The sequence below is a fragment of the Stegostoma tigrinum genome, chromosome 24, assembly GCF_030684315.1.
Source record: "Stegostoma tigrinum isolate sSteTig4 chromosome 24, sSteTig4.hap1, whole genome shotgun sequence".
Lineage (NCBI taxonomy): Eukaryota > Metazoa > Chordata > Chondrichthyes > Orectolobiformes > Stegostomatidae > Stegostoma > Stegostoma tigrinum.
In genome coordinates this window covers 41,976,677-42,120,855 of record NC_081377.1, presented here as the reverse complement: position 1 = coordinate 42,120,855, position 144,179 = coordinate 41,976,677, and the positions used below count along the sequence as shown (strand labels likewise).

At 42.8% G+C, this 144,179-nt stretch overlaps 3 protein-coding genes across 14 annotated transcripts in view; 2 read left to right on the top strand and 1 right to left on the bottom strand.

Annotated features, from left to right (window-relative positions):
- Nucleotides 1–30,984, top strand: part of LOC125465086 (polycomb protein SCMH1-like) — a 196,811-nt gene extending 165,827 nt beyond the window's left edge. For all 8 annotated transcript variants that reach the window (XM_048558206.2, XM_048558203.2, XM_048558207.2 and 5 more), the window contains 8 exons: nt 7,264–7,514; nt 8,164–8,293; nt 9,427–9,627; nt 10,467–10,655; nt 11,323–11,454; nt 11,578–11,778; nt 20,224–20,369; nt 24,554–30,984. In XM_048558206.2, the coding sequence (XP_048414163.1) occupies nt 7,264–7,514; nt 8,164–8,293; nt 9,427–9,627; nt 10,467–10,655; nt 11,323–11,454; nt 11,578–11,778; nt 20,224–20,369; nt 24,554–24,679 (1,376 nt within the window). In that variant the 3' untranslated portion in view covers nt 24,680–30,984. The remainder of the gene's footprint in view (nt 1–7,263; nt 7,515–8,163; nt 8,294–9,426; nt 9,628–10,466; nt 10,656–11,322; nt 11,455–11,577; nt 11,779–20,223; nt 20,370–24,553) is intronic.
- A 10,686-nt stretch (nt 30,985–41,670) lies between these two features.
- LOC125464954 (schlafen-like protein 1) lies at nt 41,671–59,272 on the top strand. Its single transcript, XM_048557922.1, has 4 exons — nt 41,671–41,913; nt 47,591–48,083; nt 53,141–53,818; nt 59,051–59,272. Exons 2-4 carry the CDS (start codon nt 47,748–47,750, stop codon nt 59,234–59,236), a joined length of 1,200 nt encoding a protein of 399 aa, XP_048413879.1. The 5' UTR covers nt 41,671–41,913; nt 47,591–47,747; the 3' UTR covers nt 59,237–59,272.
- A 2,081-nt stretch (nt 59,273–61,353) lies between these two features.
- On the bottom strand, nt 61,354–130,236 carry ctps1b (CTP synthase 1b). Of its 5 annotated transcripts, none has more exons than XM_048557917.2 (20): nt 119,843–119,947; nt 117,495–117,599; nt 114,031–114,210; nt 103,295–103,465; nt 101,971–102,071; nt 100,706–100,822; nt 98,050–98,133; nt 95,346–95,426; nt 92,030–92,181; nt 87,319–87,451; nt 81,367–81,455; nt 80,417–80,511; nt 77,676–77,738; nt 76,156–76,199; nt 72,381–72,477; nt 69,980–70,035; nt 69,556–69,652; nt 67,626–67,770; nt 65,210–65,303; nt 61,354–63,828 (listed from the first exon to the last, which is right to left on the bottom strand). In XM_048557917.2, the coding sequence occupies exons 3-19, from the start codon at nt 114,194–114,196 to the stop codon at nt 65,216–65,218; spliced, it is 1,779 nt and encodes a 592-aa protein (XP_048413874.1). In that variant the 5' UTR covers nt 114,197–114,210; nt 117,495–117,599; nt 119,843–119,947; the 3' UTR covers nt 61,354–63,828; nt 65,210–65,215. The 5 variants fall into 5 exon arrangements, with proteins under 5 accessions (XP_048413874.1, XP_048413876.1, XP_048413878.1 ...); XM_048557919.1 differs by having other exon boundaries at nt 119,750–119,852; XM_048557921.2 differs by lacking the exons at nt 117,495–117,599; nt 119,843–119,947 and adding an exon at nt 130,218–130,236.
- Between the last annotated feature and the right edge of the window lie 13,943 nt (nt 130,237–144,179).

Here is a 144,179-nt window from a genome sequence, read left to right as displayed (position 1 = left end):
TTAACTAGGAATTGAGCTAGACTGGCCATATAAGTACAAGAGCAGGTCAGAGAGTAAGAATCTTGCAGCAAGTAATTCACCTCCCGACTCTCCAAAGTCTATCCACCATCTCCAGGGCACAAGTCAGGAGTGTGATGGAATACTCCTCACTTGCCTGGATGGGTGCAGCCCAACAACACTCAAGAAGCTCAACACCATCTAGGTCCAAGGAGCCTACTTGGTTGGCACTACATCCATCATTTTAAATATGCACTAAACCACCACCAACTCACAGTAGCACCAGTACAAGATGCACTGCAGTAAAATCATCAAGGCTTCTTCAACAGCACCGTCCAAAGCTACAATCTTTTCCATCTAGAAGGAAAAGGGCTTTGCTTACATAGGAACATCACCATTTCAAATTCCTCTGTAAGCCACTCCCCATTCTGACTTGGAAATGTATCACCATTCATTTACTGTTGCTGGGTCGCCCTCAGACATCAGTCTGTCTGTGCCTGTACCCCAAGAACTGCAGTGGCTTTAAACACAGCCCACTCTTGGATTATGGGGATGGACAATAAACGCTGGCCCAGCCAGCAACGTTCCCCTTCCCTGCCCCCACCCCCCCAAAAGAGTATTGGCTGTTATTGCAAAAATTATTTCATTCAAAAGTGCACAATTGACTGTAACACACGGGACATCCCAAGGTTGTGAAAAATGCAACATAAATGTAAGTTTTCCCTTTTCTTGTTAAAAGTTCCTCTCTGTTCTTCTTCTGTCACTTTCCTGTTGGATAGCTTGTGTCTCAGCAGTCCTCCGTTTGCAGAAGCAAGTGATCTTTTCACCTCTCTATTTATAATTTTGTGTACAATCTAAAATTCTTACCCAATGTTCACAAGCTTCCTGACCTCTGCAGGTAGCTTTTCCTCTCAACACGCAAAATGTTTACAGCACGGAACAAAGCCAGTTCAGCCCATCTTCTCTGTACTGACCTTCTGATGAGGCTGGTCATCCGATGCTACATTTCTGCCTTTTCCCCACTGCCTTGCTTTTTTCCCTGTTAAGAATTGTCCCGATGGATAGTGCTTCACCCTCAGCCATGGATTGATGCACACGCATTTTAGATTTTTTAAAGTTTCATTGGAACAAGCACTATTGCTGACATGGTAATGTTGGGCACTCTCACAGCTTTTGCTGAAGTTAACCTGTACAGTAACCTTTTACTTGAAGAATGTTGCTGGTGTTGCGATGGCTGGGGCTGCTGTACGCTGCTATGGAACAAATTAGATTGGTTATTTGTGGTTGATATCTGAACTTGCCAGTCAGTTTTAATCATCATGTCAATTAATTTGCTGTGTGTTTACATTGTAATCCTGATGAGAAACACTGACTTGGGACAGATTTACCTTTTGCACTCTCTCTCAAATGTATTCAGAAAAGTTCATGAACTTCTGTTTGTTAAATCACAAGAAAAGAGGGACCATTGTGGCATAAACACTCGGGCTTTGCTTTTCTGCTTTTGATAACTTGGTGTTCAGTTCTGAGCCCTTCTATTCAAGCCCTTTTGCTGTTTTTAATGAAGGACTTTCTTTTATCCCTGCAGGTTTTGGCACTTAGAAGAGGGCCAACCTGTTAGTTGTAGTGTATATACATAAATCTCTCTGGAATGTACCAGCAAGCATTTTCCTACATACCGCGTGTATATAAACAGCTATTACAGTGCCTGTGCCTCGAGCCCATTACAGGGAGAAGTTTGTTATGGGTACTAGAGGAGAATTGCTATGAAAATGGTTGTTTTAAAACACTGACAGCAATGTGCAAGCTGAAGAGCCCATACATCAAAGCGCTGTCCCTGTATTCACCACCCCCCCGCCACCAAACTCCCTGAAGATTTACACATGAAGGAGGAGAGCATTTTGCTGGTATGTTCTTTCCTTATTAGAGTGCATGTGGTTTTATTTGGAGCTGCCAGTATTTGGCACAATGATTTTTAATGTGAACACTTCTAGCCGAGACTGACGGCATGTTATATCTTCTATGAATGTGAAGTGTGCATCATTTTGACTGATTGTGAAGTCATGCTTCTGCAGATGACAGTATGTCACAGCAAGGATAAGGCCTGCTTTTTTGTGTTTGCCTGTTTTTGTAATTGGATCAGAGACTTATTCTGTTTCGTAGACTTTGGACTCATTACCAACAGTCATAAAGGACAAATGCACAGGGACAGTATCATTGCCAAACACTTATAAATGTAACGCTTTGCATAGAAAATAATGCCCCAAATGTCTGGGAATCTTAGCATCATCGAGGCTGTAGTGAACTTGAGAATTAGTGAATGAGGGAATTAATGTTCCTTGGGATTATGCAAAGCTTGCTTTGAATATCTTTACATTCCTAGGCCCAGAATTTCCTCTATCTTATATAAACCAGTTTCTGCATTGACTAGTTGAGGGGTTTGTATCTAAGTTCCCTACAGTGCGGAACATGAAAACCAGTGGAAAGTGAATGTGCTGGCTGTGGGTAGATCAGAGGAAACCTGTAGAGCAGAGTTTTCCAAAGCAGAGGTCGAGACCCCGAGTGAGGTTGCAGAGCTGGAAGCCTGAGGTCGCAGACTCTGAGGCAACATTAGTTGCCATGGAGCTCTGCCCAACTTATAATAGCTCTCATGCCGCTCTGTAACAGGTCCCAGCTCTCTCAGCACTCCCCAGTTCTCACTGAAGGCTCAGGACAGTCTGCCAGTCTTGAGGGATGAAGTCACAGCAGGAAAGGGTTAGGTAAGCACTGTTGCAGAGCAATGTAAAACGTATAAGGTAATGCCCTTCGACCAGGGCATGTTGCTCAATTCTCTTTGTTAACTTTAAATTTCTTTACCTGATCTGGATGGAATTTGACAGAGACAGCAGGGGTCAAACCACGTGGCTGGAGAACTACTGAGGGTCACCCTTGTTAAGGAAACCCTGGTATGTTAACGGCTGGTTAAACATTTAACGAGGCAGCAGTGGGTCATCTCAGGATCCTCAAGAGTGAAGATCCAGCTCCCCCTGTTCCCCCCATTGCCGTTTTCTCTTGCACTGCAGTGACACCAGGTCATGGGTGCTACAGCAATGCAGCCTCCCTGTGCCCAGGTTCACCAAGAATCCCCAGGCCACAGGTGAACAATAGTGGGAGGAGGTGGATTGGATGTAGTCAAGGTGCAGGGAGCGAAGACAGGAGAATAGGTCGATGCTTTCTTAATTACCAAGGGATTGAAAGACTGTTGAAGGAATGCAGGAATGTAAAATTGCAGTTAAAATTAGGTTGGCCATCATTTTATTGAATGACAGATCAGACCTAGAAGGGCCAAGCAGCCCCTTTTTTAAAATTTATTCATGAGACAAATGATCACTGGCTAGGCCAACATTCATTGCCCATCCATAATTGCCCAGAGGTGGTTAAGAGGCAACCACATTGCTGTGGATCTGGGATCACATGTAGGCCAGACCAGGTAAGGATGGCGGTTTCCTTCCCTAAAGGACATTAGTGAACCAGATGGAATTTTCTGACAATTGATTCATGATCATCATTAGACTTTTGATTCCAGATTTTTATTGAATTCATATACCACCGTCTGCCACAGAAGGATTCAAACCTGAGATAACAAGGTGTAGAGCTGGATGAACACAGCATTCAAACCTGTGTCCCTAAAGCATTACTTGGGTCTGTGGATGAATAGAGATAATGCCTCAAGGTCATCGCCTCCACTCTTGTTGTTTGAATGTTTGTAGAGACTAGCAGTGGCAACACCAGCGATGCTGTGTCTCTCTGTCAGGCACAGCGTGACTTAGAATGAGGATTCTGACCTCTACCCCTTCTCCAAAGGACCTCATGCTGTTTGCTGTTTGAGTTTCCCCCATGGCAAACTCCTGCCCCACTATTGGTAAGCACTGTACCAATGACACTGCAGTGAGGGAGGAGGTAGCCTTGTGGTGTTATCACTAAACTGTTAATCCAGAGACCCAGATAATATTCTGGGGACCCAGGTTCAAATCCTGCCATGGCAGCTGGTGGAATTTGAATTCTGTAAATATCTGGAATTAAGGATGACTTTTTTTTGCTGATTTTCAGGGGAAAAACCCAACCTTTAGGGAAGGAAACTGTCAGCCTTACATGTGACTGCAGACCCACAGCAATGGGGTTCGCTGCCCTCTGGGTAATTAGGGATGGGCAATAAATGCTGCCTAGTCATTGATCCCCTCATCCTCTGAATGAATAAAGGGAAAAAAACGCCATTAATTAATAAGAAATCCTACCAAAGGGTCAGGCAAAAGGCTGACATTTGTGTAAAGATGATTATAATTCTTCTGGACTATGGCAGACTTAAGCTGCTGATTTTAAGTTGCAGTACCAATCTGTGCAAATCCAAACACTTAATTATACGCTCAAAGGGTTCTACCTAAGCCTTTGATTCAGTACTTTTTATTATTTCACTGCAACAATTGTGTTACAGGACAATCTTTATATTTTTCTGCTTTTCTGCCATTGGTACCTTTGGGAATTAATTAAATGACAGGCTCACAATGTAGTCTGACAATGAAATTTCTCTCGCACAAACTCCATTTCATGATGTTCCAGCAGAATTTTGCTGTTGTCTTGGTAACTTGAAGCAAGATAGGGGAGGTTGTATTGGCATTCCTCATGCTGTTTGTAATGAACATAAAACTAACTCATTTAATTGCGCAGTCATTATTTGATGCAGCCAGGGAATTAAATCGATTTCATAAATAATGGATCACACTGTCATCTGCTTCAAGATGTGGGAGAGAAGTTTTAGGTAAGTAAATTTTATTTTACATCAGCCTGTTTTAGTATACCTTGCAAGGAGATGGGACTTGAACCTGAGTCCCTATGCTTAGAGACAGGGATAGTGTGATTGTGCCACAGGAGCTTCAGTTTTAGATTAGTGTTGAATGACCACATTAACTTACAGCCACTTCTCTGCAATGAGAAAGTATCCTTTTTACTTATTTATTGAAGGGTGAATTTAACATCTCACGTTGCCTCAAATACTTTGCTGCATTAATGTGAGTGTAGGAGAATGCTACAGAAGTTGTCAACTGTCCCTCAATTTAAGGATGCTGTTTGCTCAGGGATGAGTTCCTGCCATGCCTTTTCAGGTGCTACTTCTGACCTGTATATCTTCAAACTCAAAGGGGCAGAATGCCCCAGGATTTAGGGAGAGCTGAGCGCAGAGTTTGGTTCCTTTTTGTTTCTTCACCCCTGTTGATCTGTCTCGTTGTTAAAATGTCATGACTTCAAACCTAATGCAGCCAGCCATACAAGGCACTGCTGTTTCGAACAATGAGCAGTGAGCTGCTCCCAATCATTAATGTCAATGCTACAGTGCATTAAGGAGGGCTTTATTGTATCTTTGAAGTGTTTTCTTTGCCCTTTCCCAGAACACAGGTCATTTCAAAGTCGGGAAAACAGGACCTGACGGGGAGAGAGTTTTTTTTGGCCTTCAGAACGCAGCCTTTAGACTTTCAAAGTGGATTTTGCAGTTTGGCCTGAATGTTTATGGAGCTAGCTTCAACAAAGACACTAGCTTTTGTTCAACAGTCCTCTCATTAAGTCTAGAGAATATGGCAGAGGCATTACTGATGGAATTTCTCTAGTGCCCTTCCAAATCGCTAATCTACTGACAACATCTCGTTGCAGTATACTGTGGGGCATCAGCTCATCACAGTGTGACTTCTTTTGACTTACGAAGGTCTTTTCTTTCAAAAACACTGACTGCTGTGACTGTAGCACACTGAGCTGATCCCTTCTTGGATCTCCTTATCAATGGTGGTCTTTTAGAATATCGAAGTATGAGAACTAGGAATGAGAGCAGGCAACTCAGCCTGTTGATGTCTTTCCTCCAATATTTCCAGAGGGGCACGGTGGCTCAGAGGTTAGCACTGCTGCCGCACAGTTCCCAGTACTCTGGGATTGATTCCACATTCAGGAGTTTGCACATTCTCCCTGTGTTTGCATGGGTTTCCTCCGGGCGCACAGGTCTCCTCCCACAGTCCAAAGCTGTGCGGGTTAGTTGGACTGGCCGTGGGAAATTGCCCACAGTGTCCAGAGTTGTGTAGCCATGTGAAATGCAGGATTACAGGGTTGAGTTTAGGGCTGTGGTGGGTCTGGATGGGATGCTCCTTTCAGAGGTGGTGCGGAATTGATGGGCCAAACAGTCTGCTTTTGCAGTGTAGGGATTCTCTGATTCCATGACTGCATTTGCTGTCTTAATCATACAATGGCCAAGGTGATTCAATTGGAATTGATAAACTTTGGGCAGGAGCCCCTTCTTACCTGTCGCTTGGCAAGACACAGAACAGAGAAAAATCCCTCGCTCCTCAAGCCAATTCTATCACTCAGTGAGATCAAACCTGATCCATTTGGCCTCCTTTGTTCCCTATCCCTTAATACTGTCACCAAAGAAAAGTCTTAAACCCTGGAAACTGAATTTTTGATGAAATTATTATTGCTCTGAACTCGTAGAATCCCTACAGTGTGGAAACGGGCCCTTAGAACATAGAACATTAAAGCGCAGTACAGACCCTTTGGCCCTTGATATTGTGCTAACCTGTGAAACCAATCTGAAGCCCATCTAACCTACTCTATTCAGTTATCACCCATGTGTTTATCCAATGACCATTTAAATGCCCTTAAAGTTGGCGAGTCTTCTACTGTTGCAGGTAGGGCATTCCACGCCCTTACTACTCTGAGTAAAACACCTACCTCTTGGCCTAAGAAGTCCACACTGACCCTCAGAACATCTCACCCAGACCCATCCCCTGATAGCCCACCAAATTTACACATCCCTGAACACTACGGGCAAATCAGCATGGCTAATCCACTCTAACCTGCACATCTTTGGACTGTGGGAGGAAACTGGAGCACCCGGAGGAAACCCATGCAGGCACAGAGATGTGCAAACACCACACAGACAGTCACCCAAGGGTGGAATCGAACCCGGGTCCCTGGTGCTGTGAGGCTGCAGTGCTAATCACTGAGCCACCGTGCTGCCGCACTTTGGGACCTGTACATAAAAGCACCACAATTGCAGAGTGAAAGTGACGTTTTTGTGCAGTTGCTTTACTTTGCTAATCTAGAATCCTTTCCTGTGATTTGCAGAGGGAGCCTGAATCCATGTCCTTTAAGGATAGTCCTGCCATGCGCCATAAGTTGGGTGAGCTCTCACCGTGACAGCTGCCAGCTAATTGAGTGATACTTGAACTTCAGTCAATTGTTTTGTTTCTGCAGTGGCCATCTCAAAGAATCTATCCACGCCGTCAGAGGTGAATTCAGAGAAGCAGAGCATGCAGACTTCGGTGGACGTCATTTCGGAGCGACTTACCGTTCAGCGGGGCCGCAAGCCGCGGAGGAAGAAAAGCCGTACGGTCCAGCCACCCTGTGTGCACAAAGCCGAAATGCAGCACCCTGTCCCCTCGCTCACCAAACCAGTGGAACCATTAAAAATCCCAAAGAAAAGAGGCCCAAAGCCTGGGAGCAAGGTAGCAGCTTATTTTCAGAGTGACAGCTAGCCTGCCACTCAGTGTTTCCATTCTGAATGCAACAGATATTTCATGTGAAGACAAAAAAAATGGGGGAAATTGCAGCAGATCAGGCAGCATCCATGCATGCATCCAGTACTTTGCTCCTAGATAGTTTTTATTTTAAACCATGAAGCTGTCCTCTCCCTTCATACCACTGCCTCATGTGTAGCTACTTCTAATACTAAGTAGCCTCATGAAGTAGGTTGTGGCATTTAGGATTGATATTGATTGGTATTGTTCATTCTTCAAGTACAAAGATACACATTAAAATTCACTGTGCTGTTGTCACCCAAGAATCTCTGTTACAGTTACAAATTATAGGAACTGGTTTCTGGGCAGTTAATTGCAGACTGTAAGTGTGGGAGAAATTCCTGATCATAATCTTTAATCGTTAAAATGCATTTTGAATGCTCTTCTTACATATAACGTCCAATATTCTTAAATATATGTGCGTTTTAAAATTGCATAATTCCAGCACTTTTAATGGATTGCTAGAGAATTTATTAAACCATTTGGAGTTTACTAACATTTTTTCTGTCCTGGTAGTGAAGCAATTCTATTGCAACCCAATTTGCTTGATCCCTAAATTGTTTTTCTCTTCTGTTAGCGGAAACCCCGTGCCCTAACGAATCCTGTGCCAACCTCCCCTACCTCGAGTACTCCAGAACCAGACACAAGTACAGTTCCTCAAGATGCAGCCACTATCCCCAGCACAACCATAATGCAGTCTCCAACAGGTAAGTTGAGCACTTTGGGTCTTAAGCCAAACTGATTCTGAATGTAGGCAGTGCAGTTGGTTAAACCGGAATCTTCAAGATTACTAAAGCATTAATACCTAGTTACACTAGGAAGCTCAGGTGGACAGAGCACTCTTGAATTGCTTCTCCATAGATCCCTGAAGGTGGGCAGCACAGGTAACAGGGTGGTAATGAAGATATACAAGACAAATATCAGTGTGACATTGATTACGAGAGCAGAGAGGTGCCCACAATGGGTTTTGCTCGTAAATACTCAGTTTGGATATGGGTGTTTTACCTATTGGCGTTATTAATTTAAAGAAAACAGAGCCCACATATTGAAGCTGTACAAAACTTTGGTTAGGGCACAGCTGGAGTACTGTGTGCAGTTCTAACCACTGCTCTACAGGCAGGATTCATTGCATCGCAGAGGAGACTCACCAGGATGTTGCCTGGGATGGATCATTTCAGCTGTTGGGTAAACTTGGGTTAATATCTTTGGAGCGGAGAAGGCTGAGAGGGGAACATGACAGAGATGTATAAGATGAATGAATAGAGGCATGGACAGGTTCGACAGAAAGCAGCTGTTCCCCTTAAATTACAGGAGCATAATGTTAAGGTCAGGATGTTTAGAGGGGATTTGAGGAAAGGTTCTTCTGCCCAGAGAGTGGTGGGGGTCTGTAATGCCCTACCTGGGAGGGAAGTTGAGGCAGGAAGCCTCACAACCTTAAAAAGAACCGTGATGAGAACTTGAATTGTCATAACTTTCAAGGCTATGGGCCCAGTGCTGGAAGGTGGGATTAGTGTAGATTGGTCAGTGCAGACTCACAGGGTCTGAGGTCCTGTGCCCTATGGCTGTTTGACTCTGAAGTAGGGCAATTCCAGGTAAATCCTTGTTTAGTCCGACAAAACACTTTGCATGACCACACAGAGAGGCCTGGTTAATCAAAGTATGCTCGGGGGGTTTGATGATGCACATTGCTAACAAAGCACTTATTAGCGGTGATCCTCTCCCATAGTGCTTATATATTTTTCCCAAAATGTGGTGAGCTTTGTACAGTATTGGTTGCTTATGACTTCTGCCTGGTATGGAATGTAATGATCTATTTTCTGTATGTTTTGTGTACATTCAGTCTGTGTTTACTTGAACAAAAATGGCAATGCAGGACCACACCTAGACAGAAAAAAGGTACAGCAACTTCCAGATCACTTTGGACCTGCTCGAGCTTCAGTTGTTCTGCAACAGGCTGTTCAAGCCTGCATCGATTGTGCGTATAACCAGAAAATGGTGTTCTCCTTCCTGAAACAAGGCCATGGTGGGGAAGTGATCTCTGGTAAGTGCATGACAACCCACTAGTGTTGACATTGAAAGCTGTGTTTCTGGTCGTTGCTGTTTTGACTCTAGATTCAACTCAATTCCCCTAAAATTGTCTGGAACTAGAAGTTCTCATTGGAAATGTAGTGAGGTGCTGTCTGTTGCAATGATCAGTATTGATTTGCATGTCATTACATAGCAAGTGATCAATCGAGAGCTCAGGGTTTGGAATTTTGGAAGATATTTAATTTCAGATGTTTTTCATTTTGCGCTGTTAGCACGGAACTCAAAGACCCCATATCTAAAACAAACTATCCATTAGTAAATTAACATACAGTTCTTTCACACACTTGAAAACCTGTAGTTATTCCTGACTTTTTAAAAATTCACCCAAGGAATATGGGCATCTTTGGCTAGGCTACCATTTATTGCCCATCCCTAATTGCCCAGAAGGTAGTAAAGAGTCAACCGCGTTGCTGTGGGTCTGGAGTCACACAAAGGCCAGACAAGGTAAAGAAGCAGATTTCCTTCCCTAAAGGACATTAGTGAACCAGATGGGTTTTTATGACAATCGACAATGGTTTTATGGTCGTCTTTACACTCTCAAATCCAGCTTCCTTACTGAATTCGAATTCCAGCATCTGCAATGGTGGGATTTGAATCCGGGTCCCCAAAACATTAGCTGTGTTTCTAGATTAATAGTCTAGCGATAATATCGCTGAGCTGATAAATAGATTGTACCTCTTCCACAAGAACTTTTAACCAATGCGCTGCAATGTTCCCTCATTTAGGGAATTCTTTTTAACTTAATTCCTTTTCTCTCTTTTATTGTTTGTTTGCTTTGTTCTGTTTCCTTAGCCACATTTGACTGTGAACAGCACACGTTAAACCTGCCAGCAGTAAACAGTGTTGTCTACGCCCTGCGCTTCCTGGAGAAGCTGTGCCACAGTCTGCGATGTGATAACCTCTTTGGGAATCAGCCTTTCAGTCAGATCAGTGCAGCCAATCACAACATGGTGGAGTACGGAAGCGACCGGTTCCTGCCAGGTACAACCTGCAAAAATGATACATTCAGGACTTTCCCCAGCACTTTTTGTTTTGAGTTTCTACCTGAATGTATTTGTGCAAGTATCAGAAATGTGGTACCTTTTTATTTTGGCAAAAAAAACTTTGCAAGATTCTTTTTGACCCAAATTACACGTTGGAAGAGAGGCAAAGATGAGCGCTCATTGTTTCCAGCATTCAGGGTGGTTCATTTGAAAATGCAGGGATCGAATTTGGAGCCTTCTTGTTTCTTTTGCATAATTCCATACCATGCGCCGGCAGAGGAAATGCTACAAATCTGGGTTAGGATGCATGTGGCTGAGGAGATAGAATGTGAATTTGTTGACTTCCCTCCTGAAGAGGAGGCTTCTCATTGAGTGAGGTCTCATGGAAGAAAAGCCACAACAAAGCCAGCTTAATAAAAGCAAAACACTGTGGATGCTTGAACCCTGAAATTGAAGCAGTAAGTGCTGGAGAAACTCAGCAGGTCAGGCCGCATCTGTGGAGAGAACTAAGACTCTGAGCCTAATTCTTTGTAACTCAACAGAGGTGAAAATGTGCTGTGTTTGCTGCGGTTGGGGAGATTGTTTGGTAGGGCAGTCCAGCTCATGAAAAGGTCCAGGGATCTGCATTGCACGGTTTTGGTAAACAGCTGCTGATCTTTCACCAGGCAAAAATGAATCATCAGAGGCAGCTGTTCAGGGCCCAGGAAGAGGGACAAAAAGATACACGCAAGATTCCCCACCGTTCAGTGCACCTCTATCACCCAAACTACCAAAAACCGATAGACATCCTTCAGAAGGTGAGTTCTTGACTGACTTTACTGAGCAGCTAATGGCTTTTCTTTGGAAAAATGTTTTGGCTTAACTTGACAAACAATATTGTGTGTGGTTTCATGAAGCTAATTTTTCCTGCAATTTTCCAGCTGAAACTTTTATATTGGAGGATGTGCACCCAGGTCCCACGGAACACCGGCTAGATCCCATGGATTCGGCCCTTAATTCAGTGAATTCGTCCAGCCTTCCGTGTAGGAATTCCAGGGATTTCCGAGCCTATCGATCTCTGCATCACTCAATGAGCCTAACGCAAAGTAATACGGGAACCTTGCGACAGCTTAGTTCTGGGGGTAAGATAGTCTCTACAATTCCCCATGGCTCATTTCCGTACTTGCTAATCTGAATTTAGCCTTTGGGAAGCTGGTGCATCTGTTTCCCACATCAGTGTACTTCAACTGATCAGTAGCAAAGCTGCATGTCTGTATTAGAATTGAACTGATGAATTTTAGTGGCTGAATAGATTCTTCCTAGGACCATCTGGAAACTCTTCTAATCAAGCTGTCATAGATCACAGAATTCCTCCAGTGTGGAAGCAGGCCAGTCAGCCCATCGAGCCCACACTGACCCTCTGAAGAGCATCCCACCCAGACTCACCCATCCTACCCTATCCCTGTAATCCTGCATTTACCATGGCCAATCCACCTAGCCAGCAGATCCTGGGACTGTGAGAGGAAACCGGAGCACCCAGAGGAAACCCACACCAGACTTGGGGAGAATGTGCAAACTCCACACATACAGTCACCCAAGGAATTGAACCCGGGTCCCTGATTCTGTGAGGCAGCAGTGCTAACCACTGAGCCACCGTGCCACCTCACTTCATATTAAAAGTTGCGTTCCAGAAAAGGTTCATGCAGACAACTTAAGCAATTATTATTTTGTAAGGATAAATACCCATGCTTGTCATTACCTCTGAGTTTTGACTGTGGCAGTGCCCTCCCGATTGGTCTCACCCATTCCACACTCAGGAAACTTGTCATCATCCAACTTTGTATTATCTGTGTCCTGACTCACAACAAATCCTATTCACTCACCATACCCAGCCTCACTAGTTACCGATTAGGCAAACCATGATGACAGATCTTTCCTCCTTGTTTTTTTAATCCCTCCATGTCCAATCTCTTCCCTCCCAATCTCTATTAGCTCCAATAGCCTTACAACCCTCTGAGATATCTGAACTCTTCCTTGGCTTCCTAAAGTGGTTACAGAACACAGAAACATAGAAAATAGGAACAGGATTAGGCTATTTAATATGATCATGGCTGATCACTCTACTCAGTACCCCACTTTGTGGATGAGGAAATGTCTCCTCATCTCAGTCCTAAATAGCCAACCCTGTATCCTTAGATTCTGACCCGTGGTCCTGGACTCCTCAGTCATTGGGAACATCTTCCTGTATTTGCCCTATCTAAGTCTGTTATAATTTTTTTCATTTTTCTATGAGATAGCTGCTCGTTCTGCTAAACTCCAGTGAATATATTTCTAACAGCACCAGTATTTCAGTCCTGCCAAGCTAGGAATTAGTCTGATGACACAGATGGAGGCCATTGTAAAGTCACTGGAGAGGCAACGGCCTAGTGGTATTAACGCTGGACTGTTAATCTAGAGAGCCGATAACATTCTGGGGACCCGGGTTCAAATCCCACCACGGCAGACTGTGGAATTTGAATTCAATAAAATATCTGGAATTCAGAATCTAATGATGACCATGAATCCATTGTTGATTGTAGGGAAAACCCACCTGGTTCACCAATGCCCTTTAGGGAAGGAAACTGCCATCCTTACCTGGTCTGACCTACATGTGACTGCAGACCCCCAGCAATGTGGTTGCCTATGAACTGCCCTCTGGGGAATTAGGGACAGACAGTAAATGCTGCCTAACCAGTGATGCCTCATCCCGTTAATGAATAAAGAAGGAAAAAATAATTTGTCCCAACAATAAGACAGCTTTCCTGTGCCTACGCAAGGACAATTAGTGATGGGTAAGAAACGCTGACCTGGTCAGTAATGCATATATGCTGTGAATGGATTCAAGTAGAAATAGCTGTGCCATTTCACTGAGAGATCATCTCAGTGTGTCTCATTCCATTACCTTTTCCTCGTGACTTTACAATTCTATTCACTTAAGGTAATTATCCCACTCACTTTTGTAAGCCATGATTTAATGTGCCTCTACTATAGTCTCAGGCTAGGTTCAGGCCACCTGCTGTACAAAAGAGGTTTTTCCTAATGTCACCTATTGTTTTTCTGCCTTCAATTGGTGGACTCTGATTTCCCATATTTCTACCAATTTCTACCAACCATTTTTCCCAATATAGTTGTCCGGATCCATCCTTTATACCTCTATCAAATCTCCTACCCACTTTCTCCGAGGAGATAAATCCTAGCTTCTCTAATCGACCAATTCCATCAGCTCTGAAGACATTCTCATGAAGCTCTTTTGGACCCTCTCTAATACCTTCACATTCATCCTGAAGTGTGGTTCCCAGAACTGGACACAGAATTCCAGCTGTGGCTAAATTTGTGCTTATAAAAGTTCACCATTACTTCCTTGTTTATGTAATCATGGCCCTGAATTTTATTCCTGGGCTGAAATGGGCAGCCGGGAAAATGCCCAATTCCACAAATATGACTTTTGGAAATGGCTACCCATGCAACCCATTTTTCTGTCTGGACGCTGGAGACTGGATTGGAAATTGGACTGAGTACTCCAGGCAGAAAGAGCTGAAGAGTCTTCCAGTACAAGGCAGACAGTCAGAAAGAGAAATAGAAATTGCTGGAGAAGCTCGGCAGGTCTAGCAGCATTTGCAGCGAGAGAAAACAGAGTTAATGTTTCGAGCCCAAGTTTTGAATTCAAAATTGAAGAAGACCATAAAGGCTCAAATTTTATTTGAAATGTTAGCAGTATCTGTAGAGAGGAACAAAAACAAAGTTGCTGGAAAAGCTCAGCAGGTCTGTGGAGGAGAAAACAGAGTTGACGTTTTGGGTCCGGATTCTGAGGAATGGTCGCCGGACCCGAAACGTTATCTCTGTTTTCTCCACAGACCTGCTGAGCTTTTCCAGCAACTTTGTTTTTGTTCCTGATTTATAGCATCCGCAGTTCTTTTGGCTTTTATTTTACTGTAGAGAGAAAGCAAAGTTAACGTTTCCAGTCCCCGTGAAAACCTGCCATTAGTCTCCAGGACTGTATCTATACGTTCATAGAACATAGAACATAGAACATAGAACAGTACAGCACAGAACAGGCCCTTCAGCCCACAATGTTGTGCCGACCACTGATCCTCATGTATGCACCCTCAAATTTCTGTGACCATATACATGTCCAGCAGTCTCTTTAATGACCCCAATGACCTTGCTTCCACAACTGCTGCTGGCAACGCATTCCATGCTCTCACAACTCTCTGCGTAAAGAACCTGCCTCTGACATCCCCTCGATACTTTCCACCAACCAGCTTAAAACTATGACCCCTCGTGCTAGCCATTTCATCATCAATCCTGGTTTAGATGGGTGTCATGAAGTAGCCCATTCAGCTGGATGTACCCCTCGGATATACAGAACAGAAGTGGCAGTGCGTGGTTTGAAATGGAGATAAAATGACCAGTGGGGTCATTAGAACTGCAGATGCTGGAGTCAGAGACAACACAGTGAGGAGCTGGAGGAACCCAGCAGGTCAGGCAGTATCAGAGATCAGGAGAGTTGATGCTTCGGTTCGGGACCCTTCTTCAGAAATGGTGAGGGGGAAGAGAGCTGGGAAATAAATAGGAAGAGGATGTGTGGGGCTGGTGAAGCTGGATGGGAAGGTGATGGTTAAATGCAGGAAGTGAGTGATGGGGATTGGTCAGTGTGGTGGATAGCTGGGAGAGAAGATGGGCAGATTGTGTCTGGTCAATGAGGCGGGGATCAGAGAGAGGGTTGGACATGGAATGAAGCCAAGGGACCTCAGACAAACATAGGGGGTGAGTTTTATTGTCTTACACATTACTGCTGGAGTCAAATTTGCAAAATCTAAGACTATTCACTGTTTTTACACCAACGGGTGCCACTGAGACAGGGAAAGCTTGGTGTATCTATTTAAATTTCCAGGCAAATGTGAGGTGATGCATTTTAGAAGATCATGTGCAGGTGGAAATTGTACAGTGAATGGCAGAAACAAGAGCAGTGTTAGTATGCACCTTCAGAGAATGAAAATGCAGAGGGATCTGGGTTTGCAGGTCCACAGGTCGCTGAAGGTGGCAGCACAGGGAGATAATTGACTCAAAAAGTCCTGTGGCATTGTTGCCTTCATTGGAAAGTGCATTGACTAAATGTATGGATAAGTTGTGCTGCAGCTTTGTGGCACTTTACTGAGGCCACAGTTGAAATATTGCAGGCAGTTTGGATCAGCACACTACCAGAAGAATGTGGATGTTTTGGAGTGGGTAGAGAAAAGGTTTACCAGGATGTGGCATGGTGTGAGGGATTTTAGTGATGAAGCAAGGCTGGATAGAGTGGGTTTTCACTGGAAAGGAAGAGGCTGAGGGCCAACCTGACACCAGATTCTGAGATTGGGAATGGCACAGAAAGAGTGGGAAGTATGAGGCTATCTTGCTGGGTGAAGGGGTCAATTATTGGGGAACATGAATTCAAATTTCAGGGGCAGCGGGGAGGAAAGTTTAAAGAGATGTGTGAGGCAGGTTTTTCACACAAAGGGCGGTGAGTGCCTGGAATGTGCTGCCAGAGGAGGTGGTGGAAGCAAACACAACAGCAGCATTCAAGAAGCACCTGGACAAATACATGAAAAGGAAGGGAATAGAGGGATATGGATCCTGTCAGTGAAGGCAGCTTGAGTATGAAAGGGGAAAATAAGTCAGTGCAGGGTTGTACTGTATCGTTCTTTGCTCTTTCCTCAAGATACAAAGGAATGGGTAGTGTTATGCAATATCTTTCAAAGTTCTCCTGTGTGGTCCCATCAGTGACTGAACATCTCACCCTAATCCATGGGGAGGGACAGTAATTGTGTGGGACACATTATACACTCCAGCAAAAGATCTGAACCTTTGCAGACAACATTGACTCTCTGTCCTCTGCCCTAGGGATTTTGGAATTGGGGAATTAATATACAGACACACTGACGGTTTTGAACCACCTCCCACATCCTGCTTACTGCACAGGAATTTAAATTGGCTGCCTAACATGTGGGTACAGGCAGTAGAACGATAAAATGTTAATAACCCGAGGCTCGGGACCTGGAAAGGATAACACCATAAGACCAGAAGACATAGGAGCAGAAGTTAGGCCATTCAGCCCCTTGTGTCTGCTCTGCCATTCAATCATGGGTGCTAGGTTTTTGAACTCCATTCTCCCACTTTTTTCCCGCAACCCTTGATCCCTGTGGCAATTAAGAACCTATCCAACTCCACCTTAAATATACTCAATGACCTGGCCTCCACTGGTTCTGTGGCAGGGAACTCCATAGATTCACCGCTCTCTGGCTGAAAACATTACTCCTTATCTCCGTTCTAAGAGATAATCCTTTCCTCTATGCTGTGCCCTCTCCTTATCTCCGTTCTAAGAGATAATCCTTTCCTCTATGCTGTGCCCTCGGGTCCGAGTTCTCCTTTACTCCAGCTGGCCGAGAGTAAAATAACATGAAAGACTGTGGGAAATCAAAGTTGTGTGAGACACATGGACTTTGAAGTGTGGAAATCTGCACCATGCTGTCATCTGTACAAAGCTTGTCGGTGTTCTGCAACCCACCAAAGGGAGCTTTAATCTTCAGTGTTAATGCTCCCTCTACATCTGTGCCTGTGAAATATACAATTATTGTGCTGTGTCCCTGAAATCCTCTCAAAAATTAGTCACACTGCCTCCTGGAACAAACCATCACTTCTTTCCATTCGTGGGATGTGGGGATCGTTGGCTTTGCCAGCATCGATTGTTCCATTCCTCACTTCCCCAGAGAAGGTGGTGGGAGCTGCCTTCTTGAACTGCTGCAGTCCATGTGCTGGACACAGACCCACAATGCCCTGAGGGGGGCAAATCAAGGATTTTGATGCAGTGACAATGAAGGAACGGTGATGTATTTCCAAGTCAGGATGGTGAGTGGTTTGAGGGGAAACCTGCAGCTGGTGATGTTCCCCTGCATCTGCTGCCCTTATCTCCATTGCCAAACATTCCGAGAGGATAAGCTCACCTTCCTAACCAGGAATGTCAACAAAGTGGGGAACTGCGCGGAAATCGAGGTCCCATTGTGGGGTGGATCCGGACAGGAGGCAGCAGCTCAGGGTAACACTGATATTTGGAAACATACCCACTGGTTAGTTTTTGCACTGTCCACATCCATTTACACCTGGATGTTGCAGAACAGCAGAGCTTCGATCTGATCTGGTGATGATGTGAACACTTTATTCTGTGCCTGTTGCTTGCACAGTTTAACATGAGTGTAGTCCTGTGTGGAGCTTAACTGGGTTGGCACCTCATTTGTTGATATGCTGAGTGCTGTCCCCATAGCAGTGAACAAGGAGAGGGAATGGGGCCGCACTTTTCCATGATGTCTCCTGTGAGGACCAGAGTGCCCTGTGGAAGCAGAATCCAGCAAGAAGACAACAAACCCAGGAAAGGAGAAAGAAAATTGTTCAAAGGTAGACCAGGATCATAAATGACAAGGAAAATTGTGACTTGGTAATTCAATTATCAGTTCAATTCAAAAGGGGAAGAACAGCATAGAAACTCAAAGCCGGTTGCACCTAAAATATCAGATCAACATACCATCATTCATGGAACATCCGGTATCAACATGTTTTCTGGACTAAATTATCATATTTTGCTAATTAATGTTGCTGATGGGGAGCAGTGCCCTGAGGTTTCAGAAACAATTGCAATAGCAAAACTACAGCAAATACAACTCCCCATTAAATGTTAACTGGAAAGGTTCGAATGGAATATCAACAGTAAATCAATCCAAAGTGCTTACTGAATCACCATCCGTCAGTTGCAACCAAAATAAATATTTTATCGGAAATGATGCAAGATTGATTAAAAATGGAGCTGGAGGTGTATGCATTATCGAGGGGGTATTGGGCAGAACTGGGAAGGGAGAGAATGTGGGGTGAGAATTCAGTTCAGGGTGAAATAGAACTGTGAGGGTATGAACAGTCTGGTACAATGTGAGATGTTGGTAAAAGAGGGAGTTGAGTGAGTGAACAGGAAACAGTCTTTGTGACATATTTGGTAAATTCCATCATCAGGAGAGAGGGGGAGAGAGAGAGAGAGAGAGAGAGAGGGAGAGAGAGAGTGGGAGGGGGAGAGAGAGACAGAGACAGACAGACAGACAGACAGACAGAGAACTCCTGTAAGTACAGTCTGGTCAGACTAACATCAGTGATGGGATGAATTTCAGAAAGCAGAACTCAATGAGAATCAGATCAAAAACACTCCACTCGAAGGAATTGTTGTTACAATGAAAGAGAAATATGGGCTTTGGATGCGAAACACCTCAAATGAGGATAGACAGAAGTAAAAACATTGAAAACAGGATCAGGAGAAGTCCAATCGGCCCTTTGATCCTGCTCCCACATTCATTCTGATCATTGCTGACCCTGTTCAACATTCACCCCACATCCTTTTCTCCCTTAGCCTTGAAGTCTACAAATGACTCCTTTTGTAATTATTCAATGTTTTGACCTCAAACACTCTATTTGGTCAGGAATTCCACAGGCTCACCATACGCTGTGTGAAGAATTTTCACCTCATCTCAGTCTAAACTGGTCTTCACTGTATCCTTAGATTGTCACCTCTGGTTCTGGATTGCCTGGTGGTTGGGAACACTCTTCCTGTATTCACCCTGTCTGCTACTGTTCAAATTTTATATGTTTCTATGAGAATTCCAGAGATGAAATGAGAGTATCCACGCTTGACATCAAGGCCAAATGTCAACAAGTGTGTCATCAAAAAACTTGCATGAAGTGTTCATATAAAACAATAAAATATAGGCAGTTCCTCCAGCCCCTATGCCTCATGTCTCCCTGTTCCCCTATACCCACACCCCATGGCTCCTCAAACACTCTATGAATCCACCCACCATTCTTTCCCTCTTCATCCTCCATGCCAACTCTCCTCCTTATCCACAACTATCCATGCACAAGAAAAAATAAAATTCTATTACGTAAAGTTATATAGTACAAGTGACACTTTATAAAGAAAAACATTCTCATTTATAAAAGTACTTGTCGACCATTCTTGATAAATTCAATAAGTCTCTGACAGGTTTGACATTTCTTGCAATCTTAGTAAACAGGGTTCCAGGGCTTATGCACCTTTTACACACAAGCTTCTCTACACCTATCAAATCCTAAAGGTTACCTGGGTCCGAATCCAAGGGTATCCTGGGGACCAAGTCTCCAAAGATACATCATCTCTGCTCAGGGCTACAGGAATAGGCAGGAACACAGCCACCTACAAGTTCCCCTCCAAGCCACTTGCAATAAACACTGGTCTAGCCAGTGAAGCCCACATGCCATGAAGAAATAAAACACAAAGCAATAGATTCTCTGAATGTGCTCCAGCAATTGCTTTGCCATTGTGTTCACCTTTCCAAAGGGCTGATTTCTATCTCGATACAATAGGAGTGAGGTAAAAGTACAGCCACATTTATACTGTGTTGCATTGGGATTCTTCATTGAAAATGTGTCATTTTCTGCGAAACAGTGGTGAGGAATTCCAAATCCCAGTTGCTTTTCATTTTGTGGTTTTTCCCTAGGTTCTGACAGGTTTATGGGAGCACGGGATCCACCTCGTTTGATCAGCAGAGATCCAACTAGCTGGACTGTAGAGGATGTGATGCAGTTTGTTCGTGATGCAGATCCACAGTCTCTGGGACCTCACGCAGACCTGTTCCGAAAGCATGTATGTATGCAGCGCTGTACTGGCTCTTGGCACTGGACAAGGGAGCCTCTTAAACAGTTGTATCGTTCAGGAAATTGACTGTCTCTGGTCTGCAAGCTTTCAACTCAAGCCAAATCATGCTTGAGCAAATACTAATATTGCAATAATAAAACCAGTCAATTTTCAGAAGTGTCTTGTTATTGAAGTTACCCATAACTATCAAAATAGCATTTTTAATTAAAAGTCTTTTAAGTTATGTTTCAATTCTCTCTAGACCTTTCATCCTTCCGCCCATTCTGATATTTTGATGTGCATTTTTATTTGTATTTTTGCCTCCCTACCTAATTTATGGTTCTCTTTTATTAAAAAGTATGAAATCCGATTCAAGTTTTTTGTCAAATGTTCCTGCTTTATCCTGGTTTCCATGTTTAGAGAGGCAAGAAATTTATAGCAAAGGGCTTCGTTGTATCAATACCGTAGCAGTGAGTAATCAGGTCAGTAAAGGGTGGTGTGTATCTGTCTCAAGTTGCACTTTGTTAAACAAGTTTGATGAAAGGAGCATGATCCCAATCAGATAAATGTCTGTATGTTGCAATAAATGGAAAACGCAAAGATCTAGTGTTTCCCGGAGAACATTGAAGGTGAATTTTTCATGTGAATTATGGCTAAAGGCACTTACCTTTTGAAAAGTGATCATGGGAACTGCAGATGCTGGAGAATCCGAGATAACAAAGTGTGGAGCTGGATGAACACAGCAGGCCAAGCAGCATCTCAGGAGCACAAAAGCTGACGTTTCGGGCCTAGACCCTTCATCAGAGCTGATGAAGGGTCTAGGCCCGAAACGTCAGCTTTTGTGCTCCTGAGATGCTGCTTGGCCTGCTGTGTTCATCAGAGCTGATGAAGGGTCTAGGCCCGAAACGTCAGCTTTTGTGCTCCTGAGATGCTGCTTGGCCTGCTGTGTTCATCCAGCTCCACACTTTGTTACCTTTTGAAAAGGATTGCTTAAGTCTTTATCTCAAAGAATCATTGCAGTACGAAAAGAGGCCATTCGGCCCATTGAATCCACACCATCACTCCGAAGAGCATCCCACCCAGACCCCAACCCTATCCTTGTAACCCCTCATTTCTCATGGCTAACCCACCTAGCCTGCACACCCCTGGACACTATGAGCAATCTAGTGTGGCCAGTCCATCTAACTTGCACGCCTTTGGCAGGTGGGAGGAAACCAGAGCACCTGGAAGAAGCCCACACAGACATGGGTAAAACATGCCAACTCCACACAGTCACCCAACACCGGAATCGAACCTGGGTCCCCAGTGCTGTGAGGCAGCAGTGCTAACCACTGAGCCACTGTGCTGCTTAAAAGGACCCAAGTTAGGTTCAGTGAGTGGAGTCCACTTCCCATGAGGGCATAAAAAAAACACTGGATTCTTTGGTTGTGTTACAGGAAATGGGACCCAAGTGTGCTTAAGCCTCCTGGAAAATTTGCTTATCACCAGCCTGTTTTATAGAATTACTCGGCATTCGTCATCCATGTTCTTTAGGTAGCAAAATAGTATCAAATTTAAAACTATGGAATATCCTAGATGACCCTTGCTGTGCTGTGTCTGGGATAAGCTGGTTATAAATAAGAACACAAACTAGGAGTAGGCCATTCAGCCCCTTGAGCCTGCTCCATTTAAGACAACTGTGGCGGATCTCCTTATCCTAGTGTCAGCTCCACCTTCCTGCTTACTCCTCGTAACCCGTAAACCCTTTACTAATTAAAATGATGAATCTATCTCCTCCTTAAATGTACACAATGTCCTGGTGTCTACTGCACTTTGGTGTAGTGAACTCCACAGATTCATGATTCTTTGAAATAATTGCTGTGTTGAAAGTTGAGTGAGGAGAAATAGTGTGATAATCACAGAAAGAAATGTGGATGCTGTAAATCAGACACTAAAACCGAAGTTGCTGGATAAACTCAGCAGGTCTGGCAGCATCTATGGAGATCAATCAGAGTTAAATGGTGCAATGTTGTTAGCTCAAGGCCATCCTTTTTCAAAGAGTCTACCAAAAGCATAGAGTCATCAAAGTCTACAACCCAGAAAAAGACATCGAGTCTGTGCTGGTCAAAAGCACCCACTGACTATCCTAATCCCATTTTTCTAGCACTTGGCCCATAGCCTTGTATGCTTTGGCATCGCAAGTGCACATCAAAATATTACTTCAATGTTTTGAGGGTTTTTGTCTGTACCACCCTTACAGGCAGTGAGTTCCAGATTTCTAACATCATCTGTGTGAAGATGTTTTTCCTCACATCTCCTGAAAGTACTGCACAGAGGCTGATATCCTGTCACCAAGTCACCTTTTATTTACACATACTCTGTATGTGGGCTCTGACACAGCTAGACCAGAGCCAGTCACTAGGGTGAAGACACTGCCTGAATCTCCTGTTTACATCTGTCAGCCAAGGTTCCCTGATTGGCCCAGATAAACAGCCCCAGTCAGGGAACTCATACTCAAAGAGATCCACTTGGCCAACCCCAGTCCAAATCCATTTATCCTTTAAATCTATTGCCCCTTAAATCTATGTCCCCCAGTCATTGATCCCTCCATCAATGGGAAAGGTTTCTTCCAGTCTACCCTATCTGTACCCCTCATACTTTTGCACTTTTACTGTAAATACTAAAGGCTCAGTGATAGGATGGAATATTTCAGATCGTCTTTGGGTTCTGAACATTTATCAGATTTGAGGGTAAAACCTTCATGTAAAAGTTTGTATAGGAGGAGTCTGAGATAAGAAGATGTAGAGCTGGATGAACACAGCAGGCCAAGCAGCATCAGAGGAGCAGGAAAGCTGACATTTCAGGGAAGAAGGGTCCAGACCCAAAACATCAGCTTTCCTACTCCTCTGATGCTGCTGGGCCTGCTGCGTTCATTCAGCTCTACACCTTGTTATCTCAGATTCTCAGGCTTTGGCTGTTCCAACTATCTGTACAAGAGGAGCGCCTAGTTTTAAAACAGCCTTCGGTTTAGTCTCACATGCTGCTCTTAATTGATAAATGTTGCCTTGTATGGATCCCATAAGCACTACACATGGCCTAAGCATCTTGTGACCGTTTCACCATTTATGTAGCTGCTGTGGATATATGATAATCTGGCTAACAATTAACTAATCATAGGCTGATTTAACAGATGTTTTTAAAATGCCATTAGATCCCAGTGATGTAGCGATTCCATTGTTGAACTAATGGTCCAGAGACCTGGACTGTTAGTCGAAAGAACATACACATTAGGAGCAGGAGTGCTTGGTCCGTCGAGCCTCCTGCACTACTGAATACGATCATGGCCGATTTAATCAATCCCCATTCCACCTTCCTCCAATAACCTCTCATCCCCTTTGCTTTATCAAGAATCCATTTAACTCTGCCTGAAAAATATTCAAAAACTCTGCTTCCATTGCCTTTCAAAGAATCAAATAGTGCTATAAATGAAATGAATCCCTCCCAAGGCATTTTGAAAATTTGAATTTAGTTTTTAAAATGTGTAAATAGAAAGCTGATGGCATTTTTTTAAAAAAGAAAAAACATCAGCAACTTAGAGGCTGTCAGATGGTTCTCGGAACCCAAAGAGTAAATATTCCACACACACAGTCCTGAGGAAGGGTCACTGGTCCCGAAACATTAACTCTGATTTTTCCTTCACAGGTGCTGCCAGACCTACTGAGCTTTTCCAGCAACTTTGTTTTTGTTCCTGAGTAAATATTCCACTTGTGCAGGTTGGTGCCCCTTTGAGAGCCCAAACCTATGCCAAAGTGATTAATTCTTCATTTCTTTCTGAAATGCCCACAAAGGTTCCGGTGGTTCTGTTTACCTGGAGCACTGATTTTGATGAAACTCCATAAGAACCCAATGTTATAAGATCTTCCAAAAGCTCCCAGTGCAAAACACAAGTTTCCCATGTTAATGTAATCCAACAGACTTTGGAAGGTTCGTGCGTCAGAAGAAAGAACTGTAAAATGTGATGTTTGTTTATTCAAGATCTTCAGTTTGTGTGTCACTAAGAGAATGGCACGCATCAATATTGTCAAAGTCACTATGACTTATTCCGAGGCTTGGTTTGGGTCTTGTGCATATTCTTGAAGACAACAGTTGCAGGATAAAATGAGCTGATTTCTTGATCACTTCAATAAATTGTTCCTCTGAATTGTATATTGCAGGAAATTGATGGGAAGGCATTGCTTTTGTTGCGGAGTGACATGGTGATGAAATATATGGGACTGAAGCTGGGGCCAGCCTTGAAGATATGCTACCACATTGACAGACTGAAGCAGGGAAAATTCTGATTTTGAACTCATCGTATCGGAACGTACTCGGAAACTACTAAACTTCCAGAACGAGCCACTTGCCTGGCCCCTAATGAAAGGAGCACATTAATGGGGATTTACTCACTCTGGCTCAGCATTCAAATGCTGTGTGTCTTTCAGCAAAACAGTGATACCAATGAAACAGGATTTTTTTTCGGTGCTTTGAATCACCAGTGAGAGGAAAATCTTTGGACTTACACATTTGTTATGTAAAGGCTGCAGCCCACAATGAAACGTAGCCGCTCTGAATTTTCAGTATTGGATATGAGAGTCGCTATCCACCTGGCGTGAAACATTTTAGGAAAATGCTCTGGATATTGCTGTTGCGTAGCAGTTTTATTTCATTTTACAAGATTCTTTCAGTTATACATTGCTTATTCCTCTTTACAGTGGGACCGGCTGTATGTTATACAAGCATTTCACTGTGATTGGCATCTGCTAGTGACCAAGAATCACTTTATGCTATTTGGCTGTGTCTCTCATGTATTTTAAGTGCTGGAAGGAGTTAGTCAGACTCAAAAGCAGTGATGAAGCAATGCCATTTATTTTTCTTCAGTTTGCTCCAAACAGAGAAGAAAATTTTAAAAGTAAGTTAAAGGAATTTTTTTTATATTCTATAAATCAAGCCTCTGAACCAAGACTCTGAGGAGAAAAATAGGGAAGGTGGTGTAATTCCTTTAATGATGGAAAAAGTCAGTATTCTTTTTGTAGCAAGAATCTAATTTCTATACGACACACTATGTACAGTCCTTTTTTCTTTTGCTAATACACTTGCTTTATTTTATTGTTTCCTCATTTTTTGTTACCAAGTCTGAAATTTTGTACAAGATGTTATTTAGCAGAATTGAACATGTGGCATTTGTGGTTTCTAAACTTTTACATATGGCAAACATCCGATCAGAGTCATTAATAATGCAAACTAAGTCAATCTGAGGAAATTCATAATTTAAATGGCCTTTTTTTGAAAGAAAGATCTATGTTTTGAAAATTCCTCATTGTCATCCACCTCTCGTCCACTCCCCACCATCTGAAGATAATTGCTGGGATACAGTTTCTATCGGTGCCGGTCACTCTCTGCTCCTCCACCTCCCCACCATTTATGACATTAGCAGGCAGTTTGACTTTTGGAGATGTTACATTGAAGCTCAGCTCTGTATTCACCCATGTACCCTTTCCAGGCGATGCCAGTTTATAATCGAGAATTGGAACGCTGATTTCCCTTCACCCTCCAAGCCCAGAGTACCAAAAGTCCTTTGCAAAATACAGATCACCCACCCAAGTTGAGATGGCTTTATCGTATGCACGTTGGAATTCATTGCTGGGATCTCCTTCTTTGTGTATGTTACAGACCAACTGGATTACTGGGGAAATCAGACTTAACTGTTATAAATTTGTAATTATGTGACTATTCCAGTATTGTGCAGATTGTACCCCTGAGGGAAAAATCAGTAATGCTCGGAAATGAACATGCTGTTTGTACTGAAATAAAAGGAAAATGTTACTGTTGCTGGAACTCTTAAATAAAAGCAGAAATTGCCAGAGAAGCTCTGTAGGTTTGCCAGCATCGGTGGATAGAGAAACAGAGTTAACATCTTGAGTCCCAATTTTGAATTTAAAATTGAGCAAGAGCCTAAAGACTCATATTGTATTTGAAATGTCAGCTCTGTTTCTCGCTCTACATGCTGCCAGACCGGCTGAGTTTCTCCACTAATTTCTGCTTTTATTACTGGTCATATGGGCCCCAGACTAAAGTACACAACAAGGCCAGGTTGTCTCATTTACCAGTTTTTACATGTTTTCTTTCTGGAACAGGAACAGGTCATTCAGCCCATCTGGTCAGTGTCTAACAGTTCACACAATTCTCTGCCCATCCCTTCTCATTGTAACTCATCAGTCTGTCTTCTATTGCTTTCTCCCTCATGTGTTTATCCAGCTTCCCCTTAAATACATCCATGCTGTTTGCCTCAATTTCTCTGTGGCTTGGATTAAATGCTCCCTTCTGGCCTGTGAGGTTTGAAGGTTGAGTGGGTACAAATTCGGAGGTTGGAGGTCCTAGATACTGCAAAGACAAGATTCTGGCAATAATATTGAAGACTTGTGCTCCGCATCTTGCCACACCTCCACTCACCTGTTTGTGTGCAGCTACACCATCTACAGACAAGGTGGAAAATTGCCCAGCGATGTCTTGTACGCAAAAAGCAGGCAGGACAATCCACCCTGGCCACTGCCAATCATCTTCCCTCGATCATTAGTAAAGCGATGTCATCAACAGTGCTATCAAATAGCACGCACTTAGCAATAACCTCCTTACTAATGCTAGGGCCACTCAGCTCCTGACTTCATTACAGTCTTTGTTCAAACAAGAACAAAAGAGTTGAATTCCAGAGGTGGGGTGAGAATGAAGCCCTGATCTCAAACCCTGATATATCTGATGGAGTGTAGCATCCAGGAACCCTAGAAAAACTGGAATCAATGGGTATCAAGGGGAAACTCTGTGCTGGTTAGAGTCATGCCTGGCATATAGGAAGATGATTGAGATTGTTGGAAGTCAGTTGTCTCAGCTTCAGGACGTGACTGCAGGAGCTCCTCAGGGTAGTATCCTTGGCCCAACCATCTTCAGCTGCTTCATCAATTACCTTCTCTCCATCATAACATCAGAAGTTGAGATGTTCACTGATGATTGCACAATATTCAGCACCACTAGTGACTCCTAACAGTATCCTGGCTTGGGCTGACAAATGGCAGGTAATGTTCATGCCACATAAATGCCAAGCGACGACCATCTTCAAGAAGAGAGAATCTAATCATTATCCCTTGACAGTCAATTGCATCTCCATCACTGAATCCTCCAATATCAACATCACAGGGGAGGGGAGGTTACTATTGACTAAAACCTGCATAGAACTCACCATATCACTGCAGTGGCTTCGAGAGCAGGTCAGAAGGTGGGATTCCTGTAGCAAGTAACTCACCTTATTACTCCCCAAAGCCAGCCTAAGATGTACAAGGCTCAAGGAGGCTTGTTATTGAATACTTCCCATTTGCCTGATTGAAGGCAGCTTCAACAACACACAAGAAGTTTGATACCATCCTGGACAAAGGAACTCATTTGATTAGCACGATATCCAGAAATGTCCACCCCCTCCACCACCAATGCTCAGTACCAATAGTGTATATCATCTACAAGCTACACTTCAGAAATTTACCAAGGCTTCTTACACAGCACCTTCCAAACCAATGATCACTTCCATCTAGAAGGACAAGGTTAGCAGACACACGGGACACCACCCCCTGCAAGATCTCCTCCAAACCACTCACCATCCTGACGTTGAAACATATTGCCGTACCTTCACTGTTGCTTGGTCAGAATCCTGTAACTCCCTCCCAAAGGATATTTTCATTGTCTTTATACTGCACAGATGGGGCAGTTCAAGTAGATAGCTCACCACCATCCTCTGAAGAGCAAGAAGGGATGGGCAATAACCAGCGATGCCCATATCCAAAGACAGACTGTGGGGTCTTGGCCCGAAACGTCAGCTTTTCTGCTCCTGAGATGCTGCTTGGTCTGCTGTGTTCATCCAGCTACACACTTTATTATCTTGGATTCGCCAGCATCTGCAGTTCCCATTATCTCTGTAAAAATAAAGACTGTTTTACCAGCTGTAGGGAATCAGGCATGCCACCCATTGATGGCGCAATTAAGGTCCTTATTTGTCCAGCTAATGCCCACTTATGGGCCACATCCTGCCACTGACCATTAGTGGACGGGGCTTCTGCCAAGCATTCAGTACAGCAGCTTTCCCTACACTATTGACGCTGAATTACTGACTGAAGTTCTTTAATGGCAGCAAGACTCTGGAAGTTCTGCAATTCTGCTTTCTGTGCAGTTTGGCAAATGCTGTCTAGCAGATTGGATCTTTAAAAGGCCTCAAACTTGATCCCATTGGAGGATGTCCCCTACCCAGATGTACCTGGATAGGTTTCTCTTCGTCACACCCCGACCCTCAATGGTTTCTCCAACATCGGCCCCTCCATTCCTATTTTCCCATCTTTCTTGGAGGTCAACCAGCTAGGCCCCAACAAGACCTCTTCACTGGCTGCAGTGTTGGGAGCAGGTCCTCCTATAGCTGAAGTGACCCTTCAACTTAAAGAACAGCCTAACTTGCCACTGTTCTGTAGACCAGCCCTTAGGGAGGTTTTAGTGGTGGTGGGGTAGGTGGGGAGTGTCGGCAGGCTCCTGTGAAATCCAACTCCCTTTTGCTGCATGTTGCAGCACCTAATTACCAGAGGAAAACAAGGAGCTTGTTTTTAAATCATCAACTTAACAACGTGGACACCATTCAGAATGGGAGAAGGTTGTTGATGTTCCAGTTTGTTACTGAAGTGTGTTCATTGAGCAATATAACATAGGCTGATTACCTGAGGGAGGTATTTGACACTCCACTGCTGGTCTGTTTAGCTGCTATTTCCTTCCCTGCCTTGACAAGAAAATAAAGTTTCCTCCAGAACGCCGCAGAGCTGCGGTGACCACAATAAGTCCTGATGCAGTGGTAGGAAAGACATATCAAATCCTGATGTGGAGGTGCCAGTGTTGCACTGGGATGGAGAAAGTCAGAAGTCACACGACACCAGGTTATGGTGAAATTAAAAGCTTTCGGAGCACTGCTCCTTTGTCAGGTGAACGTTCTGAAAGCATTTTGATTTCACACGACACTGTTGGGCTGTAATCTGGTGTCGTGTGACTTCTGGCTATATCAAATTCTGATCAATGAATAGCCACCAACTTTGAAGAGAAACAGAATTTAAGAAGAAACAGAAATAATTTATATTGTATGTGATCTTCAATAAGGTTTTTGCCTCCAATCACTCACCGTGTATAAAATGTGAGTTTGGCTGTTTACATTATTACCTGTAGTTTATTTTGTCCATCTCCTTTGTCCCTCCTCCCCCATTTTATTCCTGTTTTATGAAGTAACTGATCAAAGCCCTGAAACTAATTAAATGTTGTGTTTTATTTGACCAGAGACAGTTCAGAGTCAGCATTTTCTATAATCTGATAGCTCAAATGTCTGCAGAGAAATCGTTCAGGAAGCCTTGCATGGGGAATATGTTCTATACTTGGCATTAGAGGGATACATGGTTAATTTCTTGTCTTATTTTTAAGGCCATTTGTTGTAGAAATTATTCCTTTTCAAGCTATACCCAATGAAAGGTGTTAATAAAGATGATGCTGTTCATTGACCAATTGTCATATAAGTAGATGGTGACTTTCACACTTTATTACAGAACCTTTATTTTCTCCCGCCCTGTTGTCTACATGTGGATAAATTTCCCAGTGAGCTGTTAACACCTTGAAAACCTGCAACATTCTGACTCTATCAAATGCCAATTGAGAACAAATGTCACCTCAGGAAAGAATTAGCTCAAGTATAACCCATCACACATGGCCAAAAATATTGTCAGTGACTTTTTTCTTAAATGTATTCATGGGATGTGGACATCACTGGGTGGGCCCTAATGACCACTGGAAGAAGGAACAGTCCCTAAAACAATCCTCTTAAATTTAGACACAAGTGCATAACATAATGAAAGTATTAACATCAGTGTTAAATTCCATTTTGAAAAAACCAAATAACAGAACATTTGGTTTCAGTCACCAGTGTAAACCTGGGGGTGTAGTTAATCTCAATGAATATCCTAAATTTCGGGATATATTGATAGCACTTCATTGCCTGACTCACCATAGCAGGTTTGATTTGTACCAAACTTTTTTTTGTTACAATGTGATATAAGAACAACCAGGAGGATCTAATAAGTGTTTTGCCTTGATTGCCAATCAGAGATTTCTTGCTGACTTTAAGAACTGTAACAGCCAACAAAAAGCTATTAAAAGACTGAATATCATTGCTGCCATTTAGCGATAGTGTCATTATCCATCAAATGTGATAAACTGTTCAGAAAGCCTCCAGGCATTAAATCAGTCTGTGCACTGAAGCTTATTTCCTGGAAACCTTTTAAAACCAGAAACGCATGGTGAAACAATAAGCTATTGACTGTGTAGAACTGAGGTTCTTTAAGGGCAGGATGATTGTGAAAGTTGTTGGTTGTGAAGTTTGACAAACACTATCTGTGGTAGAACACTATCCCCGGAGCCAAGTATCACATTCTCTTGGTCTTTCAGCAGCCCCCAGTATGGAGTGCACCAGTCAGGCACAGCTACCAATGCGATACACTTGGTTTAACGAAAATGTCAGTTTGTACATTGAATATCAGTACATTAAATAAACCAGTAATTTATTGTAAAACCTGCTGTTGACATTCTTCCATACTCTTATTCACCATTTTCACAGTGTATTATTTCTAGGTGTTTATCAATTCTTGCAAGCAAGCATATTTCCTCAGTGATCTGAAACAAGGGCTAACGAGCAGGATGATGATCACAGATCAGTTAGCTGCTCTCCTTGCCAAATATCTGTGCTTAATGTATTTTCCTACTTGGAACTCTAGGTAGCCATCAGGCACCATGTCCCTCTAAAGGTTACTTTTGATTCGCCACAGTTTCACAGTTTATGACAAGTAGATTCCCTCCAAAGCCTCTGATGTGGTCATCAACTCTCTCTGTACCAATCAAGGACTCCATTTTCCTTGCCTATATGACATGGTACATCATTGCACTGGGACACAGTTTATACCTCTGTAGATGTTTCTGACCTGTTTTCTGATGACCTTTACCCACTCGCTTGGTCTGGGTAATGGGACTCCCTAAAAATGAAAGGAAACCCAACTGTTTTACTAGGAAGAAGGTGCAAGGTATTCATATTTACAGATAAGTGAAGACAACCAGCAATGTCAATTGCTATGAGCAGGTTAACTAATTGAAGTGAGGTATAGCCGGTGCTTGAGAAGAATTGGCCACACAAATGATTAAACAGCCAGAACTCTCTCCAATTAGTTAACTAGTTCACCAGGAAAAGTATGGAGCCAATTACAAGGTGTGAAAGAGCAATTTAATGCAACATTAAGGCCATGATGTGAGGGAAAGGTGTTATCATAACAAAGGATTAGCTGACAGGCAGAAAGCAGAAAACAGTGGTCTTTCTCAGGATGGTAGCCAGTGCTTAGTGGAGTTTTGCAGGGATCCATGTTGAGACCACAACAATTCACATTATACATTAACAATCTGGATGAAGGAATTGAGGGCATTATTACTAAATCTGCAGATGACACAAAGATAGGTGTGGGGCAGGTAGAGTTGAGGAAGCAGGGTACCCGCAGAAGGACTTGGACATGCTAGGTGAGTGAGTAAAGAAGTAACAGATGGATACAATGTGGGAAAATATGAGGTTATGCACTTTGGTAGGAAGAATACAGGTGTAGACCAATTTTCTAAATGGGAGAAAGCTTTGGAAATCTGAAGCACAAAGGGACTTATGAATCCTAGTTCAGGATTCTCTTAAGGTTAACATGCAGCTTCAGTTGGCAATTAGGAAGGTAAACACAATGTTAGCTTTCATTTCAAGAGGGCTAGAATACATGAATTACTGAGGATGTATAAGGCTCTGATCAGACTGCATTTGGAATATTGTGAGCAGTTTTGGGTCCTGTATCTAAGGAAGGACGTGCTGGTGTCAGAATGTGTTCAGAGGAGGTTTATAAGAATAATCCCAGAAATGAAAGTCTTGTCATATGAGGAATGGTTGAGGATGCTGGGCCTGTACTCACTGGAGTTTAGAAGGATGAGGGGGGGATCTGAATGAAACATAGTGAGAGGCCTGGATAGAGTGGGACATGGAGAAGATATTTCCACTTGTTATAGAGACTAAGATGCAAGGGCATAGCTTCAAATTGAAGGAATGTTTCTTTAGAATTGAGAGGAGGTGGAATTTCTTCAGTGAATTTGTGGAACTCATTGCCACAGAGCACTTTGAAGGCCAATTCATTGAGTTATTTAAGACAGAGATAGATAAGTTCTTGATTAGTTCGGGGGTCAAATGTTACATGGAGAAGGCAGGAGAATGGAGTTTAGAAACATATCAGTCGTGATCAGATAGGGGCGTAGACTCAGTGGGCCGAACTGCCTAATTCTGCTCCTAAATCTTATGGTCTAAGCCCATGCTAATACACATAAAATGGAGGTTAAGGAGGGATAGTATCTCGTCCAGAAGAAGGATAAAATAATATGTTGTGTTAAATTCTTACGTTAAAACTTCATGCCTACAGGACATTGAGACCATGATTGTTTAATTAGCACCTTGAGCAATCAGTGGGGGTGAGTTTTTCAGTTATCCTTTTGAGTCCTTAGTGTTCTCATACTTCTTATAAATTTATTCTGTCTTCAGGCTCTTTTCTTTCTCCAGCCGTACAGTTGAAGTCACAAATCCAACTCCCTGTTCTGGTGAAAGCAGTTCCCTCAGTTCTGAGGAAGGGTCACTGGACGTGAAATGTTAACTCTGTTTTCTCCTTCACAGATGCTGCCAGACCTGCTGAGCGTTTCTAGCAACTTTGGTTTTTGTCCCTGTAATATAAGCTGTTTTGTGTATTTTCATGATAATAAAATGTGAGGCTGGATGAACACAGCAGGCCAAGCAGCATCTCAGGAGCACCTGAGATGTTGCTTGGCCTGCTGTGTTCATCCAGCCTCACATTTTATTATCTTGGAATTCTCCAGCATCTGCAGTTCCCATTATCTCTTGTGTATTTTCATGTCTGAGTTCATCACTCCCAAGCTTGGTGGTTTCTTTCATCTCCAGTATGTGAATCTTTTCATACGTGTGTACATCAAAACAGGGGTAGTGACTGGATTGAGTGGTTATAGTGTTTCAGACTGTCTTTGTTCACCGCTTGTTTCATGATTTAGGCCAGTCTATGGCAAGGTGATTGCAGCCATTTAAATACATATTCTCCTCCTTTTAAAAACCATTTCAGCCCATGGAACGGCCTGGGATTAAAATTAGTTGCTGAAATTTGAAAATAAATAGTCCATAATTAATCACTGCCGTGTCACTGTAGACAGACTATGGGAGGATATTTCCTGTTCTTGAACTAAATCCGAAAGCAGAAGATTTATTTTTAGGAGATAGTTGTGGCCTATTGTGTCAGAAACCTTGCTGGATCATCTGTCAATCAAACCACTGGTTGGCTGATGGCACCTTTGACATTGCAATTAAAATCCTGAAGCAATAAGTCCCAGCCAGCTGGAGCAAGCAGCCAATCAGAAGCCAGCATTTCCACACTATGACAGCATCATGACAATGTACAATTTGCTCATTTTAGTCCATAGTCCAATAAAATCAAATGATGTGCTCTCTTACATATCTCAATCCTTAGAGAAATGAGAAGCTGTTTTTAAAATTAATTTCATTACAAGGTATATGGCACTTGGACAACAAAACATGAAACATTCATCCATCCATCCTTATTTACCTCCTATACAGGATTTAAACATTTTTTGTCATCTTAATCTTAAATTCTTAACTTGTTCAATCATTTTTCACATTCTGGACAAATAACCTGCTATGTTCCTATTTTCCCATTTTACATATGAGCCATAGAAACTTTGTAAAATGAACTACAGCATAAAGGAAATCTAAAATCTTCTGCAATTTTGTGCTTCTCAGAGAGGAAATTCTGTTCGGTCCAAGCACTCAGTCTCTTACTCTAATTAAAAACAACATTGATCTAGGATAAATAAAAAGGGTCAACATCTGTATCCAAATTTTCATTTGAAACAGAGAAAAAAAAATCAGTTTCATTTGGTGCTACAGTATATTATTCTACATCAGTATCAAGTTGTCATGAGTAAATTTGACTCCAAGGTCAGTGCTTTTGGATTGAATTCATTGGGTTCTTCCTGTGACTGTAAATACTCTAGCATCTCTGCATCAATAAAGTTATCCTCAAGACATGAATCATTTTCCCTCACAGATAATAAAATGTGAGGCTGGATGAACACAGCAGGCCAAGCAGCATCTCAGGAGCACAAAAGCTGACGTTTCGGGCCTAGACCCTTCATCAGAGAGGGGGATGGGGGGAGGGAACTGGAATAAATAGGGAGAGAGGGGGAGGCGGACCGAAGATGGAGAGCAAAGAAGATAGGTGGAGAGGGTGTAGGTGGGGAGGTAGGGAGGGGATAGGTCAGTCCAGGGAAGACGGACAGGTCAAGGAGGTGGGATGAGGTTAGTAGGTAGCTGGGGGTGCGGCTGGGGGTGGGAGGAAGGGATGGGTGAGAGGAAGAACCGGTTAGGGAGGCAGAGACAGGTTGGACTGGTTTTGGGATGCAGTGGGTGGGGGGGAAGAGCTGGGCTGGTTGTGTGGTGCAGTGGGGGGAGGGGATGAACTGGGCTGGTTTAAATAAACCCTGCAGCCATATGGTATCAATGTGGACTTCACCAGTTTCAAAATCTCCCCTTCCCCCACTGCATCCCTAACCAGCCCAGTTCATCCCCTCCCCCCACTGCACCACACAACCAGCCCAGCTCTTCCCCCCCACCCACTGCATCCCAAAACCAGTCCAACCTGTCTCTGCCTCCCTAACCGGTTCTTCCTCTCACCCATCCCTTCCTCCCACCCCCAGCCGCACCCCCAGCTACCTACTAACCTCATCCCACCTCCTTGACCTGTCCGTCTTCCCTGGACTGACCTATCCCCTCCCTACCTCCCCACCTACACCCTCTCCACCTATCTTCTTTGCTCTCCATCTTCGGTCCGCCTCCCCCTCTCTCCCTATTTATTCCAGTTCCCTCCCCCCATCCCCCTCTCTGATGAAGGGCCTAGGCCCGAAACGTCAGCTTTTGTGCTCCTGAGATGCTGCTTGGCCTGCTGTGTTCATCCAGCCTCACATTTTATTATCTTGGAGTCTCCAGCATCTGCAGTTCCCATTATCTCTCATTTTCCCTCACAGCTGTTTTCAGAAACATTTCTCAACTTTAATTGCGGTTGCTTTCTGTCACAAGTTCCTTCATTCATGCCTAGTTCCTCAGATTGGAAGAGAAACTTAAATGATTGAAATAGTGGGTTGATATTAGTATTAAACAACAGAACTGCTTCCAATGAAATGATTTCTTTCCTTAAATAAGGGGGATCAAAACTGCTCACACTACTCCAGGCATGGTCTCACCAGCACCTTGTATATTTGCAATCAGACATCCCTCTCTTACACTTCAGAAGTAGACTTAATGTTTTGAGTCCTGTGTGACACTTCATCAGGTTCTGAAAGAATCAAAAAGTTAACTTTTTTTTTCTCTATGTGCAGATGCTGTCAGAACTGCTGAGTTTCTCTAGCACTTCATTTTTTGCACCAAGTCTTTCTAGTCATTGAGCTGAATAGCAGTGCGACAATCAGTGTGAGAACACAGTTTGCCCGCATTTCTCTGTTCTCTTGCACATTGGGCAAAAAATACTATTTCCTGAGCACAGCACTGAAGGTTTAAACCCAATGGTGGAAAATAAAAATCTGCTAAAGGATTCTGAAAAGTTGTTTCATATTCTCCTAACTGGACAGAATTATATTTCTTATTTTGCTTTAGGACAGTGTCATGCATTCCACATTCCTTGTATCTTTAACCTTGATTCAAACAAAACAGATGTTTTCACAATTAGAATTTTCCTCTGAATTAACTATCCCTTCCTCTGCATCTACTAAAATTTATTTTCAGAGATCATTACTGAAATTTATATGACAACAGATTTAAAGTGATTTGCAAAAGCAGGCCAGTTGGCCTCTCAATCCTGTTCCACCATTCAATAGGATCATGGCTGATTCAACATTCCACCCATTCACTTACCTGCCTTTTCTCCATAATCCTTGAATTTCCTCCTGATCAACAATCTATCTCAACCTCAAACATGCACATGGAGTCTGTTCCCGTATCACTCTGTGGCAAGGAATACCTCAGATGCTGCCTGGCCTGCTGCGTTCCTCCAGCTCCACACTGTGTTGTCTCTGTTTAAATATGATTGTCTTGGATAGTGTATTTTATGAGTCAACTGACAAGGATCCATAGTCGGTAAGGCAATGTGGATGCAGACGACAGGTTAGGAGACAAAATAATGCAGAGCAGTATAAAACTCATCTACTACTGATTGAATGCCTGGGTGTATATTAGTTCAATGATTTAATGTATTTTATTAATGACTGTTTCTCGATGATCCTAAGTTTTAGACCAGTGAGTATTATTTTGAAAAGGGATTAAAGAGGTTGGAACAGGTACATCCTGAAAGCTATTGGAGCATGTTTCTGCACTGTGAAATAATGTGTAATCATAGGAACCGGAGTGGGCCATTCAGCCCTTCAAGCTTATTCCGTCATTCAGTGGGATCATGACTGATCTCTTTGATTCCATATCAGGCCTTTGGCCCATATCTGTTAATACCTTGGCATTACCAGAAAAAAGTATCTATCTCAAGTCTAAAACTAACAATTGATCCCAGCATCCATTGCCCAAGGGGCAACTTTTTCACACAGAGGGTGGTGTGTGTATAGAATGAGCTGCCAGAGGAAGTGGTGGAGGCTGGTACAATTACAACATTTAGTGGCAGCTGGATGTGAATATAAATAGGAAGGGTTAAGAGTGACATGGACCAATGACACTAAATCTATTTACAAAATCTGGTCAGCATGGAGGAGTTGGACTGAAGGTTCTGTTACCGTTCAGTATTTCTCTATGATTATGACTCAAAGTGCTTCCTAACATCTCTCCTGAACAGTCTGACCCTAATTCTCAGACAATGCCCCCTAGTTCTAAGATCCCCAACCATTGGATACAGTTTATCTTCATTTATCCTGTCTTTTCCTGTTAATATTTTGAAGGTTTCAATCAGATCACCCCTTAACCATCTAAATTCTAGAGGAAATTGCCAAATCCACTTCAATGAGCTATGTGTTTAGATTCACAGATTGAAAATAACCAGCATGATGTTTAAGTGTAAAGTTTGTCACGCGGCTTGGTTGTTGATTGGAAATGCTAAGTCTGATGCAGGTGTTGTTTTCATGTTAGAATTTAAAACAGGTTTGGTTTGAAATGGAACTTTGGTTCATTACTGAACCAGTGAATCACATTTTAACTCTACAAAGTTCAGAATATTCCCAGATAGCTCCATGGGTGGGGATGTTTCATGCAATACCACAGAGCACCCTTCATACTTATTTAACTAGTCTCGCAAATCTATCGCTGAGGTTAAAACGACAAAGGGAATTAGAGAGAAAACAAATGAAAAATAATAGTCAACATTCTTTCTTTCTTGTTGGATGTTTCCCATCTCTCAACATAAACATAGTTTTGATATTTTATAAACTGCTGGGGAGTCATGTAGTGGAGTCTTCAATCCTGAAACAAAACAAAACACATGGATGCTGGAGATCTGAAACAAGCCAAAACAGAAGTTGCTGGAGAAACTCAGCAGGTCTGGCAGCATCTGCGGAAAAGCGAATGGGTGAACGTTTTGTGACTTTTCCCTATATCTTTCTAATTCTGAGTTACAACAATGGAATTATTACTGTGCCTAAAACTGAATATAAACTTTCAGACATGAGCTCACTTATGTACATCATAGTTTGATGCTATTTCTCGATTTATCTAAAACAAAACTTGCAGGGATCTAATTTTGCAGGGATTTGTTTTAATCGAATCATTTTTTCAGAGTGTCGGGTAGCTGTATCTATCAGGCACTCTCTGGGACTTAATAACTGAACATGGTACAGCCGAAGCTATTGCAAACCCTGTTAAAAATATCACACTTCTATCTCTCGGAGGGGAACATTTACAGAGATTATAGGAAACAGTAAAGAATTCTTAACAGAAGTAACCACAGGTATTGAATCCCAAAAGGCTGTTCCCTCGATTAACGCCCTCAAATAAAGAGCGCAGTGGAGTCCAGGACATTAAATGTCTTCAAGGCAGAGATCGATAAATTCTTGATCTCATGAGGAATCAAGGGCTACGGGGAGAGTGCAGGGAAGTGGAGTTGAAATGCCCATCAGCCATAATTTAAATGGCGGCGTGGACTCGATGAGCCGAATGGCCTTACTTCCACTCCTACGTCATATGGTCTTATGAAGCAACAATGCTTCCTTAATATACTACTACAGTGAGAAATGTGTTTCAGAGCTTGTTACCAATAATGAACACTGTGGTTTAGTCTATTTTTCTTTAAACAACAAGCCCCAGATTGTTAAGACAGAGTTTAAAGTCAATGCACTGACATCCACCTCCAAACAATTCTTCCTGAATATCAAATACTATACAGGATTGCTCATATCCTGTGTGGAGCTGGCCCAGTCTATATCCATTCAAATGGTGTTCTCCACATTCAACTTCATTCCAGCCACACAGCCTATGCGGGATAAAGGCAAAATACTGTGGAAACTGGGAATCTGGAATAAAAACAAAAGATAAAAAAAAGTGATATCAGACTCCAAACCTTGCTCCTCTCTCCACAGATGCTCCCAGACCAGTGAATTTGTCCAGCATTGTCTGTGCTTGTTAAAGTCTAACCAGGAGTCCTGTTAACCAGCTACTGCACCATAAATTTCCACCCTAATTAATATCGCTAGCAAAATTAATTGAGTCATACAGCACAGAAACACTTCTTTGATCCAACCAGTCCATTCCAACATAATCCCAAACTAAACTAGTCCAGCCTGCTTGCTCCTGGCTATAAACATCTAAACCTTTCCTGTTCATGTACTTAACCTAATGTCTTTTAAATGTTGTAATTGTGCCCACATCTATCACTTCCTCTGGACATTCATTCCACACAGGAACTACCATCTCTTTAAAAAAAGTAAAAAATGACCTGCATGTCTTTTTTTTAAAAATCTCTCCCTTTTCACCTTAAAAATGTGCCCCCGCTCTTGAAATCCCCCATCTAAGGGGAAAGACAACTACTATTAACTTTTCCCCTACACTGGAGAAACCAAGCGGAGGCTTGGGGACCGCTTTGCAGAACACCTCCGCTCAGTTCGCAATAAACAACTGCACCTCCCAGTCACAAACCATTTCAACTCCCCCTCCCATTCTTTGGATGACATGTCCATCATGGGCCTCCTGCAGTGCCACAATGATGCCACCCAAAGGTTGCAGGAACAGTAACTCATATTCCGCTTGGGAACCCTGCAGCCCAATGGTATCAATGTGGACTTCACCAGCTTCAAAATCTCCCCTTCCCCCACCGCATCCCAAAACCAGCCCAGTTTGTCCCCTCCCCCACTGCATCACACAACCAGCCCAGCTCATCCCCTCCCCCCAATGCATCCCAAAACCAGCCCAGCCTGTCTCTGCCTCCCTAACCTGTTCTTCCTCTCACCCATCCCTTCCTCCCACCCCAAGCCGCACCTCCATTTCCTACCTACTAACCTCATCCCACCTCCTTGACCTGTCCGTCTTCCCTGGACTGACCTATCCCCTCCCTACCTATACTCTCCTCTCCACCTATCTTCTTTTCTCTCCATCTTCAGTCCACCTCCCCCTCTATCCCTATTTATTCCAGAACCCTCACCCCATCCTCCTCTCTGATGAAGGGTCTAGGCCCAAAACATCAGCTTTTGTGCTCCTGAGATGCCACTTGGCCTGCTGTGTTCATCCAGCTCCACACTTTGTTATCTACTATTAACTCTACTTATATTTCTCATTATTTTCTAAAACTTATATGAGGGCACCTCTCAAACTCCTACACTCCAGTGAAAAATATCCCAGCCTATACAGCCTTCCTTTATAACTCAAAACTTCCATACCCAGCAACATAAATGTCTGCTGAACCTTCTCCCACTTAATAATATCCTTCCCATAACTGGATGATTAGAACCGGACACAGCACTCGACAAATGCCTCAGCAATGTCCTGTACAACCTTGACATGACTTTCCAATTCCTATACTCAATGGACTAAGCAGTGAAGATAAGTGTGCCAAACACCCTTATAACCACCCTGTCTACATGTATCACAAACTTCAAAGAATTATGTACCTGAACCCCTAGGTCCGTCTGTTCTACAACATTACCTAAGGCCCTACCATTCATTCCATAAGCCCTACCCTTGTTTGTTGTACCAAAGTGCAATACCTCACATTTATCCAGATTGAACACCCACTCACCATTTTTCAGCCCTTTGATCCATTTGATCAAGATCCCTTTGTAATCTCAGAAAACCTTCTTCACTGTCTAGCATGCCACCAATTTTGGTGTCATCTGCAAAATTACTAACCAATGCCTTTTATATTCTCATCCAGATCATTTGTATAAATGACAAACAAAAGAGGGCCCAGAACCAAACCTTTGGAGCACTGCTGTCAACAAACCTCCAGTCTGAAAAGCAACCCCCCACCTCCACTCTCTGTCTCCTACCGTTAAGTCAATTATGTATCCAATTGGTAAACTCACTCTGAATCCCATGTGACCTCACTTTACTCATTAGCATACCATACAGAACCTTGTTAAAAGCTTATTAAAGACCAGATAAACAAAGTTGACTGCTCTGCCATCATCAACTTTTCAGGTAACTTCTTCAAAAAACTCAACCAAGTTTACAAGACATGATTTTCCTGGCACAAAACCATGCTGACTAGCGCTAATCAATTTTTGCCTCACTAAATGCCCATAAATCTTATCTTTTATACAAGTGAAATATTAATAACTGCCCTTGTAAAATTGTTGTATGTTTTGAGGCTGAGAGAAATTGCGGATGATACCTGTACTAAATTACTATCCTTTAGAACTGGACTCATACTTAAGAAATGGGCAGAAGACTGATTTTAAGTTGAAAATATTGCTGGGAAGGAACTAGAGACATTTCCTATAATTAATCTGCTTAGAAATAAGTCACATACCTCTGGAGCAGGTAGCGGTTGAATTTGAGCCTCCCAGACCAGAGATATGGGCACTATCACTGCACCGCAAGACCTGAGGTTATTTAACAATTCCACAGATAAGTGTAGTCGACAATTCATCAACGAACCGTCGAACGAGGCTGCTGCGTGACATTGATTATTTTCACTTATCCACAAAGTTTCAACTTCGTTAACGGTTCGTCTGTCTGAGGATGTCCCTGCGGCTGGGTGATCCTGAACAAACTGATTAAGTGTAAGTTGCACTCCACGTATTGATCTTACATCAGGATTTTGCATCATATCTCACCGTCCTTTGTGACATCAACTCACCAGGATCATGTTAATTAAACAAAACCACTCAGACTGTTAGAGAAAAAACACCGATGATAAAGGTATGTTTGCTGTCTTGGATGTGCAAGTGCAATTTTCTGATCTTGCTCACTTTAGAAAGTAATGTTATCAGATGCATGTTATTAATTGATAATGTCATCGGATTTTCAAGTTTATCTGTTTAAACTCTGATCCATCCGGCAGGGAGGTTCGAAGGAAACTGGGTGAATGGTCCGGGGTAGTAACAGCTTCATATAGTTTGGGAAATATCTGTTTCCCAGGTAGTTCTACATTTGTAGGCAAAGCTGTTTTAAAAAAAAACATGTAGCAACGTTTCTTTGACACAAACAATTTGATTTGTTCTAACACGACACAACCAGAAAGTTACCCTCATGTTTCATTTCTGTCTCTACTTGGTTAATATTTCGCCTACTTTAAAGCTCCTTTTGTGTTTTAAAGTTATGCTTTCTCTTATTATTCAGCGAATTATTTCTCTACAAACAGTATCTCTCTCGACATGCCGAACTTGCGTTTTCAGGGGAGATTAATTTCAAATTGGCCTCCTCAGAGTTCCCAATGAATTTCCAGTATAAGTAAACATTTTCCTAATGAATCCGCTCAAACCTGTTACTATATACCTCTCCAGCAGGTGGGATTTGATCGTAGATTTCCTTGCTCTAGGGGAAGGACACTACCACCATGCTATGAGACCCTCTGTACTAGCTCAACTGTTACAATGAGAACCACTAATGATGCATCATGCTGAGCCCTCTAGCGGACACACTTCTTTATGTGGATCTGGAGGATGGTCATTCAGTTTTGTATGCTTCCAGACATTTTGGGTGGAAGCTATAGAAACTTAAAAAGTCAAAATAAAATTGAAGAAATGAAGGGGAAAAAAAAAGCATAATGCAAATGGAAATCTCTTTTTTTTGGTTTTTAATGAAATAAATCATTTGATACTTGCTGCACTCGGAATGTGTTCAATGTTACTTCACATAGGAAATGCTAAATATTTGAGAAATGAAGAGAAAAATTGGAGCATTTTGGCTTTGTAAAAGCAGATTTTTTTGCTGTAATTTGAAAGTGGATTGTTTGTTAAAGCATAACCTGTAGTTAAGAAAAGGAAAGATGGATTTTTGTTTGTTCAAGAAGCATGTGTCTAGACCAGCACCTATTTGCAGCTTGTTCTTGAAATGTTGGGATGAGCAATATCTTGAACTGCTGCTACCTGTGAGACAATAAACTACATCTTTTGCTTAGAACTGTCAGAAACAAGCCTAATTGTTATGAGTATAGACAGTTTTTGTACACAATTCTGAGGATGGGTCCCTCGACTTGAAACATTAACTCTGATTTCTAACCACAGATGCTGCCAGACCTACTAAGCTTTTCCAGCAATTTCTGTTCTTGTTTCTGATTTTCAGCACCCACAGTTCTTTAAGGTTTTAGCAAAGTACCAGAATAGCCCAAGCTAAACATAGACATGCATGGGAATTCCTAGAGGCATGGTTTTCAAACCATAATGCAATCAATAAACATATAGAACTGGACCCCATATACAAACCCATACAGAACAAACCCGGAAATGACACAACTCACCATAACAGACCGGACTGTATAAATTCCCAGTGGAATAGAACAACATCGCTTCATTGGAGGCCTCACTGATGATGTTACATCGCATGGTGACAAGACGTCTGAGTGAATACGAGCCAGCTCGTGTGAGGAAGTCAACAACCTCACTTTTCAGTTTTTACCTAGCTTTTTGTAGCCTGGCGCAAACTGTATTCCATGAATACGTTGAGTGCTTTCATTTGCAGCTCCTTCTCAGTTTCTTAAAAAGGTTGCTTTTAAATTTTTGGTTGCATTTTAGTCCCACACTCCTTAACTATGGGTACACCATGTTGGGTGGTGGGGGACCTGGCTGTTGGGCATCACTGGGACTGTGGAACATTATGGAAAATTATGGAGAGTGACATTATGGAAAATGATATCTTAATTTGATTTTGATATATTTTTGCTCCAGTTCTGTAGGTTTGTGCTAGCCCATTGATTTGTTTGCAGTACAGTACCCCACCAAGGGCTGTCTAACCTGATTAACCTTGAGAGTAGACATGTAGTGCTCTGGGCTGTAGAGTGGGCCTGGGTACTTCAGGGGCAATAAATCCCTTCCTGCTCCGATAGGAAAACTCTTTTGGATCAAGCTGCAATCAGGTGATCCCAAGTTCCCTGCCCAATCAGGAACCTCACCGCTGCAGTCTCTCCCTGCATGAAGCTCCCAGTGAATCAGAGGGCAGCAGCCTTAGGGATATGGAGAGAGTCAGTTTGGGTTTGGGGTCAAGTTAGCTGTTCAGCCATGAGGGCTTCATTGGTGAGCAGGTGGTATTTCAGGAGGTAATGCCATGTTGGGATCAGGGTGGGATGACCAGGAGACAAAACAGCCAGGTCCTGCCCTCCATCTCCACCCCAGACTGGGAAAAATCCACTCCTGCTACCTGCAGGCAGTTTGCCCTAGTTTACATGTGCATTTCCTGTCTGGCAGGAAGGCAGGTGATTGGGCCGGGGCAAGGTGAGTTCCCTCAGTGCCTAGTAATTGACCACTTAAGGGTTCCAATTGGGGTTGGGTTGGTGGAACGGTGGCTCAGTGATCAGCACAACTGCCTCCCAGCACCAGGGACCTGGGTCCGATTCCACCCTCAGGAACTGTCTGAGTAGAGTTTGCACATTCTCCCCGTGTCTGCATGAGTTTCCTCCCACAGTCCAAAGATGTGCAGGTTAGGATGGATTGGCCATGCTAAATTGCCCATAGTGTTCAGGGATGTGTAGATTAGGTGGGTTATAGGGGGATGGGACGGGGTGGGATGTTGTGAGGGTCAGTGCGGACTTGTTGGGCAGAAGGGCCTGTTTCCACACTGTAGGGATTCTATGATTTCCCAAGAAGGTCACCATGAGCTTTCTCGTGCAGAATTTAATTGCTGAGATTGTGCGAAGGGAGTGAGTTTCTCTCTGGGACTGACCTGCCCTTCTTACCCCCTTTGGAGGGGGAAATCACTGAATCACAGAGGTGTTACCATGCTGTTGGAGGCCATTCAGGCCATCATGTCTGCACCAGCACCAGTTATTTGATGCTGTTTTTGTTAATTCCTAGTTTCCCAGTCAGTTGAAACAATAAAAAGTGAATGACATTCTTGTGATTGCTCTGTATAATTCTGATACCTTGGAGTGTACAGTTTAAAGTTTAATAGATACAAAACAAGTTAACTGTTATGTATTAAGTGATCTCCAGCACTGTGTTACTGAAAAGGCAGGGGTTGTGGCCTGGTCTTTTTTTCCCACCTCTTGACTGATATCGAATAGATATGTCTTCAAAGAAGAAGTATTTTAACTCTTCGTGTTTTGTGACTTTCAACAGCAGACAAAAATCAGGTTTTCTTGTTACTTCAGAAAGTGGAAGAATAAATGTTGTGGTTTCGACAGCACACTGCATTCACCATAGCATGCAGTCACTCACACACAGCCACACGTGCACAAGGAAAGGCGATTTTAAATACGGGTAGCATGCACTTAACTTTATTTAAAATCCAAACCCTTGGCATGCTTTCTCTCCATCTTCGCTCCGCCTCCCCCTCTCTCCCTATTTATTCCAGAACCCTCACCCCATCCCCCTCTCTGATGAAGGGTCTAGGCCCGAAACGTCAGCTTTTGTGCTCCTGAGATGCTGCTTGGCCTGCTGTGTTCATCCAGCCTCACATTTTGTTATCTTGGATTCTCCAGCATCTGCAGTTCCCATTATCTCTCATGCTTGAGACTTTTGGGATGGAAGCTTGACATTCTGTGGGTGTGACAATTTCCTTTGGGGGATGTGGAGATTGATGTCTTCACCATAAACTTCCACAGTGACATCCCACTGGCAACAGCTGCCTCTGGCTTTGCTCTAGTTCAGGTACAACCAAGCCACTGTAGCAAAGTTCTGACTTGGTTTTTCAAATCAGTAGGTAAATGCCTAGCCCCACTTCTCTACTACGAGTTTATTTGAGACAAGATCCTTTCTTTACTGAGCTGTTGTCTTTTGCGTTTGAGTCTTTCTGTCTCTCAGGCTGGCTAACTGATCCAGCCAGCTTGTAAAAAGATTTTCTGGGAATAGATGTCACTAATCAAAAGTTGGTTTCTTCAGGAGACTATCGTATCTATCTTTCCATTGTCCACACAAATGACCCTTGATGACCTCAATATCATAAAGTTTGAGATTCAGCACTTGACAACTCCTTGTGAATGAATCGGTTTTTCCTCACCACCATTCTGAGAAATTCGATACTGCAGACAAGTAGCTTTGAGGGCACTGCATCTAATGTTCTGGAGATATTTGGGTAACTCCAGTTATTAAATTCATACTTTCAACTTTAAAATTTTAACAATGCAAATTTAAAGTTTACTTACTTGCACACAAAGATGGTGGTCCTGTAGAGGGTGATTCCAAGAGAAAATGGGACTGCCTTGTATTTTGGGCAAGTTTTCTAGCCTTCTCTCCATTTGGATGCCCCAAAACCACCTCTGTTCCAACACAAGTGTCCGATATTGCTCATGCATCTGCCAACTGTATGCAGATCTTTCAAAAGGAATTCCCAGGTTCACAATCCTGTCTCTATGACCAATTCTTGATCACTACAGGACTTGGCAAATACAATCTGGCAGACTTTGTTTATCATAGGAACTTTAAGTTGGTGATCAGACTTGGACGAGGTATCAACCTATGACGACTGGGGAACCACTGTGTCATTTTAACCTCCTTTCATCTATGTAGCTGGTCTTCTTTCACACATTCTGCCATTAAGGACTTTTTGAACACACTTTGTCTGGGACCACTCTCTTATCTATCACCTTGTCATCATGAGTGGCCCTACAAGGAGCAAAGAGCTCCCAATGACATCATTCAAGGATTCATCAGAACTCACAAGCCTCTCCACCATGCCAAGATGGGCGACTCATCGAACAAGAGGGCAAGATTATAGCGTCAGCTATAGACGAAGACAAATGTCATATATTTGAGACAGTGGGGAATTGGGATTGAATTCCATCCCATGATTAATAAAACCTAAGATTGTACTCCTTAGAATTTAGAAGGTTAAAGGCTGAATGGACTGATGTTTTCACGACTATAAGAGCTGATTAGAGCAATGGAGAGAAACTATATCTGCCGAACAGAGAGTCTAAGACTAGGGACATAGTTTAAAATTAAAACCAAACCTTTCAGGAGTGAAGTTTAGAAGCCTCATTTACTCACAGCAGTTGATCCTGGACCAATTGTTATTTGATAAATTTCTGTCAGCCAAAAGTATCAAGGAATATGAAGCAAAAGCCCCTCTGGAGTTATGTCACAGTTTAGCAATGATCTAGTTGAATGGTTCTACAAGCTAAAGAGTTTAGATGTTTCATAATTGTTCTTACATTCAATGTAGGATTTGCTGCAGGGTGGACTATGAACCTTTAAACTAGAATTCTGGATGAGTTGTAGCGTGCTGGAAGAGGGCATGTGGGAGGTGAGCTAGAAGACTAGTGGAGTAATTGAGCCTCGACATGTCAAAGGTATAAACAGCAATAGATGGGCAGAAGTAGGAGGGTCGATGTGATAATGATGGAAGCTGATGGTCTTGTCACTGAGAGCATTGGAGAATGGAAATGGTATCCATTGATTATGATGTTCTGACTGACCTATCTTCTTTGTGCAACTTCTTTCAGGTAGAGAATTCTGCCCTTAGTTAAGGGGAAAGCCCAGCAAGAAATTTTGACCTTCAAATCTTGTGGGACAATGGAAACACCACAGACAGTCCTGAAGATGTAAGTGTTTGCTCCAAGCCTCAAGAAAATCTGCAAAATGATTTTTTAGCAAAAAGCAATGGATGACAACGATGTCAAAGCTCGTTGTTTGTCATTATTTGTGGGTAACTTAAATCCAGATTACTCAAAGGAGCTGCTGAGTTACATGCTGAAGGATTTACTTGCTGCAATCAACATTGTCCTGCAAAGACATGACATTGAAGTCTTCAAGAAGCACAAACGAGCCCATGCATTTATCCGCCTGAAGACAGAGAATGGAGTTCAAAATATCTTGAAACAGCTTCAAGATCCTGCCATTTTGGATCAAAACCATATGGAAGGATTGGTAGTTAAAGGGAAAACACTAAAGGTTGCAAGGGATATCCGTGACTTTTCAGATCACACTTTTGATAAGGTAAAGGAAATTTCATTATCCATTTGGAATCATATTCATTTAACTCCTCCCATCTTCATTTAGTAGGCATCAGAAAGGTGAAAACCTCAATTGATTTGGAATGGGAATATGTTGTCCAAAGGGTTCGGGGGGCCAGCTGGCTAGTGTTTACAATACTGTTCAAGAAAGAGGAAAGGAATGCATGTCAGGAAATAATAAACCATTCTGCTTTTCCCCACTGTTGCATAAATGTTTTGTCTTGACTTGACATAATTGCTGAACTATTGGTGATTCCTTTATTCTATGAACTGCTCATATCTCAATTACTCCAATCACTTGAAGAATCTCAGTTTGGAATCAAGGAATATGGGGTGACGTTAGTTCAAGAAAAACTTTAGAACGCATTTTTTCACATCAAGTGTGGGAAAACAGTAGATACTGAATGATTAACTTTAAATTAGAATTTGATAGGTCAGACAGAAACAGCACAGATTACTAAAGAGAGCTTGATTAATTTGTTACTCTAAGGAATCCACGCTGTGTGTAAATAGCTTGAATGTAACTTTAATGAAATCTCACGTCATATTGGTATATTTTATTGTCATCAAACCTAAGCACTTACAAAAGTATCATAATTTAATCAGCTTTGTAACATGAAATCCAGTTTATTGTTTCGTAAGAAAATAAAATCTGACATATAACTTCCGTTGATATTTTGCAGAATTAACTGGGCGCATCAAATTTTGATGTGAGCTTTAAATAACACACATTCTGACTGTAGACTGTTAAAGTAACTCAAGCTCACTGAGTCACATTGTGGCAAATGCATTTCCTACTTCTAATACAAAGTTATTCACACTGGACGCACAGCTCTGTTGCACAGATTTTATCTCTGCTGTACTGCAAAAAGTCTCATTACACATATAAATGAGAAGGGCAGTGATTTAACAAAGTTTGTATTATTTTTAACTTGTTATTGGGATGTGATTGTAGGTGGAAAAGACAGCATTTGATTTCAATTTCTAATTGCCTTTGAGAGCAGTTAAGAGTCAACCACCTTGCTGTATGTAGATCTAGAGTACATTTGGACTAAATGATCAACAAATTTCTTTCCCAAAAGAGGATTTGTCAAGCTGTTGGACTAGCAATGTCATTGGACCAGTAATCTAGAGATCCAGAGATCCAGCCCAATGTTCTGGGGTGTATTAGAATCCCACAATGACAGATGCTAGAATTTGGTTTCAATGAAAAAAATCTGGGATTAAAAGCTTGACTAATGGCAACCATGTAACTAATGATTATTGTCATTACTCACCTGATTTACTAATGTCCTTCAGGGAGGGAAATCTGCTGTTCTCACCTGGTCTGGCCTACATGTCACTCCAGATGCACAACAATGTGGTTGATACTTAATGGCTCTAGTGACGCATTTAGTTTCAGTCTAATTAAGGATGGGCAACAAATGCTGCCCCGGCCAGATACACATCCATCGCAAGAACGAATAAATAAATGCTTTTTGTGACCATCAATGAGAGATTCATGGTTAACATTGCTGAGACTGCCCTAAATTCCAGATTATTTTTCGTTTATTGAATTGAACCACCAATTGTGTTGGTGGGATTTAAAACCACTGGCTCTGGAGTGTGAGATTAATTGAAATTTCCACAATGTCACCAATTCCCAGGTTTGGTTGGAAAAAGCGACAAAACTGGCTATGACCTATCTCACACAATCATTTCACACTTGCTAGAGAACAAAACCATTGTGGGTTTGGTGGAAAAGGACAGTGCAGGTTGACTGCTCACCCTGTAGGAAACAAGCTCAATGTCCAATTGATGCAGGCAGGCATGGGTATGCCTTCTTTACCACCTTATCTATTTGTGTTGCCACTTTCAGGGAGCTGTGCACTGGTACTCCATAATCCCTCTGTATATCAATGCTTTGAAGGGTCCTGCTATTTGCTGTATACTTTCCTCTTGCATTTGATCTCCCAAAATGCACCATCTCACCCTTGTCCAGGTTAAACTCCATATGCCATTTCTCTGCCCACCTTTCCAATTGATCTATATCCTGCTGTATCCTTTGGCAACCTTCCTCACTATCTACAACTCCACCAATTTTCAAACCAATATATATATATCGCAAACAACAGAAGTCCAGAACCAGAAAATCACTGGTTACAGACCTCCTGTCAGAAAAACATCCCTCCACAACTACACTCTGTCTCCTATGACCAAGCCAATTTTGTATTCAACTTGCCAACTCAACATGGATTACATGTGCCTTAATCTTCTGGACCAGCCTCCCATGAGGGACCTTGTTAAATGCTACAGTAAAGTCCATGTTGATAATATCCACTGCCTTACTCTCATCAATCATCTTCCTCAAAAAACTTAATAAAGTTTGTGAGACAACTTTCATGAGCAAAGCCATGAATTATGTCATTCTTTTCCAAATACAAGTAAATCCTGAAAAAAATCATTTGGCTAACTGGCCACAAATTTCCTGGGTTATCCCCGTTGCCCTTCGGAAACAAAGGGAACAACATTGGCTATCCTCCTGTGACCTTGCCAGTGGCTATAGAAGACACAAAAATCTCTGTCAAAAACCCGGCAATCTCCTCCCTTACCTCTCTTGATATTCTGGGATAGATCCCATCAGGCCTGGGGACTTATCTACCTTAATATCTTTCAAGACACCCAACATCTCTACATCTTTAATATTACATGCCTTAGAGTATAAACCTCCCATTGCTTAACCTTCCCATCATCCCTATCCTTTCCCCTGATGAATAACAATGTGAAAAACTCATTAAGGACCTTATCCATTACTATGGTTCCATGCATAAACTCGCTCCTTTGTCCTTGAGTGAACCAACCCTTTCTCTAGCTACCCTCTTGCTCCTAATTTGCATATAAAATGCCTTGGAATTCTCCTTTAATCTTAATTACCGAGAACATTTTATGGCCCCTTTTAGCCCTCCTGATTATTCCCTGTTTATGTTCTTTCTTGTTCTGTTATATTCCTCAAGTGCCTTGTTTGATTTCAGTTTCATAAATGTTACATATGCTTTCTTTTCCTTTTTGACTAAACCTTCAAAATTTCATCATCCGGTGTTCTTGAATCTTGCCATCCTTATCTTTCAGACTGATAGGAATATGCTGATCCTAAACTCTGATCAACTCCCTTTAAAAAACTCTTCTTGAAGAGGGGTCCATACCCGAAACGTCAGCTTTCCTGCCCCTCTGATGCTGCCTGGCCTGATGTGTTCATCCTGCTCCACACCTTGTTATCCCATATGTCAGATGTGGATTTACCCTCAAACAGCCACCCCAATCTAATTTCTCCAGTTCTTGTTTAATACTGTTGTAATTAGCCTTCCCAAAATTTAACACTTTCACCCAAGGATTAATCTTAAACTTATCCATAACTATCTTAAAACTTATGGAATTATGATCACTGTTATCAAAATACTCCCCACTGAAACTTTGATCACATGGTCAGGCTCATTCAACAATTAAAGGTCTAACATAGTCCTTACCCCAGTTAGACTACCTATATATTGTTTCAAGAAACCCTCCTGACTATACTTAACAAATTCTCCCCATCTCAGCCCTGGCACTAAGGGAATTTCAGTCAATATTGGGGAAATTAAAATCACCCTCCAGAAACAGCGCTGTTGTTTTTACATCTTTCCATGATCTGCTTACATATTTGTTCTTCTATCTCCCACTGACTATTGGGAGGCCTACAGTATAACCCCATTATAGTGAATGCACCTTTCTTATTCCTAAGTTCTCCCCACATGGCCTTGTTGAATCAGCCTCCAAGTTGTCCTCTCTAAGTACAGGTGTGACATTCCCCTTACTCAGTAAAGGAACTGCCCTGGCCATTTTAAACCTTCTCTATCATACCTGAAACATCTAAACCATAGAAATTCAAACTGCCAATCCTGCCCTTCTCTCACCATTATAGTGCCATGTACTAACCCAGGCTCTAAACACATCTGCCTTGCATTAAAATAACTACACTTCAAAGTGCTGTGCTCAATCACCTGGTCGTGCTCGTTCTTCTTATTAGACTGACTTGATTTAATCTCCACTTTGTCCTCAATCACTCCACATGCATGCCTACTGCTCTGGTTTCTGCCCCCTTGCCAGACTTGTTCAAACTTCCCTATTATATGATGAAGTTTTCAATCCACATCTTCCATCTATGGTCTATCCTGATTGAATCCTATCGAATTTTATCATACAATTGCAACATCCATCAATCCCACCTTCGGTTGGTATCCAAAACGTAAACAACACGACCTGTAGCAATGTTGGCCTTGTATGGAATTAGAAAATTACATTTCTATTCCGGTTTCCCTGATTACCATAAGACCATAAGACATAAGTACAGATTTAGGCCATTCAGCCCATCAAGCCTGTTCTGCCATTCAATGAGATCGTGGTTGATCTGATAATCCTCAACATCTTTTTCCTTCCTACTCCCCATAACCCTTGATTCCCTTCCTGATTAAAAACCTATGTCAACCTTGAGTAAATTTACTGATCCAAAGTGAACAGCCCTCTGTAGTAAAAAATTCTACAGTTATACCACCCTCTGAGAGAAGAAATTCCTTCTCCTCATAGTCTTAAATGTGTGACCCCTTATTCTAAGATGATGCCCTGTGGTACTAAATTCTGCTATAAGGGAAACAATGTCTCGGCATCTACCCTGTCAACCCTCTAAGAATCTTGCATGTTTCAATAAGGTCACTTCTCATTCTTCAATATTCAAATGAATAGTGGTCTAGGCGTCACAACATCTCCTCATATGATAGTCAACAGCAATGCCTTTTATATTTCAGTTTATTTTTCCTAGCTTTATGTGCCCAAGCTGTGGAAGAAATTTATCCTGAACGTTTACATTTATGTTGAAAGAGCATTTGAGAACTTTTAAAGAAAATTACAATTTTATCATACAATTGCAACATCCATCAATCCCACCTTAAGTTGGTATCTAAAATGTAAACAACACGACCTGCAGCAATGTTGGTCTTGTACTTACCTTTGTATTTTGATTATTCCCAGAACAGTTCTCCAGATACGTCAAAGTATGAGTTCCACAGTCAAGGACAAAAGGACAAGAGGAGACTGGAACAAACACATGACACATTGGGATACACCACAGGGAAATCCAGCTACCTGGCAAACAAAGTTATGGATCATTTATCAACTCCTCTGAGTGGTACCAAGTCAGACAGCGCCATCATCGGTGGGGAGATTGCTGGGCAGGAGCGCTTATTTTATGGGGCACTTATGGGGAGTGAGACAAGGAATGTTGAATTCAAGCGAGGAGGAGGAGAATACCTGAATGTGGCTCTGAAGAACCATGTTAGGAAATACGTCTGTGCATTTCTGAACAGTGAAGGAGGTAGTCTGTTTGTAGGTGTGAACGATGATGGCACCGTTTGCGGTGTCGAATGTAATCACAAAGATGAAGATCGGGTTAGACTTCTGATAGATTCAATTGTGAAAGGGTTTAAACCACCACTCTTCCCCAATTCCTACTCTATCACCTTCCTTCCAGTCATCAAGGATGGGGACACCGGGATGTTTCTAAAAGTTATGAGGTTAACTGTGCATCCACCTAAGAAGGATGGTGACGTGTTACTGTATGAGACTGACCAGGGTGAAGTGTACATTCGTCGAGATGGTAGCATCCAAGGTCCACTATCAGGAAGTTCCATTCAGGAATGGTGCAGACAGGTAATGCACAACTTTGGGTGAATTATTACAGGAGCATTTCACCTTCGTTCTAGTGATCCACATTGGGTTTAGCCATGTAAATTCCTTTTAAGAAAAGTTCTTATTCCACTTAATAATATTCTGAGTTGAGAATGGATGATGTTTTGAAAAGTCTCCCAAACTATCATAGTCTGACTTAGAGGAATGGTGACTCACATGAGACAGAACCTTTATTCCCAGTTTTGCTTCCTTTCTGTTTATTCATTCACAAATTATACCTGAGCTAGGAATTCCTAGATTTTCCATAACTTGGCATTGTCCCTCTTCCCAAGTTAGATTTATTTTTCCTACTTTGTCCCATTTAATGTTCACTTGTCCTACTCTCAGTGTATCTTAAGTAAACATTCACCTTGCTTTATCTTCTCCCCACCATATTCATTTATTTTGAGTCATTATCTCAAGTCTGAGATGTGATTTATTTCCCAATTTCCTGCCGACTACTGGAGATCCACAGCACAATCCCAAAAAGGTGATCATTCCTTTCTTTTTTTCTCATTTCAACCCAAATAACTTCCCTGGACATATTCCCAGGAATGTCCACCCTAAGTAGAGTCATAATGTTATCCCTAATCAAAAACGCAACTCCCCTTCTCTCTTGCCCCCCTCCTTTCTACTTTTCTATAGCATCTACACCCTGGAACATTATTCTGCCAGTCCTGTTCCCCTCTGAGCCATGTCTCTGTAATAGCTATGATGTCCCAGTCTAATATTCCCAACCATGCCCTGAGTTCATCTGCCTTGCTTGTTAAGCCTCTTGCATTGAAGTAAATACAGTTTAATTTATCAGTCCTACATCATTCTCTGCTTTGTTCCTGCCTGCCCTGACTGTTTGACTTTGTCATAGGGTAAATGGACAAGATCTTTTCCCCAGTGTGGGGGAGTCCGAAACTAGAAGGCATAGGTTTATGGTGAGAGGGGAAAGATTTAAAAGGCCCCTAAGGGATAACTTTTTCACACAGAGGGTGCTGCGTGTATGGAAGGAGCTGCCTGAGGAAATGGTGGAGGTGGATACAATTACAACATTTAAAAGGCACCTGGATGGGTATGTGAATGGGAAAGGATATGAGCCAAATGCTGGCAAATGGGACAAGATTTATTTCTGTCGGCATGTACGATTTGGGCCGAAGTCTCTGTTTCTGTGCTGTACATCTCTATCATGCCAAATCATGTACTTAGGTTTATTTAATAGATACTTGAAAATCACATTAAATCAAGGCCATGACCTATTGTTTCAGGAAATGAGAAAGATTGCACTGCCACTATTTGAAGGACAGGGGAGCTCTACCTGTTTAACATTTATTTTGCAACACAGCTAAAGTCAGAAAAGACATGGGATTCAACAGACATGACCTTGGTTGAATGCCATCTTCACTTCTCTATAAAAGAATCTAAGTATACAACTTCAGTTAATGACCGATAAATGAATATGCTGGGGAGAAAATAAAGCAAGGAGAAAGTATACTTAAGATACATTGACAGTAGGATAACTGAAGCATATCAAAGTGGACAAAGTAACAAGAATACATAAGAAACTGAAAGAACTGTGGATACTGGAAATCAGAAACAAAAACAGGCATTTTTGGGAATCTCACCAGGTGTGGTGAGAATTTTCTGAATGGTTCTGAGGAAGAGTCACTGGACGTGAAACATTAACTCTGATTTCTCTCCACAGATGCTGCCACACCTGCTGAGATTTTCCAACTTTTTTTAAAGTAAAAATAAATCTGACTTGAGAAGAGGCAAAATACCAAGTTGTGGAAAATCTAGGAATTCCAACTCAGGTGTATCTTGTGCATGAATAAACTCATAAGAAGCAAAAGTGGAAATGAAGGCTCTATCTCACCCAAGTCACCATGCCTTCATTGTCAGGTTGTGTGTGTTTGGGAAACCTTTCGTTACATCACCCATCACCACTTCCTAACCAGTACTCTGCTTTCACCAACTGAGAGTGATGGCACTTTGAGACAGTGCAGTCCAGACAATTGCAGTAGTGGGCAAGGGACTGCATAAGGGGATCAGCTAAGATTAGAAACATGGTTGTCACAGAAGATTCCATAGTTGCTGCTTGCACAGGTGTTTATGTAGCTGCCACGGTGTGTCACAGCATCATAGAATCATACAGTACAGAGGAGGCCCTTTGGCCCATCAAATCTTGTCTTGATGCCAGTATAAAGGACATTACAGATGGGCAATATTCTGCAGAGTGATGGACATCAGTACCTTGGACAAGGTAAGGACAGCCATTGAAGTCCTGTTGTCTGATTTTCAGAAACTGGGGTCAAGTTAAACAGTAGGACCTCAACGCTAGTAATCTCTGGATTACTCCCAGTGCCAGGAAACTCTGAGAGTAGAAGTAGGAGCAGAGTGAGAATGAAGAGGTGGCATGAGGCGTGGTGCAAGATGAAGCATTTCGGCTTCAAAGGACATTGAGATTGGTTCTAAGGCAGGAAGCATCTAATTAAAACGAATGGGTTGCACTGCTGTAGCACTGGGATAATTGTGCAAGGTTCACTCATATGATTCGGCAGGGTTTAAACCAAATTGTCAGAGTGGGCTGGAAAACCAACATATAATAACAGAAAACAGGAATGACATTCATAAAGGAATGGGGAGTGTTGGATAATACCAGGGGAGGAAGTAGTATCATATTAATAGGAGGAGACTGAGGGCTAGAATGGATACAAAGACTGGTCTAAAATGCAGGTAAATACACAAAGTGTGTTGAATAAGGTCAGTGAGCTCCAGTCACAGAGGCATATGGGGGTATGGTGAAGTGGCAATACTGAAATACATAGCAATACTTGGCTTAATAATGATGATATTTCATACCTAAAATCAAGGATACAATGTTCATAAATGATTGGGCAGGAGAAAAAAGTAGAGGGTGTAATGTGTTGGGAAGGCATTGTAGTGTTGGAAACAGAGTTTGACCTGAGAGAGTCAAACGATGTAATTCATTTGATTGGAGTTAAGAAGTAAAAAGAGAATGATGATGTAGCTTAGGCTATCCTAATTGTTTCAAAGAGATAGAGAGAGAGAAAACGAGCAGGGAAATCAGGAATATGTAACAATTATACACTGTTGAAATTGCGGTGATTTCAATACCCAACTATTGATGGGGATAATGTTGAAGTGCAATGAGTGAATTTCAGAGCCGTGTTCAGGAGCCTTCCATGGCACAACTTGCCTTGTGGGGGAGCATTTGAGTAAGAGTGGTCATTGTATATAACGTTGTTCAGGGTAGCAATAGAGGAGAGTAAGCAACTACCTAAAGTAGCACACTTAAGTTGGAAGGTGAACTTTGATGGATTGAGAGGTAATCTAACAAGCGTGTTAAAAATAGGAAAGCACAGGCCAACAGGAAACAGCTGTAACATAAGATGGATAAATTTTGAGAAAGTGATATTTCAGTTGCAGTCTATGTACGTTCCATCAATTGGGGCGGGGGGGGGGGGGAGAAAAAAAACAGCAGGACCAAAAACAGGGCTCATTGGATGATAAAGAAGCTATTATGATGAATTCTTTTGTTAAAAAGGTAGAGGGTGGGCCTGTAAGATCCATGCCAGGTGAATTCTTCATTTCAGAACCAGACCAGATAGAGGGGAAGTGAAGAGGAATATGTTACTAAGCAAGAGAAAATGAGAGAAAAGAGTGACAGTTAACATAAAGTAGAAGCCGAGAACCTTTGAGCACCATGTAAATAGGTTGAGTGGAATCTCCCGGGGCTGAAAGGGAGAAAAATGCCAGCACTGAGCAAAACTGAAATACTTAATGAGTGCTTTATATTGGTGTTCACAAAGGTCTAGATTTTCTAGTCTTTAGAAAATGGGAAACCGAACCAACTAACGTTGAAATCTCCCAGATATCCCAACAAACCCAGACTCTGAGGGGCTTGCTTGTGAACTTTGAACAACCAATAAGAAACTCTCCCATTCCCTGGGACCATCTTCAATTCTGACATCTCAGCTGGTTACTTGCCTAGTTACCCAGGAAATGTTGGGTAGAAAAAAAATAGTCTGATATCTTGTTAACTAATAAAATGACCAACCAGTTTTGGTCCCATTATTTAAGGAAAGATAGCATTTCACTGAAGGCAGTTCAGAGAAGGTTCTTGTGGATGATTCCTGGTATGGACGGATTATCCATATCAGGGTGGGATTCTACTCACTGCAGTTTAGAAGAATAAGCAATGATCTCATCGAAACCTATAGGATTGTTAAGATGCTTGATAGGGTAACTGCTGAGAGGATGCTTCCCCTCAGAGGAGAGTCTAGGACCAGAGGGTGTAGTCTCGAGTAAAGGTGCACCAATTTAAGACTGAATTGAGGAGGAATTTCTTCTCTGAGGGCTATGAGTCTTTAGAACTCCTTTCCACGGAGAGCTGAGGAGTCAGTCTTTGTGCTTATTTAAGGTAGAGACAGCTTTTGGATCAGTTGGGAATCAAGGGTTATGGGGATAGGGCATGAAGGTGGAAAAGAAGAATGTGGGAGCAGTCATGATCCCAATGAATGATGGAACAGGCTTGAGGGGTCGAATGGCCTACTCCAATTTTTTATGGTCTTATCAAGAAGAGTTGTAATGGAGTCGAAAATTAACTTTATTTCTCTCTTCACAGATGTAGCCAGATCAGTTGAATTTCTCCAGCACTTTCTCGGTTTGTTTCAGATTTCCAGCTTCCATGGTATTTGCTTTTATTTTATTCTTCCAGTTTTCTTAGTTCAAAGCACTATCTTCTCCCAGAATCCTGTGCTGTAGGTTTCTTTGTTTCTTCTTTGTTTGTTTTAGCTCACAGTCTAAAATGAAATGGTTTCTATAAGTGCTAATGTCACAATGCCATCATCTCATCTCCCCAAACAGAAGAAGTTGTTTTCAATCCGAAATATTAAGTTTGTCTCTCCTAGTATGCTGCCAGACCTGCTGAGTACTTCCAGAACTTTGTTTTTGTTTCAGATTTCTAATATTTTATTTCAATGAGTAGGGACAGCCTGATACCAAGGGAGCAGTTGAATTTGCTTTGAAGTGAATGAAAGCCCAGTTATGTTTGTGTGGGAGAACAGAATCAAGGGTTATATTGAGCTTTAGATGAGGGAGGAGGTGGAGAACTCCATGTGGCATGCACTTGATGGGCCAAGCGGCCTGCTTGAGTTTATTTTATGCCATTCCATTATCATTCTCATTTCGTTTGCTCCCAAGAAATGGACAGTGGAAGTCAAGAAACTGCAAGATACCATCGACAGCTTAGTCAAAGAGGAACACCGTTTGCAAGAGGAACTTCGTCAGCAGCAACAGTCAATCCTGGAACTGCAACAGTTGCAGCAAGAACTACAGGCAATGAATTCAGACAAGATCGCAGTGTCAAATCTGTGCTGCGTTATTTAACTGCACGGGAGATCAGGCCATCCCAGAGCACAGCTGCCAACCCTAACTGAAAATCTTACTGCAGTGTTTGGGGAAACAGCCTTAAAACAAGCAACTCAGAAAAGACAGTTCAATAAAACCTCTGCTGCAGACCTGAAATTCTCAATAGTCCTCAAAGCATTAATGTGATGCTCCAGACTTCATTGAGAGTTGCATCCAGCTTTGTCATTATTGATAATGGGGAATGACAGTCCAAAGATGGTGTTTGAGACTCTGAATTCCCTCCTTTCCACTTCAATGCTGCAGCAACTCGTACAAGTATGGTTCAACTTGTTACACCCTCAGTGGGTTTAGTCTTTTCCCCGTGATGCTAATACGAAAAGCGAGTGTCCCAGCATATTCGGGAGCAAAAGAAACTCTAGACAAGTTGAGATGCATTCTGTAGTTTTCCAGCTTAATTTGTTGAATTTATAGCTTCAACACAGCAAAACATCTCAAGATGGCTGTCATAAAATGCCATAGACGATGCAGATATTATACAGAGGTGACCAAAAGCTTAGCCAATGAGGTTGATTTTCAAATTGACTTATGGAGAAGATGGAGAGGTTTAGGGAACGAATTCCGAGCCTATGTTCTAGAGGTAAAAGCACAGCCACCAATGTTGCGGTAATGGGAACCAATGATGTGAAAGAGGGCAGAGTTGGCAAAGAAAGAAGAGATAAGAGGGTTTTAGGAGCCTTGGTGAATTGCTGTATACATTCTGAAGGTTACTTGTTGTTTGAGAGGCTGGAGATGCAGTTACAATCGGATGTCAAGGCTAACAATCATACATGGATTGCAGATAGGCTTTTTTAGTGCAATGTTAGTGTCCCTACCTCTGGCTTTGACTGGCCCCCTCATTCAAGTCCCACCTGTTCCAGAGGTGTGTAATAACATCTCTGAACAGGCTGACTGAAAAATATCTGCATGAAGATGGATTAGATTGCAGTCTTGCTGGTAGGAACAGTAAAGATTTAAAGTGCTGAATGAATGAGATACCAATCAAGTGGGTTGCTTTGTGTTAGTGGAGATGCACTCATGCCAGGAGTTGGGGCAGTAATGCTATGACAACTTTGCCGGTAGGGATGGTGGACAAGAGTAGTGAGAATTGACGCAAAATTCCAGGCCTCTGATCTGAATTTGTAGGCACAGTATTTAAGAAGCTAATAGAGTTCAGTTTTGGACAATGGTAACACTCCCCCCACATTATAACAAGTTGATAGTGGAGAATTCAGTAGTGCCATTCAGCATAAGTGAAGTTGGTTAAGACTCTCTCTAGATGAGAATTAGCCATTGTCTTGCACTTGTGCAGCAGAAATTTTACTTGTATAGCCAAACATAGTCTGGTCAGGTTCTTAAACATCATTGGAAAATAAGATCTGGTTTGTATCAGAATTGGGAATGTGACATGCTCGAACATTCCTCTAGTGAGCTATATTGATTGTTCATGTGATAAAAAGACTATTCGATGGGCTCCAAACAGAACTTTTTATAACTCAAACTGTGAGTACGCACATATCTTCGCTAAGAAATAGGAAATGTGTAAGAAATCTTCTTTACTCAGACAGGTAGAATGTGACATTCACCAACAGAGTATTTGAGATAAATTGGAGGGAAACAATTAAAGGGAACAATAGAAAATCACAAGGGAGGAAGGAAAGAAGCTATGCTGAGTTAGATAAGGAAAGATTGGAGGACGTTTGACTAGAGCACAACCAAAACAGGGCTGTTTTGTCCTGTTACTGTATTCCATGTTCTCTGTGATTCTATGCGGTATTTGGAGGGTTGATTACTTATGGTATAACCAGTTGATGCTTTGAGTTAATAACTGTGTTATAGATAGTGAAAAGATACAAACCCTGTTACCAGCAGGTCATAAAAGTCTGTTCCAAACCAATGACTACTTAAACTTTGATCTTCTCTGACATATTCTAAGTGTTGATGCTAATATGATCTGCACGCAGGACTCATATTTCATTCTGTAGAGCACAGAATGACAAGTTGGTGCCACAAAACTGATCTGCAAACCCAACTTATAAAAATAATATCAACTGAAAAATGCTCTTGGAGATGAAAAAAAATCACACATTTCAAAACTGTACAATACTTCCATTCATCTTTATTGCAAGATTATATGAATCAAGAGTTTCTTTCCATGATGAATTATAAAAGCAGGCACAGTTTCATTTCAAGTTTGGTACAGCTTGTGGTTATGATAAATACCCACTTGCACTCCACAACGTTCAGTCTACAGCTATGGCTCTTCCCACTTGGTTAATGCTTAATTAACCATGGAACGAGGGGAAATACAGACCCTGTCCTGTTGTATGTTGTTAAATGGGTATTTTGCATTGATAGGTTCAGATACTTGTGTTAAAGTGCCAGGGAAGGGGTCTAACCACAGACAACATATGTTGCTGTTTTGCCATAAGTTTGCTGGTTTTAAGCTGCCAAGTGTTGCATCTACCCAAATTAGAGTAAACCAAGGTGATCAAGATTGGGCTTCCCGGATACCATCCGTTTGAGTTGTTGGTTATCATCAATGTAAGCGAGCTTGTTCACAATTCCACTCTTGTATCAGGCTGAACCTCATCATTAGTCACCACCATTACTTCAGCATCAAACTCCAGGGGAGGGGATGGCCTGGTGGGTATTATTGCTGAACTATTAAGCCAGAGATACGGGCACTGAAGTGAGGACCTAGGTACAAATTTCACCACGTCAGATGGTGGAATTTTGTAATCAATTTTTAAGAATCTAGAGTTAAGAGGATAATGATGACAGTGTTGACGGTTGGGAAAAACCTATCTGATTCATGAATATCCTCTGGCAAGAGAAACTGCCATCCTTACTGGGTCTGGTCTCCACATGACTCCAGACTGTCAGCAATGTGGCTGACACTTAACTGCCCTTGAGGCAATTAGGAACAGGCAGCGATGACCACGTCCCAAGAATAAATAAATAAAATCTAATGTTACCAAAGAAATACAAGCTGAAGCCAAGTTTGCTGTGTCTTCCAGTAAGGAAGTGGCCGACTGAAAAAAATGCCACCAACATGGACTATTCCCCCATATCCCTTGATTCGCAAAAATCTATCAACCCTGGTCTTGAACAAGTTCAGAGACATCTACAGAGATCTCGTGATGCTCAGAGAATTCCAAAGATTGAAAACTTCTCGGGAGAAGAAATTTCACCTCATCCAGTCCCAGATTGTCGACTCCTTATCCTGAGGTTGTCCCATTTAATTTCCAGCTTACTCAACCTGGGCAAACTGCCTTTCAGCATCTACCCTGTCAAGCCAAGTATGCTGGGGTGACATAACAAAAGCATAAATTGCAATGTATTCTAAACTGACTTAAAGTCCATGGGAATGAGTTGGGAACAACGTCTCAAAACAATTCTAAAGGTGAAGAGGAGCATTTAACCATACTCTTAAAGTGACCTCTTTGGTGCGGTTCTTCGGGATTTTTCATCCAGTTCCAGCCATGAATCCAGAGCAAGAACTCAAGCAGGAACCAGACGATGATGGGATCATTCTTTCTTCTGTGTGTGAATGCCAATATGACTGCTGAGTAAAGCAAGCAGCTCTGACTCCATCAAGCTGTGGAAAATATGTGGGTGTCTTAGCGAATTACAACCTCCTTTTTAAACTGGGGAACTTCTGAGACAGGCCTTTCAATGCTGGTTCTAACCTAGGTACTTATCAAATTAATTGCTGGAACAAGGCTGAAGTGCTAAGCTAATATAATGCAGCTGCTTTTTGAAGGGTCTGCTCCCAAACTACAAAATCAGCTGTAATTCACTTGCTTGCAATGAATGGAAACATGAAAGAGTACAGTCCCAAATTCCCTGATTGTTGTTTCTTTATGGCAATAATGTGACTGCATTTTCTAAACAAAGTCAAGTAATTCCACCCTTGTGTAAAAAATAAGAAGTTACATCTCTCAACAACATGAAATAAACTTTTGCAGTCCCAGTTTCACACTGAGTTTAACAGTGCATAAACTAAACAGAAAAATGCAATCCTTCCAACCCTGCACCTGCAATATACTGAGGTATAAAAGAAAACATCAGGAGAAACTTGAATCAGACACAGGAGTCTAAACAAAAATGAAGTAGTACACTGTTAAAGCCACATTTTGCAGAGGTAGTGTCAAAGGAAAAGTACAGTTTGCCATAAACATAAGAACGTTGGGAGACAGGAACTTTTCAAAATGAACAATTGGTTTTACATTCGATGTCCCAAATGTATGCCACATGATCCTTGCTAATTCCATTACAATATGTTACTTTGATTTCATGTCACTGTAGAAAAATCCAAGATTCCAAAACTTAACTCTAAAATCTATACAGGCTTATGTTAGGAGACCTGAACGAAAGATAATTCCTTTTATATAATAAATGGATACAATTTGCACTGACGCTCACAAAGTAACACGAAATGAAACAAACGATGGTTCTCAGGCAGTGTGCTGTGTGGACGAGAGCAACAGACCAAATATGTAATACTGTAAAATCAAGAGGAAGTTGCAATTCATACACCAACCATTCAGAGCTGTAGAATGAAGCGACACCTAGACGAAGGCAGAGAGGGAAGAGAAATGTAAGATTTGACAGCATGTGGAGCGAAGCATCAATCTCTTAGAATAGAAGGTCAATCATTCAGGACTAAGATGAAGAGCAACTTCTGTTGCATTCTCTATCTCACATACATGGACATCAATAATATACGAGATGGGAGACTGATATATATCCAGGTTCTAAGGAATCAGGGGAATGGGGTCGGGAAAGGAAAGTAAAGTTGATGTAAACATTCAACCAACATCTTACCAACAGCAGAACAGGCTTGAGGCCTGTGTGGCTTATGCCTGCTCTTAATCTCTTGTTTTTGTGTAAGAATTACTTTTAATTTTCTCCACTATTTTTCTCCTGAGGTCCTTGCGAGGTTAGATTTTCTACAGCTGCCACTCTCCAGAATTTCAATCAAGTTTTCATGCTTCGTGAGACAGTGCTGGTCGATTATTTATCCATGGAGGCACATCTTGCCCACGCGCATTGTTTATTTTCTCGGAGGTTGGTAGGGGGAGAATGGGGAATGCCACTTGATTCGGCTGAGAAATCCTGGCATATTTGTCACTTCTGAAGCTGCAGGGTAGGGTCCAAACACAGCATTCGCTGCTGCCTTGACTAAGCTCAGCACTGAAGAGATCTAACTTTCTGAGATCTCCCTTACCTGTGCGGCTCACCTGCTCAATACCGTTACCAGCTAAGCCACTTGGGGAGCAGATCTGATCGTGGCTAAGACGCAGCGGTCTTCAGTTTGTAGCAGTGGCTGAAGATTTGACTCAACATCATCAGTGGCAAATAGGATGGTAGGAATACAAATTCCACTGTCCAACTTGGACACTGATCAACTTAGTGACCACAACAGCAAGTATACACCTCTGGAAAAGAAAAATAGGGAGAAACTGCTACACTCAATCCCAATCAGCCAACGAGGGTTTTGCATGGAGGTAACAGATCCCATGGTACTGTTTGAGGCAGAGCTGGGAATTTTCATCCATGCTCCGGCTAGTATTTATCCCTCAGCTAATATTGTTTAAACAAATGACCTAGTGTATCCATGTTCAGTTTGTGGGGCTAGGTATAAGTTGGCTGTTGTACTTCCATCACCACTGCTCTTTGAAAGTACGTCCCAGGCTGTGATAAATGCTGAAGGAAGATCAGCAGGCAACATCGGTAATTTTTCAAAGTCCTTTAACGCAATTATAAAGCAAAGAACACTTTTACCATCCACCATATTTGCAAATAATGGCTTTAAGACAGAAACCTCAGATCACTTCCTTTATATCATGTATATTCTTTCTAAAAGGAACACCATCCAAAAAGTTGTGATTTGCGGAGATAGACATCGTCAAAAGGAAGCCAGAATCTAAGCTTGGCCACATGACTTACCAAGTATTATTCCTGTGTTAGAATAGCTGACAGTTTTAAATCCACAATTTCAGAATCAGGCGAACTGCTCCCACTTTGATCACTGTAGGTATCTCTGGAGAGAGCAAAGTCACAGGGCATTCATTAACTTCAAGATTTTTTGTTTCCTTTTACACATATAAACCAATTGTCTAACCCCAACCCTGAACAGTTTATTTAGGGATTAACAGCAGGATGCCCAAGCGCTGCCTTCCTCGGCCCAAAGCAGTTGCAGCAGATCAACTGCTAACGTCGCCAAGGTCATTCTTGAAATAGCAGTAAGTGCAAAGTGGGATCTGCCTCATCTGAATGGCTTTAAAAACCTCTCCCTGTGATCCACCTAAAATGGGGCTTGCCAACATGCCAGTCAGGACCCTAAGTGTTTCTGTGAGCCATAGACTGAAATAACAAAAGACGATGGTGGAACTCTGAGTGAGTTAGAACAGATGCGTTATTCTCTAAAGGACACAACCTCCTCTCTCAGACCTACTACCTGTAACCCTGGATCCCCTTTCTAATCTATCTATCTATCTATCTCTGTCTTAAATACACTTGATTACTTGGCCTCCACAGCCCTCTGCAGCAATGACTTCCACAGATTTACCTCCCTCTGGCTGAATAAATTCCCCCTCATTTCAGTTTTAAAGGGTTATCCCTTCACACTGAGGCTGTGCCTTCCAGTCCTAGTCTCTCCTACTAGTGGAAACATCTTGTCCATATCCACTCTATCCAGGACTCTCAGTATTCTGTAAGTTTCAATCAGATCCTCCTTCATCCTAGACTCCATGAAGTACAGATTAGGAATCCTCAACCAATCCTCATATGACAAGCCCCTTATTCCCAGAATCATTCTTGTAAACTTCCCTTAGACCTCCTCAACATCAGCACATCCTTCCTTAAATACAGGGCCCAAAACTGCTCACAATATTCCAAATGTGATCGGACCAGAGCCTCATATAGCCTCAGCAGACTGTAAATCTCTGCTCTTGTAATCTAGCAACAAAAAACATTTATTTTGTTTAAAATAAAAGTCTAATTAAATTCTAAATACTGATGAATATGAGAATTTAATATTCTCCTGCTGTTCAGCAGTCAGTCCTATCATAAGTGGCTTGAACAGATAGGACACCGATCTGTAATGCAGGATAATAAATATTTAATATTCAGAGGCAAGGAATTATTACATGCCAAAAGCACAAATTCCTTTTCTGTTCTGAAAATGCAGCTTCTGAAGATTCCAATAATTACATTTTTTGACCAGTCAGGTACACTAAACAAGATGTAAACGGATATATATGCAATATTATTCCCAATAGACTTATAATAGGCAGGCTGCCTACTTTCAAAGAAGCAATAGTTACACACTGCTGATAGATTTGACAGTAATCCAATTCCATTTTCAGAGTATATCAGCATGAAAATTATAGGTATGTACGTGTCCAGCTCTCTTCTGCAAACTTGGTATTTGACTGAACCAGCAAATAGCGTACAAAATGATACGAAGATTAAACAGATGCTTAGTCACTTAATATCTGCACCATTACTTTCAGGTCGAGGTGATGAAAATTGTAGTGCATGGTGAGGGCAGGGGTGAGCAGAGGGGAACTGCTGAAAATGTCCGAGAAGGGGAAAGATGGTGGGGGGGAGGCGGAACGAGAATGTTGAGCAGCGGGAAAGGGAAAGGTTTGTTCTAAAGGGTCACCGGACCCAAAATGTTAACTCTGCTTTCTCTCCAAAGATGCTAGACCTGCTGAGTTTTTCCCAGAAATTTCTGATTTACTTTAGGGTAACGCTTGCGATGGGGGGAGTGTGTGAAGTGCAGAACCCACTGGCAGACATTAAAGGTTATTCCTTCATTTTTGCAGCCTTATCAGGGTAGCTACTGTCAGGTACACAGAACTCACTGCACAGAAACAGCCCATTCAGCCCATGTGCTCAATGCTAGCGTTTCCATCCTGTATCCACCAAAACTAACACTATGGCGCCCTAACCCTTTCTACCTGCCCCCCATGTTACTCTGAATGATGTGGAGACTGATTCCAGTGGCTGTACCATAAGAAAAAAGGTTTTCTTAACTAACTACAAATGGTATCAATACATGTAAATTTTAAAAAACCCTCAGTTGTGAACACTGACGGCTAAAACACTCAATTCCCTCTGCACCTCAGAATTCCGCAGTGCTCCTCCGTTTGAAGTAATTTGCTGGTTTTTAGTTCATCCTGCCAAAGTGAACAGTGTCACATTCTTCCACATTGTGCTGTTGCTCAGATGGTTGGCAATTCACTCAACCAACCCATCTGTATCTGCCCGCAACTTCCTTACGTTACTGTCATTGTAATTCCCTCCGCTGAATCAATTAGAAAAGGGGGAGAAGGGACACAAAATCTGAGCTAGTTACCTGGGCGACAGCCGGCAACCCTTTTCCAAGTAACGCTGAAGTTTTCCTGAAGCAGCCAACATCAGGCCCAAGTAAGGTGGTGACGGTTTCATTGGTCTGGAGGTGAATTCTGGGTGGTACTGAACGCCAACAAAATAGGGATGCTCTGAAAAAGACAGGGGTGAGAACACTTCCTCAAGAGATGCACTCGACTACATTTACACTGAGCAGAGCTTATTAATCATGAAGGTCAAACAATCAACACGCAGAACCACACTGGTCCTCCAACTAACATGCTCATTCAGAAAGACAAAGGGGCACTAAAAATATTCCTGGTCATTCTGGGAAACAGGAGCTGGTGCAAAACAGGAGCAGAGGGAGACCTCTCGACTCCTCAAGGCTGCTCCACCCACCAATACGATCATGGCTCATCTCTTGGGTGATGTGAAGTCCATATTCCCAAATACTACTTTCGATTCCTTTGACCATCAAGCTTCTATCAAATGGTCTGAAAAATACTTGGAAGCAGAATCATTAGTGACATTTAAGCGACTGCTGGACATGCACATGGACAGCAGTGAATTGAGGGGAATGTAGGTTAGGTTATTTTATCTATCTCAGGATGTGCAGGCTAGGTAGCCATGGTAAATGCAGGGTAGCGGGCTGGAACTGGGTGGGATGCACTTCAAAGGGTCAGTGCTGATTTGATGGGCCAAATGGCCTGTTTCCACACTGCAGGGACCCTACGATTCACTGACCAAACAGCAGAGTAAAAATGTGGGAGACGCTCAAGTGATTCCAAAAAGGGAATGGACAATTCAGCAGCCTCTTGATCTGGTGATGGAGTTTGAGGAATGTGCATTTGTGGTCATAGTCTGTGGAACACATCAACACAAACCTGGCACTCAGATCTGCGGCCTCATTTCCCCGGTCAGTAACTGAGGAGGCTACCGATAGGATTGTCAAGCTAGAAACTGTATTACAAGCTTTTCTCACCACAGAAACAGCGGAAGCACTCAGATAAAAAAATTGGATCAAAAAATTGTTACAGATTATCAGAAGACACTCGTCCAAGACGCTAACAATATTTTGATCACAATAAGAACTTCAGCCAGCACTCCATAATTCTTAACACCGTAAGGTAATGTGCAAAATTACAGACTGGAGGAGGGGCTGTGGCACAGGGGTAATGTCACTTGGCTAATCCGACTAAGCTCCATGGGAGCAAGGATTCAAATCTGATCATAGGAGATAGTTAAATGTGAATTCAATTTTTAAAACAATGGAATTAGAAGTTTGTTGGCCATGTAACCACTGTTGTAAATAGCCAGCAGGTTTCACTGAGGCAAGCAAGTCTGCCATATGTAACTCCAGACCCACAGCAAAGTGGGTGACCTGTAACAGCAGCAGTGAAGGTCAGGCAATAAATGCTGGTCCAACTGGTATTGCCCACATCCCATGAATGAATAAGAAGAAAGACTCAAAAGTGGTGTCCAAAACTAAACAGCATTATTTTATAAGTTTACAGAACTTTACTCCAAAATATTCCAGCAGTCAATGTGTCAGGCTTGCGTATTTAAGCAGCCTGTAAATTTATTTAAAATTTTAAATACACAAGTAGGTAGTCAGCCACAGTTCATGAGGGCCCTTCAGCATGTCACTCTATTACAGAGGAGGGCTTAGTTGTCTGTATAGATTGCTGTATCCAGTTTGAGGGGAAACGCTCTGGACTGGAACTGGATTCTCACTGTGTTATCCTGAAACAGATACTAGCCATTCAACGAATGGCGTTAGTCATCCAGCTAACATGTAAATACAATAATGCATTCTCCAAAATGTTTGTTCAAATAGTAACCTTTAAAATAAAATGAGCTGTGAGATTCAGAGTATTTTCTAAACAGTAGCTTGTGTCATATCTCATTCTCTATGACTGCGACATCTCCTCACTCACCATCTAGTTCAATTATTTCCATTCGTTCTCCCTCCACGTCCTGGCCAACGAAATGAAATCCCTTTTCTTCAAAGTTATTTCTCATTGCTGGATTTACCTGAAATACAACAGGTTTGGAGCATTTTTTGTTCTGTGCTTCAGGATGGAACTTTTGGGTGGATTGGGCAACAGGCTTTTGGCATCAAAGAATCCAATGCAACTTCTTGAAAGGAGGACCAATTAGAAAAGCACAGCAATATAAACTTAAAAACTAAGAAAACATGACGGGGAAAATCTCAACGTTCTTCACAGGCTTGACAGAATATTTTTACAATGAAAAACTACACAGTTTGCGGATTCATTTTCCCAGACAAAGAGCGCAGAAAGCGTGCGCACGTGTTTATGTGTGTGCGCGCGCGGGGGGGGGGAATAAAACAATTTGTACCTCGTATCGATGCCTATGACGCTCTTCAACGTAGTCACAATCCTTATACAACCTCCCTGAAGGAAGCACAGAAAAAAGTTAAAACTTTTTAAAAACTAATGACACTAGTACAAACACCGAACGCAATCAGTGAAGATAGACACCTGCATCTCCTCCCTGATAATCCTCAACACTGTCTCCCAACCCCCAACAAGGATGCGTACTCAGCCCCCTTACTGTACTCCCTGTGCACCCAGGACCACATAGCCAAACTCCATATGAATGCCATCTACAAGTTTGCTGATGTCATCACCATGGTAGGATGGATAACAAACAACTATGAGTCAGAATATAGATAGGAAATAGAGGGCTTGATGTTATGTTGTAATGATAACAATCTCTCTCCCAATGGCAGCAAAACAAAAGAACTGATCACTGACTTCAGGAAGAAAGGAGGTGGATATGCCACTGTCTACATCAATGGAGCTGAGATGGAAAGGGTCAAGAGTATCAAGTTCCCAGGAGGGACAATAACTGACAATCTGTCCTGCATCTCCCATGTAGATGTGATGGTCAAGAAGACACACCAACACCTCTTCATCAGGCAGCTTAAGCAACTCGGCATGTCTATAAAGGACCCTCACCAACTTTTATAGATGCACCAGAGAAAGCATTCTATCTAAATGCATAATAGCTTGGCACAGCAACACCTTTGCCCAGGGCTATAAACTACAGAAAGTTATGTGCACAGCCCAAACCATCACGGAAGCAAACATCCAATCTATGGACTCAATTTATGTGACTCATTAGCCAGCATCAAAGACGCCTCCCACCCTGGTAACGCTCTCTTCCAACCTCTTCTGTCAGGCAGAAGATAGAGCAGCTTGAACGCATGGACCAACAGGTTCAAAAACAGCTTCTCTCCTGCTGTTATTAGACAGCTGAATGGACCTCTCTAATTTCAAATCTAATGCTTGTGCACCTCCTTTGCAGCCATTACCCGGTATGCCTCACTTTGTCTAGCCCTATGATCTCTATGTCCTTGTTTGCTATGATCTGCCAGAAAGTTACAAAACTTTCCACTGTACTTAGGGGCATGTGACAATAACAAACCAAACAAATCAATAACAAGCCTCAGTTCAGGCCAAATAGTCTGGAGCAAAGGTTTTGATGAACTAGCTTGATGTTGGCTGCTTTTGCCATAATTCTCATCACTACTTTGTTTTAATTTGGAAAATAGATGTTCCTTTTTGTTGATGCAGAGAAAAGATGTGGAATGCAGTGATGGAAAGGACAGTAGGAAAAAAAACTGAAGAGTCACTTTCAAAAGGAAACTTGATAAATAATTTAAGGAAGAAAAATATATTAGTGATGCACAGTAAAGAGCAGGAGGGTGGGACGAATCAGAGTAATCTTTCAAGAAGACAGTACAGGGATGATAGTTCAAACAGTGTAACTGCAATCAATGCAGGGGACATTCCTGTAGCAAAATCCAGGATAATAATTCCTGATTTCAGTGTGGTTAAAGATATCTTCAAAAGTAAAGCAGATGGAAAGACATGAGCCATGGCTTTTAAATGAATCAATAAGGCAACTATTACGTTCATCACTGAATACAGACTGCAGATGAAATAAACCACATCCTACACTTAAATAATACTTTCTACTTAAGAGGTTACAATTTAGGAACAGACCAGCACCAGTTTGGTAAATACAGACTGAACTGAACCCTAAGTCAATGCTGCGATCAGTGCGCCAAGCCTGATTGCTCTATGGAATCTTGCAGCAGCTGGGTGTTACTATTGTACAGAAACTAAACTGGGCTTGGCATGATAAATACTGCGGCTACAGGAGTAGGTCAACTCCTGATCCCCCAAAGCCTGTCCACCAAACACAAGTCAGGAGTGTGAAGGAACTTGCCTGGATGGGTGTAGCTCCAACAACACTCAAGAAGCTCGACACCATTCAGGACACATCAGCTCATGGATTGGCATCACATCCAAAAACTTTCACTCCCTCCACCAGCCGTAGCATCTCGACCATCTACAAGATGCACCGCAGAAGTTCACCAAAGATCCTCAGACAGCACCTTCCAAACCCACGACCACTTCCATCTAGAAGGATAAGGGCAGCAGATACATGGGAACACTACCCCCTGCAAGTTCCCTTCCAAGCCACTCGCCATCCTGACCTGGAAATAGATCCTTCAGTGTCACTGGGTCAAAATCCTGGAATTGCCTCCCAAAAAGGCATTGTGGGTAAACCCACAACACACAGACTGCAGCGGTTCAAGATCACCATCGCCACCTTCTCAAGGGCAACTAGAAATGGGCAGCAAATTGTGGCCCACCATCCCATGAATGGTTGAGTTAAAAAACAGAACAAGATAAGCAACTCCAAAAGATAAGCTTAAAACTTGTACTTAATACTGAATTCTTTTCCTTCAGGATCGTTCTCCTCTTGCCAAGTCTCATGGTTCCTCCCATCTCTCCAGGATTGTGTTCGGGCATGTCAATCACCTGCACACAATGTGACAGAATTTTGAAATCTTCATCTAGCATAAGGCATCATCTTTAAACTCTTGATTGGGCCTCAGCAACTTGCAAAATAACACCTGCAGCATGCTATATTTTTAGTTTTTTTAATCTCTGAATTCTCAACCTCAGAAAGTTCAGGCAATCAATATTTTCAATACAAGGAGGAACAGATTATTGCATTTCAGCATTTTGTATGCCATGGGAAGCTGCAGCAGGGGTACTTGCTCAGACAGATCACAGTGAATAACAGATCAGGCTTGAGGGGCAAAAGTGCCTCTTCTTGTTATAACAAGGCGTAGAGCTGGATGAACACAGCAGGCCAAGCAGGATCAGAGGAGCAGGAAAGCTGACTTCCCTTCCCCCATTTCTGAAGGAGGGTCTAGGCCCGAAATGTCAGCTTTCCTGCTCCTCTGATGCTGCTTGGCCTGCTGTGCTCATCCAGCTCCACACCTTGTTAACTCGGATTCTCCAGCATCTGCAGTTCCTACTATCTCTGAAACAATTTTAGCCTCTTCTTGTTCCTTTTTAAAGACAAAATGCTGGAATCCATCAGGGGGATGCTGTGGCCTGCTGTGTTCTTCCAGCCTCCTGTTTGTCTACCTCTTATCGTTCCTGTTTCTTGATTTTATGTTTTTATGACATAGGTATTGACATAATTCATCTTCAATTTTGCCACTTAGCCATCCGTCTTAGACGCATTGAAATCTCTGACCTCAAATGGCGTGGCAGTTTAAAAGATGTGACTCTGTTTCCATAATCTTTTTCTCAATCCAACAGACCAGTCCCTGACAGAAGTGGATGATGGTGGTCAGCATATCCTGTATAATTATAGGCAATCAAAGTAAAACAAATTCCTTTTGTAGTTTAGTTTTGATAGTCGGGAGATACTTTAAATGATTTCTTTGCACACTCTGCCAGATCTGTACTCCTTTAAGGTTAGTAACAAATAGTAATGCAAATCAACCTTAAGGACAACAAGGAGTAAGTTTCAATGCTCTCTGCCACTGGGAAATCAGGTTTCGCATTCTGTCGCAAAGTCAACCATCTTTCTGGTGGCTAGCGACCGACAGAATCAGCAAGACTTGTTCAAGCAGATTCTCTGGTGAGCACTGTCACAGATCAACATGGTCTCCATTAGCAACACAGGAAGGGAGGAGGCCATTTGGCCATAGAGACATACTGTACACACACAGTCCCTTTGGCCCAACGCGTCCATGCCAATCAGGTTTCCCAAACTAAACTAGTCTCGTTAGCCTGTGTTTGGCCTCATTTCCCTCTAAGCTTTTCCTAATCATCTACCTGTCCAAACGTTTTTTAAAATGTTATAACTGTACCTGCATGTACCGCTCCCTCTGGCAGTTCATTCCACACATGAATCACCCGCTATGTGGAAAAATTGTCCCTCGGGTCCTCCTTACATCTTCTTCCTCTCACCTTAAAAATATGCCTTCTAATTTTGAACTCCCCTACCCTGGGAGTACTATTCACCTTATCTATGCCCCTTATGACTTTATAAACTTCTATAAGGTCACCCCTCAACCTCCTATGCACCAGCGAGTAAAGTTCCAGCCTCTCCCTATAAATCAAACCTTTCAGTCCCAGTACCATCTTCATAAATCTTTTCTCCATATTCTCCAATTTAATAATATCATTCCATCCTGTACAAAGTACTCCAAGAGGGACCTCACCAACATCTTGTACAACCTCAACATGATGTCCCAACTCCTATACTCAATGGTCCGAGCAATGAAGGCAAGCGTGCTAAATGCCTTTTCAACCACCCTGTCTACTGGTGACACAAATTCCTACCATTCAGTGATTGATCAATCTTTGGTTGATCTGTGGCCTAACTCAATGTACTTGCCTTAAGCCCATTTTCCTTAATACCTCTGCTCAACTTAAAAAAGGTACCTATCTTAGATTTAACTGGTCCAGTGTCTACAGAGTTCCAAACATCGACCACCCTCCATTGTCTCGTTCTACAGGGGTCACTGGACTCGAAACATTAACTGTTTCCTCTCTCTACAGATGCTGCCAGACCTGCTGAGTTACGCAAGCAATTTCTGTTTCTTTTTTCAGATTTCCAGCTCTTTGTTTTACACATCCTTAAACAAATCCGTTTTGGCTTTCATTTATTCGCACACATGCGGGAGGATGTGGCCTAGTGGTATTATCATTGGACTGTTAATTCAGAAACCCAGATAATGTTCTGGGGACCTGGGTTTGAATCCCGTCACAGCAACTGATGGAATTTGAATTCAATAAATATCTGGAATCAAGAGTCTAACGATGACTGTGAATCCATTGTCTACTGTCGGAAAAACCCATCTGGTTCACTAAAGCCCTTGAGGGATGGAAACTGCCATCCTTACCTGGTCTGGCCTACATGTGACTTCAGACCCACAGCAATGTGACTGACTCTTAACTGCCCTCTGGGCAATTCGGGATGGGTAATAAATGCTGCCTAGCCAGTGATTCCCTCATCCCGTGAATGAATAAAGAAAAAAAATGTTTCAACAACCATTAATGTTGTCCTGGATTATTGATTGTTCTTCTCTTGTGGGATGTGGGCATCTCTAGATGGGCCAGCAAATCCCAATTGTCCATGAACAATGCCTCATTGCCACTGGGCCATTTTTGAGGGCAGTTATGAGTGAACCACGTTGCTGTGGGTCTGGAGTCATATGTAGGCAAAAATGCGCGAAAGCAGCAGTTTTCAGATCCTGGAGGACATTTGTGAGCTAAAGAATCATACAGCTGTACAGTATGGAAACAGCCCGTTTGGGCCAACTCATCCATGCCAACCAGAGATCCTAAATTAATCTAGTCCCATTTGCCAGCATTTGGCCTATATCCTTCAAAACCCTCCCTATTCATATACTCATCCAGATGCCTTTTAAATGTTGTAATTGTACCCACCTCCACCACCTCATCTGGCAGCTCATTCCATACAAACACCACCCTCTGTATGAAAAGGCTGCCCTCAGATCTTTTAAATCTTGCCCCCTCGTCTTAAGTCTATGCCGTCTTGTTTTGGATTCCCCGACCCTTGGAAAAAGCCCTTGGTTATTCACCCCATCCACGTCCCTGTGAATTCATACAACAATTGTTGATAGTTTCATGGATCATCGTTACTGACACCTGCTTCAGATTCCAGATTTATACATTCTATTTAAATTCCAATAGCTGTTGTGGTGGGAAGTGAACCTGTGCATCAGTCTGGGTGTCTTGAACCATGGAGGTCCTTCCTTCTTACCCCTGAGCCTTGTCTGAGGCACAGTGATCTTCAGGTCAATCCCTCCAGCAGTTATCTCCCTCTAATGAGAGAGAGCAGCCTGTTGTCCTCTGCGACTGTGCTGGTCTTACTCACTGGCTCTTGCCAATCCAGTGACATTATCACTATGTGATAATGTGAGAAACACATGGGCATTTCATAGCTGGGCTGCTGGGAAAACAAACCAGGTCCTGGATGGAGGGAACAAAACACTGTGTTCTTTAACACACCGTGTGATAAAGCAAATGGGCCTTCTGCCAAAGAGGTTAATATTGCTGTTCCAGAGACACGTGAAACAATGGGCCATAAAGACATTCACCCTTGCTTCATTGGAAATGGCTGATCAGCTCAGCCCCAAACATATTCAGTGGATATTGCATACGTACCACAGGATACTTTGTATCAGGATTAAATTCAGTAGAATTAGCATCTGTAAAAGAAAATGTACACAACAAAACAACAAATTTTATATTATTTTAAACTTGAATTAACAAGATCAGTGATTAAACAGCAATGTTGTGCACAGGAAACAGGGCTGGCTTTGGCAAATGCTTCACATTCCGCTCTATCCTGAAAGCTCATTTTCCTATTAAAAACATAACTATTAAAGAAACAATTGCTTGACAGGAAAACCAAGGCACTGAAAATTTTAAACGCTGTTTGCCGAATGTACCGATTTGATTGAAAAATGGTCAGTTCACATTTTGGATTATAGCATTAATAAGGGAACATAAACGATAACACGTGTGTTGGTTGGAATGGAAAGTGGAGTCTTCACGTGGTGATCCAAAATTACAAACTCAAGCCAAACTTCACAAATTATGACATAAACCTGATTTTGTCATAAAACTACCATCACTGATCCACTGAAACAAAAAGTGTGGTTGAGTGCAAAGTGCAGACATTGCTTTCAGTGAATTCAAGACCCTCCTAGATTGTCATAAAGCAGAAATCACTGAACTGGTAAAACCCTGATCTTTATTAGCCTCTCTGAAGAAACCCTAAAAAAAAACCCCACCACATCTTCCATCAACTATAATTAAATCTATACTGACTTCTAAAAAACCTCTTTGGCCCTGGAAAACAAATTTTATGTTTGTGGAATGTCAAAGTTTTCCGTTGTAATAAACAAAAATGGAATGTGTTTCACCTGTTACCTTAATCCTGCATGTTGGTCCCAATCTTTATATTTAATAGAGAATGAAACAAAAATGAAAGATTGTCAGTGCACTTTAGCTCCCAATTTGCTGGTCTGACAGAGCTGGTCAGTGTCACTGGATCTTAGTCTACATGATGGAAGCACTACTGGTGGCCATTTCAAGATCGTCTTGACTTGATGCCAGATTCAAGCCATTGTTGGGAAATGGGGCAATTCACAGAGATCACTAGACCTTTGCAACTTTCTTCAGGTGATTCATCATCACTGCTCACCATGGACTACGAGATTCAGGCTAATATTTCAAAAACTGACCGATATCAAAATGATGGCCTGAGTCAAATTTAATATAAACTTGTCTCCTGTAGCACTGCTTATGAATGGGGAATTCAAAATGTATGAATTGCAATTGAGCGGGTCTCAAGAGTTACAACGTCTTTTTGTCATAAATTTCATTCCAAACTTGGCTTCAGTTTTAAAAAAAGTTCATCAGAATTTGATTTTGCGGATCAGGGTAATTATTGCAACATCCAAACACTTGGTCTTATAGTTTTGAAGTTTCTGCATTAAAGCACCACAACTGTTTTGTTTGGTAGAATGTAAATCACTGTTCTGATTGATCCCCACCCCTCATGTGGCAGATGCTACAAAGTTGCCACGAACCTATCAGAATGCAAAGCAACGGAACAATGATACACCAACACAAACATGGAACATTTCACTGAACCAATGGGATTTGCTGACTCATACCTGGCCAGTTAAGTGCATTTCGTGCAAATTCGACAACGGCCAACTGCATTCCAAGGCAGACACCTAAAGAGATACAAAAAAATACTCAGTGATTTCGTTATCATTTACAAAACAAATACCTGCTGACTGTGAGGCGTGGGGTAGGCGTTATTTGAAATTGTCTTAAAACAGCATGAGGCATTGATAAGGGATACAGTGAGATGTAACAGTGAGGGAAGCAGCAAACTCGAGGCCACTTATCCCCCATTCAGCCGCACACAGGGAGGTGCAATATATTTAACACATGGATTTACAGGGGCGAGGGGCATGGGCTGAGTTTACCATGAAGGACTCTCCTTACAAACGTCGAGTTAAGCTCACCATCAGGCCATCTGTCTAACGATACAGCAGCCATCAAGAAATACAGCAATTTTACACTTTACTCACTCAGTATAAATAGTGTTAATGCTGCTCTCTTAGTGCCACTGATACATCGCTACTTTTCAGGGAAGTGATTCAAGGCTTTTAACACAGAATAATGTGTGCTATAAGTTTTAAAAATTCAATATCTAATACTGTCCGAGGTCTCGTCATAGAATGTTTCAAAGTGATCTGAATTTAAACAGAAGACAGATTTAACACAAAACTAATTGAACAAGCAACAAAGCCATAACATCCCACCAAAACAAGTTTAACTCAGCTTTTCGTCATCCAAGAATGGGAACTATTCAACTGAATTGATTCTGCACTCAGTGAGCAGATTAGGAAGTTGGAAATGCACCCCACAATTTTCCAACTTTATAATTCATGGGAACGCCAGATCACAGAACCACCTACGCTATTCTGTTGCTGTCCAGGTTTGATGGAAGTAGTCAAAGTATTGGATAAACCAGGCACTATAATGATTGCTTGCAGATCTAAGAGGGGGAAGCAATGGCCTTGTGGTAGTATTGTCTAGACAATTAATCCAGAAACTCAGCCAATGTTCTGGGGACCCAGGTTCAAGTGCCGGGCAATGGCCATCTCCAGCAAGAGATAATCTAAAACGGTCATTTAACATTTAATGGTGTTACCATCACCGAATACCCCACTGTCGACATCCTTGGGTTACCATTGACCAGAGCCTGAACTAGACTTGCCACATATACACAGCAGCTACAACAGCAGATCAGAGGCTAGGAATACTGCAGTGAGTAACTCACCTCCTGACTCTCAAAAATCTGCCTACTGTCTACAAGGCCCAAGTCAGGAATGTGATGGATTCCTTCTCACTTGCCTTGATGAGTGCAGCCTCAATAACACTCAACACTTTGACACTTACTTGATTGGCACCACATCTACAAGCATCCACTCCCTCCACCACGAACACCCAGTAGCAGCAGTGTGTGCTAATTACAAAATACACTGTAGAAATTCACCAAAGATCCTCAGAAGCACCTTCCAACCTGCAACCACTTCCATCTAGAAGGGCAAGGGGCAGCAGATACATAGGAACACCACCCCTTGCAAGTTCTTCTTCAAACCACTCATTATCCTGACTGAGAAATATATTGCCATTTCTTCACTGTTACTGAGTCTTAGTTCTGAAATTCCATGCCTAAGGGCATTGTGCGTCAGCGCATGGACTGTGGTAGTTCACAAAGGCAGCTCATCACCACCTTCTCAAGGGGACAACTATGGATGGGAAGTAAATGTTAGTTTAGCCAGTAACACCCATATCACATGGATGAAGAAACAACCGACGAGCATACTCACTTTAGACAACAAATTTCAGGCCTGTGTCTTAGGGCCATTTTGATACGGAAATGATGGTCTGAGTCACGATTTATCTCCTGCTTACAACGGAGAATTTAAAATGATGAATTATGAGTTTTCTGAAGTTCCACATTATAAATTTCTTTCCAAAGCTGGCTCAGTTTAAAATTTAATAACAATTTGACTTTGCAAATCTGAACAGGTGTTACAACCTCCACACGCTTCACCAGCATTTTATGGGAGTGCTGCACAACGGGCCGGCACTAAGATAGCAATGGAATATCAGAGTAACAAAGTGCCTGCAAGAATACGAGTTTTCAGGAGTCCCGAAGGAGCAGACCGAAGCAAAAGGGTTTAGGGAGGGAATTCCAGAGCTTAGTCCCTCAGCAGATGAAGGCAAGCCACCAATGAATAGGGTCAAAAAGGCACAAAAACACCTCTTCTTCCTCATGTGGCGTCAGAAATTCGGCACGTGCATGAGAAACCTCACCAACTTTTAGAGATGCACCACAGAAAGCATTCTCTCTGGATGCATAGAATAGAGGAAGTTGTGCACACAGCCCAGACCATCACGAAAACCAACTTCCCATCCATGGACTCCATCTACACCTCTCATTGCTGCAGAAAGGCTGCCATCGTCATCAGAGACCCCTCCCATCCCAGTAATACTCTCTCCAACCTCTTCCATCAAACAGAAGATATGGAAGCTTGAACACATGCACCGACATGCTCACCCTGCTGTTGTTAGACTCTTAAGGAGGTCCTTCATTTTAAATCTAATGCTAATTTTACTTTGTGCACCTTCTGTGCAGCTGTAACCCTGTATGCCTCGCTCTGTCTAAGCACCCAATGATCTGTCCTCGTTTGCTATGTTGCCTGTACTGCTCGCAAAACAAAACTTTTCACTGTCCTTACGTACATGGGACAACAATAAATCTAAACAGATCAAATCATGGACCACAGATGGAAACATGCCGTACAACAATGAGTTAAACTTAAACTCGTACCTAAAAACGGTTTCTTCTGTCTTCTGGCCCAAGCAATGGCGAGAATCTTTCCCTCTGTGCCTCGAGAACCGAAACCACCAGGAACCAAGACTCCGCTATAAGGAACACCAGGTGTTTAGAGGTCACTACACCACAGGAACTACAGTGCGTGCAAGTATACCAATCCCCTTCTTTAAAGTTTACTCAATAGATCAGTTTCTTTGAAAACGCCCAAAGATTTTTAAATTGAATGTTGGTATCAAATGTATCATTGAACTGGAAGAAACGACAAAGTAGAATTCTTCTCTCTCTCCTTTGTCTGTCCAACTGTCTTTCTCTCTCTTTGGGCTCCATCCTATTGTTTACTCCCTCCCCCACCCACCTCCCTTTTTTTTAATATAAACTGACGTTTTCCCGGCCACCATCAGATCTGAGGAAGGGTCACTGGACCTGAAACGTTAACTCTATTTTCTCCTCCACAGATGCTGCCAGACCTGCTGAGCTTTTCCCGCGACTTTGTTTTTGTTCTAGAATTCTCCCACAACTTCCTGTTTTGTAATCTCGTAATCAAGCTACACTATTTGACACTTACATTTGATCCATTTGAGTTTTCAAAACAACTTCTTCTTGGGATTTCACATTGAAATCTTGACCAAAACTAAGATTCTTCTCAAAACACTAATTTTACCCCAAATGCTTACTAACTTCAAATTTCAGAGGGCAGCCTGTGAGATCTGCAAAATGTTGTTGTAACACTTGCTAAGCAGTTTTCATTGCTCTCACAAGTTTATACATGCTGCTAATTTACTGTCAGAAAAATCAAAACAAAATGTTGGAACGACAAAGCAATGTGTGCAGATTGCAAAGGCTAATTCACCTCATAAGAAACGCACACAGAGATCATTTAACTGGGATAAAATCCTTGCTCGTATGGACAAATTGTTAAAGAAAGAAACATTTTAAGTGCTTACTTGGCACTACACAGGTTCTGCCAAGCTTCATGGAATTTGACAGGCTCATCCAGCTGTCTACAAGGTTCCAAATCTGCAGAGTCAATATACTGTAAAGAAAAATGATACGTTTTTACTTACTCTGAATCTTACACAATACACCGAAGGAGGACGACAGATCAGCAACATTAAAAGTCTTTGGTATGATGGAGTCTCTTTAAGAAGACGACTTTCACAACTCTTACAAATTTACCTCTTTTAATTTAGTGCAATGTATCTACTGTTAACATGGTATCCCCTACATCGGGGACGTCAAATACAGAAATGGGGTGATGACCTTTGCAACACCTTTGTTCAATTTACAAACTGCAGCCCTGAGCTTCTAGTCCCTTGTCATTGAAATTCTCCATCGACCTCTGGATGATTGTGTAAAGGTAAGGTCAGTGGGTGAATTATGATTTACGTTTAGCCACCCATGCATCGCCTCTTGGTAGACGGCAACTGTTACTAAGTGTCATTGTACTAACGTTATCAGCTTGGAGGTACCTCATCCAAATAGCAATCCTTTGCAACCCAGACAGTGATGTGCACTGGACCTCCCATATCTTGCCAAATGTTCAGTTTTCAAAAAAAGTGATGAAATGGACAATGTCCCAGAACCAGAAATCCTGGTGGAATATTCCCTTCCTCACCGAGAGGCATGGGGTCCCATTTCAGAGGATGTATAATTGGGAGTGAGTGTCAGTGTTCTGACTACCCATACGCTCAGCACTGGAGATACACAGGTGCTAACCAACATTTTCAGACAGAGGGGAAAATACATCCAAGTGGCTTTCCAAGCCCTCTCTTTCTTATCTGCTCTTCACAGGGTGGGATTCCCTGAGAATAGGGGCACAGAATGGGGATCAGAGAAGCAAAGGGAGTTCTTACAGACGGAGTATGTACAAAACAAAAGAGACTTGTCGATAACAGCAGTAGCGGTTCTGTTTTGTCAATGGCGACTTATTTTAAATGTGTGAGCCTTGATATGACTCTCCTAACAATATCCTCTCTGTATTTAGCTCGGTGGTACAGTGGGAGATATTGTGAGCATGCCTTTCATTGAAGCATTCCGTCAGTTCCAGTTCAAAGCCAAAAGAGAGAATTTCTGCAATAACTGTTTCAGTTTAGTTCCTCAGATGATTTCTTTTCATTCATGGGATGGGTATGTCTTTGCCTAGGTCAGCATTTATTGCCCATCCCTAATTGCCCAGAGGGGAGATAAAAGTCAACCACATTGCTGTGGATAATAAAATGTGAGGCTGGATGAACACAGTGGGCCAAGCAGCATCTCAGGAGCACAAAAGCTGATGTTTCGGGCCTAGACCCATCATCAGAGAGGGGGATGGGGTGAGGGTTCTGGAATAAATAGGGAGAGAGGGGGAGGCGGACCGAAGATGGAGAGAAAAGAAGATAGGTGGAGAGGAGAGTATAGGTGGGGAGGAGGGGAGGGGATAGGTCAGTCCAGGGAAGACGGACAGGTCAAGGAGGTGGGATGAGGTTAGTAGGTAGATGGGGGTGCGGCTTGGGGTGGGAGGAAGGGATGGGTGAGAGGAAGAACAGGTTAGGGAGGCAGAGACAGGTTGGACTGGTTTTGGGATGCAGTGGGTGGAGGGGAGGAGCTGGGCTGGTTTAGGGATGCGGTGGGGGGAAGGGGAGATTTTGAAACTGGTGAAGTCCACATTGATACCATTAGGCTGCAGGGTTCCCAGGCGGAATATGAGTTGCTGTTCCTGCAACCTTCGGGTGGCATCATTGTGGCACTGCAGGAGGCCCATGATGGACATGTCATCTAAAGAATGGGAGGGGGAGTGGAAATGGTTTGCGACTGGGAGGTGCAGTTGTTTGTTGCGAACTGAGCGGAGGTGTTCTGCAAAGCAGTCTCCAAGCCTCCGCTTGGTTTCCCCAATGTAGAGGAAGCCACACCGGGTACAGTGGATGCAGTATACCACATTGGCAGATGTGCAGGTGAACCTCTGCTTAATGTGGAATGTCATCTTGGGGCCTGGGATAGGGGTGAGGGAGGAGGATGGGGGCAAGTGTAGCATTTCCTGCGGTTGCAGGGGAAGGTGCCAGGTGTGGTGGGGTTGGAGGGCAGTGTGGAGCAAACAGGGGAGTCACGGAGAGAGTGGTCTCTCCGGAAAGCAGACATGGGTGGGGATGGAAAGATGTCTTGGGTGGTGGGGTCGGATTGTAGATGGCGGAAGTGTCGGAGGATGATGCGTTGTATCCGGAGGTTGGTGGGGTGGTGTGTGAGAACGAGGGGGTTCCTCTTTTGGCGGTTGTGGCGAGGACGGGGTGTGAGGGATGTGTAGCGGGAAATACGGGAGACACGGTCAAGGGCGTTCTCAATCACTGTGGGGGGAAAGTTGCGGTCCTTGAAGAACTTGGACATCTGGGATGTGCGGGAGTGGAATGTCTTGTCGTGGGAGCAGATGCGGTGGAGGCGGAGGAATTGGGAATAGGGGATGGAATTTTTGCAGGAGGGCGGGTGGGAGGAGGTGTATTCTAGGTAGCTGTGGGAGTCGGTGGGCTTGAAATGGACATCAGTTACAAGCTGGTTGCCTGAGATGGAGACTGAGAGGTCCAGGAAGGTGAGGGATGTGCTGGAGATGGCCCAGGTGAACTGAAGGTTGGGGTGGAAGGTGTTGGTGAAGTGGATGTGGATCTGGAGTCACATTTAGGCTAGATCCAGTAAGGAAGATAGAAGAAAACAAAAGCAGATGCTGGAAATCAGAAAGAGAAACAGAAACCGCTGGGAAAACTCACCAGGTCTGGCAGCATCAGTGGAGAGGAAACAGGGCTAATATTTCAGGTGTGTTTCTGAAGAAGGGTCACTGAACCCTAATCCCCAGCTTTCTCTCCACGGAGGCTGCCAGATGTGCTGTGTATTCCCAGCAATTTCTGCTTTTGTTTAAGATAAGGGTGACAATTTCCTTCCCTAAAGGGGACATCAGTGAACCAGATGAGTTTTTACAATAACCAACAGTTGTTACATAATCAACATTAAGCTAGCTTTCCCTTGTTTCAGATTTTTATTGAATTCAAATTTCACTGACTCCAGAACGTTAGTCAATTATTCTGGATTATTAACCAAGTAACATAACCGCTATGTCACTACCTCCCTACTGATATTTGAGACGTCGGAGGGTGTATACGTTGTTACTGGGCTGGATTTTGCGCGGAATGGCTATAGATTTGCTGTTACCCAGAGACTTTCAATGAGCCTTACCATGACAAGTTAGTGTCTCAAACCAGCCAGACAGCACAATGCCCTCTACAAGTCACACAGGAGCTGGATGAGTAGGGAAGGCAACTGTGTATCTCCTTAACTAGACAGATTGGAGAGTCATTAATGGGCATTACATTGTGAGGAAAGGTTCATTAGAGTCATGACAGAAATGTTAAAAGTTGCTACAAAAAACAGCATAAAGGATAAGAAACACCGAACTAAGAATGCTAGAGAGTGAGTAAAAAAATCATTTGACAAGTCTCCAATAATATTTAAAAGTGGAAGGAATTCCACTCTACTAAGTGCACTCTACTGACTCCACTCTAATAAGTGCAAGAGTATTTGCTTGGCAGTAATTAAGTCTTGGCACGATGGATGTGAGTTTGCTCGCTGAGCTGGAAGGTTCGTTTTCAGTCGTTTTGTCACCATTCTAGGTAACATCATCAGTGAGCCTCCGACAAAGCGCTGGTGTTATGTCCCGCTTTCTATTTATCTGGTTAGGTTTCCTTGGGTTGGTGACGTCATTTCCTGCATTGGTGATGTCATTTCCTGTTCTTTTTCTCAGGGGATGGTAGATTGGCTCCAAATCAATGTGTTTGTTGATGGTGTTCCGGTTGGAATGCCATGCTTCTAGGAATTCTCGTGCGTGTCGCTGTTTGGCTTGTCCTGGGATGGATGTGTTGTCCCAATCAAAGTGGTGTCCTTCCTCATCTGGATGTAAGGATACGAGTGATAGTGGGTCATGTCGTTTTGTGGCTAGTTGATGTTCATGTATCCTGGTGGCTAGCTTTCTGCCTGTTTGTCCAATGTAGTGTTTGTCACAGTTCTTGAAAGGTATTTTGTATATGACGTTCGTTTTATTTGTTGTCCGTATAGGGTCTTTTCAGTTCATTAGCTGCTGTTTTAGTGTGTTGGTGGGTTTGTGGGCTACCCTGATGCCAAGAGGTCCGAGTAGTCTGGCAGTCATTTCGGAAATGTATTTGATGTCGGGGAGCGTGGTTATGGTTTCTGAGCCCGTTTTGTCCGTTTGTTTGGGTTTATTGCTGAGAAATCGGCAGACTGTGTTCATAGGGTACCCATTCTTTTTGAATACGCTGTATAGGTGATTTTCCTCTGCTCTGCGTAGTTCCTCTGTGCTGCAGTGTGTGGTGGCTCGTTGGAATAGTGTTCTAATGCAGCTTCGTTTGTGAGTGTTGGGATGGTTGCTCCTGTAGTTCAGTATTTGGTCCGTATGTGTTGTTTTCCTGTAGTCGCTGGTTTGAAGTTCCCCATTGACTGTTTGCTCTACTGTGACATCTAGGAATGGCAGTTTCTTGTTGTTTTCCTCCTCTTTTGTGAATGTTACGCCAGTAAAGGGTATTATTGATGGTCTTAAAGGTTTCCTCTAATTTGTTTTGTTTAGTGATGACAAAGGTGTCATCCACATAGCGGACCCAAAGTTTGGGTTGGATGATTGGCAGAGCTGTTTGTTCGAATCTCTGCATTACTGCCTCTGCTAAGAACCCTGATATCGGAGATCCCATGGGTGTACCGTTGGTTTGTCTGTAGGTTTTGTTATTGAAAGTGAAGTGGGTGGTAAGGCATAGGTCCACAAGCTTGATGATGCTGTCCTTGCTGATGAGGTTGGTGATGTCTGGTGTATGTGTCTTTGGTTCTTCTAATAGTGTAGTCAGTGTTTCTTTGGCCAGGTTGATGTTGATGGATGTGAACAGGGCTGTTACGTCAAAGGAGACCATTATTTCATCCTCTTCTATCTTGGTGTCTTTGATGGTGTTCAGGAATTCTCGGCACGATGTTAAAAAGATACTCAGATTGAAAGACTCAAACTCTACGGTTTGCATTGAGTTTAATTCAGATCAATGACATCAGGACAGCAAATCTGTTACATTTTGAGCCAGGTGGAGCACAGCTTTTTGGAGAAGAAATGAAGCTTGCACTGCATCTTCTGACCTTTAACTGTGCACGCGTATTAGCTGAAAGCTTTTGTGTGACTTGTTAATAATGACGAGTGAGTGCTGTTAACATTACTTTTATTCTGAAGCAAAATCCCTTCCCAAAACAGTTTTCCTGTGGGAAAAGTTTGACGTGCTGGGAAACAAACAGTTTTAGCTTTTCCTGTTGTTCTTTTCCTTCCTGCAGCATGGGGATTACCTCTCTTAAGCTTATCCAATGCAAATCAAATGTAAGATTCAACTAAACTATTGCCCAAGAGTGTGGTCAAGGCAGGCCCAATTGAAGTTCCCAAGAGATCAGATCATTAATTGAAAAGGCAACAGTTGACAGAGGACAGACAGGGGAGTGAGATAAGGTAAACTGCTTCTTCAGGGGGCCAACATTGAATTGTGTTGAATGACCTTTTTCCATGCTGTAACCCTATGATTTCAAGAAAACATTCTATTTAGATACCTCTATATCCCTCTAGACGATTGTGGTCCATGTCTTAAAGCTGTAAGGCAGTTCGTATTGAATAAGGTTATATTTTTGTTTGAAAACAGATGAGATGTTTTCTAAATTTCATCTTAAAATGTTTGCAAACAGCAACTGACCATCCAGTCAAGAGACTCTGGGAAAACTATGATTTAGTTCAAAAAGATTTGCCAAACGTAATTTTAAAACTCCATTTAGCAGTTTAACGTGTGGTAAAGAAATACGCTGACAACGTGTAATTTAAGGGATGATAAATTAGCAATTACTTAACTCACCTTTACTTCCAGTTTCTGGTTAATAGCCAAAGCCGCATGTTCCAAAGCCTTTATGACTGAAGCGTAGGAGTCTGAGAGTTTGGTGTATTTACCAACCAATGCAATGGAGCAAATCTCTAATGTACGATCATACCTGGATTTGGATTTTGCAATTGGAATAAAAGAGAATAGGGATAGTCACAGAAATAGACAAGCTGAATAAAATGTATAAGTTTTACAATTTAATATTAATAAATAAAACCTTGTACCGGATCTCCCGAGAGAGGACATCTAGTAAGATTCACTATTGGGACAAATGAAGAAAAGATGTGCGCTCATAGGTTGAGAGCGATGTACTTAGTTAGGACCTTCCCAAAGCAGTTTACAATCAACTAAGTACTTTCAAAGCGCAGCTACCATTGCAACATGCCAGAAAAAATAGCATTCAATAAGGTTTCGTTGCAATTAAATTAATCAACAAAAAACTGATTTTAGCAAGGAAAAAAATAACTGTCATGGAATGTGGAAAACTCCCCTGCCATTTTTCGAATAGCACCATAGGAGTCAAAGGGATCTCAGTCTAATAGCTTCTCTGAAAGATGGCACTTCCAGAGCAGCACTCCCTCTATACTAGACTAGAGGGTCAGCCTAAGATTCAGAAAATTAGGAATCCAAACTTTCATAATTTTTTATTCAAGTTTTTTTTAATGATCACTTGAAGCATGTGATGAGAACAGCAGTGATTCTGTGACAGAGTTGAATTAAATAACAATACTGCTGAAGTGTTGGATTTACCAGGGTAACTAACCCAAATGAGATGTATTGCAACAATTTCCTGGAATAACAGGGTTAAAGGTTTTCTGGTAGTTGATTATAACGGACATAAAGGGTTTTTATTTCTCATTTACTGCTCTTGTTGGATTAAACTAAGAAGAAGCAAAAAACTTAATTGGAACCACTTCTGAATTTATTCGCAAAGAACTTCACTCAAACCTCTGTTATCAATCAAATGTCGCATCCCTAATTCCCAATCAAACGAACACTATCATTAACGAGACATTTTGTGGGAACAATGTCGCATTTTCCAATTAGATATTTCTGGGCTTAATCCTGAGCTCAACCTTTTCAAATCATAGCCAGTGCCCTAATGTTTTCAATGAGTATCTGTTGGGAACGATAGAGCTTTTCCAATTTACACTTATTGTATCGCCTGTGTTTGTTTCTTTTCCTGGCCCTTTACTGACTCTTTTTGCCTTAAAGCATAATTTCTTTAATGCTTTAATTGTTCCTACCCTTCCACCTCTTTCATTGTTCCACCTCCCACTTTCTATTTACACACTTGCTTAAAATTGGTTACAATTCGAATATTTTTCTGTTGTCTGATGATCTCCTCTGATTTGGTGCATGTTATGCCCTGAAAGAGGGAATATGCAGTCAACGTGATTTGTAAGGATTTCAATCATTGCTTACATGCATCAGCTGGAGATAGATAACTTGGTGTCATTATTTTCACTATTAAATTTAACTGATTACACAAAAAACCACTGCATATAGCCTTTATCTGTGATGTTAACGCGCATAAAGAGAGATAACCTACTATGGGGATAACACTTGGTCAAATGTTCAGTTCACATTTACATGTCATTGAAACATGACAGAACTGTCCAAATGATGTTCCGAGGATTGAAATTTAGTAATATTTGTGGACTTGACACAAAGTCACTGTTGGATTCCTGGGCATTTTTCCAGGGAATTGGAATAATTATTTTAAGCAGGCGTTTCTTTATAGTCACATGCCTTATGATAATTGTTTATTGATGAAACTATCTGTCTGTGCTTACAACAGCCAGGTTCCAGTTCCTGTTTCCAATATTGTTTGGAGAAGTTGGGGAAAAGCCTGCAGAAAGAAAGAAGCTTCCCAGCTCAGCTCTCCTGTTTCTGGAGAAGAACAACTGTAGTGGGTCCAATGAAATACTTGGAGCCTCATCCAAATGCTCTCCAAAGAGTTGGCCCAAATTTCATGAATGAATGCATCTACAAAACTCTCCAGAAACAGCTCTGGGGTGGCACGGTGGCTCAGTGGTGAGCACTGCAGCCTCATAGCCTCAGGGACCCGGGTTCCATTCCAGCTTCGGGCAACTCTGTGTGTGGAGTTTGCGCATTCTCCCCATGTCTGTGTGGACTTCCTCCAGGTGCTCCGGGTTTCCTCCCACAGTCCAAAGATGTACAGGTTAGGTGGATTGGCCATGCTAAATTGCCCATAGTGTTCAGGGACGTGTAGGTTAGGTGGATTATAGGGGGATGGGTCTAGGTTGGATGCTCTGAGGTTCGGTGTGGACTTCTTGGGCGGAGGGCCTGTTTGCACACTGCAGGGATTCTAATTCTCTAACATCAGGCCTACAGTGACTTAAGCATCACAAACCTTAACTATTTCATCTTCAGAAACTAAGACTTATTGGCCAAAAGAGCTTGTTTGGAAACTCTGCAGAGAGAAACTTGTTTTTCTTCCTTTAGATTGGGACAGCTAGAGGGGTAAACTGTTACATTTAAATTGCTAACTGAGTATGTTAACTAATTTTGCACCGTTGCAGAATAGGTTTTGTTTTACAACAAATCCATAATTTGGTGTTTTTCAAAGTCACCTGGTGATGGATCTTTGTATTTTATGTCTGATATGGTGACAGTGTGTGGATGGCCAGATTGAGTACTATGTACAACAATTAAGTTCAAAAATAAAAATAGAAATTGCTGGGAAAGCTCAGCAGGTCTGGTAGTATCTGTGGAGAGAAATCAGAGTTAACATTTTGGGTCAAGTGAACTTTCCCTAGAAGGGAGCTTTAGAAAAATTGGTTATGGAGAGCTCAGGGAAGAATGCAGTCTAGCATGAAAATACCACATTTCATTTACATTCTAATTTATAGTTTCACCAAGTTAAACAGGTTGGACCTCTATTCATTGGAATTGAGGAGAATGAGTTGATCATATTGAAACATGTAAGATACACAAGGGGCCTGACAGGAGGGCGTTATCTCAGAATAAAGGGGTGCTAATTTAAGACTAAAACGAGGAGGAATTTCTTCTCTCAGGGAGGTCTTTGGAACTCCATGCCACAGAAAAACTGTGGGGGCAGAGTCCTTGTGGATATTTAAGGCTGAGATAGATTGATTCCTGATCAGTGAGGGAATTAACGGTTATGGAAAAAGTGCGGAAACATGGACAAGAAGAACAGTGGGTCAGGCAAAACGTTACTGAATGTTGGACCAGGGTCAAGGGGCTGAACGGCCTACTCCTGTTCCCATTTTGCATGGTGTACAGTCTAACGAAAGTAGCCGGGTCTGTTAATCCCAATTGAGACTTGGTGTGTAGTTTGTTGCCTGATTAATGTCTTATTAGCAACACCTCACCTGTGAGCATGAATGCCAAGATTCATGTGCAGTTCACAGCAAGGTTTACTCCTGGTGTCTACTGTGTGCAACGAGTTCAAGAAAAATGGACTGGAGGATACCATTCTGCCTATTCTGATATTCCATTATATCATGGGTGATCTGGTGAGTCTGGAGTCACACTCAGGCCAGACCAGGTAAGGATGGCAGCTTCCTTTCATAAATAGTGCTAGAGAACCAGATGAGTTTTTCCAACAATTGACAACGGTTTCATGGTTATCATTAGACTCTTAATTCCAGACTTGTTATTGAACTCAAACTCCCACCATATGCCACGGCAAGATTTGAATCACTAGGTCATGAAACAACGGTGTTCCACTCTGAGGCCAATATACCTTGCCTGAGGTGTGGTGTGTTTCAGTGGCCCAAACTGTAGCTATTCAGAATCTAATTCTTCATCAGTATCAGCCATCAGAATGATAAAACACGAGAAATATAAAACGATCAAAAGGCACCAAAAGCGATTTTAAAAAAGGGTTTAAAAGTAACCTTTCACTCCCTAACCAACTAAAATAGCCTTCTCATTAGATCTTACAAAAACACCAGTACTGTAGGACTAACTACACAGAGCTTCTTTTGCAGGTGAGATACAGGTTGAATTTTATGTTTTCTTGAAATCCACTCATCATTTAAAATTAAATTCAAACAACCCTTTGGAACATGTCATGATACACTCCAGAGCAGGTTGACCCCAGACTCTGGTCAAGAGATAGAACACTGCAATGCACAAGAGCCCCTCCAGTTCATTTTATATAGATATATTAATAAAGTCTCAGGCATATCGAAGATGTGCATACACGTCAAGAGGTAAAAATTTTCATAAAGAAGCCTTGGATTCCTGCACTTCATAGAATGCCTACAGTGTGGAGTAGGCCATCCAGCCCATTGAGTCTACATTGACCCTCCAAAGGGAATCCCAGCCAGGCCAACACTCCTTACCCTATCCCTAAAGCCCCATATTTCCCTTGGCTAACCCAACTAGCCTGCACATCCCTGGACACTATGGCCAATTCAGCATGGCCAATCCACCTCACTGGCACATCTTCGGTGGAAATCCGTACAAACACGTGGAGAATCTGTGAACCCCACCCAGTCGCAATGAGGGTAGAATCTTACCTGGATCCCTGGCGCTGTGAGGCAGCGATGCTAACCACTGAGCCAACGTGCCCAGGCACTAGCTGATAAGTGACATGTCTGTTTTACTATCATGGAATTATTCTAATGTTAGTGTCTAAAATAAAAGTATCCTTTTCCCATGAGCATTACACACCAAGCAAGTGTTACTGTACCTATCTGCCATCTCTTTCCACTTGTTCAGTAGTCTTCTAGAGTTCGCTTCAAACTGGAGGTTGAGCCTCTCCTTAAAATAGCCCACCACACCTTCTGCTTCAAGTAATAAGGGGACTCGGTAGAGGGAACAGACATCATACACACAGATGACCTGCAATCAAGGACAGCATGTAAGGTATTTGTAGAGAAATGCCACTGCAGGAAAGACCATGTACATGTATCCCAAACTACTCTAGGAAATGACCGGGAAATGCTAAACTGTAAGAGACGTTGGAAAAATGTTGAAAAGTCATTGGCAGACAGACAGTCAAGTTCACCAAAGATCCTCAGACAATAACTTTCAAACCCACAACCACTTCCATCTGGCAGGATAGGGGCAGCAGATATGTAGGGACACCATCACCTTCAAGTTCCCTCCCAAAATACACATAATCCTGACTTGGAAACATATCGCCATTCCTTCACTTTCAATGGGTCAAAGTCCCGGAGTTCCCTCCCTAAGGGCACTGTGGGTCAACCTACCAACTGCAGTGGTTCAAGAAGGCAACGCACCCCCACCTTCTCAAGGGCAACGAGAGGCAGGCAATAAATGCTGGCCAGCCAGCAACACCCACATCCGGCAAACAACTAAAAAAAATGAGCCCCTTGAACGCTTATTACACAAACATTTCAAAGCAACTTTTTCAAAAGGTGATGGAAGGGGCTCTTTATTTTAAAAATCCATATTTATTTCAGATTAATCACATTTTAAAATTAAAGAACATTTGAGGCACGATGTCATGATAGGTTTTTCAAAAAGTTATTCTGTCCTTCATTTGATTCCTCTTCCCTTGAACTGCTTCCTAGACACAGCCAATGATATTTTGAAATTACTAATCAGGAGGGACAACTTTCAAAGGACATTATCAGAAACAGCTGGGTGTAAGCATCAGAAAAGAGCAATAGATTGGTTTTCATCCCCTTGGAAAATGCTTGAGGGGTGACCAAAAGTTTTCAAAACTGTAGAAAGTTTCGATACAGTGGACTCAGAGTGAATGATTTCAGGAAGAGGAGAACTAAAGATCAGCAATATAAAATCATCATCAAGAAACCCAATAGGAAGTTCAGAAGAAATGTCTTTACCAAACAGTAGTGAGAAGGAGAAACTTGTTAACACAGGAGGTGGGTGAAGAAAATAGTTGGGATGCATCAAAGGGTGAGCCAGGTAAGCATCTGAGTGGAAGCAAACAGAGGGTACTGCTGGTGGATTTACAAGACAGAAGATAGGAGAAGGAAGCTTGAATGCAGCATAGGTGCATGGGCTGAATGGTCTGCTTTTGTGCTATGTAAAGTCAGCTTGGGTAAATCACTGTTTGATTCTTTCCTGGTAGGTGCTCACTTTGCTACTGCTCGATTGCTAACCTGATGCACAACAATATCACCCATCGGACAGAGCCCACTGATCAACATCATGGAATCCCTATAGTGTGAAAGTCACTCTATTTCTACATAGAGCAACTTGGAGTCAAGATTTTAAAATAAACAGAACCAAAACAAAAATCTTAAATATTTTGGCATCCTGACCATGCTCATTCACACTGTGCAAAGCATTCCGGAAAATCTTCTAACTTTAAAAACACTGCATGTAGAGTCATTCCTACTTATGGGCGAGGATTTGTTGCTACTTACTTTTTTGCGTGAATTGGAAAATTCACAAGTAGTGAACTTGCAGATACAGAGGACTTACTGCATAATATCTATTAATAGAGCAACTTCAGTGGAACAAAACCTCCCAAAATACTTCAAAGCAAATAAAAACACAGGGTTGTTAACGGCACTGACTTTCAGGAAACTCAAGCTAAACTGCCCCGTTTTCTATTTTAATTTGTGGTATCACAATGACTTCATGACATTCCTCTGTCCAATAGTGAATTATTCTCTTGAAAAGTTCTCTCGAGTGAATGTTATATCAATTCTGTAGGCTGCCAGAACCTTTAAACACTGAGTTTAGTTAGACAAAGTCTAAACTATAGTTTTCTGGTCAGAGATTTATTTCAACCTACACGTCACAAAACTCCGCCCTCACTGATTCCTTGTTCCTGTACACAAATGTTTCTTTTAAGAGAAATTGTACCGGTCGGGCAAAACGTGTGGAGAGAAAGCAGATTTTTGAGGAAGCGTCACCTGACACATTATCTCTCCTTTCTCATAAAGATGCTGCTCAACCTGCTGAATCTCTCCAGCAATCTGTTTTTGTTTCACATTTCCAGCTTCCCCAGTTCTTTGCTTTTTATAAATATTTTTAATTAGTTTGTTCAGATGAGTTACAACAATGCTTTGGTGCAGGTGGGATTTGAACCCATGTTTCTAGCCCAAGGTAGGGTCAGTAATACAGCACGAAGCTCATTCCAAAACGAAATGGAAGGCATTAGCCTACCGGTATTAATGCTAGACTATTCATCCAGAGACCAAGGTAATGTTCTGGGGATGCAGGTTTGAATCTCACCAAGGCAGATGGTTAAGTTTGAATTCAATAAATATCAGGAATTAAGAGTCTAATGACAACCATGACCCAACTGTCAATTCTCGAAAAACCCAAGTGGCTCATTAATGTCCTTTAGGGAAGGAAACTGTCATCCTTACCTGGTCTGGCCTACATGTGACCCAAATCCACTGCAAATGGTTGACTCTTATCTGCCCTCTGGGCAACTGGGGATGAACAACGATTGCTGGCCTTGCCTGCAAAGCCCACGCCCCATGAATAAAGAGAAAAATAAACCCACCCTCCAAAATTTCGCCTCATCTCACTTCTCCCTGTCTTGCTGATAATCTTAAAATTATGTTCCCTAGGCACTTACATACAAACTACTGGAAACAAAACCTTTCTTTACTTTGTCAAATTGTTCATAATTTTGCACACCTCAATGAGATCACCTTTTCACCTACTCAGGTCTAAGGAGATTGAACAAAATTTCTGTGATCTTTTCTTGTATCTAAAATCCCTCATTCCTAGCATCATTCCAGTAAAACTCATTTGAACTCTCTTCAGGGCTTGAACATCCTTCCTTAAATAAAGTGCCCAGAACCAAACACAACACTGCAAATGTGATCTGACGCAAAACTCAAACCCTCAACGGGTTAGGAATCACTATGGAGAGAAAAGTAATAACAAAAATTAGCTGAAGAATAAACAGTCACTGATCTGATAGAAACCTTAACTCTGGGTCCCTCTCCCCAGACACTGTCAGAGTGTTTCCAATACTTTTTGATTTAGCTTCAGATTTACTACATCCACAACATTTTGACTCATTAAATAACATCTGCTTTTAATTTTACCTGTTCGGGTTCTACATGGCAGAACATAGAGATCTTTTCTTTGACAGATTTCTCCATGGGAGTTGTGCAGCGACAGACAATCTACCGAGAAAGTGAGTGCAACATCAGAAACACTGGTTATTAGACAGTCAGATACATACATTTCGATGAACGTACCTTACGAAGGTAAATATTGCTGTTTCCAGTGCAGTGTATGTGCAGATGGACAAGGCAGTAGGAGATGTTTTATACACTTACTGTCACAGAGTCAAAGAGATATACAGCATGGAAACAGACCCTTCGGGTCCAACTTGTCCACGCTGACCAGATATCCTAAATTAATCTCGTTCCATTTGCCAGCATCTGCCCATATCCCTCTAAACCCTTCCTACTCACATACACATCCAGATGCATTTTAAATGTTGTAATTGTACCAGCCTCCACCACTTCCTCTGGCAGCTCATTCCATACAGGCACCACCCTCTGGATGAAAAAAGATCCCCCTTTGGTCCCTTTTAAATCTTTCCCTTCTCACCCCAAACCTATGCCCTCTAGTTTTGGACTCCTCCTACCCAGGGGAAAATACCTTGCATCTTCACCCTATCCATGCCCCTCAGGATTTTACAAACTTCTAATATGGTCATCCCCCAGCCTCTGATGCTCCAGGGAAAATAGCCCCAGCCTATTCAGTCTCACCCTGTAGCTCAAACCCTCAAACCCTGGCAACATCCTTGTAGATCTTTTCTGAACCTTTCTAGTTTCACATCTCGTTGTTGATGCTGGTTAGGCAACAAAATATGATAAAAACAATGTTGAATTCTATTCACAGTGAACTCTACTATGGAGAAGTGCTGCGTTCTGCTAGAGGACAAATTGTTTGACATTTTAATTATTGCTACAACTGAATTAAAAGTGCAGACCACAGGATTGGTTTAGAATTGCATCATGGTGAACTCAGAAATGGTGGGCCCAAGGGGCCTGTTCCTGTGCTCTGTAGATTTATGTTCTCAATGTTGCAGCAGAGACAGCCTTCAACTATAATGAACAAAAAAAACAAACACATAAAAGCAGTAAAAAAGAACAGATCAGACATTGGATATTTCTATACTTTGGAATAATTAGTAATCTAACTTTGTACAGCAATGTTACATTCAAACTAATAGCATCTAAATGATTGTGTTTCAGAAATTATTTCTCAATGTCTCTCATCCACAGAAAGGTTTCAACATCGTCACCAAAGGCAACCCCTCTTGACTGAACCCAATTGTTACAAAATAAACATAAACATTGTAACTTTTTTAAAATAAGTAACGTTTTGGGGTGGTGACAAATAGATCAACATCAAAGATCAAAGAAATTAATGAATATTAACAAGTTGAAAATTTGTACAGAATTATCTTTATTTCTTCATTTCTTGGTATATATCTACCTTTGATAACACTCCTTCATTTATCCAGTGGTATCGACTCTTCCTTTCACACCTGATCTTTCACACACACCTCTTCCTCCTCCGTGTGCCCTCTCCTATGTCTGCTCCATCAATGCTGTACCCCTCTCTTATCTTCAATTTGTTCTTTCTCCGTCCTTTTGTTATCTCTGTTTACTGTTTCTTTTTTGACTTTCCCACCCTTTTTAGTTTAGTTTTCCTCAGACTGCAGTTTTATTAACCTAAGCAGAAAAGCATGAGCGGTTTCCCCATCAATTGGATACCAGACAAATGAATAATGTGATGTACGTGTTTCACTGTGAGAATGATGCCAGGACTGTAGGCGTTAAGTTCCATTTGGTAGACCATACCAAACAAACTGTTCACTGAATGTTCAAAGAGTGCGCCAATCAAGTCATTGTCAACTAACCCACGCTTGTAGGCCTCAGAGCAGTGATTCAGTTATTGGAAATTATTTATCAAATAATCTAGACTGTGCCGAGAGCTACACCAGAAACCAATTTAAGATCATCAGTTAGGCTCACAGTGTAATGCACTTCCTAGGAGCTATACGTGTCAATACACAGGACCCTGTTTATGTAGGTAAGAGGAACTTGTAAACATATTATGTTGTTTCTTTAAAAAGGGCCATAGGGACAGCCTGTCCTCACCACATCCCATGGCAACACCCTAACCAGTCAGAATTCATCTGCCTGGATTAAGAATGGAGATTGACCGTTAACTGTTTTTAGTGCATTGCCTTGCCAACTACAGACTGAACAATCAACACCCTTGTCTCATGCTGTACAAAATGGTGCCCCTTTGTTCAAAGCGTTCCTTGTATCTTAGCAATTAGACAAAATGCCTCAACTTCTTGTTTCCTTGTGGCAATGTTTAAATTCTGTCTTACCAAGCAATTATTTCAAAGCAAACTCGAGCTAACGGTCAGTAGCCTGTCTTTACTGCTGTTTTCTTCTGCTTCAAATAGTCACACCACAGGGCAAAGGTTCAATCTTTATTGTCAACTAGCTAATAGCTGCTCTCTCTTGCAACAATTCCAACAATTGGGTTAAAGATAATTCTGAACTTCAACAACTTTGAAAACGGATTTCATACTTTTGATGAGTAAAGGTCATGAAGGTTAGTCATGGAGTTGAGGTAATTTGCTGACAACAGAACTGCTATTTGCAAAACTGAAACATGGAAATTTTGCACCTAACTATGACTCACTCTTTGCAGTGACCGTTTGCCATTTCCATTAGGTACACTCCTTAAAGCAGGCCATTACTTTTCACTTACCAAATCTGGTGACAGTCCTAGGCCTCGCAGTTCCCGAACACTGTTTTGGGTTGGCTTTGTTTTTTGTTCCCCCGTTGTACTTGGCTATGAAGAAAAAGTCAACTGGTTTGTACGTGTGCAGTACATTACCCACAGCAATTTCAAAAACATGCATGTTAACTGCATATGAATACCATAATATCAGATGTTGTAACATTGAAGGTCTTCTTTGTCATGTGAACTACTAAATATAAAGAAAGTGGACTCACCAAACTTTGAAACTGCTTTGACAAATCATCCCTATCAGACAACTTTAAATAATACTGCCCTTTGTGCTTTGAAACAGCCACATCACTTCATAATACACATAACACATCAGAACAAACTCAACTAGGGTCAAGCAGGTTTGTAGGTAGACCAATGGACTTCAAAATCATTGCCATTACATGACAATGCGCCACAAAACAATTCAGTCAGTATCATTCCCTCACTCTAGTCCTATAATCCTGCATGTTTACCTGCCCCGAGTGCCCACTGATTCACAGAATACCAATATATCAGCCTGACCTTCAACTCTTGATAAGAACACAAGGAAGAAGGACACAATTACTTTGATTGTGAATGATCCTGGGCTACACTTACTCGCCTGCTCCCCATATCCCTAAATTTTCCAAGACCAAAAATCTGACTATCCCAGTCGTAAAAATATTCCTTAATCCCCTTGGGTACAGCATTCCAAAAATCAAAACCAACTTCTTCTAGAAGCATTTATGGAGAGAAACAGCTGAATTGTAACATTCCCCCCAGACAAGAACCACACTGGCAGGTACAGTAGACGGCTGTTTCGAGCCAGGTCTGATGCTCCATTGCTAGATGTGGAATGCGAGCCTGGTATGACCTGCCATCTTTGGGAGTATGTAACATTCCTCGAGAGGAAAGCACTGAGTGTTCCAGAGGCCGATAGCTGGAGTATCCCAAGAAGATGCTTTGCAATCGCACAACCTTCTGGGAGAGGTAAAATATTTTATTTTGCAAAGCCACCAGAGGAAACATTCAGGAACAAACGCAAGGGGAAAGTTAAACGTGGCAAGTTTACAGCACAGGACAATGACATTTGACCAGTTGTCTGTGCTGATTTATGAAGGAGCAATTCATCTCTTGCTACTCTCCTGGCTCTTCCCTATAGCACTGTCAATAATTTCCTTTGCAAATGATGATCCAATCTTTGCCTCCACCACACTCTCGGGTAGTGTTTTAGTTGAAGTTTGCACTTCGTTCCCAATGGAAAAGCTTAAGTACTAGGCAGGATATGTAACACCCATGGTACATTAATGCACCTAATGGCCATACCTGTATCAAAGGGGCACTGCCAGGAACCTGGAAGGTGACCCAATCTCAGCCAGTCAGGGGCAGTGTGCAGGAAGGAAAAGAACAATTATAATTACACTGGAAAAATGAACTCTTTTTCCCAGCATATCAAACTTTTCCTATTAAGGGAAACAGCTCCAGAGGGAATTTGCTTCAGAAATAATAGTAAGGTTCACAGTGCTCACTGGTCATTATTAACAAGTGACACAGCAACTTCTCGAAACCATACAGATGTAGCTAATTGCAAAAATCCAGGACCTGAGCCTGGGGCTCACCACTCCCCAAAGGTTGTGCATAAGAGACACTGCACCATCCGTTTCCCCACTCAAACGTAACAGAGTGAATATCTAGGTCTGACATCATGGGTATGAACTAAATTCAGTACAAGCCTTAGAGTTTGTCTATTCCAGTCTGAGTACCTTCCTACTCATTTAATTCCTGCAACAAGTACTGATTAATAACTTCTATGATGGGCAGTCAAATTCTTTGCACATTGAAGTATTGTTGGAGATTCAAAAAAATAACATTTTATATTACTTTTCTTTTTAGATCTCCAGCATTCTTAGTACAATATTACTTAGCTGATCTTTATCTCATTTCTTTATCAGCTTTAACATTGCGGTCATGACTCGAACAAAAAACTTCCTAACACTGTAATGCCCATTAATGACTCTTCAATCTGTCTAGTTAAGGAGATCCACAGTTACCTTCCCCACTCACACAGCTCCCGTGTGGCTTGCAGAGGGTACTGTGCTGTCTGGAACAAAAACAAAGTTGCTGGAAAAGCTCAGCAGGTCTGGCAGCATCTGCGGTGGAGAAAAAAATAGAACGTTTCGGGTCCAGTGGCCCTTCCTCAGAACTTAACTTGTCATGGGAAGGCTCATTGAAAGTCTCTGGGTAACAGCAAAACTAAAGCCATTCTGAGCGAAATCCGTATACATCCTCCCAAGTCTCAAATATCAACAGGGAAGTGGTGATATAGTGGCTGCGTTAATAATCCAAAACAGTAGACTAATGTTCTGGAGTCAGTCAAATTTCATTTCAATACAAATCTGGGAATAAACGAAAGTTTGTTTTGTTGATTATTGTTCACTAATGTCCTTTAGGGAAGGTAACTGCCATCTTACCTGGTCTGCCTATATGTGACTCCAGACCCGCAGCAAAATGGCAGATTCTTGACTCCCTCTGGGCAACTAGGAACGGGCAAATGCCCCCCCACCCATGAATAAATACAAAGAAGTTCATAAACACTGTGCTGTACTTCGAGAATGTGCTAGATACAGCATGAATGATAAAGCAGAAAACTCACCTGAGGAACTAAACTGACATGAATGTTGCAAAAATTCTCTCTTTTGGCTTTGAACTGGAACTGACGGAATGCTTCAATGAAAGGCATGCTCTCAATATCTCCCACTGTACCACCGAGCTAAATACAGAGAGGATATTGTTAGGAGAGTCATATCAAGGCTCACTCATTTAAAATAAGTCACCATTGACAAGACAGAACTGCTACTGCTGTTATCGGCAAGTCTCTTTTGTTTTGTACATACTCCGTCTGTAAGAACTCCCTTTGCTTCTCTGATCCCCATTCTGTGCCCCCATTCTCAGGGAATCCCACCCTGTGAAGAGCAGATAAGAAAGAGAGGGCTTGGAAAGCCACTTGGATGTATTTTCCCCTCTGTCTAAAAATGTTGGTTAGCACCTGTGTATCTCCAGTGCTGAGCGTATGGGTAGTCAGAACACTGACACTCACTCCCAATTATACATCCTCTGAAATGGGACCCCATGCCTCACAGCTATTTGGTGAAGAAGAGAATATTCAGCCGGATTCCTGGTTCTTGGTTATTATCCGTTTCATTGCTTTTGAAAACCAAATATTTACAGATTTTAGGTGGGACATGGTCGGCAAAATATGGAAGGCATCACTGCACATCACCTGTGTTTGCAAAGGATTGCTGTTTGGATAAGGCACCTCAAGGGTAGTGACGTCAATACAATTACATTGACTAACCGCTGGCATCTACCAGCAGGTAGTGCCTTGTTGGCCAAAGGTCAACTCTAATTCATTCCCTGGAATTACAAATGAACAAGCATGGTAGCCCTCAGGTTAAACCACAACCAGGCACCTCTAATAAGAGAGCGTCTTACAGTGGCGGCTTTACCTTTGATAATTTTTATTCTGACATTCAAAGCCAGATAACAATTACCCATTCTTCTGGTTCAACTGGAGTCAGAAAGCAATCAAATAAAAATTCTATACCCAACATAAAATTTAATCTGAGAACTCACTGCAATACTGAGGGAGCTTTGCCATGCCTTAGGTACTGTCTTTCGGAGGACGTACATATCCTTTCTCAAGGATGCAAGTACCAGGAGATTGTCCGAGTCCTAGGCCAGCACTCTGCTCACAATTATCACCCCCGTAATATACAACAAGTCTGTCCTTCCTTGTCTGTGTGACCCTTCTGGATACAAAGTCCCTTCAAAACGAGCAGCTGCCCCATCATGAAACTTTTCACAATAGCAAGCAAATGTTAAATGCAACAGAATGCAAACATTGTACTTTTTAATTACCTCAATGACACACACTTCAGGCTCTACACCATCGCTATCGACTGGAATGAGTGCCTGTCGGACCACCCACTCCTGAATGGCATCTGTGATGTGTGGAACAACTATCAGAAAACAAAAAAACTTCAAATTAATGACACATGCACCAAATTTGTTCGTTCCACCCTTGCTGAATGGTGCAAGCAAGATTTCAATGGGGCTGCCTGCACGAAAAAATTTAGAAAAGCAAAAATGCACGGATTTAAAAAACTGCATCCAGCAGCATTTCTGAATGCTGAAACATTGATTCTGCACAAATACGCTTCCCCAAGGTCACAGCTATTTGAAAGTGCTGTTATACAGAAAACGCTGGCAGCTGCATGGCTGTTGACATTGGGAATCGGTGAAGGGCTCGGATGAGTATTGCAGGTTCTGAAGCAACACTTGTAAGGTGAATGGGAAAAGAAATGCAAGCAAAACAGGGAAGCAGCTTTTGCTTTAAGCTCAGAGGGTTCATTTCTGCAGATTGTGGGATACACATATATAGGAGTAGCTCTTGAATTAAATATGTAAAAGTAAACAAACCGCAAGTTTGTTTTGTACATTCATTCACGAGATGTGGGTGTCACCAGCTAAAACAGCCTGAAAAACCCTTGAGAAGGTGGTAGTGGGCTGCCTTTTTGAACTGCTGCAGTCCTTGAGGTATAGGGCCACCCTCTGTGCTGCGAGGGAGGAAGTTCCGAGATTTCGACCCAACAATAGTGAAGGATCTATTTCCAACTAAGGATGATGTGTGGTTTGGAGGAGAACTTGTAAATGGTGGTGTTCTAATGTACCCACTACCCTTGTACTTTTAGATAGAAACAGAAGAAAAACAGCCCCTCAAGCATGTTTCACTATTCAATGAGATCCTGGCTGATCTGTGACCTAACTTCATATGCCTGCCGTGGGCCCATGTCCCTTAATACCTTTGCTGAAGGAAAAACAAATGACCTGTCTGCACTCAAGGTGCTGTATTAATACAAATTGTTGTCATTGTCTGGATGCAGCACTGATGTCCAGAACTGGAAGCAAAAGAATCAGAATACCAACTGGAGGTGTGGAACTTCTGAGCAGCTGTACAGTTTAGAAGGAAAATTGCTTACGGGATGATCTTACAGGAAATTTAATTGAAATGTAACATCCTGAGGGGACTTGACCAGCTGGATGTTGTGAAAGAATCTAGAACTAGGGGTCACTGTTTAAAAATAAAGGGGCAGGAAGAAAGTGGACTGAAATGAGTGAAATGGATAAAACCACCATAAGAAAAACCCCTTCGTACACTTGACAATATTTGAAACTGGCTCACCTTGTACGGTTTTGCCCAGATAATCTCCTTTCCTTTCTTTATTAATCACCGACTGGTAGATCTTCCCCGTTGTAATGTTGTTGTCTCTTGTTAAACGGATGTCTAGAAACCGCTCATAGTTTCCCAGATCCAAATCTACCTCGCCGCCATCATCCAACACAAACACCTCACCTGCACAACCAAAGGAGCATTCTTTCACACTATTCACTCTGGGTTTTGCAAATCATCAGAAGCAGTGATAAATCAGCAAAAGGAAAACTGGGAGCAGCTCAGGTAAATGACAATCACCAGAGATGGGTACTGAATAAACGTTGGAACTCTGAGCTCGACAACCTTTCTCTCCACCTCGGCCTTAAAAACTATTCAAAGACTCTGCATCCACCGTATTTTGAACAAGAGAGAGCAAAAGATTCATGATCCTTTGTAAGAAAAACATTTGCCTCATCTCTTTTTTAAAAATAAGGGTTATTTATTTTTCAGCAGTGATCCCTGTTTGTAGATTCACCTATTAATCCCCGGATCCTGATGGATTTCATCTTTACTTAAAACAGGCATGGTTGGTGTGCTGGTTTTAATTTTCCAAATTAAAATTTTCCTTGATTTGCGCAAGTTCCCATTAGATTGAAGGATAGCAAGTGGCATCTTTACTCAAAAGGAAAGAAGTCGGAAAGCAGGAAACTACAGGCCACCGAACTTAATATCTAGGGAAATGTTAGAACACTGTTACAAAAGATGGTATAGCAGGTGTATAGATACGGTCAAGATAATCAGGGGATGGTTTTGTGATATTGACTGACAACACAGTGTGGAGCTGGAGGAACACAGCAGGCCAGGCAGCATCAGAGGAGCAGGAAAGATGATGTTTCAGATCAGGACCCTTCTTCAGAAAAATTATTTTGACTAATCTATCTGGGAGCTCTTTGAGGAAGTAATGTGTGCTGTAGATAAAAGGAACCATTGGATTTCCAGTACTTGCATTTCAAGAAGACATTCGATAAAGTGTCATATCAAAATTTATAATTGACAATTAAAACTCATGATGTAGGGGCTCAGCATATAGGCATGGATAAAATACTGGCTAGCAGGCAGCAGCTGTAAGTAGGTATTTTTCTGGCTGGCAAGATATAACAAGTGGTGTGCCACAGGGATTGGCGCTGGGACGTCAATAAAGGACTTGGACAAACTGTACGCATAGTTACCAATTTTGCTGATGAAACAAAAACAGGTCAGCAAGTAGTTTCTGAAGAAGACGTAAAGAAGCTACAAATAGTTATACAGATGTGGCAAATAAGAGTATAATGTGGAAAAATGTGAAACTGTCCAACCTGGCAGGAAGAATATAAAAAAGCGTATTATCTAAATGGCGGGGAATTGCTTAGCTCTAAGATTCAGAGGGATCTGGGTGATCTAGTGCATGAATCACAAAAGGCTGACAAAGATATGGAGAAGATGTTTCCTTTTATGGGTGAATACACAAACAAGGGATCACTGTTTAAAAATAAATAACCCTGATTTTTAAACCCATTTAAAAATGAGATGAGGCAAATATTGTTCTTACAGAGGATGAGTCTTCTGATCTCCCTTCCTCAAAATACTGAGTCTTTGAGTATTTCTGAGACAAAAGTGGAGATCTTAATTAAACCAAGGCAATGAAAGGTTATTATAGTAGGCAGGAACATGGATTTGAAGTTACAATCAAATCAGCCAATGTCTTACGAAATGGCAAAGCAGGCCCCTTGTTTGTATGACATACTATACATACCCTTTTGAACACTACTTCCAAGAACAATATATAGTAATGATAAAATGGAGTTACACCATTGGATGGGCAAGTGAAAGAAAATTGCACGTTTTTGAAATGTTGCTAAACAAGTTCTAACTTTACCTGTTATGCCCTTGTGTGTTAGCTCCATAAGCCTGACTTGAGAAGCAGGCTAGACAATATTTATTAGCTATACCTGCCAGCACATGCCCTTGGATTTGTGGGCAATGAAATGCTGTTTGAATTGTACTGTAACTTGAATCATATCATGGGATATTGAATCAGCTTCAATCGCCATTTTCATCCAGATCAATTAAGGTTTCCTGGCCAATATTAACACTTCAAACAGCACCAGCAGTGAATTATCAGGTCATTAACTCCAGGTTGTTTGTCGGAGCTACCTGTGTGTGAATGGACTATCCCTGTTTCCGATATCATGACAGACACCATCCTTTTCAAATCTTTTCCCAAAGGTTTCAGTGATCACAGCGAGATCACCAGGTCAACACTTAAGTATATAAAAAGGCAAGTTGCCATAGAGCCAGAGGACTGCTCGCTCATTGGAGATAGGGACACTGGTGATAGCTTAACCCAAGGGTCATAACACCTTGGGTGAGGTCAATACCTTCATGATGCTCCGAGCTGGTACAAGAACTGAACCCACACTGTTGGTATCACCAAGTATTAAAAAAACCAGCTGTCCAGCAAACTGAGCTAACTAACCACTCCATATTACATTCCATTAATTTACCTTATCTTTGTTATTGTAACAAGATTGCATTATGTGAGATGCAACACAAACTGCCTTAATTCTGCAATGCTATGCAGCATAACAAGCCCCTGGATGGATGAGCAGTGCAACGAGAGGTAAAAAATTGTACTATACATGGGAGTGGGATGTCATAGCTGCTATAGAAAGTTGGCTGAGGTCAGGACTGGCAGCCCAAAGTTCCAGATTTCAGATGCTTTGGAATGATAAGAAAGGGAGGCAAAATAGAAGGTGGAGTGGTGTTTTGATTAAGGAAAACATTACTGCTCTACCTAGAAAAGATATTTCTGAAAAATCATCCAGTGGGTTGAAATCAGAAATAAGGAAGGAATCCCTTGTTGGGATTGTACTGTAAGCCCCACAATAGTCAGAGGGAAATTGAGGAACAATTATGTACAGAGATAATAGGGTTGAAATAGTAGGTGATTTTAATTTTCCAAGAATTGATTTGAACTATTGTTAAAGGTTTGGATGATGAAGCATTTGCTAAATGTGTAGAAGCAAGTTTTCTTTATCAATACGTACATGTTCCTACTAGAGTAGGAGCAAAAAGTGACCTTCTCTTGGGTAACAAGACTGGGCAAGTGACTGAAGATTAGTAGAGGAATGCTCCAGGTCTAATGATCATAATTCTTCTAGTTTTAAAATAGCTATAGAAAGCAATAAGCCTTCCATAAAAGTTAAAATTTTTAACTGGACTAAGGCGAATTTTAATGGTATGAAATAAAAACTTTCGGAAGTTGAAAGTAGATTGTTTGCAGGTAAAGGGGCGCATGATAAGTGGTAGGCTTTCGAAAGTGTGATAATGAGAACTCGGTGTCATTATGTTCCTGCAGAGTGAAAAGTAAGCTTGGTAGGAGTAGGGAGCAATCGATGAATAAAGATATTGAGGTTCCAGTTAAGAATAAAAAAGAATCATATATTAAGGAGAGACAACTGGGTTCAAACAAATCTCTTGAACAAGACAATTGGGTAGGCGCATTCTTAACAAAGACATCAGGAAGGCAAAGAGGGGATATGAGACACTCTTGCCAGATAATCCAAACAGATTCGACAACTACATTAAGAGCAAGAGAAAAACTTGAGAGACAGTAGGGCCCTTGAAAGATCAAAGAGGTTACCTTTGTGTTGAGCCTCAGATGGGAGAGGCATTACAGTTTTACACTGGAGAAAGAAATGGAGGATAGAGAATGCAAGGTAATAAATACTGTTGTCTTGAAAACAGCTCACATTACAGAAGAGGAAGTGCTAGAAGTCTTAGAAAATATAAATCTCCCAAACCTGATGTCGTGTATCCCAGGATGTTGTGGTAAGTTAGGGAGGATATTGCAGGGCCCCTGGCAGAAATATCTGTATCATCTATAACCACAGGGGTGAGCTGCTGGAGAACTGGAGAGTGGCTGCTGTTGTGCCTTTGTCTACGAAAGGCCAGAAGGAGAAGCAGCAGAATGACAGATCTGTAAGTCTGATTTTGGAGATGGCTAAGTTAGAAACATAGAATCCCTACAGTGCGGAAGCAGGCCATTCAGCCCAATGAGTTCACACTGACCTTCCAAACAATGCACTGCCCAGACACCTTACAGCCACCTGCTAACCCTGAACACCCTATCCTTACAACCCTGCATTTCCTCTGGTTAATCCACCTCGCCTGCACATCCCTCAACACTGATGGACGATTTAGCATGGCCAATCCGCCTCCTATGCACATCTTTGGGCTGTGCGAGGAAACCACAGCACCTGCAGGAAACCTACACAGCCACAGGGAGAATGTGCAAAATCCACACAGATAGTCGCTCGAGGGTAGAATTAAACCCGGGTCCCTGGCGCTATGAGGCAGCAGGGCTAACCATGGACTGAATCAAATAGGTTGAAGACTGGCATCAATGATGTTGGCAACATCTGAGGTAGCCCAAGATGGATTATATGCTCAGCACTGCTGAGCGGTAATTGCTTCAGACTCATCTTTTTGGCTGAAGCAGTTGGCTTCCCCTTCACAGAGGATGTGCATATTTGGGGAGTCTTTTCCTCCAATGAGTTTAATTGTCCAGCAAGATTGAGGACTTGATGTGGCAGAACTGCAGAACATAGATTTGATCAGCATGCTGTGGAATTGCTTAGCCTTATCACTTGTCACTGCCCAGGATGTTTGGCCTGCAAGGTGTCCTGTTTAATAGCTTCACCAGGTTGGCAGCTCATTTTCGGGTTTGCCGAGCAATGCTCTGGACATGCTTTCCTGCCGGTATCAGTGAAGCAAGGTTAGTTCTGGCTCAATCAAATTCTGCTGCTGCTGGTGGCCGACATCACTTCATGGATATCCAGTCCTGAGTTGCCAGATCTGCCGCAATCTGCTGGTGGGACAGGGCATACCTAACTGCGGTGATGGTGTTGTATGGGGCATTGTGAATATGACTGTGTCAGGCTTTTACTGGAAGTATGGTTAGTAAGTGGCAGATGACACTAAAATTGGAGCTGTAGTGGACAGCGAAAAAGGTTACCTCAGAGTACAAGATAATAAAGTGTGAAGCTGGATGAACACAGCAGGTCAAGCAGCATCTCAGGAGCACAAAAGCTGACGTTTCAGGCCTAGACCCTTCATCAGACAGGGGGATGGGGTGAGGGTTCTGGAATAAATAGAGAGAGAGGGGGAGGCGGACCGAAGATGGAGAGAAAAGAAGATAGGTGGGGAGGAGAGTATATGTGGGGAGGTAGGGAGGGGATAGGTCAGTCCAGGGAAGACGGACAGGTCAAGGAGGTGGGATGAGGTTAGTAGGTAGGAAACGGAGGTGCGGGTTGGGGTGGGAGGAAGGGATCGGTGAGCGGAAGAACAGGTTAGGGAGGCAGAGGCAGGCAGGGCTGCTTTTGGGATGCAGTGGGGGGAGGGGAAGAGGTGGGCTGGTTTTGTGATGCAGTGGGGGGAGGGGACGAACTGGGCTGGTTTTGGGATGCGGTGGGGGATGGGGAGATTTTGAAGCTGGTGAAGTCCACATTGATGCCATTGGGCTGCAGGGTTCCCAAGCGGAATATGAGTTGCTGTTCCTGCAACCTTCGGGTGGCATCATTGTGGCATTGCAGGAGGCCCATGATGGACATGTCATCTAAAGAATGGGAGGGGGAGTGGAAATGGTTCGCGACTGCGAGGTGCAGTTGTTTATTGCGAACCGAGCGGAGGTGTTCTACAAAGTGGTCCCCAAGCCTCCGCGTGGTTTCCCCAATGTAGAGGAGGCCACACTGGGTACAATGGATGCAGTATACCACATTGGCAGATGTGCAGGTGAACCTCTGCTTAATATGGAAAGTCATCTTGGGGCCTGGGATAGGGGTGAGGGAGGAGGTGTGGGGGCAAGCGTAGCAATTCATGCGGTTGCAGGGGAAGGTGCCGAGTGTGGTGGGGTTGGAGGGCAGTGTGGAGCGAACAAGGGAGTCACGGAGAGAGTGGTCTCTCCGGAAAGCAGACAAGGGTGGGGATGGAAAAATGTCTTGGGTGGTGGGGTCGGATTGTAGATGGCGGAAGTGTTGGAGGATGATGTGTTGTATCCGGAGGTTGGTGGGGTCGTGTGAGAGAACGAGGGGGATCCGTTCGCGGGGGCGGGGTGTGAGGGATGAGTTGCGGGAAATCCGGGAGACGCGGTCAAGGGCATTCTCGACCACTGTGGGGGGCAAGTTGCGGTCCTTGAAGAACTTGGACATCTGGGATGTGCGGGAGTGGAATGCCTCATCGTGGGAGCAGCTGTGGCGGAGGAATTGGGAATAGGGGTTGGAATTTTTGCAGGAGGGTGGGTGGGAGGAGGTGTATTCTAGGTAGCTGTGGGAGTCGGTGGGCTTGAAATGGACATCAGTTACAAGCTGGTTGCCTGAGATGGAGACAGAGAGGTCCAGGAAGGTGAGGGATGTGTTGGAGATGGCCCAGGTGAACTTGAGGTTGGGGTGGAAGGTATTGGTGAAGAGGATGAACTGTTTGAGCTCCTCTGGGGAGCAAGAGGCAACGCCGATACAGTCATCAATGTAACGGAGGAAGAGGTGGGGTTTGGGGCCTGTGTAGGTGCGGAAGAGGGACTGTTCCACGTAACCTACAAAGAGGCAGGCATAGCTGGGGCCCATGTGGGTGCCCATGGCCACCCCCTTTGTCTGTAGGAAGTGGAAGGAATCGAAAGAGAAGTTGTTGAGGGTGAGGACGAGTTCGGCTCAGCGGATGAGGGTGTCGGTGGAGGGGGACTGGTTGGGCCTGCAGGACAGGAAGAAGCAGAGGGCCTTGAGGCCATCTGCATGCGGAATACAGGTGTATAGGGACTGGACGTCCATGGTGAAAATGAGGTGTTGGGGGCCAGGGAATTGGAAGTTCTGGAGGAGATGGAGGGCGTGGATGGTGTCACGGACATAGGCAGGGAGTTCCTGGACCAAAGGGGAGAAAATGGAGTCCAGATAGGTGGAGATGAGTTCGGTGGGGCAGGAGCAGGCTGAGACAATGGGTCGACCAGGGCAGGCAGGTTTGTGGATTTTAGGAAGGAGATAGAAACGGGCCGTGCGGGGTTGGGGAACAATGAGGTTGGAGGCTGTGGGTGGGAGGTCCCCTGAGGTGATGAGGTCATGAATGGTGTTGGAGATGATGGTTTGGTGCTCGGGGGTGGGGTCATGATCAAGGGGGCGGTAGGAGGTGGTGTCGGAGAGTTGGCGTTTGGCCTCGGCGATGTAGAGGTCAGTGCGCCATACTACCACTGCGCCACCCTTGTCTGCGGGTTTGATGGTGAGGTTGGGGTTGGAGCGGAGGAAGATGAGGGCCGCCCGTTCTGCGGGGGAGAGGTTGGAGTGGGTGAAAGGGGTGGAGAGGTTGCGGCGGTTAATGTCGCAACAGCAGTTGGAGATGAAGAGGTTGAGGGAGGGTAAGAGGCCTGGGGGTGGTGTCCAGGAGGAGGACTTGTGTTGGAAGCAGGTGAAGGGGACAGTGGAGGGAGGGTTAGGTTCCCGTTTGAAGAAGTAAGCGTGGAGGCCAAGGCGGCGAAAAAACTGCTCCAAGTCCAAACATGACTGGTATTCATTGATGTGGGGTTGTAGGGGGACGAAGGTGAGCCCCTTGCTTAGGACTGACCGTTCAGCCTCAGTCAGTGGGAGGTCTGGGGGGGATGGTGAAGATTCAGCAGGGCTCAGTGTGGCTGTCTCCTCTGGGGTTGCTGGCTGTGGAGGTTGTGGGCGGAGCGTTGAGGTTGTCAGCCATGGGCGGGGTTTCGTCAGCGTCGGCCATGGACTGGGTTCCGTCAGCGGTGGGAGGAGCGGGGTGGGCGGCAGCAGCAGCGGTGATGGTGGTGTGTGCGGTGTTGTAACTGGAAGTGGAGGCGGTGACTGCCACAGCGGTCCCGGAAGCGGTGTGCCCAGCGGTGGCAGATGTGACGTCATCGGTGGGGTCTCCGGCCGTGTCCTCATGGTCAATGGCGACGGGTGCATGATGGGGGAGGGGCAGGGACAGGCTTGGGATTTGGGAGGTGCAGAAATTGCCTTGTGGGTGGCAGGAGCCAGTGAGTTTGTTGTACTGACGATTTTTGGTGTCCAGTAAAGCTGAGTAGAACTGGGTGTTCAGTCTGTGGATCCTGCGGAGGATAAAAAACAGCAGAGGTCCTTTGCAGGTCTGGGAGAGGGAGGCTCTGAGCTGGGGCAGGTTGGATTGCGGTGCCTGGAGGTGCCGGCACATGGCCGCGACTGCCCGCTTCAGGGCTCGCAGGGAGAAATACTTCTGAAGGGTCTGAATTTTCTGGGTGTAGAGGTGGTCACGGTTGGGGCCAAATTGGGAAGGCTTGAATGTAGACTGTAGTCCAATGGGGATGATCCGGTTCCGTAGGCAGGTGCCGAGGAAGGTGATGTGACTGTGGTACCTGGTTTGCTTCAGGACATGGTCGAGCAGTTTCAAGGCTGAAGAGATACCTCAGAGTACAACAGGATCTTGATCAGATGGGCCCGGGGCCAAGGAGTGGCCGATGTAATTTACTTGAGATAAATGTGAGGAGCTGCGGTTGGGAAAGGCAAATCCGGGCAGGACTTATACACTTAAGGCCCTGGGGAGTGTTGCTGAACAAAGAGACCTTGGAGTGCAAGTTGATTGTTTCTTGAAAGTGGAGTCGCAGGTAGACAGGATGGTGAAGAAGGTGTTTGGTATGCTTGCCTTTATTGGTGAGTACATTGAGTGTAGGAGCTGAGAGGTCATGTTGCGGACATTGGTTAAGCCACAACTGGAATACTGTATGCAATTTAATGGTTCATTAACAACATTTAAAAGGCATCTGGATGGGTGTATAAATAGGAGGGGTTTAGAGGGATATGGACCAAATGGGACTTGATTAATTTAGGATGCCTGGTCGGCATGGACGGGTTGAACCAAAGTGTCTGTTTTTGTGCAGTACAACTCACTGACTCACCAAATTTTAGCTCTATCCCCAGAAGGAAGGAGGACCTGTCAACAGGGCTGCATTTGCCATCATCATTTCTGATGCCTGGGTCAAGTAGCGTGGACGGTTTCATTCCTTTGACTTTTTAACCACAGCATCTTTCTAGGCTATTTCGGGCAGTTACAAATCACCCATACAGCTGTGGGCCTGGAGTCATATGACCAGCTAAGGACAACAGTTTTCCCCTCAAGTCTAGTGCATTTGTTGGAGGTGATTCTGAAAGATGGAATTCATATGCATATGGAGAGGCAAAGAATGAAAAGGGATAGACAGCATGGTTTTGTGAGAGAGAAATCGTGTCTCACAAACTTTATTGGAGGATTTTGAGGAAGTAACCAAGAAGATTGATGACAGCAGAGGTAGATGTTGTTTACTTGGACTTTAATAAGATGTTTGACAAGGTTCTGCATGGTAAACTAATTAGTAAAGTTAGATCCTGCAGGATTCTGGTCATCCTGTTATAGGAATGATAGTTGAATTAAATTGGAGAGGGTTCAGAAAAGATTTACTTGGACGTTGCCAGGGGTTTGAGTTATAAAAAATAAGCTGGATAGGCTGGCACTTTTTTGACTACAGCATATGAGGTTGCGGGGTGACCTTATAGAGGTTTATAAAATCATGAAGGGCATAGGTAAGGCAAATAGAAAAGGTCTTTCCCTGAGGTGGGGAAGCTCAAAACCAGGGAGCATATTTTTAAGGTGAGAGGAGGAAGATTTAAAAAGAACGAGGGGTAATTTTTTTTTTTACCCAGAGGGTGTTTCGTGTGTGGAATGAACTGCCAGGTGAAGTGGTGGACGCAGGTAGAGTTTTAATGTTTAAAAGACATTTTGGATAAGTTCATCAATAGGAAAGGTTTGGAGGGATATGGACTAAATGTAGGCAAATGGGATTAGTTTAGTTTGGGAACATGGTTGGCATGGAGTGGCTGGACCGAAGGATCTGTCTCTGTACTACATGGCTTTATGAACATAATATATGCAATTAGTTGTTACCTTACCTTATTGACTTTTTAACATGTTCATTCACAGGAAACGGGTTTCACTTGTTCAGTCAAATTTCATTGCATAACCTCTAATTGTCCTGGATTAGGTGGTGGTGAGGGACCTTGGTGAATTAACTACAGTCCATGTGGTTTGAGTCGTCCAGAGAGCTGCTAAGAAACTAATCCCGAGATCCAAACCCAGTAGGGAATGGTGTCATTGCTCCCAGTCAAGATGGTGAGCGTCTTGGAGGGAAACTTGTCGGGAATGATGCTCGCGTGCACCCGCTGCCCTGTTTCTTTGAGGCGGCAGAAGTTATGCGTTTGGGAGATGGTATCAGAGGAGGCTAGGTGAGTTGTTGGGGTGCATCTTGTAACTAATGCTCACTGTTGCCACTGTGTGTCAGAAGTGGAGGGAGTTAATGCAGAAAGTGGTGGATGGGGTGCCAGTCAAATGGGCTGCTTGGTCCTGGATGGTGTCAAGCCCCTTCAGTGTTGTTGGAGCTGCCTCCATCCAGGAAATCAGGAGCATTCCATCACACTCCTGACTCGTGCCTTGTAAATAGTGGGCCAACTTTAGGGAATCAGGAGGTGAGTTACTCACCTCAGAATTCACACCTGCTTTTGCAATTATATGATTGCATAACCTCTATAATTGTGATATTTACCACCAATAAAAATCAGCACCTTGAAGAATAAATGTCTGCTTAAATACTTCCAACTATGCCACAGTAAGAATAGAGCACAGTGTTAAGAGTAGGGTAGGATAGACAATCAGGATACAAAATACTTTACCATGTTCGTATGGGGAGAATGTTCCAGCATCAATATTAATGTACGGGTCGATTTTGATTGAGGTGACATGTAGCCCACAAGACTTCAGGATGGTTCCAATGCTGCTGGCGATAATACCTTTTCCAATCCCCGATATCACGCCACCAGTCACCAAAATGTACTTCATTTGTCTTTTGGTCTCTAGACAGCGCACAAAAACAAAGAACAACACAAGTCCTCAGCTCTTAGCGAAATTCAACAGAGCAATAATCAGTGTTACTTTCACTCCTAGCTCTGTGGAGGATGTGCAATGAAGGTGCACTAGATTGATTCCTGGGATGGCAAGATTGATGTATGATGAGACATTGGATTGGTTAGGACTACATTCACTGGAGTTTAATTAAAATAAAAAGGGAGGGGTGTTCTCCATAAAATTCCAACAGGACTAAGCAAGGTAAATGCAGAAAGGATGTTCCTGATGATCAGGGAGTCCAGAACCCAGGATCACAGTGTAAGGATGCGGAGTGGACGATTTCGGACTGAGATGAGGATATATTTCTTCATGCAAACAATGGCCAGCCTGTGGAATTCTCTGCCATGGGAAGCAGTTGAAGCAAGACACTCAATATTTTCAACAAACAGTTAGATATTGTTCTCAGGGCTAAAACGATCAAGGATATTAGGTGAAGGTGAGAACAGAATACTGGTTTGAACATCATATTGAATGGGAGATCAGACTCATACTGCTGAAGGGCCTACTCCTGCTCCTTCGTTCTATGTTTCTGAACCATTCTCACCTTATATTTATAGAAGGAACAAAAAAAAACTTGCTGTATTGCAACAGCACCAAAATAGATTTCAATCTAAATTTTGATTTAAGTCTGCTGTACATTTCAGGCCTGAACCCGCAAAATTATAGGCTTCTCACAAACTAACAGATGATTTAGATGCTCAGGTAAAAAGGAAAACATGCAAAATGTTTGCTGCTGCTCAGTTTCTGTCATTATTACAGGTAGTTTAATTTTGAGTATATGATCTAAGCTGATATTTCAGTGCAGCACTGAAAAAGTGCCAGTTTTCTGATAAGACCGTGAGTTACCTCAGAAGCATAAGTGGGAGTAGGGCACTTGGATCTTCAAACCTGTTTGAGACTTGATGAGCTCGAAGCTAAGTCTCTACTTTCCTGGCTGCAGCCTTTGACGTGCTGATGAAACCTTAAAGCAAGGACCTCACCGTCACTCTCGGATGCAGGTACATGATCTCATGGTACTCCTCGGATAAAATCAAGGAGGCTCTCCTGGCATTAGTTAATTCGCCACCAATGCGGATTACCTGGTCATTCATTCACTGTTGTTCGTGGAGCTTGCTGTGTAACTAGTGACATCCTTGTTTTCTTTTAGTGCAACAGTAACTTAATTTCTCAAGTCTTTCTGTGGCTGTGAAGTACTTTGGAGTTTCTCAAAAAGAACAATTATTATTCTGATTGGAATGTGTTAAGCAGGAAAATGTCTTTGAAAAATGCTAGACATGCAGCAATCAAATTATTTCAAGTGTGTAAAATTTGGTGTTACAAGAAGCATTTCCAATTTTCTCTCCTCCCTCCTGGAAACTGGGAGCCAGGGAGGCTTAGAGAAGGATTCCAGAACTTAAGAGCCCAGATATGTGATAGTATAGGTGCTAATGGTTTGATTTAACCAATGACAGGCAGAGTTATATTGCATGGAAATAGACCCTTCAGTCCAACGTTACCGCTCTGACAAAATATCCTAAATTAATCTAGTCCTATTTGTCAGCATTTGGCCCAAATGCATCTAAACCATTCCTATTCACGTAGCCATCCAAGATAACAAAGTGTGGAGATGAATGAACACAGCAGGCCAAGCAGCATCTCAGGAGCACAAAAGCTGACGTTTCGGGCCTAGATCCTTCGTCAGAAAAGGGGGATGGGGAGAGGGTTCTGAAATAAATAGGGAGAGAGGGGGAGGCGGATTGAAGATGGACAGAGGAGAAGGTAGGTGGAGAGGGGACATACAAGTTAAAGAGGCGGGGATGGAGTCTGTAAAGGTGAGTGTAGGTGGGGAGGTAGGGAGGGGATAAGTCAGTCCGGGGAGGACAGACAGGTCAAGGGGGCGAGATGCGGTTAGTAGGTAGGAAATGTTTTGAGGTGGGAGGAGGGGATGGGTGAGAGGAAGAACAGGTTAGGCAGGCGGGGACGAGCTGCGCTGCTTTTGGGATGCAGTAGTGGGAGGGGAGATTTTGAAGCTTGTGAAGTCATCCAGATGTCTTTTCAATGTTGTAACTTAATCACCTACACCACCCTCTGGCAGCTCATTCCATATGCACCACCTCTGCATGGAAAAGTTGTTCCTCAGGTACCTTTAAAATCTTTCACTGTCGCCTTAAACCTACGCCCTCTAGTTTTAGACTCCCGTATCCCGGGGTAAAAAAGTGACTTTGGTATACACCCTATCCATGCTCCTCATGCTTTAAAAAGCCTCTATAAAGTTATCCCATGAATCTCTGATGCTGTAGGGATAAAAGCCCCAGTCTATTCAGCCTCTCCCTAAAACTCAAACCCTCTAATCCCAGCAACATCCCTGCAAGTAACCAAAAATATTGATGAGGGACCAGCAGTAAACATTGTTAACATGGGCTTTAGTAAAGCCTTTGACAAGGTTCTGCATGGTAGACTAATTAAATCACATGGGATTTACAGTGAGCTTGCCAGCTGGATATTAAATTGGCTTTATGGTAGGAAACAGAGGTTGGCAGCGGAGGGTTATTTTTCAGACTGGAGGCCTGTGGCCAGCGGTGTTCCACAGGGATCAGTACTATGTCCACTTTTGTATGTCACTTATTTAAAAGATATGGGTGAGAATGTAGGAGGCGTAGTTAGTAAATTGTGGATTACACCAAAATTATTGGTATCGTAGACAGTGTAAGTTTTCTAAGATTACAGGAATCTTGAACAGTTGGGTCAATGGGCTGAGGAGTGGCAGACGGAGTTTAATTTGGACAAATGCAAGGTATTGCATTTTGGTAAAACAAGCAAGGGCAAAATGGATACCATTAATGGCAGGGCCCTGGGTAGTGTTATTGAACATAGATGCCTCAGGGTTCAGTTACGTAATTTTTTTTCATAGAATCCCTGCAGCGTGGAAGCAAGCTATTCAGCCCATCAAGTCCACACTGACCCTCCAAAGAGCATCTCATCCAGACCCACCACTTCCCCTATCCCTGCATTTCCCACTCTAGACACTTGTGGACGATTTTGCATGGCCAATCCACCGAACCTGCACATCTCTGGACTGCAGGAGGAAACCACAGTACCTGGAGGACACCTAAGCAGACACAGGGAGAATATGCAAACTCCACACAGACAGTCGCCCGAGGCTGGATTCGAACCTGGGTCCCTGGTGCTGAGGCAGCAGTGCTAACCACTGAGGGGACGACTAGGTGGTTAAGAAGGCGTATAGCACGCTTACCTTCATTGCTCAGACCTTTGAGCAGAGGAGTTGGGACGCCATGTTCAGGTTGTACAAGAAGTTGTAGAGGCCTTTTCTAGAGTACCGTGTAGACATCTAGCCACACTGTTACAGAAAGGATATTATTAAACTTGAGAAGGTTCAGAAAAGATTTACCAAGATGTTGCCAGGAACGGAGGGTTTGAGTTATAAAGAGGGGTTGGGTAGTCTGGGACATTACCCTTAGAGCGTAGAAGGTTGAAGGGTGATCTTATGGACGTTTATAAAATCATGAGGGGCTTAGATAAGGTGTATAGCAAAGGCTTTTTCCCCCAAGGTGGGGAATGTTCAAAATTAGGGGGCACATTTTTAAGGTGGGAGGAGAAAAATTTGATCAGGACATGAGGGCAAATTCTTTTTTGAACAGAGTGGCCAGTATGTGGAATGAACTACCAGAGGAACTCATGGATGCAGATACAGTTAGAACATTTACAAGACATCTGGATAAGTACATGCATAGGAAAAGTTTGGATCGATAATGGGCTAAATGCAGGCCGGTGGAACTAGTTTAGCTCAGGAACATGGTTGGTGTGGACTGGTTGGTTCGAAGGTCTACTTCTATACTGTATGATTCTATGACCCAATAAACCTTTTTTGAACCCTTTCAAGTTTAACAACATCCTTTCAATACCACTAAAGGCCAAAATTGAATGCAGTATTCTAAATGTCCTGCACAGCAGCAACATGATATCCCAACTCCTTTACCCAATGCACTAATCAATAAAGGCAAGCCTACCAAATTAAAACAGAACATTTTCAAGAGGCTGGAATTGGAGGACGATGGAGATATTGGAGGATCATAGGCAGGACTACAATAATGATGGAGCGAGCAGAAAGGCTTTAGAAAGTCCAAACAAAAAGGTCAGAATTATAAAGTAAGAGGCATACAGACAAGAAGTGAGTCTATCTCTATGATATTTACTCCTATCCATTCAATAGAGTTTTGATCGAGAAATCGAATGATTCATCAATTTTCTCTTCTTCGATAGGTGTTGTGACCAGAGGACATGTTAATATGGAGCTGGGATCAAATCTGCCAACTTATGGCTGTGCATTACTGCAACAGATCAATGGTCATGATAATGGAATGATCAAATTTTGCATACTGCTGTAGTACAGTATCAAATCCAGAAAAAACATGTTTTGCATTGGATTATTTCAAGCCACTGAGTAACCTTTACTGAAACGCCAAGACTGACCTAGCCAGTGACACACAAATATCATGAATGAATGAATAAAAAGTAGATGATAAAATAAAGAGTAAACGCCAAGGTGCGCCAAATTAAGGCAGGTTAATTGAAGATCTACAAATACCAAATGCATCTTAATTTGTTTTCACAAAATCCAGCTGGAAGACAGTTTACAATCACTACCCAGTTGGTGACCCAGTTATTTGACTGACAAATTAGAATGTTTGAATGCGAAACATCCCTAAAACTGCCCACCAAAACAGTCCTGAAATCACCTGACACCCCCCAAATCACCCTGGAATCCCACCAAAAACAGAGAACATCAGGCATTCACTAAAATCATCAAGTATCTCTAAAATAATCCCAAAGTCACTAGGCATTCAACAAAATCTCTTGGAAATCACCAGGCACACACTAAAATCACCCTGAAATCACAAGGCACCCACTAAAATCATCCCATAATTACCTGAAATCCCAGTAGAATCATCCTAAAATCACCAGGCATTGACTAAAATCACCCTGAAATAGCCTGGAATCCCAGTAAAATCACCTGAACTCACCTTGCTTTGGCTAAAATCACCGTGAAATGATCAGGAATCCCAGTAAAATCACCAGGCTTTGGCTAAAATCACCGTGAAATAATCTGGAATCCCAGCAAAATCATCCTGAAACCACCCTAAATGAACTTGTATTTCCCCCCAAGATCATCAGGGATCCTGCCAAAACCACCGAGAAATCTATAAGATCACCGCAGGATCCATGCCCCCGAAAGACAGTTCAGCCGGTTGCAGTCCAGCAGACCGACCAGGGGCCGGGCATGAGGCTGAGCCTGGGATTTTCCTACAAAACCTGCCCCAGTCTCAGGCGGCAAAAGCTGCCTTCTGATGATAAAAAAAGAAGCGGGACTTTCTTCCATTGCAGCGAGGCCTGGCTGTTGCAAAAAGCAAAAAAAAAGTCCCGTTTAACATGCTGTTTTTTTCCAAAGAAGGGAAAGGGAAACGCAGTCGGAGCCCCGCCAGCACTCACCGCCCTGCACCCGGTTGCAACGAGAGAGTCGCAGCCTTTGGAAATTGCGGAGAATTCTCCCTGAAACCGGCAACATCAGTTGGCAACACTCACCAGACACACGTGTCAGCAAGCTCCGGAGCTCCTGTTTCAGAGCAGGCCCTCAATGCAACTCAGGATCTCAGAGTCAGAGAGGGAGAGAAAGAGGCTCCTAGTGGTTGGCTTTGTGCTTGCTGCTTTGTCTCTGGGTTTTCGCTGAAAACTCAAAACAAGCAACTTCTCTATACTAAATTATACTGCCCAGGCCACAGGTTCTGAAAGAAGGCCACAAAAAGCTGCTGGAGAAGCTCGACAAGTCTGCGGGCAAATGAAACAAGGAACTATGGATGCTGGAAATCCTAAACAAAAAAACAGAAAGTGCTGGAGAAACTCAGCAGGTTTAGCAGCATCTGTGGAGAGAAATCAGAATTAACATTTTGGGTCCAGTGCACAGAGAGGCATGTAGGCACCTTCTGAGGAAGGGTCACTAGACCTGAAATTTTAACTCAGAAGTAGGGTTATTCAACCAGCATCTGTGGAGAGAAATTAGAGTTTATATTTCTGCTAAACCTTCTGAACTTTTTCAGCAAAATTTTATGAAGAAAGGTCCAGACGCGAAATGTCAGCTTTCCTGCTCCTCTGATGCTGCTTGGCCTGCTGTATTCATCCAGCTCTACACCGTGTTATCTCAGACTCTCCAACATCAGCAGATCCTACTATTTCTGAGCTGTTCCAGCAATTTCTGTTTTTGTTTCTAATTGACAACTTCTACAGTTTTTGCAGGTTTTACAAAGTTACTGGAGAAAATCAGCAGATCTGGCAGCATCTCTGGACAGAGAAAGAGAGTTAATGTTTCAAGTCCAGTGACCATTCTAGAACTCTAGATAACAAAGTGTGAAGCTGGATGAACACAGCAGGCCAAGCAGCATCTTAGGAGCACAAAAGCTGACGTTTCGGGTCTAGACCCTTCATCAGAAAAGGGGGATGGGGAGACGGTTCTGAAATAAATAGGGAGAGAGGGAGAGGCGGACCGAAGATGGATAAAGGAGAAGATAGGTGGAAAGGAGAGTATAGATTGGGAGGTAGGGAGGGGATAGGTCAGTCCGGGGAGGACGGACAGGTCAAGGGGGTGGGATGAGATTAGTAGGTAGGAAATGGAGGTCCGGCTTGAGGTGGGAGGAGGGGATAGGTGAGAGGAAAAACAGGTTAGGGAGGCGGGGACGAGCTGGGCTGGTTTTGGGATGCAGTGGGGGGAGGGGACATTTTCCCCACCTATACTCTCCTCTCCACCTATCTTCTCCTCTATCCATCTTCTCCCTATTTATTTCAGAACCCTCTCACCATCCCCCTTTTCTGATGAAAGGTCTAGGTCCGAAACATCAGCTTTTGTGTTCCTTAGATGCTGCTTGGCCTGCTGCGTTCATACACTTTGTTATCTTGGATTCTCCAGCATCTGCAGTTCCCATTATCTTTGATCACAATTCTAGAACTTTGCTTTCTCTCCACATGTGCTACCAGCATCTGTGCAGAAACACTCAGTCTGGGTTGAGACTCCAAAGACCCTTCTCCGCATCATTTCAGTTAAACACTTCACAATGTGGCCCAGCCAAAAGCTTACTTACAAACCCTAAAACAGGGGCCACAGTTGAAGCATAGAAGTGAGGCCATTTCAGACTGAGATGAAGAGAAATTTCTTCACCCACAGAGTGGTGAGCCTGCGGAATTCTCTGTCACAGAAAGGGGTTGAGGCCAAAACATTGAAATTTTTAAGAAGGTGTTAAGTATAGTTCTTACGGCTAAAGGGATTAAAGGATAAGGGGAGAAAGTGGGAACAATGTACTGAGCTTGATGTTCAGACATGATCGTATTGAATGGCAGAACAGGCTGAAAGGGCCGAATGGCCTACTCCTGCTGCTATTTTCTATGTTTCTGAACTGTACTGTAGAAATACTCCTTAGAAAACACTTTCCAAACCTATGACCATGAAAGACAACGACAGCAGACACATGGGAACACCGCCCCCTGCAAGTTCCCCTCCACGCCACTCACTATCCTGACTTGGAAATATAACGTTGATCACACAGTGACGGTCAGTCAAAATCTGGAATCCTGTCCCTACTGGTATTGTGGGTCAACCCACAACACAGCAGCAGTTCAGGAAGGCAGCTCGCCACCACCTTTTCAAGGAACAACCAGGGACAAACAATAAATGCTGGGCCCAGCCAGTGATGCCCACATCCCACAAGTGCATAGAATAACCTTTGCATGTGGCAAGTTACTTCCCTGTGGATGTGACTTTAGCAAAAGTTTCCAAAACTTGCAAAGAAAAAAAGTGAAGCATCTGGGGAATATTTCTAAATTTATCAACCCACGCTGCCTGGGAGAATTTGACTAAAGAGGTGTCAAGGATTTCTCATAATGCTCAGAGAGGCGTGTAGACACCAGAAACCAGACCGTTATGTTCTGCAGCATGACAGTTCTGAGATTGAGATATTTTTAAAACACTTTTCCTTCTTAAGGAATCCCAAGGGATCGATGGTCACGTTCTTCCCTCCAGAGCTGTGGGTCCTGAGGCGATTAAATAGCAACCAATTGCGAAGCACTTACAATTAAGGATAAGAGTTTTATTTAGAGATAGTAAAAACTGCAGATGCTGGAGTCAGAGATAGAACAGTGTGGAGATGGATGAACACAGCAGGCCAGGCAGCATCAGAGGAGCAGGAAACCTTGTTCAGGTCTGGACCCTTCTTCAGAAATGGGGGAGGGGGCTCTGAAATAAATAGAGGGGAGGGCAGTGATAGAAGGTGGATATCTACCTGGTCCACTATACACCTTCTATCACTGCCCCCCTCCCATTTATTTCAGAACCCCCCTTCCCCTCCCCTCCCCCATTTCTGAAATAGGGTCCAGACCTGAAAAGTCAGCCTTCCTGCTCCTCTGATGCTGCCTGGCCTGCTGTGTTCATCCAGCTCTACACTTTGTTATCTACAATTAGTTGCATAATTATTTATCAATCAACTTTATCAATTAATACACATTGATATAACAGGCCCAAGACTGTTATGGGGAGCAAAGCAGCCTGACAGGACGTAATGCTGCTACACCCTCCCAATGTGGGTCAGGTAGAACTTTTGATGAAAAACACCTCTTCAATGTTGACTCACAGTGAAGAAAATGATTGCCACTACATTTTCAACCTGTGACTTCTGAATAGATCACATCCCTGTATCTGCTGCAACTCATCAATATTTAGGCTTTAAAGCTTTTGAGAAAATTTGTAGCTTAGGGTCTGGATGAGGTTGTAGACATGCTCGCTGAGTTGATATGTTTGGCTGCAAACGTTTGGTCACCCTGCTGGGTAACATCATCAGTTTGCCTCTAGTGAAGCAAGGGTGTTCTGTCCCACTTGTTATTTCTATGCCTCGGTTTGCTGGCGTGGGTGACATCACTTTTGGCTCTGTTTTTCAGTGGTTTGTATACAGGATGATGAAACATCAGCAATCAAATACACTGGCTCGGTGAGCAAGCCTACAACCTCAATGTTTATGCTTCAACCGTGAAGGCTACTCCAGCTGATAAAAGATAGGCTCGACGCAGATCTCCATGACTCATCCAAAATGCTCCTCACAAGGATAAAACTGTTTTCTCGGTGGAAAGGAGTGCTTGGAAAGCACGGAGTTGGAAAATAAATATAAACAGGCGACTGCTCTTAAAACTCTGTACAGAAAAGGAACTGTCCGGTCCTCACACCTTTCAACTAAAACACACCTTCACATCGCAAACCCACTCTAAACACTAGAATTTGATAGGCTAAGTCTTGGTACAGAGGTGTGACTACAGTTTGTCTTATATACTGGTCTCATCTCCAATGCTGACTGTCATATAGTCAGAAGTCATGTGACGCCATGTCATGGTCCAACAGGTTTATCTGAAGTCACAAGCTTTTGGAGCACTGCTCCTTCATCAGGCAAGGTGGGGGGAGCAGACAGGCACAGAATTTATAGGTGGAGAGATCATTGCTTTTCTCCATTAAAATGCACATTTAAGACTCATCTTATTATCTTCTCATTAATATTATTACCACCTCTTCAACCAGTTTTTGTGCCACCTGTCCTCACATCTCTTTGCGTGGCTCACTGCCATATCTTCTTCCAGCATGCACTAGTGAAATGTCTTGGGAGCATTAGGGAGACAGTGGCATAGTGGTAATGTTAAAAGGCTTGACATCTAGAACCTCAGTTAATGTTCTGAGGTTGTCTTGTGCTTTTAGTTCATCTGGTGATCACCCATTCCCTTTCTACCTGTGCACACTTTATCTGCAGTGTGACCACATCTCCATAAGTGTTTCCCACAAGATGCCAACCTTGTGGATGGTCACAATTGACTCCAGCCACTGCACCAGATCCAAAACACAGATTTTGAGTATCTGCAATTGAGCTACTTCCTTCAGACATGGTCACCCTGGGCAGTAGAGCTGTCTCTGACTTCCCATGTTACATCGAACGCATATTATGGCTTAGAAAGGGTGGACGCTGGGAGGTTGTTTCCGTTAGGCGGGGAGACTAGGACCCGTGGGCACAGCCTTAGAATTAGAGGGGGTAAACTTAAAACGGAAATGAGGAAACATTTCTTCAGCCAGAGAGTGGTCTGTGGAATTCATTGCCACGGAGCGCAGTGGAGGCTGGGACATTAAATGTCTTCAAGGCAGAGATGGATAATTTCTTGACCTTTCAAGGAATTAAGGGCTATGAGGAGAGTGCGGGTAAATGGAGTTGAAATGCCCATCAGCCATGATTAAATGGTGGAGTGGACTCGATGGGCTGAATGGCCTTGTTTCCACACTTAGGTCTTTTGGTCTTATGGTCTTATATTCCACCAGGATGAACTGTCTGACATGATTTACCCTTAAATCACTCCCTTTTCCCTTAATTCCTCACGTTTAAAGGACATATTTTGGGTCCTTACCTTATTCTTATAACTTAAGTACTAAATAATATAAACTAAGGACCTACTTTAAAGACTGTATACTAAAAATACTGACCCATGCAATATCATCGCAGGGTGCCCTGCTCTCCTCTTTCTCAAGCAAATTACTTGTAGGTTTCGCGTAATACAACTGTTTGAGTGGATGTGCCCCCTAAAAATTTGTAGATGGTGAAATCTGAATTCAGTGAAAATTTTGAATTATATAGTAGCCTCATGATAGCCCCATAACCATTGCTAATTGTGTAAAAACCCATGGGGTTCACTAATACCCTTTAGGGAAGGAAACTGCCATTCTTACCTGGCCTGGTCTACATGTGACTTCACAGTCTCAGCAATGTGGTTGAGTCTTAACTGCCAACTGGGCAATTCGGGATGGACTATAAATGCTAGCCTAGCCAATGACATCAATATCCCATAAATGAATTACAGGCACTATCTAGATAGCAATTGTTGCTGTGGTTTGCCATTGATAACAATGTACAGTGCCCTGCATCACCCATTGAACATGCTTATCAATGCGAACGTACCTTTTGAATCATTAGCCTAAACAATTAAAGCCAAAGACAAATACCATACGATGTGCATGTGATTGGCATAAGTTTGTTTTGATAGCATCTCCACTTTCTGTGAAACATGTGAGTTTGTAGTTGGAGAATAAAATTGAAGTCTTTGTTCATGCGACTAAGATAACCAAACTCAACTGTAATGTTCACTTTTCTCATATTTTTCCTAAGATCATCATTGGAGACAGCTGTGTAATTGGAAAAATAAATTGGGATCACACAGCCACATTCTGGTTAGACGCTGATGCAATATTAAACTGTTCCTGTCAAATGAAGGTTATTGTGCACATAATAACAAATCACCAGAAGAAAAAGCTGTAATTGCATGTCACAAAAATCATGGGAATTCTGTTGTAAAAGAATTCCAATGATTAGAAGTGTGTCCTTTTAGGAAACCAAAAGGATGCACATTATTTTGAGATTAAAATTTGCTTGCACCTCTCCTAACTTTTATGATATGTGAGTTTAAGTCACGATGACCTGGCAGTAGTTAAATTCAAGATAATCAGGTGACATTCCGAATAGAGTCATTGAGTCATACAACCAAAAAGTCATTCAGCATGGAAACAGGCCCTTCGTCCATGCCAACAAGGTTTCCAAAACTGAATTGATCCCATTTGTCTGAATTCTGAGGAAGGATCACTCGACCGGATCCATTAACTCTGATTTCTCTCCACAGATGGTGCCAGACCGACTGAGCTTTTCCAGTAATTTCTATTTTCACCCCCCATTTGCCTGGGTTTGACTCATATCCATGGGATTCAGGGAAATTTGGCTGACTGGATAAAAAACTGGCTGTCCTATAGAAGGCAGAGGGTGGTAGCAGATGCAAAGTATTCAGGCTGGAGCTTGGTGACCAGTGGTGCTCCGCAGGGATCTGTTCTGGGACCTCTGCTCTTTGTGATCATTATAAATGATTTGAATAAGGAAGAGGAAGGGTGGGTTAGTAAGTTTGCCAATGACATGAAGGTTGGTGGAGTTGTGGATAGGGTGGAGGGCTGTTGTAGGTTGCAACAGGACAGTGACAGGATGCAGAGCTGGGCAATAAAATGTCAGGTATTCAGGGTATATTGATTTTAGTAGAATAACAGGTCGGCACAACATGTAGGGCCGAAGGTCCTGTACGGCGTTGTACTGTTCTATGTTCAACCTTTCCTATCCATGTACCTGTCCAAATGACATTTACATATTGTAATTTTACCCACCTCTACCACTTCCTCTGGCAGCTCATTCCACACACATACCACTCCCAGTTTGAAAGTGTTGCTCTTCAGGCCCCTTTTAAATCTTTCCCCTCTCAGCTTAAACCTATTTCCTCTAGTTTTGAACTCCTGTGCCTGAGGGAAAAGACCTTGGCTATTCACCTTATCCATGTCTGCCCTGATTTTATAATCCTCTCTAAGGTCACCCCTCAGCCTCCTACGCTTCAGTGAAATAAAGTCCCAGCCTTTCCTTTTAACTCAAACCTTCCAGTCTCAGTGACGTCCTTGTAAATATTTTTCACACCCTTTCCAGTTTAATTACATTCTTTTGACTGAAGTGCAAACAAACCATTTGTTAGATATAATGTGCATTTTATCCAGACAGAGATGAGCTTGTAGCTCAGTGCTTCCTAACTCATTAATTGTAATCAGGCTGTTGGGCAGCTGTCATGGTGAACATGAACATGGGCCCAGCATTTTTACCTTGCAAATTCTATATTGAGTGCACTTAGAGAGAGAGGGAGGGAGAGAAATAATACCTGTTAATATTGTGCCAGAGATAATAGGAACGACAGATGCTGGATGAAGGGTCCAGACCTGAAATGTCAGCTTTCCTCTCCTAGGATGCTGCTTGGCGTGCTGCGTTCATCCAGCTCTACACGTTGTTACCAGTTAATATTGATTGGAATAGTTTGTTTGCAGGCAAAGGGACCTCTGGCGAGTGTGATAGCTAGAGTTCAGACCTTTATGTTCCTGCGAGGGAGAAGGGCAAGGCTGGCAGGAGTATGGAGCCCTAGATGACAAGAGATATTGAGGCTTCGGCATGAAAAAAGAAGGAGGCATGTCTCAGGTATAAGCAGCTGGCATCAAGGGAATTCTCAGAGATATCTAGGGAATACAGGAGTTTACTGATGAAAGAAAACAGGAGGGTGAATAGGGATCATGAGATAGCCTTGGCTAAGAAGATTAGGGTGGATCCAAAGAGATTCTTTAAGAATGTTAAAGGAAAAAAAAACTAGATTAGAGAATAGGACTCCTTGAGGACTAAAGTGGACATGTATGTATGGAACTGCAGGATATGGGTGAGGTCCTCAATGAATATTTCTCCTCTGTGTTAAAGGCGGAAAAAGGCATGAAAACTTGGGAACTTGGGGAAGTTAGTGGAGATATTTTGGGGACAGTCCACATCACAATAGAGGTGGTTTTGGAAGCATTAGAAAGTATGAGGGTGGATAAATCTCCTGGTCCTAACCAGATATATCCAAGAACCCTGCAAGAGGCGAAGGAAGAAATTGTGGGGCTGATATATTTTCATCACTGATAGCCATGGATGAAGTTCCAGAAGACTAGAGGGTGCACTTATTCAAGAAGAGCTCCAAGAAAAACTTTGGAATTATAGGCTAGTTGGCTTAACATCCATGGTAGGTAAGTTACTTGAGAAGATTCTAAGGGACAAGATATACACACATTTGGAAAGACAGGGTTTGATAAGGAGTAGTCAGCATGGCTTTGTGTATGGAAGATCATGCCTCTCATATTTGTAGAGTTCTTTGATGAAATGACCAGGAAGTTTAATGAGGGCAGGGCAGTAGGTGTAACCTATATGGATTTCAGTAAGGCCTTTGATAAGGTTCCACATGGTAGGCTGCTTTGGAAGGTTAGATCACATGGAATTCAGGGAGAGCTGGCAAATTGGGTACACAATTGGCTTGATGGTAGGAAGCAGGGAGTAATACTGGAAGGCTGCGTGTCTGACTGGAGGCCCGTGACAAGTGATGTGCCTCATGGATTGGTGCTGGGCCCAATCCTCTTTGTTATCTATCTCGATTGATTGGCTGGAAAATACAAGGCATGATTAATAAGTTTGTGAATGACACTAAAATAGGTGTTATCATGGACAGTGAGGAAGGTTATTAGAAATTGTAGCAGGATCTTGATCAGCTGGGGAAGTGGGCCAAAAAATGTCAAATGGAGTTTAACATAGACAAGTGTGAGGTTTTGCTTTTTGGAAAGTCAAATCAAGTTTGGAGTTTCATGGTGAATGGTAGGAACCTAAGGAGTGTAGTGGAACAGAGGGACCTTGGAGTTCAGGTGCACGGTTCTCTGAAAGAGGAATCACAGGTAGACAGGGCAGTGAAGAAAGCTTTTGGCACACTTGCCTTCATCAGTCAGGGTACTGAGTGTAGACGTTGGGAAGCTACCATGCAGTTGTACAAGACATTGGTGAGGCTGCACTTGGAGTACTGTGTTCAGATTTGGTCACCTTGCTATAGGAAGGATGTTACTAAACTGGAAAGAGTGCAGAAGAAATTTACAAGGGTGTCGCCAAGACTCAAGGGACTGAGTTATAGGGAGAGGCTGGACAAGCTAGGACTTTTTTCTTTAGCGTGTAGGAGACTGAGGGAGGATCTTATAGAAGTGTATAACATCATGACAGGCATGGATAGGTTGAGCGCACTCAGTCTTTTTTCCCAGGGTTGGGGAATTGAGGACTAGAGGACATCTGTTTAAGGTAAGAGGGGAAAAATACATTGGAACCTGAGGGGCTTTTTTTTTACACGTGTGGAATAAGGTGCCAGCGAAAGTGGTTGAGGCAGGTACATTAACAACATTGAAAAGGCATTTGGACAGATGCATGGAAAGGAAGGGTTTTGAAGAATATGGACCAAGTGCAGGGAAATGGGGTTAGTGTGGATGGACATTTTGATCACTCAAATAAGTTTGGGCCAAAGAGCCTGTCTCCATGCTGTAGGACTCTATGACTCTGGTAAGGCAAAATTCTGCAGACCCATTATATAGAATGTCTAGTAATTTATTACCATGAATCTCACAGTCTTCAAAGTTTAATTTATTTTCATCCTAAATCAAGGCAGGACAAAAAGTGCTAGAGACCCACTTGATGAGAAATATAAGTTGCAAACAAAGTGGGCACAAAGTTGGCACAGCAACAACAACATGGATTTGTGTAGTACCTCTGACATAGTAAAACATCCCAAAACACTTCTCGGGAGCATAATCAAACAAAATTGGACACAGATCATAAATAGGGCTATTCGAACAGGTGATCAAACATTTTGAAAGGAAGAGTCGGCGTTTGGGACAGGGCACATTTTACAGGCCAAGAACTTCAGTGCTTAAGGCCTAGGCAGCCGAAGGCAAGAACATGAATGGGGAAAGTGTTTAAAATTAGGGATGCAGCAAAGTACAGTCTGTTCTCGTATAATAGAATAGTTCTGTTTTTGTGTGATCTCACATTATAAGGGAATCATGCAATAGCTGTGCCATTTAAGCTAATGGGGCCAGAATCACGTTATAGCCAATAAACATAAGGAAGGTTCGCATTCTACAAATAGTGGTCTAAATCCTTCAATCGCATTGAAATCAATTTGTATTGAAGAGCCACATGTTATAACAGAAGCGACTGTACAGTAATGGAGAAGTTGAAATATCAGCCATGACATCATTGTTTGGCAGAGCAGACTCAAAGGGCCGAACAGCCTACTTCAGCTCATAGTTTTGAGGACTTACATCATGGAGAGCTATGAGGCTGGAGCAGGTTATTGAGATAGAAAAGGGTGAGACCGAGGAGGAAGCTAAAAATCAAGAATGAGAGCTTCAAGACTCCACCACCTCCTGTATACTCCTGGCAGACATCCAATCCATTGAGAACAAAATGGATGAACTTAAAACTAAACTCACCTTCCAAAGAAAATTGAAGAACTGCTACGTGCTCTGTTTCACAAAGACATGCCTCATTTCGGCTTCACCTGACTGTGCCTTATAACCTGAGGGTTTCCCGATTCACCGAATGGACCGCATTGTGTCCTTGGGCAAGGCAAGGTGGAGGGGCGGGGTTGTTGAGGGGGTGTGTCTGCCTCCTAATCAACACTTCCTGGTGCTCAGACATGGTGACCTTGGCAAGTCACTGCTCCCCAGACCTAAAATATTTAACAATGAAACACCATCCATACTACCTGCTGCATGAGTTCATCTCCACTATCCTGACAGCAGTCTACATCCCACCTTATGTGGAAAAAAGGAGTTCTTTTGATGAAGTATATAATGCAACAGACAGTCTTGAGATGCAATATCTCAATGCCTTGCTCATTGTGATTGATTATTTCAACCAGGCCAACTTCAAGAATGTGTACCAAAATACCACCAACATGTCTCCTGTCCCACCAGAGGTCCGAACACCCTTGACCATTACTATGCAACCATCAAAAGACGTGTGTTGCTCCATCCTTGTCCTCATTTTGGAAAGTCAGACCATAACGCTGTGCTCCTTCTCCTGGCTTACAAGCAAAAACTGAAACGTGAGAGTGCAGTAAAGAAAGTGTTGGTCTGAGGCAACTGAAGGGCTTCTATGGGACTGCTGAGGGTTGGTGGGCTGGTCCGTATTCGAGAACTGAGCAGCCACCCTAAACTAGTGTGCCGTTGTAGACTTCATTAGTAAATATGTAGAGGACTGTGTGTTGAAGAGGTTAAATTGAACATTCCCCAATCTGAAACCAGGGATGAAGTGGGAGATCTGCTCCCTACGTAAGTCCATGACATTCAAGTTGGATGACCCTGACCTATACAAGAAGTCCAGGTCTGCCCTTCACAAGGCCATCAGGGACACCAAAAGGCAACACCAAACTAATCTTGAGACCCGGATTGACCACATGGACACATGCCATTTGTGGCAAGACTTACATAAAATAATGGGCTACAAAGCAATGTTAAACAGAATTGTAGGCAACAGTACATCCCTACCCGACAAGCTCAATGCATTACATGCTTGGTTTGAACAGAAGGTAAGTGAAATGATGTAACCTATCCCATCAGCCCCGGATACACCTGTACCATCCGTGACTGCTGCAGACACCTCATCGATCTTCTTGAGGGCGAACCTACAGAAAGTGACTGGCCCGGATGGAGTCCATGCTCATCCCCTCAGATCCTATGTTGACCATCTGGCGGGAGTAATCAAAGACACCTTTAACCTCTCCTTTCTACAATCTGCAATCCCCACCTGCTTCAAGAAGACCATCATCATCCCAGTGCCAAAGAAAGATCATGCAGCATGCCTCATTGTCTGATGGCTCTGATCTTCATAATTATGAAGTGTTTTGAGAGATTGGTCATGGCTTACATCAACTCCAGCCCCCCAGATTGCCTTGATCCTTTGCAATTTGCATACGGGCACAATAGGTCCACAGCAGATTCCATTTCCCTGGCCCTACACTCGTCCCTGAAACATCTGGATAATAAGGATAACAACGTCAGGTTCCTACTTATTGATTACAGCTCTGCTTTCAGACCCTCAATCCTTCAAGTGCTAGTGAGAGAGGTCATATCAGACACAGAATTTATAAGTAAAAGGGTCACACCACTGATGAGGATGTATTCAACAAGCCTAAGATCTGTTAAATCTTTAATCAGTTCGAAGGTTTTAAATTGTTCATATTTGCAAATGCCTGAGTTCCTTTCAAGTCACTGCCCTAAGAGAACTAAAGGTTTTATCAGTGTAACGAAGAGGTGACCTTTTAGGTCAGACAGTGCATGTTAGGTGTGAGGCCTTGTTTAGAATCTATTTGTATTTTGGTTTGGAGTCAGACTGATTTTATTTCTAAAGTAGGAATTTATAAAATGCCATATTGACTGACTATCTATAAATTATGAGCTTTTTGAACAAAACAAATGTATCTTCAAATACAAATTCACCCCATAGATTCGTGCACGTGTGTTATGCGTGTTGTGTGCGCTCGTATGTGTGTGCATGTGTGTGCTCGGTGGGGGGTCAACACTTCAGCGGCCAAGTACGTTCGGCCTTGGATCTTCGGGTAAATGTTCTCCAAGGCAGAATTCAGGATACACAACAACGCAGGGACATGAGCAGAGGCTAAGAGCCAAGTTCGGTCCCCGTGAGGATGGCCTCAACCAGGATCTTGGGTTCATGTTGTGCTACAGGTGAAGTCATACAGTGTCTCTCTCTCACACACACACACACACACACACACACACACACACACACACACACACGCGCGTGCGCACACACACGCACACGCACACGCACATGCACACACATGCACACACACACACAAACATACACTCAAACGCACACACACACGCAGACTCACAAACACACACACACATGCATACACGCACGCACACACACGCACACACGCACGCACACACACGCACACACACACATGGGCATACACACATTTATATACACACACACACTCACACACATACACACACACATACACACACACGTGCGCATACACACACACACACACACACACACACACACACATGCCCATGCACACGCACACACACTCATACAATTGCGCACGAATCTATGGAATTGATTTGTATTTGCAGACTCCATTCTGTTATGCTGATGCACTTGTATCGTACAATCTGTTTATAAAGCACGCAAGATGACACTTCTCACTGTTCCGCAGGACACGTGACAGTAATGAATCAAATCAGAAGTTTTGAATTGAAACACTGTCAGCAATGCATGCCTATGTAGGTCTGGAAGCATAGGGGAGTTGGGTGAAAGGGCCAAAGAACACAGTCCCATTTGACACCTAGGTCAGCAGAGAACAGTAGTTCAACTTGAGCCATTAACTTCTGCTTCAGAAGCAAGCTGTTAAAAACTGAGCCCAACCTGATGTGGAAGAAAACATGAAAAGACTAAAGAAAATTGCCTCCAATACACTCAGTCTTTCAAAAAGTAAAAATTAGAACAGACATTACACTCCCAGCCTGTGGTCGTTAAAAAGCTTGGAATCTAATTTTGATTCAGGTGGAGAGATAAGAGTTAGGATGTTGTTGATGTGTCAGTTAGCAATAAGTAGAAGAGTGGATTGTGAAAAGATGTGGAAGACCTGGCTACAGCCCCGCAGGTGAACCAAACCTACATCTGATTGTCCTGCTCCTGTCAAATGAGCTTGCAATCCCAACCATCACCTACTTGTGATTGGGAGCCGTTTGCTGCCATTACCCTCCTTCCTCGACTGGGCCTAAGGACTTGTTTGGTTTATAACAACAGAGGAAAACCACTTGTGAGTCTTAATGAGAAGAAGCTCTATCTTAAACAGAACACAGTGTGTGGCATGGTTGTAATCAGGTAGAGAAGTTACACCCATAAGTTTAACATTTTCACTCAGTCTGTTGGGAGATCAGCACACATAAGTTTTCAACCTACACGATCCTCGAGGGGATGGCTCTCTTAGCCAAGTCAGAATGACATCTGAGAATGGATGGGCATTAATTTAATCTCCAATGCTAACTCCTACATAACTGACCTCTAAGTATTTCTTGCGGAAATACTTTCTCTACCAAGCATATTATGCAAATTAAACAGAATATCAAAACCCGGCTAGATTCTGGCCTCGTCGTGTTTACACTCTGTTTTGGACAATTACTTTTCTTGGGAAATGAGCCAGCCAGGAAGGTCTCATATGGAACCTCTCTAGACCAATGGCAGGGTCATGAATCTTTTTCCATAGGTGTGGAGAAGAATGGGAGGTGATTTTATCAAAAGTTTTTGTTTTATTCAATCGCAGGATGTCAGCATCACTGGCCAGGCCAACATTTATTGTCCACTGCTAATTGCCTAGGGGGCAGCTAAGTCAACTACATCGCTGCGAGTCTGGAGTCACATGTCAGCCAGACCAGGTAAGGATGGCAGATTTCCTTCCCTAAAGGATGAACCAAATGCGTTTTTCCTGACAATCTACAATGAATTCATGGTCATCATTAGGCTCTTAAGACAGAATTTTTATTGAATTTAAATTCCATCATTTGCCATGGCAGGATTCGAATGTGGGTCTCCAGAATGTTATCTGGGTCTCAGCATTTATAGTTCAGTGATAATACAACTAGGCCATTTCCTCCCCATATACAAAATACAGGAATAGACAGGGTAGATACAGGAAAGGGTGTTTCCCCCGTTTAGAAAGAGAAGAGGCTTCATGTGTTCATTTGGTTCCATTGCTCCTGATCCAGTCATAGACAAAGTATATTCAATAAGTGTTTTATCTTTCCCAACTCAACCACTTCTGGATTTCTGACATCCTTCCTTTTTCCAAGGTTCTATTCTTAGCCTTTTCCTCATTAACATAGGCTTCAACATCCCTTCACCTAGGCATGAATAGTGCAAACAAACCATGGGGTTATGCCTAAAATCAAACAAAGAACTATGGATGCTGGAGACCTGAAATACAAACAGAGATTACTGGAACAAAATCAGCAGACCTGACATCATCTGTGGTGACAAAACTGATTTAACGTTTTAAGTCCAGTGACCCTTCTTCAGAGCTGGGGTTATATCAGTTTTTCATAGATGGTTTTCCTGGAGCAGGTCATTAGTTTGTCACTTGAGGTTATTGCTTGAGAAGTGAGAATCTGCTTAAAGTGTGGCTTACCAGGAATCTCTTCCTTTCTTCGCACATGCTGCTGGTGTGATATAAAAGGTAACAGGTTATTGGCCAGTCATGGGCTCATCGTCTGTGCTTCAAGGTCCTGGAGTCGGACTTGAACCAGAGCTTCTTGTTCAGAATTAGGGGCTGCATCCTCCGTGTCACAGAACCTCCTCCCACATCTGCACACTGCTAACATAGAAACATAGCAACAGCAGTAGACCAATCAGTCCATCAAACATGACCCAAAAATCACTACAATCATGTCTGATTGTAAACTTTAATGCCATTTACTCACCCCATCCCCATAAACCCGTGTGCCATTATCAATCAGAAATCATAGAATCATATCATATAGGGTTAAAGACTCATACAGTTGTACCTAGAAACATAGAATATAGGTGCAGGAGTAGGCCATTCAGCCCTTTGAGAATGGTCCACCGTTCAATACAATCATGGCTGATCATACAATTTCAGTATCTCACTCCCACCCTCTCCCTATAACCCTTGATCCCTTTAGCCACAAGAGCCACGTCCAGCTCCCTCCTGAACATATCTAATGAACTGGCCCCAACAGCTTCTGTGGGAGAGAATTTCGCAGGTTCCCAGCTGTCTGAGTGAAGAAATTCTTCCTCATCTCAGTCCTGAATGGCTAACCCCTTATTCTTAGACTGTGACCCCTTGTTCTGGATCTCCCCAATATTGGGAACATTCTTCCTGGGATGAGGTTACTAGGTAGGAAATGGAGGTGTGGCTTGAGGTGGGAGGAGGAAGTAGTTGAGAGGAAGAACAGGTTAGGGAGGTGGGGACGAGTTGGGCTGGCTATGGAATGCAGTAGGGGGAAGGGAGATTTTGAAGCTGGTGAAATCCACATTGATGCCATTGGGCTGCAGGGTTCCCAAGCGGAATATGAGTTGCTGTTCCTGCAACCTTCGGGTGGCATCATTGTGGCACTGCAAGAGGCCCAGGATGGAATGGGAGGGGGAGTTGAAATGGTTCGCGACTGGGAGGTGCAGTTGTTTATTGCGAATCGAGCGCAGGTGTTCTGCAAAACGGTCCCCAAGCCTCCGCTTGGTTTCCCCAATGTAGAGGAAGCCACAATGGGTACAGCGGATGCAGTATACCACATTGGCAGATGTGGTGGTGAACATCTGCTTGATGTGGAAAGTCATCCTGGAGCCTGGGATTGGGGTGAGGGAGGAGGTGTGGGGGCAAATGTAGGGGAAAGTGCCGGGAGATGATGGTTTGGTGCTGGGGGAGTGGGGTCATGATCAAGTGGGCAGTAGGAGGAGGTGTCGGAGAGCTGGCGCCTGGCCTCAGTGATGTAGAGGTCAGTGCGCCATACTACAACTGCGTCTCCCCTGTCTGCGGGTTTTATGGTGAGGTTGGGATTGGAGTGGAGGGAGTGGAGGGCTGCACGTTCTCTCCACAGATGCTCCATACAAAGAATTATAGAGTCACATGGCACAGAAACAGACCCTTTGGTCCAAGCAGTCCATGCCGAACATAACCTCAAACTAAACTAGTCCCATCTGCCCACTCCTTGTTCATATCCTTCCAAACCTTTCCTATTCATGTACTTATCCAAGAGTCTTTTAAATGTTGTAATTTTTCCCAGGAGTTTCATTCCATGCACAAACCACCCTTTGTGTAAAACATTTGCCCCCATGTATTTTTTAAACCTTTCTCCTCTCACTTTAAAAATGTGCTCCCTTGTCTTGAAATCCACCATCCTAGGTTATTGGGATTCCCCGGCAATTCGGTTTTTTTTGCTTAAAATCTACATTTTTGGCTAAACGTTTGACCATTATTCTAAATATTTCCTCCTTTGGTCTGACGTAAGTTCTTTACTTCCAATGATCTGATTTGCCACGTCAAAGGTGTGATATAAATGCAAATTTTTATTTTTATTAACATACAACATCATGTAGCAGGCCCTATTAGATGCCATGCTTCAATTTGTAACTGATTAACTAACTGAAATACCACTTAACAGATATTGAGATCACATTATTACATTCTAATGCTCAGATTGATACATCATTTACTGTCAAGCAGTAATTCTAAATTGCCAACATCATTAATTGGCTACATTTTGCTTTTTGAATCGCATTGGGATTCCAAATTACTGCGCTGCATGATGCAAATCCATTTGTAAAAGTAGTAACTTCAGAGTCGCTACACACCATCTGCCAACATTTTCATGGCAACCACTAACTTGCACTTAGCTATTGGTCTCCAGAGTACAGCAGTGATTGATGTAATTTTAATAAGATACATTTGTTATGTTTGTACTCAGACCAACACCAACTCATTTCTCCTGAATTCATTTCCTCCTCTTCCCAATTTTCAGCATTTCTTTCCTAAAGCTATAGACTCATGTGGGGCGGGAGGGGGGTGGTGGAATTACAGTTCCATAGACCGCCTTGCTTCCCCCAACCTTCACTTCAGCCAAACGAACCTTCTCACAGTGTATTCTGGCTGTGTATTCAGCCATGGGACACCTCAGTGTTCAACCTTATTTTGTTTTCAACACATAACCACATGCTTAGATTCCAGCAGAGGATTTTGGACAATGCTCAGAAAATGATTTATGTTGCCCCTAACTAAGAAGCATCCAAGATATTTTAGTGCTTCAATCACTAGTCAAGTGGCAATCAGCTTGTTCAATCAGCATCAAATCTTTCTTCTCTGAATGGCCCCAGTACAATACTGGAAAATGCACTTCCAAATAGACTCATGTATTGTGTGTAACTTAGACCATTAGCCAATATATCCTGAATTGTTCAAATAGTACCAGACACTTAAACCCTATAAAATTCCTGGTGGGAAGTTGTACCTAGCAGGAGAAGAGGAATCTGTATAACTTTGTGCTGCGGACATATCAAAAGTATTTGTTGAATGTATTTCATCATTAAGTGTTACATCACAGCGTTTGATCCACTGCAGATAGATTCAGTTGACTATAGATTGTAGCAGAAACATTGCACTTCACTTTAGCCATGGAGCAAGGGTTCAACTTTACATCCAATTGCTGCTCTCATGGCAATTGGCACAAAGTAATAACAAATAGCCTAGAGTTCCTGTGAAAAGCGACAGTGAGACAACCAGAAATCACAATTATTTAGACACAAATTGGGCAGCAATTTCTGGTGAGCACACTTGAGGTTAAAAGTGAAAATCCTGAAAGTGCAATCCAAGACCCACTGTTCCTCAGTAAGCTGTGTGGAAATGTCACCTCACCAACTTGCTTGCTGCTTGACTGTATTCGATCCTATAAACATCTTGGACCGATGCTGTCAATATGGCTTAAAATGTAATGGTTTATCCATCCCAGTGAAATGCCTCATTTCATCAAAGATAGAAATTGCTGGAAAAGCTCAGCAGGTCTGGCAGCATCTGTGGAGATAAATCAGAATTAATGTTTCAGGTCCAGTAGCCCTGCCTCAGAACACTTAGTTCATGCCAAACAAACCCTCTGTCACAGATTTATTAATTTTTAAAGTTGCAAAGTCTCAATTCTTCTTATTGCAATACTTGGTAATTTCTTGCTCTAAAAGTTGTCCTTTTTATTGCTCTCTCTCAATACAATTTTTAATTTTCTCTACCTATCTGTTCTCTGTATTTCGACAATCAGTTAATTGCTCAAAAGCACACACCTTTGATCCAGATTCTAGGATGTTCATGAACAATCCTGCAGTTTGTTTAGTTAAGGGGCAGGTCCCAGGTGTTGTGCAGATGTCATTATTCCGTTTCTAGCTCCCACCGACAGCAACTTGCTGTGCAAAGCCAACGGAAATTAAATGAACAAAGCCAGGTCGAACAAACTTTCTGCTTACCAGATGCAATAAAGTCTGTCCCACAAATTTAACATGTTCTCTGCACAGAAGTTCAGTTTTGCTGCTTCCAGCTAACTCTCCATTGTGACAGGGCTGAGAAACAGGAGGAAAAGTTTGTGTTGAAACTCACAAAACATCAGCCAGGTGTCATTTTCATTGCGTTTTAATGAGGCATTCTCTCTGTGAGGCTGAGTGAGGTTCCTTGTGCTATCGTCCTCATCTTGACTTATTATAAATGCACCATGCTGGTATGGTACCCTGCTCATTGTATTGTCACACCTGCCACAGGTAGAATAAATGGCCTGGCCCTCCCGGGATTCTTGGCGGCAATGCTTCCTTAAGGCGCAGCTGGGCACCTGGTCAGACCATACATAATTTGTTCTGTCTGGCCCAGACAAGTCGGACATGAAATAACTTCACAGAGGCTGGTATTACATGGAGGGTCTTTGATACTGATCCAGATCTCATCGCATTAAGGGTTAAAACAAAGTCACAAGCCTCTGCCAGTCATCTTAACCTCAAAAATCCTGATACGGTTTCTCCTGGTTCTCAAATTGCTCAGTAGAACTGATAGTATCCGAGAAATAGAGGAGGCTTGACGTCATGATATTCCTTAACTAAATCCATCGAATCTTGAGAAGTTTTACTATCTGGTGTGTCAGGAAAAGTTAGGCTTCTAGAACCTAGAATATAGAACAGTTCAGCATAGTAGAGGCCCTTCAGCCCACAATTTTGTGCCGACCTATTATCCTTCTCCAAGATCAAACTACCCTACAAATCCTAAATTATACTATCAGCCATGAGTCTATTGAAGAGTCGCTTAAATGTCCCTACTGTATCTGACACCACTACCACTGCTGAATAACTGAAAAAGCTGCAGGTCCACAAGCTGTCAGGAGAATTACTCATTGCTTTTCATCTGTCCCAACGTCTTTTGCCTGTAAAAAAAAACACATTGTCTCAACATACTAGGCACAGTCTTCGACAGCAGGATTGAAAGAGTCAAGCTTCCCAAATAATGGCATGATGCCAGAAATGCTTACCCCAACTCAAAGATGAGTGTTGCAAGCAAATTTCTTCAGGAGTGTGATTTTCTCTCATCGCCACTGAAATCTCCCCAGAGGCCAGTGTCCCGACACCAAGTTACCCTTTATTTACACATGGAGAGCACTTTACACTGATCCATGTCCCTCAGAGCCAGCTCTCACAGTAAATAGAATTTCTGATACTTTTGTTCTTATCAGTCATCTAGTGCCCCCTGATTTATCAGATTAACAGCCCCAATTGGGAACTCATATTCACTGAGTCCATCTGGCTGACCTCGTTACAATGACTACAGGACAGAGGGTAATTGACATCATGAATGGGGAAGTAGTGGGAGTGTGCATGCTGGCACTACTCATGAGTGTGCCCTGAGATGTTGGTGACTGATGGAGGTCCAGCGGAGCAAACAGTGAGCTGGAGCGTCCAGGTACAACCAAACCTGAAACTGTTGGAGAAACTCAGCAGGTCTGGCAACATCTGTGGGAAGAAAGCAGAGTCCAAAGACCCCTCCTCTGATGCAGGCCCATAGAGCCATAGAGTTACACAGCATGGAAACTGACTCTTCAGTCTAATTTCTCCACACCAACAAGATATCCAAAACTGATTTTGTCCCATTTGCCAGCACTTGGGTTGTATCCCTCTAAACCCTTCCTATTCATGTAGCCATCCAGATGCCTTTTAAATGTTGTAATTGTACCAGCCTCCATAACTTCCTCTGTCAATTCATTCACAACACACACCACCCTCTGGGTGAAAGAGTTTCACCTTAGGTCCTTTTCAATCTTCTCCCTCTTACCTTAAACCTATGTCCCTTCGTTTTGGACTCCCCCACCATGGGAAAAAAATGTGGCTATTTACCCTATCCAAGCCTCTCATGAATTTATAAATCTCTGTAAGGTCACCCCTTCCGATGTTTCAGGTAAAATAGCCTCAGCCTTTTCAGCCTTTCCCTGTAGCTGAAACCCCGAGATCCCAGCAGCATCCTTGTAAATCTTTTCTGAATCCTTTCATGTTTAACAAAATGTTTCCTATTGCAGGGAGACCAGAACTGCTTGTAGTATTCTAAATGTGGCGTAACCTGTACAGCTGTAATGTGACATCCCAACTCCTGTACTCAATGCACTAGGCAATAAAGGCTATTATACCAAATACCTTCTTCATTACCCTGCCTACCTGCTTCTCCACTTTCAAGGAACTATGCACCTATACCCCAAGGTCTCTGTGTTCAGTTACACTTCCCAGGACTTTACCATTAAGTGTATACGTCCTGTTCTGATTTGCCTTTCCAAAATGCAACACCTCACATTTATCTAAATTAAACTACATCTGCCATCCTTTGGCCCATTAGCCCATCAGATCAAGATCTCTCCCTATTTATTCCAGAACCCTCTCCCCATCCCCCTCTCTGATGAAGGGTCTAGGCCCGAAACGTCAGCTTTTGTGCTCCTGAGATGCGGCCTGGCCTGCTGTGTTCATCCAGCTCCACACTTTCTTATCTTGGATTCTCCAGCATCTGCAGTTCCCATTTTCACAGATCAAGGCCCTGTTTTACTGTTAAAACCTTTCTTTGCTGTCCACTGCAACACCAATTTTGGGGTCATCTGCAAAACTACTAACCGTATACTAACTATACTCACATCTAAATCACTTATACAAATGATGAGAAGCGGTGGACCCAGCACTGATCCATGCAGTGCGATGGTCACAGGTCTCCAGTCTGAAAAGCAACTGTCCACCACTACCCTCTGTCTTCTACCTTTGCGCCAACTTTGTATCAATTGGCTAGCTCCTCCTAGATTCCATATTGTCCAACTTTGCGAATTAGTTTTCCTGGTGGAACCTTGTCGAATGCCTTGTTGAAGTTCATATAGAAAATATCTATCGCTCTGCCTTCAAAAATCTTTGTCACCTCTTCAAAAAACTCAATCAAATTAGTGAGACATGATTTCCCATACACAAATCACTGTGAACTATCCCTCATCAGTCATTATTTTTCTGAATGCACGCAAATCCCGTCCCTCAGAATCCCTTCCGTCAGGCTCACCAGTTTGTACTCTCTGGCTTTTCGTTTCTGCCTTCCCTAAATAATGGCACCATATTAGCCAACCTCCTATCTTCTGGCATCTAGTGGCATTATCACTGGACTGTTAATCCATAGACCTGGATAATATTCTGGGGATCCAGGTTTTGAATCCTGCCGTGGCAGATGGTGAAAATTGAATTCAATAGACATCTGGAATTAACAGTCTAATGATGACTATGAATCCATTATCAATTGTTGGGGGACATACCCATCTGGTTCATTAATGTCCTTTAGGGAAGGAAACTGCCGTCCTTACCTGGTCTAGACTACATGTGACTCCAGCCCCACAGCAATGTGGTTGACTCTTAACTGACCTCTGGGCAATTAGGGGTGGGCAATAAATTCCGTCATCCTGTGAATGAATTTAAAAAATTCTCAGCCAGGGGCCCAGCGATCTCTTCCCAAACTTCCCATGGACTTCTGGGATCTGCAAGTCATATTGGACTTGAAACATTAACTGTGTTTCTCTCTCCACAGATTCTGCCAGGCCCACTGAGTTTCTCCAGTAATTTCTGTTTTTGCTTCAGATCTGTAACCTCTGCAGTTCTTTGTTTATATCTGAGTCTCAGTTACCTGCTCCAAATTTTATGCTCGGAATTGCCTCGATCTGGTTTCTATTAGGGGTGGGGAGACTGGGTGTTGGGGACAATGTGGAACTGCATGTCAATAATGATGGGTGATGTTATAATAAGAATGTTAATATATGCCAATGGCCCCACCTCTGATCAACACTAGGTTGGAATATGGATCAATTGCTCTCGTTGTCAAGAGGATTCTCACTGAACTTCTCAACCAATTTTCTCAACATTTTTGCTATGGCTCATGCCATTCAAGGTCTGGGAAGATTGTACCCTTTGTATTTTTTTAATCAGGTACATTATAGCTGTCTTCAGCAAATTGGAATTGTTTGAAAACTACGTGATAAGGACACTTGCTGTATGAGCAGATTTCCAGCAGGTGGCAGTAGAATATAAGGTGATGGAACAAACATTCAGGCGTTCTCTGTTGCTGGAAAATGCTTGGGCTTTCTGAGTGGCATTATCTGAAGCAGCAGCATTAAAATGACAAAGGCCAAAAAAAGCCTTGATTTGTGAATTATAAAGCAGAAAGGAAAGATAAATTACGAACGAAAGTCGAATGAGATGAACGTTTTCATTCTGCCATAACAGTGATAACTGTTAAAATTTTCTATGGAGCTAATTGTCTTGTCCCATCCACATCTCAAGCCAGTTAAGTAGAAATCAGCCAAAATTCATCCTGCCTGACCTGAACCTATCTTTGCTCCTGTGTTCAGTTCACCTGCTGAGGTACAACATTCCTGTACTCTGGATACCCTCTTAGTAGTAATAACATCTGTATGCTCTTCACATCCTTGATTTTAATCACTTTACAAGTGGCTTCAGTTGCTTAGGCCCAAGGCTTTGAAATTCCCTACTTAATCCTCTGCATCTCTCTACCTGTCTCTTCTTCTTCAAAATGCTCCATAAAACTGATCTTTTTCATCAAACTTGTGCCCAAATAACTCCTTGCGTGGCTCAATGTCAAATTTGTCAAGGTAACCCCGTTGGCAAAGTGCCTTGGATAGTCCTACTGCATCCAACTTGCTGTACAAATATGCATTGCTTTTGCTGTAGTGCTCAGAAGTGGGGCCTCAAAACCAATCAGCACTGAGATGGGATTGTACATTGTATTATAATTTATAATCATACATGCACCAGGATGTTGCCAAGAATGGAGGGTCTGAGTTATTAAAATAGGCTGGGATTTTTTTCACTGGAGCGTAGGAGATTTTATAAACCATGAGGGGCAAAGCATAAGGGGCAATATATTTTAGACAGAGTGGTTTGTGTGTGTTATAGACTTCCAGTGAAAGTGGTGGATATGGGTGCAGTTACAACGTTTAAAAGACATTTGAATAAGAAATTTCAGAGGGATATAGGCCAAGTGCAGGCAGATGGGGCTAGTTTAGTTTGGGTTTATGGTCAGCATGGATTAGTTGGCTCAAAGGGGTCTGTTTATGTGCAGTGAGACCTATGACTCCATATGGACATATAGAATAGGAGCTGAGCTGGGGTTCTCTGCCCCTTGACCCTGCTCTGCCATGTGGTAAGGCCATTCCCACTCCACTGCTATATCAAGACAATACCTGTGCTTATTCTCATATGAATAAATTAGAGCGTGCAGAGCAAATGTCAAAACAGGGAATAAAGCAGAAGATTAGTTCAGTAAGCAAATAATTCCTTGGGTACAACATTGCCATCGGCGAACCTTGAAG

Coding starts and splice junctions, on each gene's coding strand:
- LOC125464954 (XM_048557922.1), top strand. CDS start 47,748: ATGGATGACAACGATGTCAAAGCTCGTTGTTTGTCATTATTTGTGGGT. Junction 48,084..53,140: donor CAGATCACACTTTTGATAAG/GTAAAGGAAATT, acceptor GATTATTCCCAG/AACAGTTCTCCAGATACGTC. Junction 53,819..59,050: donor TTCAGGAATGGTGCAGACAG/GTAATGCACAAC, acceptor TTTGCTCCCAAG/AAATGGACAGTGGAAGTCAA.
- ctps1b (XM_048557916.1), bottom strand. CDS start 119,825: ATGTTGCCGGTTTCAGGGAGAATTCTCCGCAATTTCCAAAGGCTGCGA. Junction 98,134..100,705: donor ATGTCAGTTTAGTTCCTCAG/GTGAGTTTTCTG, acceptor TTTTCTTCATAG/CCAAGTACAACGGGGGAACA. Junction 76,200..77,675: donor AAATGCACTTAACTGGCCAG/GTATGAGTCAGC, acceptor TTTCTTTTACAG/ATGCTAATTCTACTGAATTT.